Source organism: Schistocerca americana, chromosome 9 (genome assembly GCF_021461395.2).
Source record: "Schistocerca americana isolate TAMUIC-IGC-003095 chromosome 9, iqSchAmer2.1, whole genome shotgun sequence".
Taxonomy (NCBI): domain Eukaryota; kingdom Metazoa; phylum Arthropoda; class Insecta; order Orthoptera; family Acrididae; genus Schistocerca; species Schistocerca americana.
The window spans coordinates 94460165-94604343 of NC_060127.1; positions in this window are offsets into that span (position 1 = coordinate 94460165).

The window sequence follows — 144179 nt, forward strand, 5'->3', positions numbered from 1 at the left end:
GTAGTGACTTTTTAATGAAAGTGTTTTAACAGTCAGTGTGGAGGAGTAGGTTCAAACGATAGAATATGATTGTGTGGTGTGTGGGACCACCTCGGACTTCTACTCTGCCTCATTGCCAGCATCCATGATGTCGAGGACCACTTACAATAGTCAAGCAACAGCCTGCCTCAGGAGATGATACACCGGCTTTGTGAAGCCCTTCCGAACCTAATCAGTGCATGCATCCAAACTGGAGGGGCTCCAGTGCCACACTGATATAAGTTGACTCACACTTCCAAGTCCTCTGTAAATTTCGCTCTATATTGCAACCAATGAAACAACGTCACATAGCCCCCCTCAACTCGTCAAGTTTCGTTTAGTGTCCTCGTCCCGTTGTGGATTCTTCACATGTTTAGTTGTGACGCCTCCTCGAAAGTCCTTTAAAAACTAAACCAAACCGATATCACACATGTGTATGTGAACTATAAAGAAAGTAGAAAACAGTGTATTTCTATCGATAACACCGTAGCTTGTACGACAGATACCTATAAAACCTACAACTTGTTAACATAATATTTCTTGTATATACTTATATGGATAAAGTTCTGGCAATACCGGCCATGACCTTCTTCTGTGCGGATGCACACATATTACCCGAACTCTTACGGGACTTTGTAAGAACGTGTTCCGCCGGCCGGAGTGGCCGTGCGGTTCTAGGCGCTACAGTCTGGAACCGAGCGAGTGCTACGGTCGCAGGTTCGAATCCTGCCTCGGGCATGGATGTGTGTGATGTCCTTAGGTTAGTTAGGTTTAATTAGTTCTAAGTTCTAGGCGACTGATGACCTCAGAAGTTAAGTCGCATAGTGCTCAGAGCCATTTGAACCAAGAACGTGTTCCACGAGTAATGAGTGTGTTGGGTAGGGACGCTACGAATATAGTGTGTGGACATATAAGCTAAGAGTGGGGGTCTCGCGGGAGGCGTGCGTGAGATAGTGCCTGCAGTCGCGCTATTCATCTGTATCCTCGGTGGCTCAGATGGATACAGTCACCGTAGTGTAATGGTTATGCCGGCACGGTAGCTCAGCGTGTTCGGTCAGAGAGCCGGTTGACCTCTGTAATAAAAAAACTGAGTAGAAGGATCAACAAACGAACTATAGCGGATGTCATCTGACGTCCGCAACGACCAAACCCAACCCCAAAGATCAAAAAAAAGAGAGAGAGAGAGATGGATAGAGCGTGTGCCATGTAAGCAGGAGATTCCGGGTTCGAGTCCCGGTTGGAGCAGACATTTTCACCTGTCCTCGTTGATACATGTCAACGCCCGTCAGCAGATATAGGTATTAATATACTATTCTAATATTTTTCTGTTGAAAATGATAACAAAATATGTATTTTAATATCAAGGAGTAACTATACAATGTAAAGACATTCTTTGTAACCATGGACATCTTATCTCATTAGGGTTAAAAAAGACTTGGTTCAAAGATCGAATACTGCTTTCCCCTCTGCTGTTGAAGAATTAAGGCGCTTAGCTGCTCGCGCATTAAGTATTTGTTGTACGTATTTTACTTTACAATATATGATAAATAGCTAATTTCTCCTGTTATTCATAACCTCTCGCTCCATGTGGAAATATTTAAGTGACAAATTGTTATTTAAACTGAGTTGGGCAGAAGACAGTCCATCTGCCTTTCTTTTGCAATAATGGCGCGCAGGCAGTCATTACGTCGAATTTAATTAAAATATTAAATAGTGGACTTCAACCTCAAGTTGACGTAATAAATACTACAAATGCTGATAGTAATTTTCAAGCGTTAATTTTTGCAAATTTCATTTCATCAGACATGTTACTGGACTGCAGTAGGCAACAAGAGTTAGGTTTGCTTCACGATATCTTCGAGTAAATTTATTTCTGTCAAGTAAATGCTTAGGCAAACTGATGACAGTGTAATATAAATGAAATTATTTATCGTGAGTACAAATCCTTACTCTACGTAAGTGGTTATATCGTCTCTCGCGTCGCAGAAATTAATTTAGCGGGCAGTAACAGTAATAGTTTCACTGTATATCTGGTTATCTGTCAGCTATCCGCGAGTTAAACTTAACCATTTCAAGCATAAACATACCCATTTTTACTAATATTTGTGCCTGCGTAGCAATCTTGATTATCGTCAGCTTATATGTAAGCAGGATTTACAGATGTGCAGAACATACGCTACGCCTACAGTGTATTAAATATCCTATACCTTTTTCCAACAACCCCGACCACATCCACATCTTACTTTAAAATCAGAACACTTTAATACCAAGGAAGAGGGAGGAACGACACATTTGTCAGGCTGTGTAAATCCAACAGAAGCACAATGAAATAAAATTTTATAATTATCTATGTTAGAGGAAAAGACATCAGTGTTAACTTCCATTTTTGTAATACTACAACCCACATGCATTTAAAATTGAGAAACTTATATAAAACATCAAGCCATCATAATTAATGTGGAAGATGCTATGACACTGCTAGCGAAATATACCCTGTAAGGTACGATAATAGACACAAACACTTCTGAAGAAAAGTAAATCAAGAATACCCGCTATGTGAAATTAACAGCAAGACTTTTTCACCTAGTTCACCCAAAAATATACGTGAATAAAAGAAAGAATGCACAGGTAAGTGTACTTGAAACCGTCCGGTTAGACGAGCGGTCTAATGCACGGCTTTCCGTAGCGGAAAGGAGCGCCTGGTCCCCGGCACGAAACCTCTCGGCGTACTTGTGTCGAGGTCCGGTGAGCCGGCCAGGCTGTGGATGGTGTTTAAGCGGTTTTCCATCTGCCTCGGCGAATACGGGCTGGTTCCCCTTATTCCGCCTCAGCTACACTATGTCGGCGATTGCTGCACTAACAAGTTCTCCACGTACGCGTACACCACCATTACTCTACCACTCGTCTGGTGTGAGACGTTCCCTGGGGGGCCCACCGGGGGCCGAACCGCACAATAACCCTGGGTTCGGTGTGGGGCTGCAGAGGAGTGAAGTGGACTGCGGTAGTCGTCGTGGGGTTGTGGACCACTGAGGCTGAGGTGGGGACGGAGCGTCTCCGTCGTTTCTAGGTCCTCGGTTAACATACAACATACAACAAGTGTACCTGAAAGAATCAAAACAATTCATTAACGATAAACGCATCTTTATACTGCTGTTGTTGTTGAGGTCTTTAGTTGGAACACCGGTTTGATGCAGCTCTTCGCAGTACTCTATCCTGCGCAAGCCTGTTCAGAGATAGTATCCAGGTTCCAGTGAATTAAGATTGAAGTTGTTATTCAGAGATTATTCAGAGAAAATTCTCTATGGATGTTCACTGCAAAAATCTGATAATGCAACATATGGTTTTTTCTTATAGTTGAAGCAAGTGACAAGAAAAGTAATTGTACACAGGAAATTTATTAAGAAATATTTTGCTAATTTATCTATGTGTGAGAACTTTATGAAGAGTGTATTGTTATCATGGCTTGATGAAGCACAGTTAAACTTGGAGTCTTGTTCTCATTCATCAGTCGCTATCATTAGTTCCCCCATTTTCCTCTTTTTTACTGTCATGACTGTGTTTGCACACATGCAATGCATATCGCAAGTTGTGCAATGGGAGTGTGCAAACATTTTTATGAAAATTGGCAAGATACCGTATTGCACTGCACGTCGCAAAGTACGACGAAGGAAATTTGATTTTTGACAAATCCACCATTATTACTAATACACATATCAAAAAAGTTTTGCATCACCTCGGTTCCGAGAGTCCCAGAACCTGTACAGAATATTGGAATAGAGATCAACATAAACATCATTTCCGCCCTTTTTATTGCTCATGAAAACCACACAATTCATGTTGTACCACCATACAGCAAGACCTTCAGAGGTGGAGGTCAAGACTGCAGTACCTCTAATACCCAGTAGCACTTCCTCTTGCATTGATGCATGTCTGTATTCGTCGTGGCATACTGTCCACAAGTTCATCAAGGCACTGTTGGTCTAGAATGTCCCACTCTTCAACGGCGATTAGGCGTAGGTCCCTCAGAGTGGTTTGTGGGTCAGGTCGTCCATAAAGAGACCTTCTCGATCTATCCCAGGCGTGTTCGATAGGGTTCATGTCTGGAGAACATGCTGGCAACTCTAGCCGAGTGAAGTCGTTTTCATGAAGGAGTCATTCACAAGATGTGTACGATGGGGGCGCGAAATGAAGACGAATGCCTCGCCAATATGCTGCCGATATGGTTGCACTATCTGTCGGAGGATGGCATTCACGTATCGTACAGCCGTTACGGCACCTTACAAGACCACCAGCAGCGTACGTCGGCTCCACATAATGCCATCCCAAAACAGCAGGGAACCTCCACCTTGCTGAACTCACTGGACAGTGTGTCTAAGGTGTTCAGCCCGACCGGGTAGCCTCCAAATGAGCGGTCCATTCGGTATATTGTTGGGCTATTGGGTCACGCGCTCCATGGTGTCGTGGTTGCAAAGATGAACCTCGCCATGGACGTTGGGAGGGAATTTTGCTCACCATGCATCCTACTGTGCACAGATTGAGTTGTAACACGACGTCCTGTGGTTGCACGGAAAGCCTTATTCAACATGGTGGCGTTGCTGTCAGGGTTCCTTGGAGCCATAATCCGTAACAATGGCTCTGAGCACTATGGGACAACATCTGAGGTCATCAGTCCCCTAGAACTTAGAACTACTTAAACCTACCTAACCTAAGGACATCACACACATCCATGCCCGTTGCAGGATTCGAACTGAAGCGCCTAGAACCGTTCGGCCACACCGGCCGGTATATTTCGTAGGTAGCGGTCATCCACTGCAGTAGTAGCCCTTGGGCGGCCTGAGCGAGGAACGTCATCGACAATTCCTGTCTCTCTGTATCTCCTCCATGTCCGCACAATGTCGCTTTGGTTCACTCCGAGACGCCTGGACACTTGCCTTGTTGAGAGCCCTTCCTGGCACAAAATAACAATGCGGACGCGATCGAAATGCGGTATTGACCGTCTAGGCATGGTTGAACTGCAGGCAACACGAGCCGTGTACCTCCTTCCTAGTGGAATGACTGGAACTCATCGGCTGTCGGATACCCTCCGTCTAATAGAGGCTGCTCACGCATGGTTATTTGCAACTTTGAGCGGGTTTATTGACATCTCTGAAGAGTCAAAGGGACTGTGTCTGTCAATATCCATAGCCAAGGTCTATCTTCAGGAGTTTTTTGATGTGTGTAGCAACAGATTGAATAGCAGACGTGCGTTACGCACGCACAGGTATGCCAACACATTTAATCCTCTTGAGAGATTATTTCCACTGTAAGGTGCAGTGATTGTCAGAGTGTACTTTTGAAAATAATATCAGTACCCGTTCTGAGGCTTAATATCATCAAAAGATTTCAGTGAAATGCTATCTTCTGAATTATCAACCAGTTGACCACATGGTCAGATTCGTTAATTTCTACGTTCATTTCCTGTGTACTTACAATAACAATTCGGGTACAGTGATTGTTGCGGTGTCACCGCCAGACACCACACTTGCTAGGTGGTAGCCTTTAAATCGGCCGCGGTCCGGTAGTATACGTCGGACCCGCGCGTCGCCGCTATCAGTGATTGCAGACCGAGCGCCGCCACACGGCAGGTCTAGAGAGACTTCCTAGCACTCGCCCTAGTTGTGCAGCCGACTTTGCTAGCGATGGTTCACTGACAAATTACGCTCTCATTTGCCGAGACGATAGTTAGCATAGCCTCCAGCTACGTCATTTGCTACGACCTAGCAAGGCGCCATTATCATATGCTATTTATCTTGTGATACATGTACCGTCAGACCGATGTTCACCAATTATGAACTAAAGTTAAGTATTCTAGTAGTTACTTACGTTCTTTGCTACTATAAATTCCCTTAACTGTTCCAGACCTCACGCCAGCCTGCGCGAGCTTAAACGCGTGCCTTTCGGCTATCTCCTAGTGGCTTGGCTGTCTTGCCAAGTCACAACAATTGTTTACAAGATTAAGATAAAGACTAGCAATACTCAGGGCCAACATTTTATACTGACAAGGGAACCTCCCCATCGCACCCCCCTCAGATTTACTTATAAGTTGGCACAGTGGATAGGCCTTGAAAAACTGAACAAAGATCAATCGAAAAAACAGGAAGAAGTTGTGTGGAACTATGAAAAAAATAAGCAAAATATAAAAACTGAGTAGTCCATGTGCAACATATGCAACATTAAGGATAGTTTGAGCACAGGAGTGCTGTGGTCCCGTGGTTAGCGTGAGCAGCTGTGGGACGGAAGGTGCTAGATTCAACTCTTCCCTCGAGTGAAGAATTTACGTTTTTATTTTCGCAAAGTTATGATCTGTCCGTTCGTTCATTGACGTCTCTGTTCACTGTAATAAGTTTAGTGTCTGCGTTTTGCGACCGCACCGCAAAACCGTACGATTAGTAGAGGAAAGGAAGTACCTCTCCAATGGGAACCGAAAACATTTGATCGCAAGGTCATAGGTCAACCGATTCCTCCACAGGAAAACACGTCTGATATATTCTATTCGACACTGGTGACGACATGTGTGTCACATGACAGGAATATGTTGTCGACCCACCTAACTTGTACACTTGGCGAATGGGTAAAAAGATTATTCTACCTTGCCCGAGTTAGGTTTTCTCGTGGATGTGATAATCACGCCCAAAAAAGTGATGAAAACATAAGAGTTTGTCACATAAACTGCAACAAATTAATGCAACAGTTTCACAGTCGCACAGTTTTCCCTATGCTCTGTCAAAACATACGTTTTTAACGTTTTCAAATTTTTCCGTGCGTAGACCGTCAAATCCTGGATATGTCCAAGCAAATCTGAACATGTCCTGGACTTTTGGAGAGCGAAGTTGATTATATGTGAGTGCCTGAACTTTGATAATTGTCTGAAAATAAAAAATTAAATTACTCGCTCGAGGGAAGACTTGAACCAAGGACCTCTCGTACCGCATCTGCTCACGCTAACCACGGGACCACGGCGCTCCTGAGCTCATATTATCCTTGATGTTGCATATATTGCACATGGACTACTCAGTTTGTACATTTTGCTTATTTTTTTCATAGTTCCACACAACTTCTTCCTGTTTTCTCGATTGATCTGTGTTCAGTTTTTCAAGGCCTATCCACTGCGCCAACTTATAAGTAAATCCGAGGGGGGTGCGATGAGGAGGTTCCCTCGTGAGTCATTTGTTTGGCAGCCAGATGGTTTATGTAAATTTTTTTGAAAAGGGATTGCTGAAACGTCCCCTTTCAACAATTATACACAACTGTGCTTAAACTGACACACAATATTTTGTTAGCGCAACGCAATCTGACTTTCAAAATTCCCTACAAAAGAATGGCCCTGACTAACATTAAACTATACCTTTCACAAATCACTTACCTCACAAAAATCTTCGCTGCTCAAGCTACTGCAATACAGCGAGCGCCACTACTGCCAGCAAAATAAAAGATTCAAACTACTGAAGGCACTAACTACTGATAGGGATAGTTAGCAAATGAAAGATATTAATAGAGAACGAACAATGTATTTACCTTGATATAATCATATATAAATATAGCAGTTCATGACAAATTTCAAAACTCCGCCATCTCTCTCCCCACATCCACCACTGCTGGCGGCTCACCTCCAACTGCGCAACGCTACGCGCTGTTCACAGCCAGCTGCCTAACACTACAATGGCGAGTATTACAACAATGCAAAGCAGCCACAGACTGCACACAGCACAGCCAGTGATTTTCATATTGAGCGCTACGTAACGTTGCCAATAAGAAAACATAAACAGCCTACTTACATAGAGAAAACATAAACAGCCTACTTACATAGCCCCCATGCTCCCCACAAAAAATTTTACAAATTGGATTGGGCAGTGGCCAACACAGATTTGAAAAAATTTTTCATAATTACAATAACAAAGAAATCAAATGCACACACTTATTGATACAATGTTGGTCAAAAGCTAAAAATTTCTCACAGTCCATAAAGACAGTCCTCATCATTCGTCACAGTAAAATTGCAGTGTTTTTCTCAAAGTCTGACCAGTAAAAGACAATGCACACAGACGTAGTGGATTTCCATGCAGTCTTGAAGAAGTAGTGTTGTCCTTCCAACGGAAAGACAGTGCTGACTCGACATGCAGACAGGTAATGGGCCACAACAGAGTAAACCCACAGCAGAGTCAGTCGACGTTTTGAAGAATATTGGTAGTTAGGTCATCACAGAGCAGACCCACTGTAGTCCTGGTAGAAATTACGGTACTGGTGGGCCACCAGAGGTGCAGACCCACTGCAGTCCTTGTAGCAATTGGTGGGCCATCAAAGATGCAGACCCACTGTAGTCCTGGTAGAGATTACGGTATTGGTGGGCCACCAGAGGTGCAGACCCACTGCAGGCCTTGTAGAAATAATGGTACTGGTGAGTCAGCAAAGGTGTAGACCCACTGTAGTCCTTGTAGAAATGGCCAGCAGCCATCTGTTGCGACTGTGCAGGTGCACAATCACCATCGAAGAGTCTTGCAGAGAATACAGCAAGTCCATAAACCACCACTTGTGCACTCACAAAGTTTTTTGGAATTGTCCTTAGAACCAGCAATGCTGTTATCCAGTCCCTTGCTGAATTATTAACACACGTGCAAACACTATCAGTCCCTACTTCTCACATATTGCCCATGTACTATGACCAACAGAAACGTGTGCAGTGAAATGTTACTTAATTTGAAGAACTGGTAACAATTACAATTTGGTAACATAAAAATACAATAACAAAGGTACATGATACATCATTAAAAACATAACAATACAGATAACATTTGTAGTAATACAGGCTTTACAAAAGAATCGAAATAACATATACATCAGTGTTACAGGAATTATAAGTACCTACATAAAAGATCAGAGTAACTTTCGAAACATCAACTTCACACATGAGCATTAACACAAAACAGAATAAATAATGTCTAAACATCTTTACAAAGTAAATAACATATTATTAATGCCAATTATATTCGAGGATAACAGTATTCCTCATCATAGTGAATGTAGCTTAATATTAAAAGAAGAAAAAATTCTGTGAAACAGTAGACAGAGACAGGAAGAAAACAAATACACAAGGGTACACAAACACATAGTGGGATAACACCAATAGGAAAGGACAGGGTTCGTTTTCAGTGTAACATTTGGTACTGCAGTCCAACCCAAAACTTCATATATCTTTCCTCTTATTTCATCCTTTGTTTCCACCAAAAAAATTCTATCTAAGCATGCTTTCTGTATTTATATGTTCACACATTTCTTACCTCAACATTTATTTCCAAGAAAATCCTACCTAAACCTGTTTTCTCAATGCATTTCTTCCAATTCATCGCAACTCATTCTCTTAGAGGCTACCCCCTCTTAAGCTAACTTAAATCTACTGAGCTCAGATGCTAAACTAAGGGACGAGGCAATGCAGCAGCACAAAATAAGTAACACAAACAGCAATGACCAAAAAATATGGAAAACTGCAAAGCAAGCTACAGTAAATCTAAATTACCAAGCAATGCAACATTACAACTAATATGAGCCAATGTGCAGCAACAATAAAAATAAATGAGTAGTAAAATTGGCTTAGCAGAGTAACACAAAGTCAAATTCAGTAACACTACGCCTGGCAAACAGCAGTAACTTATACCTAAACATGACATAGCTCAAGCAGAAAAAATATTACAGTAAAAACAACAATGCAGATAAGGGAAATGTATATTCACATCTTAATATCTATGTAATTAAAGTGGTGCACCACAACAACTGATTGTAAAAGAAATATTACCATGTACTTGAAAAGAAAATTATGTGTTACTGTTACTAGTTCCTTCTTATTGTTCTTTCCTTTCCAAGTGCTCCTTTTTTAAAGAATGTGGATCATAAAATAATTATTTAATAGATCTGTTGACAGAAAGTGTTCACATTAGCAAATGCATTTTATTTTATAAAAGCAATGCTGCAACACAGCTGGAAACCAGATATCAAATGAAATAAGCAACTATGAAAAGCAAAGCATAAGAACATCGTTCAATAGTCATGTGGCATTTCATAAGTAGTAAAAAATCTCTCATCTAGAAAGACAGTAGTCATAGTCAGGTGTGTAGACAAACTATTTCTTGTCATTTCATTAGGCATTTCAGTAAATATCAGAAAGTACGATATGTTTCCAAGTAATCAGCGTGTCGGATTTGCGATGCTTTCTCTAAAGGAATGACAATGGCCAGGATAATGGCCTCCCTTTTTTTTTCCTGTGCTCTGAAAGGCACGCGCTAATGGCATTTTCTCCAGGCGTCTGACACAGCTGGGTGCCCACGACGCATTACGTGCAGGTGGTCACTTAATTTTCTTACGGAAATATTTACGACAACAGTTTCCGCTACAGTGGCAGTCTCATAAAAAAAAATTTCACAGGTCGAGAATTTGCGTTACAAATGTGTAGAAACAAAATCCTATAAATACAACAGTGTCCAAAAAATTTTCAGTGGCATTGTGATACATTCACACATGATTCACACATGTACACACATTTCATAATTCTAAAGTATGATTCTTGGTTTCCAACATCCTTTTCCATAAGTCAAAGTCCCACTACTCATTACTCCTTACCTTATGACACATATATATATTCGTCGACACGTCAATCTTGCGACGACACTTCAATATTTCATCATAATTGCATCAGCTTATTGATCATAAACATACCTCAACAGCATAATACACATCGTCGTCGTAAAAATATCATAACACCTCAGTCAAATCTCAAAAACGTCGTAGCTTTCTGCAATAATTTCAAAACCTAAAAAAAAATTCTCTGCTCATGTCAAAAGTGTCATCTGCCTTAAACGTACTTTAAAAATCATGAATCCATACCAAATACATCATTCAAAGCTCTCATAGTATCACAATGGTTCCGAAAAAATATGAACAGTTTACAAAGTACAGACAAAATACAGTTTCATAAGTGTGAAGTTATCCAACTGTGTAATTACGTAAACATCTCTCACTGATATAGTAAAAAAAAAGTTTGTCTCCCTCAGTTAAATGATCAGATAGCTGTGTAATTATGTGTTAGAGAAATATGGTACCGATGTGTAAAGTTGTGTAAGCAAATACCATACTAGCTAGGGCTCCTTGTGGTTGCCACACACATGGTACACAAAGTAAGCGTGTACCCCCCTGAGGATTAATGTAATTATACCCTCAGGTGTTACAGATTACAGCAATGGAATGAAATGTATCACGGAAAACTTTCTTTGTAATTCAAAAATCTTTAAAAATAAATGTTTTAAGTACAACATTAATCACTGAAATGCGTGTCCTGCAGCGCTAAATGTGCATCTTGTTGTAAGATAATCTCTGTGGAAGTGTCGTAGTTATCGTCCTCCAAAAGCTAAGTTCTGCAGAAGCCAATTTACTTACCTCATGATAAACAAAAGTGAAATGCTTTGCGTATAGATATCTTAGTTATTACGCTTATTGTTGTGATGAAGAAATTACTGTGCTGTAACGTATTGTTGTGCTACGGAAAAGGCTGTCTCATTGTAGCTATATCACAAAAGTTACTATTAAAACATGTTTTACTTTCCAGAATAATACAGAAAAACTGTGCAGATATAAAACAGATACTCCGCAAAAGCAACAATGTAAATTGTCACACATTAGTAACGTCGTGATATAAATCGTGTAGCTGTCCCATAAACTAACCACTGTGTCATCTGGTATCTCACAGAAAGTACTTTAAATACAGAATGTATTTTCAGGTAACCAAAATGTTGCATTAAAATCTCATTAGCAGTACTGGTAAATGTTCTAAGTATGTAAGCCTGATAGTCGTTACGTAATCGTGCAACTAACAAGCAAGAATGTACAAATACAACACTGTGTCGTCTGTTCACTATAACAATGCATTCGTAATTTCTGTTTAAAAATGTTCCCTAGGTTCTAGACTGGATATTTAACTTCAAACATTGTTGCATGTTAACAGTTTCTAAAGCATACTAGTAACGTGAAGTGAAACGTTTTATGGCAAAGACAAAGTTAAAAAGCAGATTATCTTTCAATAATCGGTTTTACATGTGAAATGTGGTACAATCTTTTACTCTTCAAAGTACTCAGAATTTCAGCTTGAACGCAATTATCATGCAGTATACGTCGGTAAAGAATACTGGAATTTTTCACAGGGTTAGCGTCAATGTTATTTTTCTCTGAGCCAGCCGGCGCACGTGGGTGCCTGCGGCGCGAGTCATTGTCTGTCTCTTTGTTGCCGCGCGTTGTTATTGGGATTAGGAGACCTAACTTCTACAAATTCACCGTGACGAGAGGGCCCTGCTCTGTTTGAATCCCGCCAGTTCTGATGCAGTTCAGGTCTGTCGTTACGATCATATCGTCTGTCGTCATGTCGGTAGATTCCATAGTTTCTTTCTTGTCGGTCACATGGTGGAGAATTTCTCCTTGAATCGTAACTGCGCGCTGATCCGTTGCGTCTAAAGTTATTCTGTCTCCCTTGATAGTATTTATTTTGGTTCCCATATTGTCTGTTTCTCTTATTGTCTCTGTGATAGTCATTACCACGGAGAGGTGATCTTTCCCTGTAGTTATTACTACTCAGCCAACGGTTGTCGTACGGGTGGTGTCTGTTTTGGTCACGATATGTGTTGTGAGAATAGCTTTGTCGTGTCCAGTTATTATTTCTTTCATCGCGGAATTGCGACGGATGTGATCTGTAATTGTTGTGCTCCTGCGTTCCGCGATTGTCAGTGTCAATTTCCAGCTCTTGTAACAGTCCCTGAAATGCTTCAATGTCGTCTTTGCAACGTCCTGCCAAAATAATATGTCGTAAATGTTCAGGCAGTTTGATTAAGCAAATGCGGATGAGTTCTGAGGGGCTGTATGGGTTTGAAAGATACTGATTCTTATGCAACATGTCTTCAAAATATTTCACAAGACTGGAAAATTCAGATTGTTCGAAACGTTTCATCATTATGATGCTATGTTTTACTCGATCTTGTGTGGCTTGAGACCAGTATGCTGAGAGGAAGGCATGGTAAAACTCTCCTTCACTGTGGCAATCGTGAATTACCGATCGCATTCTTACAGCTGGTTCATTCTCCAAGTAGCCACACATAAATTCTAATCTGTGCTCTAATGACCAGTTGGGAGGAAAACAATGAGAGAATTGATGGAGCCATGCTTGTGGATGAATGTCGTTGCCAGAATTCTTAAATGTTTTGAATTTACGTGTAGTAATGAACAGCTTATAGTCAAAGTCATCATGTCGGCGAGTCGCATATCGGTCATTGTTACGTCGTTTCGGCGGTTCCATTTCAAAATTCGGTGCACCTTGCCAATTTCTTTCATAACTTCCGAAATGCCCTGTGTTATTATTTTGTGGCTGTTCCGTATTTCTGTGTCCCTCTTCCCGTATTGGGGCGCGAGTATCCTCTGAAATACGTAATTCTTGTATTACCTGTGTCAGCTGATCTTGTACTTCTCGGATTTCTCTTTTGTACTGTGTATTGATTTGATTTTGATTCTGTTTGAATTTTCTAATTTGTTCATACTCTTCTGTGTCAGTGAAGGCTACAGGTCTTGTGTCATTCAGATCATCATCTACCTTTGTAGATAAGTTAGTGACCTTATCCGAAAGTTCGGCTACTTTCTCCGATAGTGAACACATTTCCTCAGCGTGTTTTTCTGAACCAAGTTTCAGAGTGTCCATTTGTGTTGAAATCGTATCTACTGTGTCCTTTAAGTTTTCTTGAGTTTTTGCAAGTTGCGTAACCGAATCGGTAGATGCAACTGAGTCAATTTTAGCTTGCAAGGTGTTGTGATTTTCATGAACAATGGTTTGCAGTTCTTTTATGGCTGCTTCGTGATTCTGTAATACATTTTCATGCCGCGAAAAAATGGGTTGAAAATGCTCACAAATTTGTGTTTTTATGTCATTACAGACTTTTTCACATTTCGATTCAATGTTATGTAACTCACTAGTTAAATCTTCACGTGTTTGTTCAAGTGTGGTGTCTAACTTTTGAAGATTTTGTCCCATTGCGTCTAACTGTTGCTGTGTTTGTCTCTGGTGTTGTTCCATTGTGTCTAACTTTTGAAGATTTTGTTCCACTGTGTCTAACTTTTGCTGTGTTTGTCTCTGATTTTGTTCCATTGTGTCTAACTTTTCAAGCTTTTGTCCCATTTGTTGCATTAATTGTAATAACAATGCACTGGTGTCTGAAACATGTTCCTCAGTGCTTTTCGGCAGTGAATTTGCACCGGCAACATTCACATTTTGACAAGCGGAAAATGTGTCTTGACTCATTTGAGAAAACGGTGAGAACCCAAAACCTGAGTCTGTAGTATTTGCAATATTGTGTTCTGTCATTCCCGATTCCTGAGGCGAGCTGTTGCCGACCAATCGATCGATAACGCTTCCCTGTTCACTACCTGTTTCACTGTCTACACCATTGTTTGCCGCCCGCTCCATTTCCCTATGCGCAATTACCAAATTACTACTTTGAACATTAGTTAATTCATTACCCAGTGGTGCTGGCAAGCTACGCTCGTCGTCACTATCATTTCTCAATTTACTTTGGAGCCTAGTGTTACGTTTTTCACACGCCGTAATTGTCACAATATTTCACACGATAACACAGAAAAGCACAATTTGAAGTGCAAAAATAGGAGAACACATTAACATAGCACTGAAAATAATATCTAGTTAATTGCAAGCGTAGCTGCGAAATACTTGGTGCAAATCTATATGCATGCCACAACTGTTTTACTGTACAACAATGAAAGGCTACAACTACAAAGGGGATTCTCTCTACAATTACGCACTAGCAATAAACAAAAGCTACACTAAATACACAAACTACAAGAAAAAATCAGAAGATTCCAGTGAGGTATCCTAGGCTAAGGGTCGACATATGAAACGTCCCCTTTCAACAATTATACACAACTGTGCTTAAACTGACACACAATATTTTGTTAGCGCAACGCAATCTGACTTTCAAAATTCCCTACAAAAGAATGGCCCTGACTAACATTAAACTATACCTTTCACAAATCACTTACCTCACAAAAATCTTCGCTGCTCAAGTCTGTGTCTGCTTTGCATTGTTGTAATACTCGCCATTGTAGTGTTGGGCAGCGGCAGCTGGATGTGAACAGCGCGTAGCGTTGCGCAGTTGGAGGTGAGCCGCCAGCAGTGGTGGATGTGGGGAGAGAGATGGCGGAGGTTTGTAATTTGTCATGAACTGCTATATTTATATATGATGATAACAAGGTAAATACATTGTTCGTTCTCTATTAATATCTTTCATTTGCTAACTATCCCTATCAGTAGTTAGTGCCTTCCATAGTTTGAATCTTTTATTTAGCTGGCAGTAGTGGCGCTCGCTGTATTGCAGTAGCTTGAGCAGCGAAGATTTTTGTGAGGTAAGTGATTTGTGAAAGGTATAGTTTAATGTTAGTCAGGGCCATTCTTTTGTAGGGAATTTTGAAAGTCAGATTGCGTTGCGCTAACAAAATATTGTGTGTCAGTTTAAGCACAGTTGTGTATAATTGTTGAAAGTATGAAACGTCCCCATTCAATAATTATACACGACTGTGCTTAAACTGACACACAATATTTTGTTAGCGCAACGCAATCTGACTTTCAAAATTCCCTACAAAAGAATGGCCCTGACTAACATTAAACTATACCTTTCACAAATCACTTACCTCACAAAAATCTTCGCTGCTCAAGCTACTGCAATACAGCGAGCGCCACTACTGCCAGCTAAATAAAAGATTCAAACTACTGAAGGCACTAACTACTGATAGGGATAGTTAGCAAATGAAAGATATTAATAGAGAACGAACAATGTATTTACCTTGATATCATCATATATAAATATAGCAGTTCATGACAAATTTCAAAACTCCGCCATCTCTCTCCCCACATCCACCACTGCTGGCGGCTCACCTCCAACTGCGCAACGCTACGCGCTGTTCACAGCCAGCTGCCTAACACTACAATGGCGAGTATTACAACAATGCAAAGCAGCCACAGACTGCACACAGCACAGCCAGTGATTTTCATATTGAGCGCTACGTAACGTTGCCAATAAGAAAACATAAACAGCCTACTTACATAGAGAAAACATAAACAGCCTACTTACATTGCTTTCTCGCAGGCGAATTGCTTGAGGTACGGGCTACCCTTGATTCCGTATCATGTAGGTTGTGCTCTTCATATTTCTGTTCTGAATTAAAATGTCACATAGCTCTTTTGCCCTACACAGTATTTGACGTATTTCCACATTAAAATAAGTTTTATAGGTTTTTCAGATACCAGATTGACACTTATAAACACGTTCTACACAATACGTTCAACATTACAGGAACTGATACAGAGAGACAATTGATGGTAAACAGAGGGCTTAAACTGCATTATACGACTTCCTATTAACTGCATTTTATGATAAGCTCACTGACATATGCTGTTGCTCATGCTTAAACTAAAAATAATTATGACACATCCATTACACGCTGCTGCGTGACATGTAAGCATAACACCATACGGTATAAATTTTGATCTCAAGCAACATACAGTTATTTTGTATACACATATAAAATATCATTTGACAATATAGGAATGATAGTCATCTAGTGTGGATCACGAGTTCTGAACTAACAGAAAACTCGTAACTGAAAGCATGAATAACAGTATACAGAACACTGAAAACTTACAAACTTACATACTTTGCCAATGCATCTTAATAGCTCTCTCCAGGGAACAAATTTGATACGCGTAACACATCCTGGAATTTCACATATGTCTATGTCATATGATCAGTCTGATCACTGACAAGGTGAATAGTTGATTTCTAATTATTTTTGCGTTGTAGTAAAATATTTTTACGTGTTTCTGTTGTTCCAAAGACGCATAATTATCATTTGCACAATCATATCTGGTGGTAAATTAAATGTATTTTATTTTTTCAGTCCATAGCTTATGTTAGGAACTATGGCGGTTTTTGAGAGAAGGAATTTTCCTATGCAAGGCTGCGTTTTATTTAGAATAACGCTCCATTTCATTGGCAATTAATTTTTTCGCCGCATTTGATGTTTTCGGTCGACACAAACTCAAAATTACATTACATGCCTCCTTTCACAACATCTCATAATTTACACACCTGTATGGAAAGACCAAAATGGTGTATATATCACACTGTAGCGACAAGTGGAAATATATAACGTAGTTTGTGTGTAAAGTTGCTTGAAATCAGCTAATGACAAACGAAATAAATTCTGTATTGCAAACGAAAATGAGACTGAACTAGGGAAGTGACTTCTTTGAAGAAATTGCGTATCTCTGTGGATACGAAAATAAACAAAACTACTGACCATGACGGTCTTTAAAAAGTGTCTTACTGATTGCTCAACATGTATCTGCTCATTTTTCTTCTTCCCCCACATAACATTAAATTCTTGATACGTGTGTAAGACTGTCCCAGTGACTGATCCACGCAGCGTATTGCAGCGACAGTGCGATGAATTTTCTTGTGAAAGTAGAAGCCAGTTTCCCTCGCTTTCGTAAACATTAATCAAACCCTATTTCATGTGCCGATATAATATTCATGAAAACAGTCTCCCTATCTTTGCCATGTAGCGACGTTTATCGTGGCCTGCGGGAGACCTGTATAAATTTAATCCGACGTTAATTGATAAGTCTTTGAGTATAATATTCATTCCAGTAACTACACAATGTTATTACTCGCGCATCAGCGTCGTCAAACATTTCGGACCCGGTAATTAAGTGAACAGCGACAATAAACCCACGTGCATTTTATTGGTATAGGACTCAAGAGCGTTTGGTAATCCGACAGTTTTCGGTGGTAGTTCGCAAACAGAATGCAATAATGGGACATAAACACAAACGCGTACTGCAAAGAGTACGGCGGACTTTGTACACAGGTGCGGAAGATTAATCGCAGTAATCCCAGAGCGTGGGCTGTGTGGAAGCATTTGCTTCTGTTGACTGTTATATATTGTGTGACGAGATCCATGTGCGGAACACTCCCCTTGAGCATAATTTCGTGTTAAGAGGATCAGACCGTGAAAAACGCAGTGTATGGTGTGAATTTTGTACGACGAAGCACAGATCGCGAGTTAAGGTAGGTCTATAAGAAAGGGCGTGTCAGACAGACTGATAGACAGATTCCGTGGTCAACGCGCGTGAGGTCGGAATGCGCGCATGGGTGTCGTTTTATCTTTTTCCTACTGTTGTTGTTGTTGTCGTGGTCTTCAGTCCTGAGACTGGTTTGATGCAGCTCTCCATGCTACTCTATCCTGTGCAAGCTTCTTCATCTCCCAGTACCTACTGCAGCCTACGTCCTTCTGAATCTGCTTAGTGTATTCATCTCTTGGTCTCCCTCTACGATTTTTACCCTCCACACTGCCCTCCAAAACTAAATTGGTGATCCCTTGATGCCCCAGAACATGTCCTACCAACCGATCCCTTCTTCTCGTCAAATTGTGGCACAAACTTCTCTTCTCCCCAATCCTATTCAATACTTCCTCATTAGTTATGTGATCTACCCATCTAATCTTCAGCATTCTTCTGTAGCACCACTTTTCGAAAGCTTCTATTCTCTTCTTGTCCAAACTATTTATCGTACATGTTTCACTTCCATACATGGTTACACTCCATACAAATACTTTCAGAAATGACTTCCTGGCACTTAAATCTATACTCGATGTTAACAAATTTCTCTTCTTCAGAAACGCTTTCCTTGCCATTGACAGTCTACATTTTATATCCTCTCTACGTCGACCATCATCACTTATTTTGCTCCCCAAATAGCAAAACTCCTTTACTACTTTAAGTGTCTCATTTCCTAATCTAATTCCCTCAGCATCACCCGACTTAATTCGACTATATTCCATTATCCTCGTTTTGCTTTTGTTGATGTTCATCTTATATCCTCCTGTCAAGACGCTATCCATTCCATTCGACTGCTCTTCCAAGTCCTTTGCTGTCTCTGACAGAATTACAATGTCATCGGCGAACCTCAAAGTTTTTATTTCTTCTCCATGGATTTTAATACCTGCTCCGAACTTTTCTTTCCTTTATTGCTTGCTCAATATACAGATTGAACAACATCGGGGAGAGGCTACAACCCTGTCTTACTCCCTTCCCACCAACTGCTTCCCTTTCATGTCCCTCGAATCTTATATCTGGTTTCTGTACAAATTGTAAATAGCCTTTCGCTCCCTGTATTTTACCCCTGCACCTTTAGAATTTGAAAGAGAGTATTCCAGTCAACATTGTCAAAAGCTTTCTCTAAGTCTACAAATACTAGAAACGTAGGTTTGTCTTTCCTTAATCTTTCTTCTAAGATAAGTCGTAAGGTCAGTATTGCCTCACGTGTTCCAGTATGTCTACGGAATCCAAACTGATCTTCCCCGAGATCGGCTTCTACTAGTTTTTCCATTCGTGTGTAAAGAATTCGTGTTAGTATTTTGCAGCTGTGGCTTATTAAACTGATTGTTCGGTAATTTTCTCATCTGTCAACACCCGCTTTCTTTGGGATTGGAATTATTATATTCTTCTTGAAGGCTGAGGGTATTTCGCCTGTCTCATACATCTTGCTCACCAAATGGTAGAGTATTTTCAGGACTGGCTCTCCCAAGGCCGTCAGTAGTTATAATGGAATGTTGTCTACTCATGGGGCCTTGTTTCGACTCAGGTCTTTCAGTGCTCTGTCAAACTCTTCACGCAGTATCGTATCTCCCATTTCATCTTCATCTACATCCTCTTCCATTTCCATAATATTGTCCTCAAGTACATCGCCCTTGTATAGACCCTCTGTATACTCCTTCCACCTTTCTGATTTCCCTTCTTTGCTTAGAACTGGCTTTCCATCTGAGCTCTTGATGTTCATACAAGTGGTTCTCTTATCTCCAAAGATCTCTCTAATTTTCCTGTAGGCAGTATCTATCTTACCCCTAGTGAGATAAGCCTCTACATCCTTACATTTGTCCTCTAGCCATCCCTGCTTAGCCACTTTACACTTCCTGTCGATCTCATTTTTGAGACGTTTGTATTCCTTTTTGCCTGCTTCATTTACTGCATTTATATATTTTCTCCTTTCATCAATTAAATTCAATATTTCTTTTGTTACCCAAGGATTTCTACTAGCCCTCGTCTTTTTACCTACTTGATCCGCTGCTGCCTTCACTACTTTTTTCCTACTCACAGTGCGATAACATTTTCGCAATTTTATCCACACTTTTTAGCCACATTCATTTCTTTTAATGTGTATATCGACGCTGATAACCTCGGCGTTGAATTCCCGTAATCTCCAACCCTCTTCCCCCCCCCCCCTCCCAACACAAACTCACGTCTAAATCTACATTAATACTCTTCAAGGAAGTTCATGGCGGTACTTTCTACACCATTGTCACTTTCCCCATTACCTCTCCTAGTCGGGAATGGTTTCCAGGAGAGGCAAGCCCCTGGGTGAGATCGTCAATGATAAGTCCCGCTACAACTATAAATAATATTTATTTAACACGTTTCTGTAGTGGCCATTTTCGCAGCAGCTGTATATAAATTGCAGTTGTTTCAAAGAAAATGCCTTTTTTGCATGCTGCACATAGAAATTTTTATTTATGCACCCAGACGGATTTCGCCATTTTTACAAGGCACCTTTAGTGGGTGTCCTGAAATATTACGGGATTTGTCTCTTTTTACACATAGATTACGGTTTCACATCTAGGTTTTAGATGTAAAAACAGTTACTTAATTTTTTTTTTGTGAAATGGAGAGGTACTTACAGGTAACTTCTAACTCATTGCATCCAAGCAAACTGCTTTTTCTCATCTGGCAACCAGGTGGACATCTTACAGTTCACTTTCAGTTCACTGTTTACGTTACACCTCACTGTAACTGCCATCTTTTTAATACAGAGTTTCATTTGTTTTTCTAAGTGTTACCAACATTCTCAGTTTTCTGCATTCAACTGTTTGTGAATGTGTGAATGTGTGTGTGTGTGTGTGTGTGTGTGTGTGTGTGTATGTGTGTGTGTATTAGAGAGGGAGAGAGAAAATAAAATAAAAATTATTTATTTTATTATTACTATTTTTTACTCATTTATTTATTCTTAAAATAATAATAATAATAATAATAATTATTATTATTATTATTATTATTATTATTATTATTATTATTATGTTTTCCTGTATATACTTATGAGAGGAATCAGATGTGTAATCATTTGTTGGGATGATCAATCAGCGTAAACAGTAAGTTGTTAGTCATATTTAGTTGGTCATTTAGTAGTTGTTTCTTTTCAGCCTAGGTTCTGTATATATGACAATTTTCCTTTAATGTTAGAAGATGTCTTTCATTATATATTCTAATTATTTTCATATCATTTTCTCTTGTAGTAGCTTTGTGGTTATTTTCTCTCAAATGTTCTGCAAAAGTTGAGTGGCTCGTTCCATATTTCCATGTCCTGATATGTCCTTTGTACCGGGTGTCAAATGTTCTGCTGGTTTGTCCTGTATACCTTCCGTCACATGTGTTGCACTGTAGTTGGTATATTCCTGCTTTTTGGTACATATCTGTGGTTTTTGGAACGTGCCTTTGGATTGAGTTGTTTGTTTTGAATGCTATGTTTATCCCTTGTCTTTTGATAATGTTTGTAATTTTATGTGTGCGTTTGTGCTTGTATGTCATTGTCTACCATCTTGATCTTCTTTCTTGTTTTCCTGCATTCCTTGTATTTATTTACTATCACAACACCGTCCACCAATATATTACAACTATTCGTAAGTTCCTTTCTTTTGACTACAAACCATTTACCAGCAGCAATAGTTAAGTTTTTTCTATTAAAACAGTGCAATACTATCAAAAGTTTGTGTACTATGAGAATCAAAATTTTCCGCTATGTTCCAAAAACATTAAAAAAGCAAATTCCTAGCTTCAGGCATTGAATCATTTCTTATTCAAATAATGCAATGTATATAATCTTTACGCTTCAAAAAATTTAGGCAAAACTATTTACTCAAAGAACTTCCTTCGACCACAATCAGTCAGTTATGAGGAACCAGCCCAATGTGAGATCAGGGTGAGAGCGCACACACGGCACATTACTCTCCGACGCAGACCACGGGAACACGAACCGCGTCGACAAGGCAACAAGTTAACACTGGAGGGTGGTTTTTTCCACCGTGTACAAATTCTAAGGATTGATCAGTACGAAACAAAAAAGTTTCAGTGAACGTATGTCAGGAAATTCATGGTTTCCTTGCTAGAGACCACTTATTCAATCATACTTCGTTACAGAGACTGCGGTCTAATACGTGCTGCACCATACAGCCAAAGTTACAGTATGCATGGTTTCCTCCTAGTGGGTGGTACTGTTCCTCGTACGTCATATACTAGCGACCTTCCTGTCATAGTAATTATTGGTAATGTTGCATCCAATTTTTTTAAGCCTTTAGTCTTCTGACTGCTTTCATGCGGCCCGTCACTAATTCGTCTCCTCTTCCAACCTCTTCATCTCAGAGTAGCACTTGCAACCTACATCCTCAATTATTTGCTGGATGTATTCTAAACTCGTCTTCCTCTACAGCTTTTGCCCTCTACAGCTCACTCCAGTACCATGGAAGTCATTACCTGATGTGTTAACGGATCGTCCTATTACCCTGTCCCTTCTCCACATATTCCTTTTGCTCTCCGATTATGCTCAGAACCTCCTCAAATCTCATCAGTCCATCTAATTTTCAACATTCGTCAATATCACCACATCTCGTATGCTTAGATTCTCTTCTGTTCCGGTGTCCCACAATCCATGTTTCACTACTATACAATGCTGCGATCCAAACGTACATTCTCAGAAATTTCTTCCTCAAATTAAGGTCTATGTTTGATACTAGTAGGATTCTCTTGGCCAGGAATGCCATTTTTACCAGTGCTAGTCTGCTTTTGATGCCCTCCTTCCTTCGTCCATCATTGGTTATTTTGCTGCCTAGATAGCAGAATTCCGTAACTTCGCCTACTCCGTGACCTTAAATCCTTATGTTAAGTTTCTCGCTGTTCTCATTTATGCTATTTCTCGTTACTTTCGTTCTTCTTTGATTTACTCTCCATCCATATTCTTAACTCATTAGACTGCTCATTCCATTCGGCAAATCATATAATTCTTCTTCACTTTAATTCAGGATAGCAACGTCATCTGCGAATCGTATCATTGATATCCTTTCATCTTGAATTTTAATTCCACTCCTGAACCTTTCTTTTTTTTCCATCATTGCTTCTTCGATATACTGATTGAACAGTAGAGGTGAAAGACTACATCCCTTTCTTGCACCCTTTTTAATCCGAGCACTTAGTTCTTGGTCGTCCACTCCTATTATTCGCTCACGGTTCTTGTACATACTGTATATTATCCGTCTCTCCCTATAGCTCACCTCTATTTTATCAGAATGTCGAACATTTTTCAGCATATTACATTGTCGAACTCTTTTTCAGGGCGACAAATCCTATGGATCTGCCTTGATTTTTCTTTAGTCTTGTGCTATTATCAACCGCAATGTCTGACTTGCCTCTCTGCTGCTTTTACCTTTTCCAAAGCCAAACTGATCGTCAGCTAACACATTCTCAATTTTCTTTTCCATTCTTCTGCATACTATTCTTCTCGGCAGTTTGGATGTAAGAGCTGTTAAGATGATTGTGCGATAATTCTCGCACTTGTCAGCTCTTGCAGTCTTCGGAATTGTGTTGATGACTTTTTCCCGAAAGTCTGATGGTATGTCGCCACAATCATATATTCTACACACCAATGTGAATAGTCGTTTCGTTGCAACTTCCCCCAATGACTTTAGAAATTCTGACGGAATGTTATCCATCACGTCTGCCGTATTTGACCTTAAGTCCTCCGAAGCACTCTTAAATTCCGATTCTAAGACTGTATCCCCTATCTCTTCTAAATCGATTCCTGTTTCTTCTTCTGTCAATCAAGCAACTCTTCCCCCACATAGAGGACTTCAATGTAATCTTTCCACCTATCCGCTCTATCCTCTGCATGTGACAGAGGAATTCCCGTTGCTCTCTTAATGTTCCCACTCCTGTTGTTAAATTCACCAAAGGTTATTTTGATTTAGCTATATGCTGAGTCAGTCGTTCCGGCAACCATTTCTTTATCGATTTCTTTACATTTTACATCCATCCATTTCGTCTTACCTTCCCTGTACTTCCTCTTTATTTCATTGCCCAGCGACTTGTATTTCTGTACTCCTGAATTCCCCGAATATTTTTGTACTTCCTTTTTTCATCGATCAGCTGAAGTATTTCTTTTGTTACACATGGTTTCTTCGCAGATCCCTTCTTTGTACCTATGATTTTCTTTCCAACTTCTGAGACTGCCTCTTTTTAGAGATGCCCATTCCTCTTGAACTCTGTTGCTTCCTGAGCTATTCCTTATTGTTGTATCTATAGCCTTAGAGAACTTCAATCGTATCTCGTCTTTCCTAAATACTTCCGTATCTCAGTTCTTTACATATTGATTCTTCCTGACTAATCTCTTAAACTTCAGCCTACTCTTCACCACTACTAGACTGTGATCTGTGTCTCTTATTGCAAACTCAATTAATTTTTTTCCTCTCTCATTCCTTATCCCAAGTCTATATTCCCGAGGTACTATTTCTTCTTCTCCGTCCCCTACAACTGCATTCCAGTCCCACATGACTTTTAAATTTTGTTCTCCCTTTTCCTGCTGTATTAAACTTTCAGTACAATCACATACTTTTTCTACCTCTTCATCTTCAGCTTGCGACGTCGGCATGTATACCTGAAATTTCGTTGCCGGTGTTGGTTTGCTGACGATTCTGATAAGAACAACTCGGTCACTGAATTGTACACAGTAACACATTCTCTGCCCTCACTTCCTATTCATAACGAATTCTACTCCCGTTATACCATTTTTTGCTCCTGCTGATATTACCCTACACTAAATCTGCATGTCTTCTTCCCATTCTACTTCACTGACCCCTACTATATTTACATGGAGCCTTTGCATTCCCCTTTTCAAGTTTTCTAGGTTCCCTACCTCGTTCAAGCTTCTGAAATTTCACGCCGCGACCCGTGGAATATTACCCTTTCGTTGGTTATTAAATCTTTTTCTTATTGTCACCCACATCTTGGCAGTCCCCTCCCGGAGATCCTAATGGGTGACTATTCCGCAATCTGTTGTCAACGGAGAGACCATCATGACACTTTTTCAATTACAGACACATGTCCTGCGGATACACATTGTGTGTCTAATGCAGTGGCTTCCACTGCCTTCATGTCGTTGACCATTGCTGATTCTTCCATCTTTAGGGGTAGTTTCACACCCGAACGACAAGAGAATCTCCTGAACCTCTATATGCTCCTCCGCCCTCTTTGACAAAGCCGTTGGGACAATGAGGATGACTTCTTCTGCCGGAAGGCAAATGGCAACGGGCGGCAGACCTCATGGTTGTATGAGGAGACGTGGCCCCGCCAACAGCAACCACAGCATTTAATGTTGGCAACAGTGATTCACCGTTTGTCTGATACCGGGTCATATCAAGAAGCAGGAAATCATGAAAGACGTACCCGAAATGTTCCGATACCAAACTTGGAGGAAAATGTGAGTAACACTGTTGAAGGCTGTAACCTCCCAGCAGAAATATTTAAATGGAAATGGTGCCAAATGTAACCTCCGCACAAAAATAATGTTAAATAAAAATGGAAATGGAGCCAAGCGTAAACTCCCCACAAAATATTGTTAAATGGAAATGTGCCAAGCGTAGCCTCGCCACAAAAAATAATAATTAAATGAATTTTGACCATGAACCACACAATAATATTATTCAAATAATGAACCATGAACCATGAACCAAGCGTAAACTCCCCACAAAATTAATAATTAAATGAATTTTTCTAATATTGTAACCTCTGAACAAAATTGGCTCTGATTTATATTCTGTGTGCAGAAATTCATTCACATTTAATGTTACCACAAAAATTCCATTCTCATTTAATGTCAAATTCGAAACAGAAAAATTCCTAAACACCAAAATAATAAAAAAGTTTAGTAACCTGATAAATTTTATGAGGACAGCAGCGCTGACCTTCGGCCCTGTATTCTGAATAACAAGCAAAAATTCTTACCTCAATAAAACTGCAATTATATCTGCTCTTAATTAGCCATTTTTCGACACAGCTTCGTGCAATGCTGGCGTATATTTTTTTTATTCTTGGAAGCAATGATAATGCATTGGAAAAATTCTTTAAATTGAAATGAATGCTTTTCTTTAAAAGAGTTACTTTATGTTATAAAAATTAATATTGGGGCATTTTTTGAACAAATTAAATTACAATTAACATACATTATTAAATATGCGCAAGGCTGCTTCTTTACTTTCTACAACAATACTCATCCGCCAGAATCCTGACCAGGGTCGCGAGCAGAGCTCACAGCCGACGCATGCCGACTCCCGCAGACTACTACTGTCCACTCGCTACTAAAGCCGACCGACTACTACAGTCGACTCGCGCAGACAAGCGCAGACTCGCGACGAACAATAACTAACGATAAACTACTCTCTGGTCAGAGATTCTGCCATGCCTCGCCCATCGCCGGCAAAGCATACGTCTTACAAGGCGACCGCCGTGTCAGTACCACGCAGTTGGCTCGCCAGTAAGGAGTAAGCTAGACAACCGTGTGGAATAAACTCCATGAAAACTGTTAATACCTTTATCACTTACAGCATATGCAGGGCTTACGAGCGACAGACTTTCCACGTCGTGTGCAGTTTTGTCATTGGTTACTTCAGCAGGTAAAAATGACTCCGGGATTTGTGTCATCCATCCGATTCACAGATGAGACAATCTTTACGCGGAGTGGTATCTTCAACTTTCATAACAGTCGTGTGTGAATAGTATGCAGAACACCCACGGTATGGTAACAGCGAATAATCGGCATCGATGCAGCCGGAATTTGTGGGCAGGAATGACTGGCGGCCGTATTTTGGGACCAGTTTTCCTTCCACGTCGCCAAACAAGCCGGAAGTATATGCGTTTCTTGCGGGTCACTTTGCCTCCACTACTGAAAGAAGTGCGACTGATGATTCGAAACGTTATGTTGCTGCTACATGGTGGAGCTCGAGCCCACTTCTGCGTTAACGTCAGGACGCATCTCAACTGTGTCGATGGATCGTACGAGGGCTCCAGTTACATGGCCTGGCCGGATCTCAACCCGTGTGATATGTGGTTATGGGACAGCCTAAAAAGTATTGTGTATGCAGAGCCCATTCCAGATGTGGAGACACTGGAGCAGCTTATTCATGCTGCCTTTGTCACTGTTCGGATGCAGCCTGGCCGATGTGAACATGGAGTTACATGGAAACCATTTTCTACACATACTGCGGAAATACGGAAGCGTCCGATCTAACCCGTCGGCTTTGACCCATGACGTCACAAATATAGCGGAAACGACAATTCCAATATGGCGGATATAGAAACGTTGCATACGTATCACAAAGACGAAAATACATAGAAAAACAACACACACAAAGGGTTCACAAGAACAATCTGCTAACATTGATAGCAAACAAAGATAATAATATACAAGTGGTACTCAAGGCCAGGCAGGGGGGGGGCTGCGCCCCCCTCCCTGACCCCCCCCCCCCCCCCCCCGCCAAAAAAAACTCCCAACCTAACCTCGTATTCAGGGCTACGCTACAGATCAATGTGTAGGTCAATCAAAAGATAAAAAAAAGAAACAAATGAAAAAAAAAGAAAAAAACAATATTGATTCATTAGACATAACGAGTAGCGACAAAACATATAGACCATAAAGATTGAACAATCTAATGGCAAACTGATAAAAGCCTCATAGACGACGTTAAAACAAAAAGTACAGTAAAAAGGTAAACTATATATTACAGGCCCTAAAACTCCTACTAAGGTAACGTCAACGAGGCAACATCTACAAACACGCCACACTCACAAACCAAACTCCGCGCCGTAATGACGTCACACACCACAACACCCTTACGTCACGGGTCAAAGCCGACGCGTGAGATCGGATGTTTCTGTTGACCCCATACTGCAACTGTGGTTCCATCGTACAGCGCCTATTATACCACAGTCTCTGTAGCAATGTATCATTGAATAAATGGTCTTTAGCATGGAAACCATGCGTTTCCGGACGTAAGTTCATTGGACCTTCTTTGTGCTGTATCCTCTCATCGATCAATCTCTAGAATTTGTACACGGTAGAAAAAAATCACCCTGTATATTATTTTGTTGTTAAATGACTTTTTTGGAGTAATCAGCATGTTACTGTATATCTTTCTGTGTACCTGTGATAGGAATCTAATCCCTCTGACTCATCATCACTCTTTTTATGGAAGTACGTAAGCGTTTGGGAGGACTTCGTAATATCTGCTGTTAGCCGTTGGCTTTTGTGAGACGGGTACTTTGGGAAATGTCTTTTCAAACTTCAGTTTAAATTATGTAGAGACTTTAGGGAGATCCACATTTACATTTGTTCCTCTATACCACTTCTTCACGGCTTTGGTTTGCTAATGTTTTCGAAATATCTTGTATTTTGATTTTTAATAAATATATTTTGTAAGACTCCGGTTTTTAGGATTTTTGCATATCCGATTTTACTGTCATTATTTGGCAGAAATAGTCTGATACTCCAAGATCTTTTAAGCTACATCATACTCTTTTACCTCCATATTTGTGGACACATGGTCAACTACTGATACAGTCACTGTAGCAACCCCTGTTGCACTATTGACTAAAAGGGACACCCAAAAACTCTTAAGGATATTTGTTTATGTCTCCAGAGAAAATTATGTTTAATATTGTACTTTGAGGTTTTGTCTAGAACTGCTGTTATTTTATTGAAGATAGTGTTAACGCTGCCACTGAAATATTGATGGTGTTATACTTGTGAGGATGGGTTAAGGGCCGTAAGTGGGCGTCCAAGGCTGATCCTGTTCGCTCTATCATATGGAATGAAAAATAAAGTCGCCGAGAAATGGAAGATTTATTCTCTTTCTCCCATTCTACGGAGTACATTTGGTCTACGATTTATTCTCCTTCTCCTATTCTACGTGGTACATTTGGTCTATCGTCTGCTACGACCGCGGAGGCAACTGCGCATAATTGTGGAGAGCATTTCGCCCCCAATAGTAGGAGCAGACGGACACGTCCGTAGCGTAGGAGGGCTGGTAGACCAGACTGCTATCAGCTGCTCCGGCCACTGTCTCGCCGACCAACCTGCACACCCCGCGTGACCCATCTCTGCTCTCCCATTGGTTGGTTTTGAACCTCTTGAAAGCGTTACTTCATCAGCAGTCCTGTGGACAGCGTCCCTAGTTCAACGGAACTGAGTGCGGGACCCTATCCCCAGTGATGCGGAGCTGCTTATGTAACCTGCAACGTGCCACCGAGGCGCAGAGATAGTCGAAAGGAAAATACTGCAAAATTTGAAAAGAACACAATGCTATTTTTTACTTTTAATACCACTTTGGGCTGCACAGCGCTATCAACCCTGTTAATTCAGTAGCTGCGTTTGTTACCATTTTCGGTACTAAGGTCACATGTTGATTTGAACTGCATTCCTATTGTAAATACATGATCCTCCACCCTTTGAAGCAGTACCACAATAAGAGTCTGTCCTTTCATACAGTGATAAAACTACTTGTTGGAATTCTGTGTCTCTACACCACCGCTGGGTGATACGAACTACTGACCAGCTCACAGATTGAAGCTGACGTTTAAATTGTTGTATTTTATTATATATTTATAGCAAGTTTTGATGAATGACTGTGAAGTCTGTGAAACGACTCATGTCGCTTTTCCCATTGCCTATTACATTGAAGAGCCAAAGAAAGTGGTAAACCGCCTTATACAGGGTGAGTCACCTAACGTTACCGCTGGATATATTTCGTAAACCACATCAAATACTGACGAATCGATTCCACAGACCGAATGTGAGGAGAGGGGCTAGTGTAATTGGTTAATACAAACCATACAAAAATGCACGGAAGTATGTTTTTTAACACAAACCTACTTTTTGTAAATGGAAACCCGTTAGTTTTGTTAGCACATCTGAACATATAAACAAATACGTAATCAGTGCCGTTTGTTGCATTGTAAAATGTTAATTACATCCGGAGATATTCTAACCTAAAGCTGACGCTCGAGTACCACTCCTCCGCTGTTCGATCGTGTGTATCGGAGAGCACCGAATTACGTAGGGATCCAAAGGGAACGGTGATGGACCTTAGGTACAGAAGAGACTGGAACAGCACATTACGTCCACATGCTAACACCTTTTTATTGGTCTTTTTCACTGACGCACATGTACATTACCATGAGGGGTGAGGTACACGTACACACGTGGTTTCCGTTTTCAATTACGGAGTGGAATAGAGTGTGTCCCGACATGTCAGGCCAATAGATGTTCAATGTGGTGGCCATCATTTACTGCACACAATTGCAATCTCTGGCGTAATGAATGTCGTACACGCCGCAGTACATCTGGTGTAATGTCGCCGCAGGCTGCCACAATACTTTGTTTCATATCCTCTGGGGTTGTAGGCACATCACGGTACACATTCTCCTTTAACGTACCCCACAGAAAGAAGTCCAGAGGTGTATGATCAGGAGAACGGGCCGGCCAATTTATGCGTCCTCCACGTCCCCTGAAACGCCCGTCGAACGTGTACCTCACCCCTCATGGTAATGTACATGTGCGTCAGTGAAAAAGACCAATAAAAAGGTGTTAGCATGTGGACGTAATGTGCTGTTCCAGTCTCTTCTGTACCTAAGGTCCATCACCGTTCCATTTGGATCCCTACGTAATTCGGTGCTCTCCGATACACACGATCGAACAGCGGAGGAGTGGTCCTCAAGCGCCAACTTTAGGTTAGAATATCTCCGGATGTAATTAACATTTTACTATGCAACAAACGGCACTGATTACGTATTTGTTTATATGTTCAGATGTGCTAACAAAACTAACGGGTTTCCATTTACAAAAAGTAGGTTTGTGTTAAAAAACATACTTCCGTGCATTTTTGTATGGTTTGTATTAACCATTTGCACTAGCCCCTCTCCTCACGTTCGGTCTGCGGAATCGATTCGTCAGTATTTGATGTGGTTTACGAAATATATCCAGCGGTAATGTTAGGTGACTCACCCTGTATAGCGCAGGGCACCCGCGACACGACGTTGCATGGACTCGACTAATGTCTGAACTATGAATATGAAGATCGTATCTGTTCAATGTACACATCCAAGAAGCAATATCGGAAATAAAAGAAAGGTTCAAGATTGGATGTAAAGTACTAGGTGAAAGGAAATAAATGATCAAATTCCCTTATGACATCGCTATCCTCAGTGAAAGTGAAGAAGAATTATAGAATCAGTTGAATAGAACGAATTGTCTAGTGGGTGCGGACTTTGTATATGGACTTAACCGATCAAAGACGAAAGTGTTGAGAAATAGCAGAAATGAGAACTGCGAGAAACTTAACATCGGACATGTCCGAAAGAAGAGATACCCTCTTCATATAGATAAGGCTTACCGGCCAATGATTTTCTTCAGTGCGGATGCACTCAAATTGCCCGAACTCTTACGGGAATCGGTACATCGGCTGCCGCGGGTAATGGGTATAGTGGGTAGTGGCACTACAAATGTAATGTGTGGGCAGTAGGATGGCAACGTGGGTCTAATGGAGAGCGTGTCAGAGATAAGTCCCTGCAGTCGCACTGCTCTGTGAACTCGGTGGCTCAGACGGATAGAGCGTCAGCCATGTAAGCAGGAGATCCCGGATTCGAGTCGCGGTCGGGGAACACATTTTCACCTGTCCCCGTTGATATTTAAGAACCCCTGTAAGCAGCTAAAGGTGTGGATTTCATTGTAATTTCATTCAGTGTCTGAAGTAGCGCTGGATGGGAACTGACACCATGATTCCTCCAGGGCTGTCCATAAATCTGGAAGAGTACGTGGGGGTGAGGTCTCTTTTCATCATAACGTTCTTAGGCATCACAGCTGCCTGGGGAGTTTGGCGGCGGCCGGAAATGTTTAAACTCAGAATAGTGTTCCTGCAGACACTCGGTAGCAATTCTGGACGTGTTGTCCTGTTGGAATTGTCCATCATAACGTTGCTAGGCATCACAGATGTGCTCTATAACGTTCACGCCTAGGGAGTTTGGCGGCCGCCGGAAATGTTTAAACTCAGAATAGTGTTCCTGCAGACACTCGGTAGCAATTCTGGACGTGTTGTCCTGTTGGAATTGTCCATCATAACGTTGCTAGGCATCACAGATGTGCTCTATAACGTTCACGCCTGGGGAGTTTGGCGGCCGCCGGAAATGTTTAAACTCAGAATAGTGTTCCTGCAGGCACTCGGTAGCAATTCTAGACGTGTTGTCCTGTTGGAATTGTCCATCATAACGTTGCTAGGCATCACAGATGTGCTCTATAACGTTCACGCCTGGGGAGTTTGGCGGCCGCCGGAAATGTTTAAACTCAGAATAGTGTTCCTGCAGACACTCGGTAGCAATTCTGGACGTGTTGTCCTGTTGGAATTGTCCATCATAACGTTGCTAGGCATCACAGATGTGCTCTATAACGTTCACGCCTGGGGAGTTTGGCGGCCGCCGGAAATGTTTAAAATCAGAATAGTGTTCCTGCAGACACTCGGTAGCAGTTCTGAATGTGTTGTCCTGCTGGAATTTCCAAATCCGTGAGAATGCACAATGGACATGAATGGATGCAGGTGATCAGACAGGATGCTTACGTGCGTGTCGCCTGTCAGAGTCGTATCTAGATTTGTCAGGGGTCCCATATCACTCCGACTGCACACGGCCCACACCATTAAAGAACCACCACCAGCTTGAACATTCCTCTGCCGACATACAGTGTGCATGGAGTCATGAGGTTGTCTCCGTATCCGTACACATCCATCCACTCGATACAATTGGAGACTAGACTAGTCCGACCAGGCAACATGTTTCCAGTCTTCAACAGTCCAATGTTGACAGGCCCAGGCGAGGCCTAAAGCTTTGTGTGCTGCAGTCATCAAGGGTACACGAGTGGGCCTTCAGCTCCGAAAGCCATTATCGATGATGGTTCGCAAGCTGAAAATAGTTCAAATGGCTCTGAGCTTATGGAACCTAACATCTGAGGTCATTAGTCCCCTAGAACTTAGAACTACTTAGATCTAACTAACCTAAGGACATCACACACAGCCATGCCCGAGGCAGGATTCGAACCTGCGACCGTAGCGGCCGCGCAGTTCTAGATTGAAGCGCCTAGAACCGCTCGGCCGCGCTGGTCGGCTCGCATGCTGACACTTGTTGATGGCCCAGTATCGAAATCTGCAGCAGTTTGCGGAAGGATTGCACTTCTATCACGTTTAACGATTCTCATCAGTCGTGGTCGGTCCCATTCTTGCAGGATCTTTTTCCGGCCGCAGCGATGTTGGAGATTTGATGTTTTACCGAATTCCTGATATTCACGGTAGCCAAGTGAAGTGGGCGTACGGGAAAATTTCCACTTCATCGCTATTTCGGAGATACTGTGGCGCACCTCTAGTGCGTCGACTATAACACCACTCGAAACTCACTTAAATCTTGATAACCTGCCATTGTAGCAGCAGTAACCGATCTAACAACTGCACCAGACAGTTGATGTCTCATATAGGCGTTGCCAACCGCAGCGCTGTATTCTGGCTGTTTACATATCTCTGTATTTGAATACGCGTGCCTATAACAGTTTCTTTGGAACTCCACTGTATTATTATTATGTCATGTAGTATGGTGTAGTGTGTTAGAATATTTCTTGTGAGTGAGCATTTCGGAGTTTTCAAACTGCTGGAGTCACTATTGAAACAGGGTAACCTCTTGTAATTATTCATGCTTTCCCGGCGATCTGCTGACATCTTGGATATTCGGGAATCCAGCCGGATATTCGCGTCGTTCTCGCACGATATTTCAACAGCGTGCCTCGCTGTCTTCTTCAGGTGTTACCTAAGACTGAAAGATCTCAGGTAGCACCTGAAGAAGGCAGCGAGGCAACCTGTTGAAATATCGTGCGAGAACGACGCGAATATCCGGCTGGATTCCCGAATATCCAAGATGTGAGGGTAACCTCTTGCCTGGATTTATTCTAAAAAGCTGAACAGACAACACGAGGTTGACATCTAGTTGTACATAAACGGACCAGCCTTCCCAGCAGTAGGTTTTTGCACTACGTTATTTGTAGGCGCAGGTTGGCTCACGGTGAGGCCGTCAGGTGGTCAGCAGACGCCGTGTAACGGCTTCTCAGGACAGTCCCCGTCTGGACACAGTTTTATGAACTCCGGCAGTCGCTCAAGGCTGCAGAATTCCGGGTTTCGTTCCTGAGTCACCGCCTGGCCCGGCGCAGTTAGATCACCGCAGCTGAAATACGGCGCGAGTCCCAGCAGGTGGCTGAAGAACACTACCCGCTGTTCGTGTTACTGAAGGTCGCAGTCGAGCAGACGCGAGATGGTGTGTAAGATGCCGCCAGCTTCAGACATACTCCTGCTCACCACTCTTTATTCGAGAGATTTCTTCCTCAAATACCGGCCTTAATTTGAGGAAGAAATTTCTGAGGATGTACGTCTGGAGTACAGCATTGTATGGTAGTGAAATATGAACTGTGGGAAAACAGGAACAGAAGAGAATCGAAGCATTTGAGATGTGGTGCTATAGACGAATGTTGAAAATTAGGTGGACTGATAAGGTAAGGAATGAGGAGGTTCTACGCAGAATTGGAGAGGAAAGGAATATGTGGAAAACACTGATAAGGAGAAGGGACAGGATGATAGGACATCTGCTAAGACATGAGGGAATGACTTCCATGGTACTAGAGGGAGCTGTAGAGGGAAAAAACTGTAGAGGAAGACAGATTGGAATACGTCAAGCAAATAATTGAGGACGTAGGTTGCAAGTGCTACTCTGTGATGAAGAGGTTAGCACAGGAAAGGAATTCGTGGCTGGTCGCATCAAACCAGTCAGTAGACTGATGACCAAAAAAAAACAGCAACGGGAGTACACAGTCTAATATTTCGTGATCGTTAAAAATCCGTTCAAAGGCATACTGGATTGGACATCGCCACTGAATCTACATCTGGTTCTAAGTTAGAAGCAGAAATACTCGGTGTATTGAAGCATCTTAAATCACGTAATAAGGCAAGGTGTCCTGTCCAGAATGTATACTAGTCCAGTTTCTTTCAGAGTATGCCGTTACAATAGCTCCATACTTAGCAATCATATACAACCACTTGCTCGTTGAATGATACGTACCTTAAGGGGAGTAGGACGTCAAACGGGCCGACTTGGAGCAGGAGAGGCAACACAGGACATTTTAATTTGCACTGTCTATACTTTTACAAGTAAATTCATAAAACGTTGTCAGCATGAGCAGGAAGGATTCCGGATTCACACTCGTAGCAGCGGAAGTTCAAAAACATAACAAAATAATTGTTTTACTTGTGAAATTTCATCATTTTTTTACTTACTATTGCCTGCATTTGTTGCTATAGGTACACTTTTCTTCATAAGTAAGAGAGAGTGTTCGATGAATTTTGCACAGCATACAAGCCATACTTACAGGTGTCTGAAACTCTAGAACCTACGTAATTTATGAAAAAATGAATGAGCTGTTACGTTGTAAACTTTGTGTTCAGAAAAAATCAAATTTTATAGGTAATTATCTCAATTTTTACCACAGTTTTTAATAGTTTTGGAAAATTCTAGAGTTTCATACACCCGTAAGTATGGTTTGTATGCTGTGTAAAATTCATCAAAGAATCTCTCTTACTTGTGAAGAAAAATGTACATACAGAAACAAATGCAGCCAACAGTAAGTGAAAAAAATGATTAAATTTCATATCTAAAAAAAAATTATTTTCTTATATTTTTGCACTTCCACTGCTATGAGTGTGAATCCTGAATCCTTCCTGGTCCTGCTGACAAAGTTTTATGAATTTATTTGTGAAAGTATAGACAGTAGAAAATAAAATGTCCTGTGGTGCCTCTCCTGCTCCAAGTCGGCCCGTTTGACGTCTTACCCCCCTTAAGACTCGAAAGTTGCACAAGTTCATTAATACCCAAGAAAGGAAATAGGAGTAATCCTCTGAATTAGAGACCCATATCTTTCTTTCTTTCCTTCTTTCGCTTACGCGATAGTCCCGCAGTGATCGCAGGGTCAGCGTGGTATTTGGCAATGTTAGTGTTAGGGATGGCCGGATGCCCTTCCTGCCACCACCCAATAGCTCCCAGGGCGGATTCAGTGTACTCCAACTGTCTGCGTCTAGTGTAAATGGCGAAAAAGTGCAGACGTGTTTCAAATGTCTGCGACGCGTGGAACTGAGGCGGAACTTGGGGACCAGCTGGGTATTCACTTAGCGGGCTGTGCAAAACCGCCTAAAAACCACATCCAGGCTGGCCGGCACATCTGCCCTCGTCGTTACTGTTGGCACTACACACGCTGGCATATGACGTTCACCGGGCATTCACCATACCCACACCCTGCCGTCGGATCGCCACATTGTGTACCGTGATTCGTCACTCCACACAACGTTTTTCCACTGTTCAATCGTCCAATGTTTAAGCTCCTTACACCAAGCGAGGCGTAGTGTGACATTTACCGGCATGATGCGTGGCTTATGAGCAACCGATCGACCATGAAATCCAAGTTTTCTTACCTCCCACCTAACTGTCATAGTACTTGCAGTGGATCCTGATGCAGTATGGAATTCCTGTGTGATGGTCTGCATATACGTCTGCCTACTACACATTATGACATTCTTCAACTGCCGGCGATCTCTGTCAGTCAACAAACGACGTCGGCCTGCACGCTTTTGTGCTGTACGTGTCCCTTCAGGTTTCCACTCCACTATCACATAGGAAACAGAGGACCTAGGGATGTTAAGGAGTATGGAAATCTCGCGTTTAGGCGTATGACGCAAGTGACACTCAATCACGTTCCGCGGAGTGCCCCATTCTGCTCTCGCACAACGTCTAATGACTATTGAGGTCGCTGATATGGAGTACCTGGCATTAGGTGGCAGCATAATGCACCTGATATGAAAAACGTATGTTTTTGGGGGTGTCCGGACCCGAGGGACTCATCTACTCGACAAAATACAGCACTATAAAAACGATGCTGTCAACCTGCACCATACAGTCAACTTCGCAGAGCGAAGTGGTAACGGTTTAAGTGCTTACAGATTTTCTTTTGTCCATATTCTGCAATTCCACGTACTGACATTTCCTTTGAGGTGGGCGTTGCTTGTCCACAGAATGTTCCACGGCCATTCATTGTTCACTTCCATGCCAGCAAGAAATTTGAGAGAGAACGTTTGTCATGCTGGCAGGTCAGCAAGAAGCAACTCCTGAACATGTGTGAAGTTTCTGGCGTGCAATAAGCCGTTTGGACCATGTATATTCTTAAATTTACGCTTTTATCGTTTTGTCGATCTTATTTGACATGTTTTAAATTACGACTGTATAATATGTCGTGCTAATACAATTAACCACTGTAATAAAAAAACAAATTTCATAAAATTACTGTACTACAAAAAGATATATTTTTGTTTATGTGTATATATGTTATCATAATTGTTCTATTGCGCTGTTGAGTGAATTTCATTTTCTGTAAATTATTTTCGATTTAATGTTCTACGTTTCGAACTTAGTATGGCTATACCTTTACTGACGTAATTTGGAGCGATGTTAACTGCGAATCGGTTGTATGTTGTCTGGCGGGAAGGAAGGAAGGAGAAAAGTTTTCTGGAGTTGCGTACAAATGGAGTGTATTTCACTGACTGTGAGTGAACATCGTAATTGATGGCAGCAAGGCATCTAGGACTATTAAAAATGAAAACGACGTACGAATCAGTTTGTCAGCTATGTTATTTCAAGAAACACGTCAACCTATAGGGTTTCCAGACCTACAAGAGAACCTCGCTTCCAAACAGAAGAAATTCAGAAAAGAATTGAAGGAGATGCTTAAAAAAAACAAGATGAGTGTTGAATTATAACTACCACTAGATCAGGCCAACAATATTTTAACTCCATGAACATTTATTACAATTAACGATCATTAAATGTGGGTAACAAACGAATTCGTTAAAAGTTGTATGGATAGTAATGCAGGATTTTTCGTAGGATTTTATGCAACGTGCTCGTAGGATTGTCCAACGTGCGGACAATTCCCCGTGCACTGGATGTTTGCACACCACCTCTCAACAGCTTCTGCAGTGATGGGTACCTCTTCGAATGACGTCGGATTAACTGCTTTCCTCCGTCTGCCAGATTGCACTTCAATAGAGCCTGTCTTTTGAATTTTGTAACCATTTTCTCCAGATCGTTGGCAGTCATCGGTCCAATGTTTTTTCATACCCTTGAGTGTCCGGAACTCCTGCAGGGCTACTGACGTACTGTCACAGTTCTTGTGAAAGAGCTTTACCGGCAGTGCGCTATCCTTCCATGGGGACACTCATGTCGGGCATGTCGAATGCGAACTGAGACACAGCCGTGTATCAAGCGTCTCTTGGTGTGCGTCTTCGGCGGATATTGCGCCATCTATTGCTCAAGTTACCGTTAACTTTTCTCCATGAAATGTCCCCCTGCGTCAGTAATATGTTAATATGCTGTTCAAATTTGACGTCATTATGAGCAGAGGTTCTCTTTCTACAGCGCTTTGAATCTGAAGCTTTAATTTTGGACGCCTTGTATTTCATTTTTCGCCGTAGACCCCATGACGTGTAATGAATGCATTCCACCGCTTCGTAAGTGCGCGGATTCCTCGTTAGAAGGATTGCTTTGTCTCGGCCAGCCGCTGTTTCCAGCTCTCCATCGCTTCCGAGGCGCTTCCTTCCCATCTCTGCTTTGAGCCGTCATTCGGGGCGAGGTGAATGCGGAGGCTGTTCGAGACGGTCTAATTTACTACCCTGTGATGTTGCTGCGGTTGAACATGCATAATTAGGACGAGCATAGCCGTTTCCCAGCAAGACACATCCAGTGTTAATCTTGATGAAGAGCAAAGCAGAATTACCTGGCAGTGATATCATCTTTCCACGTAATGCCCCAAAGTTAGCACTGCAAAACGCAGTCAGCGTAAGTTTTCGTACCGATGGTTGAGCGCGGATTGGATTTAGCGATGACCTCACGCGCCATTCCTAGTCGCCGTGCTCCCAACTTGTATGACTCGTACAAATTGTCTCACGAAATCCATTACCTTCGACCTTGAAACGGCGCAAAAGTTCCTCACAGGCATCGAAATGTCGACCTCTGAGTTCACCAGTCAGCTGACCTGATGTCCACCTTGCAGGCACTCTACTAAATCGCGGTACTTCGAGGAAAATACTGGGTGCTGACCAACACTAGCATTCGTTTTTTCTTCTTCGCTCTCTCATTTCAGGTGCTGCAGCCACGAATTTATTGAAACACAATCCAATTTTCGACTCTGACCGTCATATAACCACGATCACCTGATTTCTGCAATTTTCCATTTTCATTTATGTACCCCTATACTTCTAAATTTACATCATCAGCCTTTGTGGGTGTATACAAGTATATGAAGATGATAGATGCACATCTGTACACACCATATGTACCTAAAAGTTTATTCATCTGCTTCAAATGTAGTTTTGGCAGCCGATACAGTGCTACCCACTTTCATTTTTTACGTACATGTGTAAACCGAAAAACGCAAAAAGAAAATTGTTGAATTTTACAGTATTATTAATTTAAATTACGCAAGACACAAATCTAGAAAAATTAGTTCATTTTCTTCGCATGACTGTCCAAATAGCCCAAGGTTCGACACTTTCCTTCCTATTTTGATTATTGCATTAATGATAAACTGGAAAGATTGATACACTGAATCTCTACAATGTTTAGAAAATAAATGTTATCGATGGATGACGCAGCGAACTGCCAACACCCCAGTTATATTTTGTTTCAAGCGGGTTATAAATGCTCCACGGTGTCCAAACGCGGCAGGTGCTTCATCTGCTGCCGCTGACATTACATTTGAGAAAGTGATTGCTTGTCCATGAAATGATTTTTCAAATGATTAAATGCTGAATCATCTTTAGCGTACGTTGTCACAGTTTTTGGGAAGAACATTTCTCACGGGTTTCTTGGTTGATAACAAAACGAATAGATACCAATAATTCTGCTCCATTACTAGGTAGGTATGAGCCGTCCTTTTGTTTAGAAAAATGGGTCGTTTACGCATAAACACGCAAGATGACTTCAGTCTTGTAACTCACTTCATGAACACGTCTTTGAACAGTTTTTTGTCCAAGAAATTCTTTTGAGTATGTCATAAGCAGGTTTGTGTAGAACAGTTCTTAAAATCTGTTAAGTACTGGCAAAATTAACTGTTCCACGACAGTAAGCAGGTTTCCAGATTTTCCTAGAAGTAGAGAAATACTGTAAGACGTTCGCAAACCATCATAATCAGCTGAGTGGTCAGCGCGACGGAATGTCATACCTAACGGCCCGGGCTCGATTCTCGGCTGGGTCGGAGCTTTTCTCCGCTCAGGGACAGGGTGTTGTGTTGTCCTTATCATCATCATTTCATTCCCATCGAGGCGCAAGTCGCCGAAGTGGCGTCAACTCGAAAGACTTGCACCAGTCTACCTGACGGGAGGCTCTAGCCACACGGCATTTCCATTTCCATCTCTTTATGAAGTCGAGGCGACCATACTGTCACTTACGGACTTTCGGTCTCTGCTGAAGTTTTTCTATACGTACTTGAATGTATTTTACATCTTTACCTGCATTACAGAGGTGACACCTTTTCAGACGATCCTCCAGCTTGGATGGCTTCGTAGTGGAATTGCTTAAAACTTTGTTGATGTCTGTTTCGCCGACATCGACTCTTTCCAGCCAGTAGTCGACTCGAGGTGCGCAATAAAAACTACTTTGGGAATGACTGATATACACCCACAAAGGGTTGTGCTGTATGTTTACAAGTATAGAGATATCGACTTGAAAATGACTCTTGAAATCACTTGACAGTGGAGTAAGCAACAGTGATTTTATAACAGGAATGGTGGACTCTGAAATATTCAAAACATTAATATCGAAAATAGTGACTACATCGTTCACAGTAACACGACTGTCTTCCTTCACAAGCTCTTTCGCTACTACATTCTTTACTTTTGCCAGAACATGGAGTGCCTGTCCCAAGTACGGAGAGCATGCCACAGAAGCTGCAGCTCGTTTTAAAAGTTTCTGCACCAATCGTGCACTTGCTGCAGAGGCAATGACTGTGATTTCAACCTACGATGCATTTCTACAAGTTTAACAATAGATTACCAACCTGGGCAACTTTGTATTCGCGGTCTCAGGCAGCCTTCATGACGTTTATGACTGACATCATAAGTTTCGTCATTGTTTTTCGCATGGAAATTTTTGTTACTAAAACAGATACATCAGGGCATCATTAACGTCATACCTTGAACTATTTTTAGACTTTTTCGCCGCTGACATTGAGTCTTTTGTAATCAGTTTGAACAAACTCGGAGCCCTGGGGTGCAAGGAATTCCTGCACAGTCCGCATCACCGTAACATCGGTTTGGAAGCGACGTCTCGAGAGTGTGGCTTTCAATGTAGGGAACGGTAAAGTCCGATGGGGCAAGACAGGGACAGTAAACCCGCTGATTCAATCTTTCCCATCAGAAGCGACGAATCTGATCCTGTGTGAGCCTTGCTGTGTGCATATTCAGTCCGTCCAAGTGAACATCACCTTTACTCAAGAACGGCGGACCTGAGTTAGGTGAGGGCGTCTTAGTAGTGTGCCGCCTTAATGGTCCCTTGCTGGAAGAAATCAGGGGTAGTCACACCTTTCGTGTCCCACAACACTGTGACCGTCACCTTCCCAAGGGTGGGTGACGCTTTGAATTTTTTCCTCACTGTTGAAATGGAATGCTACCACGTTATTCAGGTAGCCTTGGATTATGAGGTAAAATGGTGCACCCATGACTCTTTACCTAGCATGATTCTGAATAGGAACTTATTTCCCTCTAACGTACGCTGCGTCAAGTGATTGAGGCTGATACCCATCCTTCCACTCATGTAATCCGTGGTCAGGATCCTCGGTATCCATTTTGCAGATACTTTTCGGTAACCCAATACATCAAGGGCCATCTACATCTACATTTATACTCCGCAAGCCACCCAACGGTGTGTGGCGGAGGACACTTCACGTGTCACTGTCATTACCTCCCTTTCCTGTTCCAGTCATGTATGGTTCGCGGGAAGAACGACTGCCGGAAAGCCTCCGTGCGCGCTCGAATCCCTCTAATTTTACATTCGTGATCTCCTCGGGAGCTATAAGTAGGGGGAAGCAATATATTCGATACCTCATCCAGAAACGCACCCTCTCGAAACCTGGACAGCAAGCTACACCACGATGCAGAGCGCCCCTCTTGCAGAGTCTGCCACTTGAGTTTGTTAAACATCTCCGTAACGCTATCACGCTTACCAAATAACTCTGTGGAGCAACGCGCCGCTCTTCTTTGGATCTTCTCTATCTCCTCTGTCAACCCGACTTGGTACGGATCCCACACTGATGAGCAATACTCAAGCATAGGTCAAACGGGTGTTTTGTAAGCCACCTCCTTTGTTGATGGACTGCATTTTCTAAGGACTCTCCCAATGAATCTCAACCTGGCACCCGCCTTACCAACAGTTAATTTTATACGATCATTCCACTTCAAATCGTTCCGTACGCATACTACCAGATATTTTACAGACGTAGCTGCTACCATTGTTTGTTCCGCTCTCATATAATCATACAATAAAGAATCCTTCTTTCTACGTATTCGCAGTACGTTACATTTGTTTATGTTAAGGATCAGTTGCCACTCCCTGCACCAAGTGCCTATCCGCTGCACATCTTCCTGCATTTCGCTACAATTTTCTAATGCAGCAACTTCTCTGTATACTAAAGCATCATCCGCGAAAAGACGCATGCTACTATCTACTAGGTCATTTATATATAATGTGAAAAGCAACGGTCCCATAACACTCCCCTGTGGCACGCCAGAGGTTACTTTAACATCTGTAGATGTCTCTCTATTGAGAACAATATGCCGTGTTCTGTTTGCTAAAAACTCTTCAACCAGCCACACAGCTGGTCTGATATTCCGTACGCTCTTACTTTGTTCATCAGGCGACAGTGCGGAACTGTACCGAACGCCTTCCGGAAGTCAAGAAAAATGGCACCTACCTGGGAGCCTCTATCTAATATTTTCTGGGTCTCATGAACAAATAAAGCGAGTTGTATCTCACACGATCGCTGTTTCCGGAATCCATGTTGATTCCAACAGAGTAGATTCTGGGTTTCCAGATATGACATGATACGCGAGCAAAAAACATGTTCTAAAATTCTACAACAGATCAATGTCAGAGATATAGGCCTATAGGTTTGCCAATCTGCTCCACGACCCTTCTGGAAGACTGGAACTACCTGCGCTCTTTTCCAATCATTTGGAACCTTCCGTCCCTCTAGAGACTTGAGGTACACGGCTGTTAGAAGGGGGCAAGTTCTTTCACGTACTGTGTGTCGAATCGAATTGGTATCCCGTCAGGTCCAGTGGACTTTCCTCTGTTGAGTGATTTCAATTGCTTTTCTATTGCTTGGCCGCTTATTTAGACGTCAGCCATGTTTTCGTTCGTGCGAGGATTTAGAGAAGGAACTGTAGTGCGGTCTTCCTCTGTGAAACACCTTTGGAAAAGGGTGTGTTGAGCCTGAGCACAGTCAGTGTAGACTCCAGGTCTGACACCGTTATATGGCTGTCCTGTACTCCAGCAGTGTTGTTTCCACTCGTGGGTGTGGAGGGACGTCCAGTTCGACCTTCATCCTCCACATTCTGCCTTCCTTTTCTGAGTATGCAACAGCAGAGACCAGCCATTTTACGAGACATGACCTCTTCACCATACACTGCATGTAGGTGTTCACACACATAGCCATTCGCACCCAATAAACAGCACACCATCCCCCCATGAACCATAGACCATGCCGTTGGTGGGGAGGCTTGCGTGCCTCAGCGATACAGATAGCCGCACCGTAGGTGAAACCACAACGGAGGGGTATTTGTTGAGAGGCCAGACAAATGTGTGGTTTCTGAAGAGGGGCAGCAGCCTTTTCAGCAGTTGCAGGGGCAACAGTCTGGATGATTGACTGATCTGGCCTTGTAACGCTAACTAAAACGGCCTTTCTGTGCTGGTACTGCGAACGGCTGAAAGGAAGGGGAAACTACGGTTGTAATTTTTCCCGAGGGCATGCAGCTTTACTGTATGGGCATGGAGAGCTGCATCAAACCAGTCTCAGGACTGAAGACCACAACAACAACAACAACAAACAGCACACATGTCTGTTGGCCACAACGTTGTCAGTACACGTCCGTCTGCCATCGTGATGTGTGCTCGGTTAATCTCAGGCACGTCGGGCTGCTGTTACTCTTTGGCGCTCTGTTCCTCGTCAACGGACACGCCTTCCATTCTCGAACCAGCAAAGGGTGTGGATTGACACTGCGTTGTTAGTCTCACAAGGTGTGCGAAAGTGTTTCCGATGCAGGACTTTGTGCACGAAACGACCTTTCGATTATGTCCCGTAAATGTCTGATGGGTGGCCAAATCATTCACTCGAATTGTTCAGAATTTTCTTCAAATCAATCATCAACAATTGTGGCCCGATGACATGGTCATTCATAAAAAAATCCACCGTTGTTTGGGAACATGAAGTTCATGAATGGCCGCAGATAGTCTCCAACCAGCCGAATACAACCATTTCCAATCATTGAGCGGGTAATGTGGAGCAGCATTTACCAATTGAAATCGGGAGTCATCTGATTAGACAATGGTTTCCCATTCGTCTACTATGCGATCTCGCAGGGTGCTTGGTTTAAGGCGACATGTCATGGACTGCGCGGCCCCTCCCGCCGGAGGTTCGAGGCCTCCAGCGGGCATGTGTGTGTGTGTGTGTTGTTCTTAGAGTAAGTTACTTTAAGTTAGTTTAAGTAGTGCGTAACTCTAAGGACCGATGACCTAAGCAGTTTGGTCCCTTAGGAATTCATACACATTTGAACATTCTGATAGTACGTTTGTCGCTGTTCTCATTTGTGCAGCTTATCTTTACTTTCGTATTTCCTCTATTTACTCTCAGCCCGTATTCTGTAAATCTTAGACATATCATTCCATTCAACAAATCCTGTAACTGTTATTCACTTTCACTGTGGATAGTAATGCCATCATTATCACTGGTAACCTTCCACCTTGAAATATTTTAACCCCACTATTGAACCTTTCTGCCAACGGCCTTGCCGTAGTGGATACACCGGTTCCCGTCGGATCACCGAAGTTAAGCGCTGTTGGGGTGGGCTACAACTTTGATGGGTGACCATCCAGTCTGCCGAGCGCTGTTGGCAAGCGGGGTGCACTCAGACCTTGTGAGGCAAACTGTGGAGCTACTTGACTGAGAAGTAGCGGCTCCAGTATAGGAAACTGACATATGGCCGGGAGAGCGGTGTGCTGACCACATGACCCTCCATATCCGCATCCAATGACGCCTATGGGCTGAGGATGGCACGTCGGCCGGTCGATACCGTAGGACCTTCCTGGCCTGTTTGGGAGTAGTTTAGTTTATTGAACCTTTCTGTTATTCTCGTCATTCCTTCTTCGATGTATACACTGAACAGTAAGGAGAAAGACTACATCCCTGCCTTACACCCTTTTTAATTTGAGCTCTTCTTTCTTCTTCTTCCACTCTTATTGTTCGCTCTTCTCTTTGTAGTACTGTATATTATCCGTCTGTCCCTATAGCTAAGCCCAATTTTACTCAGAATTTTCTCGTCTTACATTGCCGAACGCTTTTCCCGGATCAACAAATCCTGTTAACGTGCCTGGACTTTTCTTCAGACTTGCTTCCATTGTCAACCACAACTTCAGCACTGCTTCTCTGGTGTCTTCACCTTTTCTAAAGCCAAATTGATCGTCACCTAACATTATAATTTTCTTTTTCTTTCTTCTGTATGTTATTCTTGTCACCAACTTGCATGCATGAGCTGTTAGGCTGATTGTGCAGTAACTCTTGCTGGCTCTATCTGTCTTCGAAATTCTGAGGATGATGTTTTTCCGAAATCCTGATAATAGATCGCCACTCTCATAGATCCTACACAGCAACGTGAATAGTTGTTCTGTTGCCACATCCCCCAATGAAACAGAAAATCCGATGAAATATTATTTATCCTACCTGCCTTATGTGAGCTCAAGTCCTCCAAAGCCCTTCTAAATTCTGATTTTAATACTGGATCCCCTGTTTTTTCACTACTGACTCCTGTTTCTCCTCCTGCCACGTCATCAGAGGAGCGATAGTAATTTTCATATTACATTCCTTAGAAATTTGGTTCAGTCTGTAGATGGATCTTTGTAGCGAAATCTTGCTATCTTGTACAAATGCCACCGCTTGAGCAAAAAGCATAGTATTAAAAAATATGTCAGGCGATACTCTCAAGCACGGATCAATCCGTTGTTTCTATGTTCCAGTCATATCATCAATGCTTATATTATATTTAATGGCCAGTACATTAAAATTACTACACCACGAAGATGACGTGCTACAGACACGAAATTTAACCGACAGGAAGAAGATGTTGTGATATGCAAATGATTAGCTTTTCAGAGCATTCACACAATGTTGGCGCCGGTGGCGACACCTGCAACGTGCTGACATGAGGAAAGTTTCCAACCGATTTCTCATACACAAACAGCAGTTGACCGGCGTTGAATGGTGGAACATTGTTGTGATGCGTCGCATCAGGAGGATAAATGCGTACCATCACGTTTCCGACTTTGATAAAGGTCGGATTGTAGCCTATCGCTATTGCGGTTTATCGCATCGCCACACTGCTGCTCGCGTTTGTCGAGATACAATGACTGTTAGCAGAATATGGAACCGGTGGGTTTAGGAGGGTAATAGCAACGCCGTGCTGGATCCCAACGGCCTCATATCACTAGCAGTCGAGATGGCAGGCATCTTATCCGCATGGCTGTTACGGATCGTGCAGCCAGAGTCAACAGATGGGGACGTTTGGAAGACAACAACCATCTGCACGAACAGTTGGACGGCGTTTGCAGCAGCATGGACTATCAGCTCGGAGACCATGGCTGCGGTTACCCTTGACGCTGCATCACAGGCAGGAGCGCCTGCGATGGTGTACTCAACGACTAACCTGGGTTCACGAATGGCAAAACGTCATTTTTTCGGATGAATCCAGGTTCTGTTTACAGCATCATGATGGTCGCATCCGTGTTTGGCGACATCGCGGTGAAGGCACATTGGAATCGTGTACTCGTCATCGCCATACTGGCGTATCACCCGGCGTGATGGTATAGGGTGCCATGGGTTACACGTCTCGGTCACCTCTTGTTCGCATGACGGCACTTTCAACAGTGGACGTTACATTTCAGATGTGTTACGATCCGTGGCTCTACCCTTCATTCGATCCCTGCGAAACCCTACATTTCAGCGGGATAGTGCACGACCACATGTTACAGGTCCTGTACGGGCCTTTCTGGATACAGAAAACGTTCGACTGCTGTCCTGGCCAGCACATTCTCCAGATTTGTCACCAATTGAAGACGTCTCGTCTGGTCAATGGTGGTCGAGCAACTGGCTCGTCACAATACGCCAGTCACTACTCTTGATGAACTGTGGTATCGTGCTGCAGCTGCATGGGCAGCTGTACCTGTACACGCCATCCAAGCTCTGTTTGACTGAATGCCCAGGCGTATCAAGGCCGTTATTACGGCCAGAGGTGGTTGTTCTGGGTACTGATTTCTCAGGATCTATGCACCCAAATTGCGTGAAAATGTGTCCGCTAACGTTATACCACGATAATTATTGCAGTCTGAGCCGTGGTAAAATTTGCTGTTTTGAAGAGCGCGCCGCATCGCGTACGGCCAGAGGTGGTTGTTCTGGGTACTGATTTCTCAGGATCTATGCACCCAAATTGCGTGAAAATGTGTCCGCTAACGTTATACCACGATAATTATTGCAGTCTGAGCCGTGGTAAAATTTGCTGTTTTGAAGAGCGCGCCGCATCGCGTGGTGTAAAGCAGTCGCCCTCCGTTTCTGGCGGTGGCGCCGCTGTGGCAATCGCAGCTTTTGTGTCTCCCTCTGGTGAGAAAAGTTGCCGGTTCACGTGCATTTAAGGGGCTCAATGAGGTCGGCAAATGGTCAGTCTCTCAGTCTCGGCGAGTCTGGTCAGTTTGGTCAGCCGGGTCAGTGTGGGGCAGTCAGTGTCTGTCTGTCGTCCGGACTGCTAGTACGCGTTAGGCCGCCAGTCTGCTCGAGTTGCTTGGGCAATGGTCATTGGCGGTTGGATCGGTCGGTTGGTTGGTCGAGCACAGAGACACGAGTTGACTTGTACGCCTTGAGCGTCGGTGCATGTGAGGTCGCCACATGAGTCCAGTGAGCCGCGCCGTATAGAAAGGGGTAGTGGCTTCGCGGTTGACACGAGAGCAACCGGAGTGAAACCACGACATCGGGCTGGCCGGTGTGAGCTGCGATGCCGTGAGACGGGAGATCGGCGCGCCTTCCTGCGTCCGTTGAAGCGGCTGGCAGCGGACCGTTCGGGAGAGCGTTTGGGGTGCTGTGCCAGGTCTTCGCCAGAAATCGCAGTTTATTAGAAGATAAGTGATTGTAGATATGTTGTTTCCTTTACTTCTTAAGTTCTACTTGTTTTTCTGGTGAGGTCAACAGCCGCTTTGTTTTGGGGCCGTTCCACCATTCTTCTCCGTTTGCCCACCCGCGGGAAGGTGGTTATTTATGAATTGGGTGGTCCGTTTTTCCTTATGGAGTTGGGTCGGGTTAGAGCAATCTGCGGTTCGGGTTTTTCAGTAATCACCCTGTAAACCTGCCATACGTTAATAGCTGCCTGTGTCATGTTTGTCGGATTTGGTGTTAACGAATTTATTGCTTCAGGTGTAAAGGCCGAATTCCTGAAATATGTTTTTATCTTGCGAGGTGGTACATGTGTAATGTAGAGCAAGTTGGTACATTTTATGTAAAACTGCATGTCATGGATTATATTTAAATGGTCATTTCAGTATATAAAGTTGCCGCCCTTCCACCGTAAGAGTTCTTTCAAAAACAAGTTGTTCTTTTGGTGACAAATAATTTTAATGTGAGTGCTTTGTACCATTTCCATCCCTCTTACGGGGTGCATAGTTTATGTGTTCGTGTGAGTTGTTAAAATTTTTAGTTTAGAGTAATCTGGTGTGATGCAGAGTTGCACCAGTGTAGTCTTTCAGAGGTTGTTGTGAGCGGTCGTAACTACGGCCATGTTAAAAGGGAGCGGCGAGGTTCTCAGCCCGAAAGCTCATATTATATTTCTGCCTCTGAATAAATTGTAACTTGATATTTACAGGGACCTTTCTGATTGTAATTTTAAAACTGTTTCAAAACAACTAAAGGGGCTTTTAGGAACAAAATTTCCATTTATTAAAAAAGAAATTAATTCGTTTCGTTACCCTTTGGCAACTACTTCCACACTCACATAGTGTGATTAGATGTGTTAATGTTATTGATGAATCGCTAGTAAATAAAGTAAATTCTTAAGAAAAGGTTTTGAAAGTAAATTCACAGTTCACAGTCATTCCATTTATTTCTTTTAAACACTGATATGACATCTCCAACTGCCCAACACATATTTCATTTTTTTTCTTAGAGTGTATTTTACATAAATGCGGAATGGCATAGCAAATGGTGGCATTTATTACCCTGATAAGAAAGCGTTGTAATGTAACGTTCGGCTCAAGTAGTTTTGAATTCAGATTACAAACGCCACATAATTAATACCTTTATGTGAACAATGGTACCTTTTCCTTAGATTAATTAACAGTTGGAGACACACAAATCGGAATTTCCACCTAATTTATCTTATTAGAAAGTGCTAGTTACAGGTGTGCGACTACATTATCTTCAACTGCCCTTCCGGCTGTAGCCTAATCAATAATCAGTTTACGTTCATTAGGGAGTAATTAATTTGCGCACGCCGTCGACACTGATTAGTCATGGAGGGCAGCCTAAATCCCGTCACGGTAGAGAGCTTGCTGATTGAGTGTGTGAGAGAGAGCGCTGACTGTGTAAACATTGCACTTCGCTATCAGCATTCAGGAGCAACCTGACCTTGGTCAACGAGGGTTTTGCGTAACAGCTGTCATACGCGATATAAAAACTCAAGTTTGGGCTCATATTGCACGTTTTTCGAATGAAAAATGTGCAAGAGTCTTTTCGCGACGGCTTTTCTTGCTAGATTAGTAGCATCTCATCAGCAATATTCTTACCTATGTTTGGTTAAAGATTCATAAAAGAAGGTTGTATACATGGAAGAAGCTAGAGATACTGACAGATTTCAGATAGATTATATAATGGTAACACAGAGATCTAGGACCCAGGTTTTAAATTGTAAGACATTTCCAGGGGCAGATGTGGACTCTGACCACAATCTATTGGTTATGAACTGTAGATTAAAACTGAAGAAACTGCAAAAAGGTGGGAATTTAACTAGATGGGACCTGGATAAACTCACTAAACCAGAGGTTGTACAGAGCTTCAGGGAAAGCATAAGGGAACGATTGACAAGAATGGGGGAAAGAAATACAGCAGAAGAAGAATGGGTAGCTTTGAGGGATAAAGTAGTGAAGGCAGCAGAGGAACACGTAGGTAAAGAGACGAGGGCTAATAGAAGTCCTTGGGTAACAGAAGAAATATTGAATTCAATTGATGGAAGGAGAAAATATAAAAAATGCAGTAAATGAAGCAGGCAAAAAAGGAATACAAATGTCTCAAAAATGAGATCGACAGGAAGTGCAAAATGGCTAAGCAGGGATGGCTAGAGAACAATGTAAGGATGTAGAGGCTTACCTTACGAGGGGTAAGATAGATACTGCCTACAGGAAAATTAAAGAAACCTTCGGAGAAAAGAGAACCACTTGCATGAATATCAAGAGCTCATATGGAAACCTAGTTCTAAGCAAAGGAGAGAAACCAGAAATGTGGAAAGAGTATACAGAGGGTCTATACAAAGGCGATGTTCTTGAGGACAGTATTATGGAAATGGAAGAGAATGTAGATGAAGATGAAATAGGAGATATGATACTGCGTGATGAGTTTGACAGAGCACTGAAAGACATAAGTTGAAACAAGGCCCCGGGAGTAGACAACATTCCATTAGAACTGGTGACATCCTTTGGAGAGCCAGGCCTAACAAATCTCTACCATCTGGTGAGCAAGATGTATGAGACAGGCGAAGTACCCTCAGACTTCAAGAAGAATATAATAATTCCAATCTCAAAGAAAGCAGGTGTTGTGAAAATTACCGAACTATCAGTTCAATAAGCCACTGCTGCAAAATACTAACACGAATCCTCTACAGACGAATTGAAAAACTGGTAGAAGCCGACCTCGGGGAAGATCAGTTTGGATTCCGTAGAAATGTTGGAACACGTGAGGCATTACTGACCCTACGACTTATCTTATAAAATAGATTAAGGAAGGGCAAACCTACGTTTCTAGCATTTGTAGACTTAGAAAAGGCTTTTAGCGATTTTGACTGGAATACTCTCTTTCAAATTCTGAAGGTGGCAGGGGTAAAATACAGGGAGCGAAAGGCTATTTACAATTTGTACAGAAACCAGATGGCAGTTATGAGTCGAGGGACATGAAAGAGAAACAGTGGTTTGGAAGGGAGTGAGACAAGGTTGTAGCCCCTCCCCGATGTTATTCAATCTGTATATTGAGCAAGCAGTAAAGGAAACAAAAGAAAAATTCTGAGTAGGAATTAAAATCCATGGGGAAGAAACAAATACTTTGAGGTTCGCGATGACATTGAAATTCTGTCGGAGACAGCAAGGGACTTAGAAGAGCAGTTGAACGGAATGGACAGTGTCTTGAAAGGAGGGTATAAGAAGAACATCAACAAAAGCAAAACGAGGATAAAGGAATGTAGTCGAATTACATCGGGTGATGCTGCCGGAATTAAATTAGGAAATTAGAGACTTAAAGTAGTAAAGGAGTTTTGCTATTAGGGGAGCAAACTAACTGGTGATGGTCGAAGTAGAGAGGATATGAAATGTAGACTGGCAATGGAAAGGACAGCGTTTCTGAAGAAGCGAAATTTGTTAACATCGAGTATAGATTTAAGTGTCAGGAAGCCGTTTCCGAAAGTATTTGTATGGAGTGTAGCCATATATGGAAGTGAAACGTGGACGATAAATAGTTTAGACAAGAAGAGAGTAGAAGCTTTCGAAATGTGGTGCTACAGAAGAATGCTGAAGATTAGATGGGGAGATTACATAACTAATGAGGAGGTAGTGAATAGAACTGGAGAGAAGAGGAGTTTGTGGCACAACTTGAGTAGAAGAAGGGATCGGTTGGTAGGACTTGTTCTGAGGCATCAAGGGATTACCAATTTAGTATTGGCGGGCAGCGTGGAGGGAAAAAATCCTAGAGGGAGACAAAGAGATGAATACACTAAGCGGATTCAGAAGGATGTAGGTTGCAGTAGGTACTGGGAAATGAACAAGCTTGCACAGGATAGAGTAGCATGGAGAGCTGCATCAAACCAGTCTCTGGACTGAAGACCACAACAACAACAACATCAATCTTTGCTACCTATTGTAGTAAATCAGTTTTCCTTATTTCTGCCGCAGCGTAAAAACGGTAGACAATATTAAATAGATTTGATCACATACGATAAATAGGGAAAAGATCTACACTAATCTCAACCTGTCTTTTTTTTTTTTTTTTTTTTGCCTCCCTCTTTGCTCAGACTGAGGCTACACGCGTGAACTTCAGTAGTCGTTCATCGTTGAAAGCAGCAACAAATTTTTTGTGATTAGCTTCGCCATTAACTGATGTCTGCCGGCCGGTGTGGCCGAGCGGCTCTAGGCGCTTCAATGTGGAACTGCGCGACTGCTACGGTCACTGGTTCGTATCTTGCCTCGGTCATGGATGTGTGTGATGTCCTTAGGTTAGTTCGGTTTAAGTAGTTATAAGTTCTAGATGACTGATGACCTCAGATGTTAAGTCCCGTAGTGCTCAGAGGCATTTGAAACGTCTGAACCAAATCAAATAATGTGTTGAATGTAAATGCACAACATATCATAGGCTATATGGGGTCCCTAGCATAATTCGAATTTTGGGTGGCTGTGGGCCTGGAAAGAGAGTAAGGAATAAAAATAAGTTCAAAAGTCTTCAAATGTGTGTTAATTCCTAAGGGACCAAACTGCTGAGGTCATCAGTTCCTTGACTTACACACTACCTTAAACTAACTTATGCTAAGAACAAACCTATGCCCGTGGTAGGACTCGAACCTCCGGCGTGAGGGGCCGCGCATCCGTGCATTGAGCCTCAAACCGTGCGGCTGTAAAAATAAGCATCTGGATGTAATACGGGAAGGAAATTCAGACAACCGTGATTCCAAATATCCTGTTTTTGTAGCCTCTGAAACATCCTCGACTGGAAGCATTCCACCTTATATACATAGGTGTTAAAAAAGCGTGGGCTGCAGCCAACTCTCAAGTTACAACTAACACGAATTTAGTATCTTCAAATAGCATTCATGAAGGAAGGAATGAGAGAGTACTAGGAATGGCGGTTATCGCTGAAACTACCGGTTTTCGGTTATACCGCTTTGTTCATTTTCTGTTTAACCCGCCTGTTAAAATCGCTCAATATTAATGGTTTCAGAAATAACCGACCTCCGGTTTCCCATTGCTGATATTTCGAGTAATAAACGTAGACATCGAACAAAGAATTAACCGTTTTAAGACTCCCTCAGGCTTTTGGACTACACTTTTCAAGATACGTAAAATCAAAAATTAATTAAAATAGGCAAATAAAAGGAACCTTAGTACGTCTACCATTCGCTGCTTATCTCGAAAAGTAGTGAGGTTTGAGTACTACTAAATACCACCAGTACTCTTCCACATTTTAATTTTTTTGAAATTCTTCTCAAAACTCGTGTTGTAATCGGGGGTCATAGCATGGCTAGGACATTACGAATAATAGGCGCTAAAGAGTGAAAACTGAGGTTGGGACAACTCTTGTTTTTCCGTTAAGTCGTTCATTTCCAAGAGCTAAAAGTACCTAAAGACGTATTACATAGACACAGGCAGCAGATCGGCTGCTTTCTACTTTCACTGCAAGCTACGAATTGTAAAGTTTTTAATTTATTACTGTTATCGTAATTTCCTTTGTCTTTTGTTATTTCATAGAAGTGGCAGAGGAATAATAAGCTTTTGCGTAAAATTTGTAGTGTTCCTTCATTTATTCTTTCGAATGAAAAACCCATTTCGTATTCACATATATTTATTTACTTTCTAACAAGCTCTGGGTAAGTCTTCCACACCGCCAATCCACACGCATGTTCTGCTACGCCACGCTACATGGCAACAAATTTATCACTGCCTCAGCAATGCAGCACCGATCATTGGGTCCCGTGTTCGTGGCTCTTTTCTAACTGCGGGCACTGTTACTAAAATAGCACTGACGCCTTTTTCCATTTTTCAGTATCTCCTATGAAACCTAGGTTTTACTACAGGAGAAGGTCGAGCACTTACAACAGACGTAAAATATTTCAAAAATGGCGAACTCTCGGAATCTTATTTCAAAAGACGTGTCGAGCTGATTTATCTTGACTTCATAAGCGTCGAAACTGGTATGCTGAGCCAGCTTTAAAGAAGCCAGACGATTGAAGAATAAATTAATCACCCATCTGCTTCTTAAGGAAAAGTAACTTTTGGGTGAACGCTCTAAATTGGTTGTGCACGTCAACTACTAGCTGCTCTTTGCCCTGCAATGGCAGATTTAATTTATTCAGATGAGTAGTTATGTCAGCTAAAAGCGATAAGTCTGATATCCACTTTAAATCTTCCACACAGAGATGTCTTCCACTTTCATTTCGAAAAAGAGACATTTCCTAACGAATGGGAAAGAAAGCAACAAGAAATTTTGCGGGACTTAGCGAACCAACTGTGCTCCGCTTGCAAATCTATCAGATATCCTTTGAATTGACGGGGATTTATACCGTGACGCCGTAAGTAATTCATGCACTTTGAAAGGTGACTGTCTTATTTCTCACGGCGTTTTCGAGAAATTCTGCCCTTAAATGTGAATGAAGTTGCGAATATAATAAATGCACGCAACATCTGTAACATCGATATAACCATGTTCCTTGTAAGTCTTTCCTTGAGATCGTAGATTCGTAGATATTGGTCAGAGAGTTTTTTTTTTTTTTTTTTTTTTTTAGGTATCATCACTCAGTATATGGTAGCCAGTCCGGCAATGGACTTGTTTTGAAAAGGATCGAAACTGGCCTGCCGTATAGTGGGCCCAGCATTATTTGAAACGGATGTTGTACTAATATAATCTGAGGAAAAATTTTGTGGAACTGGGATGATATGAATGCAAGAATGTCAGAAGGGAAGTTTTCTAAGGTAATATAGTTTGCTTTTTTAATATTCGTAACTGTGTAGTTTCTTATTGTTAGAATGTTTAGAGTATGCTTAAAGTTTACATTAGAAATTTTATAGTGAAGAAAATGGATTCGTCTTGTAATTGAAACAAGTGTGAGGAAGAAATTGTCCACAGGAAAATGACTAATAAATACTTTGCTAACATGTCAAGTTGTGAGAACTTTACAAAGGGGCGCACCGTTACGTTTTAATGAAGCGTAGTTAAACTTGGAGTGCCTGCCCTTGGTGGCCGAGCGGTTCTAGGCGCTTCAGTCTGGAACCGCGCGACCGCTACGGTCGCAGGTTCGAATCCTGCCTCGGGCATGGATGTGTGTGATGTCCTTAGGTTCGTTAGGTTTACGTAGTTCTAAGTTCTAGGGGACTGATGGCCTCAGAAGTTAAGTCCCATAGTGCTCAGAGCCATTTGAACCATAAACTTGGATTCTTTCTCCTCATTTATCAATCGTTAAGTTTAAATCCTCATTTTTCATTCTTAACCTTAATGAATGTGTTTGTATACTCGAATTGTTGCACATCGCGAGCTTTGTGCTGCAGAAGCATTTTTATGAAAAGTGGCCAGGTACCGTCTTGCCCTGCACATCGGAAATATGGTAAATTAAATTTGGTTTTGGACAGTCAGATCATTATTTCTAATAGTGAGAGGTTGCAGGGCAGACGGGCGTTCCGTGTGCACGGGTAGGCCAATGAATCTTGATGGCAAATAAATTCAGCTTGCATTACATCACCTAGTTCCACTGCTTCAGCACGCAGTGCCTCTTGATGAATGAAACTATACTGAAGCGACAAAGAAACTGGAAAGGCATGCGTATTCAAATACAGAGATCTGTGAACCGGCAGGATATGGCGCGGCGGTCGGCTACGCCTAAATAAGACAAAAAGTGTCTGGCGGAGTTGTTAGATGGTATACTGCTGCTATGATGCCAGGTTATCAAGATTTGAAAATTTGTGGTAAGGTCCTATGGGATCAAACTGCTGAGGTCATCGGTCCCTAAGCTTATACACTACTTAACCTAATTTAAACTAATTTACGCTAAAGACAAAACACACACCCATGCCCGAGGGAGGACTCGAACCTCCGACGAGGGCAGCCAAGCGAACCGTGGCAAGGCGATGAGACACAGCATTTCCGAGGTAGCGACGAAGTGGGGATTTTCCCTTACGAACATTTCACGAGTGTGTCGTGAATATCAGGAATCCGGTAAAACATTAAATCTCCCATATCGCAGCGGCCGGAAAAAGATTCTGCAAGCACCGGGACCAACGACGACTGAAGAGAATCGTCCAACGTGTCAGCAGTGCAACCCTGCCGCAAATTACTGCAGATTTCAACACTGGGCCATCAATAAGTATCAGTATGTAAATATTCAACGAAACATCATCGATATGGGTTTTCGGAGCCGAAGGTCCACTTGTGTATCCTTGATGACTACACGACACAAAGCTTTATGCTTCACCTGGGACCGTCAACCCTGACACTGGACTGTTGATACTGGAAACATGTTGCCTGATCGGACGAGTCTCGTTTCAAATTGTATCGAGCGGATGGGCGTGTACGGGTATGGAGACAACCTCATGAATCCTTGGACCCTACATGTCAGCAAGGGACTGTTCAAGCTGGTGGAGGCTTTGTAATGGTGTGGAGCGTGTGCAGTTGGAGTGATATGGGACACACGATACGTCTAAAATACGATTCTGACAGGTAACATGTACCAAAGAATAGTGTCTATCACCTTCATCCATTCATGTCCACTGTGCATTCCGACAGACTAAAGCAATTCCAGCAGTACAATGCGAGGCCGCAAACGTCCAGAATTGCTAGAATTGCTACAGAGTGGCTCCAGGAACACTCCTCTGAGTTTAAACACTTCCACTGGCCACCAAACTCCCCAGACATGGACATTACTGAGTATATATGGGATGCCTTGCAACGTGCTGTTCAGAAGAGATTTCCCTCCCCCCCCCCTCCCCCCCTCTCATACTCTTACGAATTTAAGGACGGTCCTGCAGGATTCATGGTGGCAGTTCCCTCCAGCACAACTTCAGACACTGGTCGAGCACTTGCCAGGTCGTGTTGCAGCAATTCCGCGGGCGCCCTACACGATGTTAGACAGGTCTACCAGTTTCTTTGGCTCTTCAGTGTATGAACAGTCAAAATGTCTTTCCAGAATTGTTTCATGAGTTTATTGTATAATCCGGAATCGTAACCTTGGTGACGCGCTATCATTTGTGGTGCACCGTCCGTGGCTACAAATGTAGTTAATCCAAGGCAAATTCATTTTGTCCCCTGATTCACAAAAAACTTCAAAAACATCTCCATTCATGCTCATAAATTAAGGATAATGCTGATACATGGTGAAAAACGTTGGGCTGGGCGGTTTGGGGGTTTAAATTACCTCGGGGTATGATAATGCGGTGCATTTGACCTGCGGTCGTCGCACGGTGGCGCTGGCAGCAGTCCACACACGCAGAGGTGTGTTGGTGAATGTCAAAAATGGTTCAAATGGCTCTATGGGACTTAACATCTATGGTCATCAGTCCCCTAGAACTTAGAACTACTTAAATCTAACTAACCTAAGGACATCACACACGTCCATGCCCGAGGCAGGATTCGAACCTGCGACCGTAGCAGTCGCGCGGCTCCGGACTGAGCGCCTAGAACCGCTAGACCGCCGCGGCCGGCGAGTGCAAGTCAGAGTACGGTGAAGCGAGTAAGTGTGCAGACGTTAACAGATGTGCTAATGGTGACTGTGTGTTGAAAATGGCTCAAACGTGTGCAGGAGCTACAGTACGGCGCGTCCATAGTCTACAACAGCGCAACAAGACCGATATCTCACCATCAGTGGCCGCAGACAGCCACGAAGTACTGCAGGTAGCCTTGCCCTTGCCTTTACCGCAGCCACTGGAACAGTTGTCTCCAGGCACACAGTCTACAGACGACTGAACAGACATGGTTTATTCGTCCGGAAACCTGCAAGGTGCATTCCACTGACACCTGGTCACAGCCTGGTGTCAAGAACACCGTACACGGTCATTGGAACAGTGGTCCCAAGTTATGTTCGCGGTCGAGTACAGGTATAGTCTGAACAGTGATTCTCGCCGGGTTTTCATCTGGCGTGAACCAGGAACCAGATACCAACCCATGTCTTTCAAAGGGACCTGTATGGAGGTTGTGGTTTGATGGTGTAGGGTGGGTTTATGATTGGTGAACGTACACCCCTGTATGTCTTTGACAGAGGAACTGTAACAACGCATGTGTATCGGGACGTCATTTTGCACCAGTATGTTCGCCTTTTCAGGGGTGCAGTGGGTCTCACCTTCCTCCTGATGGATGATAACGCCCAGCCATAATGAGCAGCCATCATGGTGGAGTGGCCTGCGTGTTCTCCAGGCCTAAACCCCATCGAGCACGTCTGGGATGCTCTCGGTCGACGTATCGCTGCACGTCTTCAAAACCCCTACGACACTTCAGGATCTCCGACTGGCAATGGTGCAAGATGCAAGAATGGGAGGCTACACCCCAGCAGCTGCTCGACCACCTGGTCCAGAGTGTGCCAACCCGTTATGGGGCCTGTGTACGTGTGCATGATGATCATATCCCATATTGATGTGGGGGTACATGCGAAGGAAACAGTGGCGTTTTGTAGCACATGAGTTTCGGGACGGTTTTCTCAAATTATCACCAATACCGTGGACTTACAGATCTGTGTCGTGTGTGTTCCCTGAGTGCCTATGCTATTAGCGCCAGTTTTTTGTAGTGAAACGTTGTGTGGCACCACATGCTGCAATTATCCTTAATTTATTATCCTTAATTTATGAGCATGAGTGTAGTTTTGTTACGGTGTAATCGAGGGGTACCACATCCAAGAGTTCCTCTTGCAGTTGCAGCTGCATATCGACACCACGCAGAAATATTGAAATTTGAGCGTAGTCACATACATCTGTGCTTTCGTCAAAGGCTAGTGAAAATGCTTCAAACCTCTTGACTTTATTCGAGAGTTGTGTCTGTAAATTCGCTGTGACGCCCAGGAATCGACGAGACACTGTGTCTGTAGCTCCCTTGGAAATAAACGTTCTGCAACTGCTGCCCTAAGGATCTATGAGCTACTTCGGTACATGCACAGGCATGCCTTCATCTAAAACGGCAAACTGCCTCGAAAACAGCTAGAAAACAGGTGTAAGATTGGCAGTGTCTTCAAAACTTTTGCAAAACTATTCTTGTATCTCTTTCAAGGCCACAATGAATTGAGTCCTCGCCTTTTCTTTAACACCAGTGAGCTAAGGGAACTGGACTATTATCAACATGTCTCCATACTACAATGCGAGTTTATTTTTAAGTGCATCCCCACCAAATCAGAAATAAGTTGTTTCTCACCTTGCAGGCCGGCTGGGGTGGCCGAGCGGTTCTAGGCGCTTCAGTCTGGAACCGCGCGACCGCTACGGTCGCAGGTTCTAATCCTGACTCGAGCATGGATGTGTGTGATGTCCTTAGGTTAGTTAGGTTTAAGTAGTTCTACGTTCTAGGGGACTGATGACCTCAGAAGTTAAGTTCCATAGTGCTCAGAGCCATTTGAACCATTTCTTTCACCTTACAGTGTTTTACTGTGGGCAGTGTGCAGTCAAGTCCACTTGAAATTCGAGGTCTACAATCCATTCCGGATGTTCTAATTTTCGTTCCTCCACTCCTTTTTCCATTATAAATTCAACTATAGTGAGTTTTAAATCGAAAAATCGTTCCGGGAATGCCCTTCGAGTTAACCAACGTACTTTGCGGTAATACACCGGACTATTTCTTCCACCGTGTACAAAGTCTAGAGGATACAGAACGATAAAGCTCTAATGAACTTATGTCCGGAAATGAATGGTTTCCATGTTAGAGGCCATTTATTGAAGCATACTTTGTTACTGTGACTGTGGTCTTATACGCACTGTACTACGCTGCCACAGTTACTGTATGCTTGGTTTCCTGCCAGAGGGTGTTCCACATATGTGATGCCCTAGCGCTCTCTCTTGAAATAGTCATCGGTAACGTTGGGTCCGATTCACTTCTCTTGCCGATTCACCTTGTAGTAGATGTGATACAGCGTTGTACCCAATGGTTCCGTATTCAAATCGAAAGCTTGCCGAGATGGTGTTTACTTACGGAAAGGCAAATGGCAACGATCGGGGGGAAGCAAGGTTGTATCAGGAGATCTATGCCCGACGACAACAGCCACAGCATTCATTGTTGGCAACGCTGTTTGTCCGTTTGTCTGAGACAGGGTCGTTTCACGAAGTAGGAAAACTTAAAGGACGTACCCGAAATGTTCGGACACCAGACTTGGAGGAAAATGTGATTAACACTGTGGAATGCGATCGCCGTGTCAGTACCAGGCAGTTGGCCCTCCAGTACAGGGTAAGCCAGTGTGGAACATTCTCCATGACAATTGTTACTACCCTTATCACTTACAGCGTGTGCACGGCTTACTAGCGACAGAGTTTTGTCATTGGTTTCTTCACCAGGCAACCACGATTCCGGGATTTGTATCATCCATCCTATTCAAAGATGAGACCGCCTTTATGCGGAGTGGTATCTTCAACTTTCATAACAGTTCGCCGTGGGATAGTATGCAGAACTTTCATGGTATGGTGACAACGAACCGTCAGCATCGGTGCAGCCGGAATGTGTGGGCCGGGATAATTATCGATCGTATCTTAGGACCAGTCTTCCTTCCACGTCGCCTAACAGTCCAGAACTATCGGTGTTTGTTGCGGGTGACTTTCCCTCCCCAGCTGGAAGTAGTGCCATTGATGATTCGAAGGATTCTCTTGTTATGGGACCGTCTCAACACTATCGTGTATGCAGAGCCCATTCCAGATGTGGAGACACTGGAGTAGCATATTAATGCTGCCTTTGACACTGTTTGGATGCGGCCCGGCCGATGTGAACGTGTGAGACAGAACATGCTACGGCGCATGCACGCGTGCGTTGAGGCACATGGAAACCATTTTCAACACATACTGTAACTGTGGGCAGCATGGTGCAGCGCGTATTAGATCACAGTCTCTGTAACATAAAAATTTGGAAATTTGTGGTAAGTTCCTATGGGGCCAAACTTCTGAGATCATCGGCCCATCGGCTTACACATTACATGATCTGCCGGCCGCTGTGGCCGAGCGGTTCTAGGCGCCTCAGTCCGGAACCGCGCTGCTGCTGTGGTCGCAGGTTCGAATCCTGCCTCGGGCATGGAAGTGTGTGATATCCTTAGATTAGTTAGGTATAAGTAGTTATAAGTCTAGGAGACTGATGACCTCAGATGTTAAGTCCCATAGTGCTCATTTGAACCATTTTCAACTACTTGATCTAACTTAAACTACTCGTTACTTACGTTAAGGACGACACACACACATCTGTGTTCCAGGGAGGACTCGAACCTCCGACGGGGGTGCAGCCTCGCGAACCGTGAGAAGGCGCCCTAGACATTACGGCTACTCCTTTGCGGTGGCTCTGTAACAGTGTATGGTTGAATAGTAGGTCTCTAGCATGGAAACCATGCATTTTCGGACATAAGGTCGTTAGATATTTTTTGTTCCGTGTCCTCTCATCGATCCATCCGTATGGATTGTACACTGTGGAAAAAATCATCATGTATAGAGTCTCCATACTCTTCGTTCAGCTCCAGTTGCAACTGACTGCGGAATGATGTGTGTGACGTCACAAATTTTACTATTCATACGATGAGTTCCTTCACGTGCTCCATGCCTGCAAACGTTTGCACAAAGTGCTTCTTGATCTACAGAACAGTAATCCCATTTATCGATCATGAGAATTTTTGCTGTTTCACTGCGAAGTAAGTATTCAAATTCTTTTTACATGGTACTGTGGTGTCGCTTGACAGCACATTTGTGGTGCCGTCGCTCATGGGACAGCATTATATATATTGAGAATCCTCATGCCCCCCTTCCCCTTCTGTCATTCCATTCTTTTCTAATGGGCTGTGACGACAGCCTCTTTTTGCGCAAACAGCCACTGCCCCTGTGATCGACTTCCGTATCACAAGCAAATAGCAAAGAGCAAACAGTACTGTCACTATGAATCTGCCGAACTGAAGAAAATTGTGCCGACTGAATTATGGCACACTGCAACACTCGAAAAAGTGTCGGATTGTACCAATACTTACGAGGAGGACCGAGAAATCCGATAGACGTTGGAGCCCGACCAGCCCACAGCACATACATCCTGTATGCGTGAACCTTGGCCAGCCTAGGTCTAAGAGGGTACCGTCCTTTCTTTATTATGGTCCACAGTTTTTCAGCATTAACTATACCGAAGGCTTGATGCCATACAAACAAATCTTCATCCAGTCTTCCCAGTAAATTTCGCACATTCTTAAAAGACCAGTTTCATCACAAATATTGCGTGTTTGTTCGATCCTCCCCTACAGATATCCACGTGCTCTACTCTGTATAAATACTTCAGGAGTAGAGGAGAAGAGTTGTGGCAGGAATTATGGGAACCGGAAGAAACCGGCCGAAGAACATTTGAATTTTTACCAGATGTGAAGGAGCGACTAGGGATGAAGTACTTCGATCCAACCCGGGGACTGTTCCATTTTCTCACTGGTCATGGCCCCTACACACCATACCCATGTCCGTTTGGGAAGACACGCCCGCCTGTGACTGTGGCGCATCGGAGGGTACTCCCGACCATGTGGTTTACAAGTGCCCCCTTTTGAATTATGTACACTACTTGCCATTAAAATTGCTACACCACGAAGATGACGGGCTACAGACGCGAAATTTAACCGATAAGAAGAAGATGCTGTGACATGCAAATGATTAGCTTTTCAGAGCATTCACACAAGGTTGGCGCCTGTGGCGACACCTACAACGTGCTGACATGAGGAAAGTTTCCAACCGATTTCTCATACACAAACAGCATTTGACCGGCGTTGCCTGGTGAAACGTTGTTGTGATGCCTCGCGCAAGGAGGAGAAATGCGTACCATCGCGTTTACGACTTTGATAAAGGTCGGATTGTAGCCTATCGCGATTGCGGTTTATCATATCGCGACATTTCTGCTCGCGTTGGTCGAGATCCAATGACTGTTAGCAGAATATGGAATAGGTGGGTTCAGGAGGGTAATACGGAACGCGGTGCTGGATCCCAACGGCCTCACATCACTAGCAGTCAAGATGACAGGCAATTTATCCGCATGGCTGTAACAGATCGTGCAGCCACGTCTCTATCCCTGAGTCAACAGATGGGAACGTTTGCAAGACAACAACCATATGCACGAACAGTTCTACGACGTTTGTAGCAGCATGGACAATCAACTCGGAGACCATGGCTGCGGCAACCCTTGACGCTGCATCACAGACAGGAGCGCTTGCGATGGTGTAGGCTACTCAACGACGAACCTGGGTGCACGAGTGGCAAAACGTAATTTTTTCGGATGAATCCAGGTTCTGTTTGCAGCAAAACGAAGGTCGCATCTGTGTTTGGCGACATTGCTGTGAACGCACATTGGAAGCGTGTATTCGTCATCGCCATACTGGCGTATCACCCGGCGTGGTGGTATGGGGTGCCATTGGTTACACGTCTCGGTCACCTCTTGTTCACATTGACGGGACTTTGAACAGTGGACGTTACATTTCAGATGTGTTACGACCCCTGGCTCTACCCTTCATTCGATCCCTGTGAAGCCCTACATTTCAGCAGGATAATGCACAACCACATGTTGCAGGTCCTGTACGGGCCTTTCTGGATACAGGAAACGTTCTACTGCTGCCCTGGCCAGCACATTCTGCAGATCTCTCACCAAATGAAAACGTCTGGTCAATGGTGGCCGAGCAAGTGGCTCGTCTCAATACGCCAGTCACTACTCTTGATGGACTGTGGTATCGTGTTGAAGCTGCATGGGCAGCTGTACCTGTACACGGCATCCAAGCTCTGTTTGACCCAATGCCCAGGCGTATGAAGGCCCTTGTTACGGCCAGAGGTGGTTGTTCTGGGTACGGATTTCTCGGCATCTATGAACCCAAATTGCGTGAAAATGTAATCACATGTCAGTTCTAGTATAATATATTTGTCCAATAAATACCGGTTTATGATCTGCATTTCTTCTGGGTGTAATAATTTTAATGGCCAGTAGTGTAGCAACCACACTACGACACCAATTACCTAACAATGACACTTACCACATACTGAGACGTGAAGATCCATTTCAAACTCTGGGCAAACGAGGTATCTCGGAGTGTTGGCAGAATATCTGATGGACGTCAATTAATTATTAATCCGTGATTAATAACCACCACCAGATGCGTCCAGTACCCTAATCCCATACCGCCTGTGCGTGGACAGGCCGACTTATACAGTTGGAATCCGCCACGTGCAGGACTAGGGGCGGTGGGGTGCAATAATACCAAATCAGGACATGGACCGAACATGACACAGAATAGAACTTTAGTTAGTAGGACTTAGAATTAGGAAATTAAAACAGGAACCTGCAGCGATAGACATCTTTGACCTGCCTAGTGTCAGGGGCACGCTCATCGGGGTTAGCACGGTGAGCAAGGCTGCATAGTAGGTTTATATGGTTGCTGACACACCTGTGACGCTGCAGGCAGTAGAGATTAGACATAAGTAGGCACTACAAAGTAGAGTATTAATGGTAATAAAGTTGCCCATTGTAATTCTGTACTGGCTGTAGTTCACTTGAAAAAACCGTAAATTAGCTGCAATTATAATGATACGTAACTTTTAAGGACCCACTATTCATGTAAGTTGGTGGGTTGCATATGTATAATTATAAAGATTTGTGAATAAAGATTTTTCTTTAAAAAAAAGTACTTCAGGATGCTGGAGAAGGCCTGGCACGGTGCCTCCAGTAAGGTAATTCGTTACATTACTGGTCCGAGCACGGGGCTCAGAACCCGGACCACGCGCCACTGTTAAGCACTAATGAAGGACTGGGTCCCTTACTTCGATTGCACATAATTCATTAAGGTCAATCCAACACATTTATTTCAAATAACATAAATGAAGTTAGATTTGAATCTGACATTAAACAGGAATACAAAAAAAAAAAAAAACAACAATTTCAAAAGCAGCTGATTTAATGCGTGAAGCGCGAGTTAAGCCAATAAGCAGATAAACTGAGCAATTGACCGTAATTCAAAGAAAGAGAAAAACAAAATTGAATCAATACACCCCATTGAAAAATATCCGAAAACAGTTACAATACTACTCAAAGAATACACTGAAGTGGGGAGCAGTCGTTCACCCAACATAACACTTCAAAGTGAGTTCAATAACACAGCCCCAGAAAACAGCAAGACATTACATACACTTCATTTGACAAATACTCATTAACATTACGCCACTCCTGTTTGAACTGCAGTGTCCCAAAGAAACAGGCGCTTATTCTGAAAGAACAATTTTTTTATATATGTTTAAATTACAGCATTAAGGAATTCCAAATCTTTCCCTTTCTAGGCGGAGGCTGAGCCAGAAACATAGAATGCCACAAAAACACAGTTTTGCTGTGAAATCTTACAGGACACCCGGAACCAGTAACAGGCAAGGGGTCGGCACCCACAAATAACACAGGCTAAGAGCACATCCTACGAGAACTTGTTCACACTATGCTCACCACAAACTGTAGACATTCCGGCCGAACATCCGCTTGCGGTGGCTGCCAGGACGAAGCAAGCAACAGGCCCACGCCATGCTTCTCACACAGGCACCTCAATTTGTACAAACATCTTGGCCAACACCAACTCCGGACTCCCTTCTCACTGCGAGGCTTGGCACAGTTTATATGCAATGCCTTCCAGGCAACCAGTAACCGCCGCAGGAGTTTCACGATTAGCAAACAGTCCCAGCGTAACAGACATCACACGTGTGCTTACGCCCGAGCCACGACTCCGCCAGTCTCACCGGCCGCCCCAAACCGACTGCCTATCGCCGTCCCGCGCGCCACAGCCGAAAACGCAAAGATTCTCATGCCCGGGGACGCGCCAAAGATTATCGACCAGCGATCTGACTCAATTACGGTCACGGTGAATTCAGCGGCCACGTCTTCAGTTATGAGCTACAATATGTGCCACTGTGACATCATCCCGCGTCGGACAGCTCGCTGGTGGCAGTGAAACCGGGCCACGGGCAGCGGATAAATGTCGCTGGGCTCCGTGTCGGATGTAACGGCGCCTGACTCTGCCTGTCTCCCCCCCGTATTCGCGGAACGAGAGCACCGCTCGATCGCAAAAGGCGGTGACTACAGTAGAAAGGTTGCAAGCTCTCGCAACCGTCCTTCCCTCTCTCTGTACAAAAACTGCTCGCCGCAGGATATCATAACACGCCACACCACTGCAGGCGATAGCGGGCTGGACGTGCTGTGGTCCACCCATCGCAAATTGGCATCCACCGCCGTGGCCGCGTTTCGTGTTCCACGGTAAGTGTCACCAGCAATCTTGTCCACTCACCGACCTGAGCCGTGGTGGCTTTAATTTTTGGCGGGCCCGGCACTCCGCTGGCGCCACTAACTACTTGGGCTGCCGAAATCAATCCTAGTCATACATCGGGGGCTAGGGTGTACATCTACATCCACACTCCGCAAGCCACCTGACGGTGTGTGGCGGAGGGTACCTTGAGTACCTCTATCGGTTCACTCTTCTATTCCAGTCTCGTATTGTTCGTGGAAAGAAGGATTGTCGGTATGCTTCCGTGTGGGCTCTATGATTTTATCCTCATGCTCTCTTCGCGACGTATACGTAGGAGGGAGCAATATACTGCTTGACTCTTCGGTGAAGGTATGTTCTTGAAACTTCAACGAAAGCCCGTACCGAGCTACTAAGCTGCTCTCCTGCAGAGTCTTCCACTGGAATTTATCTATCATCTCCGTAATCCTTTCACGATTACTAAATGATCCTGTAACGAAGCGCGCTGCTCTCCCTTGGATCTTCTCTATCTCTTCTATCAACCCTATCTGGTACGGATCCCACACTGCTGAGCAGTATTCAAGCAGTGGGCGAACAAGCGTACTGTAACCTACTTCCTTTGTTTTCGGATTGCATTTCCTTAGGATTCTCCCAATGAATCTCAGTCTGGGATCTGCTTTACCGACGATCAACTTTATATGATCATTCCATTCTAAATCACTCCTAATGCGTACTCCCAGATAATTTATGGAATTACCTGCTTCCAGTTGCTGACCTGTTATTTTGTAGCTAAATGATAAGGGATCTATCTTTCTATGTATTCGCAGCACATTGCACTTGTCTACATTGAGATTCAATTGCCATTACCTGCACCATGCGTCAATTCGCTGCAGATCCTCCTGCATTTCAGTACATTTTTCCATTGTTACAACCTCTCGATACACCACAGCATCATCCCCAAAAAGCCTCAGTGAACTTCCGATGTCATCCACAAGGTCATTTATGTATATTGTGAATAGCAACGGTCCTACGACACTTTCCTGCGGCACACCTGAAATCACTCTTACTTCGGAAGACTTCTCTCAATTGAGAATGACATGCTGCGTTCTGTTGTCTAGGAACTCTTCAATCCAATCACACAATTGGTCTGATAGTCCATATGCTCTTACTTTGTTCATTAAACGACTGTGGGGGAGTGTATCTTTGTGTGTTGCTGGGTTTTGGCGGGCTCTGGGACCAGTGAGCTGGGGGGCACGTGGCTGTCAAGTTGTTAGTTTTGGGGGAGTCCTGCGGTCCGGTACGGGCTTCTAGAAGCCGCGAGTGGTTAAATCCGTCGGAGGCAAGCTTCGCCGGCTGGATTAAGGATGGATGGCGGCCAGTTGCGTGAAGAGCAGCCGACGCAACTTGCAAGCTGGTCAGCACGTTCCCGGCCAACTCTGTAACCTTGAATTACACGTACCTCGAAGATCACCTGTACGGATTCTAGGTATTAACGTCCGTGCTTGGAATCCTGGAAGTCACGGCTCCTTCACACCTGAGTGTGTTGCTTGTCACTGTAAGGCCACGTCCATGTTAATGTGGACTCGGACCTCTCATATTAACGCGCCTCCTAGTGATTGTGGGCGTGGTCAATGGTCATTGTAACTGATCATGGTTTGTTGTTCTAGGCCATATACTGGTGTGCAAATGTACGAGCATTCACTGCTGTACATCGAACTGGCGAAATTGAAATTATAAGGCAAGACACTTTTTTATAGAAGAGTGTGCCCTACTAATTGGGTTCTCAGGCGCTGATATTTCACCGTGTTAATTTTCAAGCACTTTTAAGGAGTGGTAAGCTTATAACTTGTACGGTAGTCACAACCAGAATAAGTTAATACTGTCAACATTCTAGACGTTCTCGTTTGTAACCTTATTTGGGCAGATTACTATTACCTTCTGATGTGTGTTTGCAGGATAGTTCTGGCAGCGGACGACGCGTGATGTTTGCTGGGCCCGGACCACAGACGTATTTTCCTTCTGCTGCGGCGACACTTCCGTCGTCGCACGACATCTAGGTTGACTTGCAATCAGGGCCTCTACCAGCCGTCTCGTGTTGGCTCAAATTAAGTAAATTTAATATTCTGAAGTGTCGCCAATTAACTCTGGCACTCCTGATACACTCAATATTAATAAATCAGCGAGCTCGTAAGCCTTAAAGCGAGTTCAGCAAGTCCGAAGTTCCTTATCACAGCGTTTGCTATTTAATTACTTGTTTAAACCTTGCACCCTTATTGCTAGATCTGGTGCATGTCAAGTTTTAAGGTCCTTTACTTTCTTATTCAACGTCATTAGCGAAATCCATTCATTGCGAAACTAGCCTGCTCGTTGCCTGTTGTCTGTGATAGCCGCCTGCTGTAATTCTCCAGCTCTTCTTGTATTTTTGGGAAATACATATTTACTTAAGGGTCACTGTTAATTTTCTGCTCGTGTGTACCAGTTGTGACTCACATTTCAATTGCATTTGTTCCGATCTCATCTTGTATTTTGTGGGTTATATATTTATTTAAGGGTCATTATCAAAGTTTCTGCTGATGTGAACCAGCTGGGAGTCACAGTTAAATCGTATGCCTTCCCAAATTTTCTTGTATTTTGGGGAATTGTATATTTTATTGCTTAATGGATTCTGTTCGACAATACGAACCGTGTACTTCGTTCCTGATGCAATCACTGGAACTGATCGGCTGTCGGACTCCCTCCGTCTAAAAGGCGCTGCTCACGCATGGTTGTTTACATCTTTGGGCGGGTTTAGTGACATCTCTGAACAGTCAAAGGGACTGTGTCTGTGACACAATATCCACAGCCGACCGAAGTGGCCGTGCGGTTCTAGGCGCTGCAGTTCGGAAACGCGTGACCGCTACGGTCGCAGGTTCGAATCCTGCCTCGGGCATGGATGTGGGTGATATCCTTAGGTTAGTTAGGTTTAACTAGCTCTAAGTTCTAGGGGACTGATGACCTCAGAAGTTGAGTCCCATAGTGCTCAGAGCCATTTGAACCATTTGAACAATATCCACAGTCAACGTCTACCTTCAGGGGTTCTGGGAACCGGGGTGATGCAAAACTTTTTTTGATGTGTTTACATATATCTGCACTGGTTGTTCTGCTCTGATGTAGACAAGATATGGCCAAGCTGGCCAAATGCAACTCACGTGTAGAAACCGAAGCAGACAGTAGTACATCAGTGACTGGACACAAGCCTGTTACACATAAAACAAGTTAAGTACTTAAATAATCTGCCAGGCCTCTAGAACACTACTGAAATGATCATGACAATTAATCCCCCTTCTTTTTAAGGATTGAAGAAACTCAGTGCTCAGTTTGCCCAAAAGCTTTCGCCACACTCCTACAAGGACCTTTAATAGAAACACTGAGTAATTTATTTCCTAATCCGGCGACGCGCGCCGCGGCACGATACCAAATGAATGACAATAAACTGCTCGAGGCCGGAACGGAAGATCCGCAGAAGCGCGAAGCGCGTGTGACCCTCCAGCGCCCAGTCCTCGTGTGATGACGGGCACGCCGCCGGAGCAGAAGTAAAACCCGTCCCTGTCCCGCACCAGCAGAACAGCAACGCATCAACCACCGCCGATACAAAGTCGTAAACATACATCAAACAAGAAACAGCAAAGAAGTTCGACAGAAATTAACGTACATGGCAATACTTAAACGGCCTATTTAAGATTATTTTCAAGGAAACTAACTATAATGTGATGTGGATGCTGAGTGAGGTACTGTCACGTGGGGAGTGGCCCAGGGATCAGTGATGGGGCCGCTCCTGTTCCTTTTTTATATAAATGATATGCCCTCTAGTATTATGGGTAACTCTATTTCTGTTTGCTGATGACACTAGCATGGTAGTAAAGCATGTTGTGTGCAACGTTGACTCGGTTTCAAGTAGTACAGTACATGACCTCAGTTCATGGCTTGTAGAAAATAAATTAACGTTATATCACAGTAAGGCTCAGTTTTTACAGTTTCTAACACACTGTTCAACAAAACCTGACGTTTTAATTTCACAGATCGGGCATATGAATAGTGAAACTGAACAGTTCAAATTTCTGGGTGTTCAGATTGATAGTAAGCTGTCGTGGAAAGCCCACGTTCAGCATCTTGTTCAAAGACTTAATAGTGCCATTTTCACTTTTCGTACGGTATCGAAAGTGAGTGATACTTCGACACGTAAATTAGTCTACTTTGCTTATCTTCATTCACTTATGTCGTATGGTATTATGTTTTGGGGTAACTGCTCTCATTCTAGAAGGATATTTTTGGCTCAGAAACGGGCGGTTCGGGCAATAAGTGGTGTGAGTTTACGAACCTTGTCGACCTCTGTTCACGAGTCTGGGTATTTTGACATTGGCCTCTCAATATGTATATTCCTTATTGTCGTTTCTTGTTACCAATATTAGTTTATTTCCAAGAATAAGCAGCTTTCATTCGGTTAATACTCGGCAGAAATCAAACCTCCATTTGGATCGGACTTCCATAACTCTTGTGCAAAAAGGTGTGCAGTATACTGCTGCATCCATTTTCAATAAGCTGCCACTCGAATTCAAAAATCTTAGCAGTAATGCACGCGCTTTCAAATCGAAACTGAAGAGTTTCCTCATGGGTCACTCCTTCTATTCTGTCGAGGAGTTCCTTGAAAAATTAAGCTGATTCTTAATGTATTGCTGATAGCGTTTACGTAAACTTATGGACTGACTTTTTTTCAGGTTCATGAACATTTATTTTTATCTGTTATTACTTTTATGTTGTAAGTTCATGTACTGACACGTTCCATGACCTTGGAGATTTGGTCCTCAATTTGGTCCTACGGAACCTGACGTGTAAATAAAGATAAAAAAAATAATAAAACTTCAGTATAGGAGCGCCCCGCTCATCAACATTGCAAGTTAATATTCGCAGTAATAACAAGGACCAGGGTATAAAGTCATTTAAAAGAATAATTATACAATAATTCAAGCACGATTAAGTAAATCAAGGTGTAACTCCAGTGAGGCCTCTGAGGGACTAATAGGCACTGTAATTTGGATACGCACCAAATGACAGATGGCCAGTTAAGATGTACACCTATAACCCGAAAGGCTTCTCAATACGGAGTAAGAGAGTGTGTAAATACAAGCTCTCTCTCTCTCTCTCTCTCTCTCTCTCTCTCTCTCTCACACACACACATACACACACGCACACGCACCACATGATCCACACGTGCGTACCTTTAGTCCGAGCGCACACAACAGCAGATACACGCCAAATCCAGTAACTCGCCCTAGGCAGGGCCATGAGGCCTACAACATAAATTACAATCAGTAGAATCAAATACTCAATGCTAACAAAACAACCATTTCAAAGACGAGATTAACATTGCAAAATACTAGCTTGGCGCTTACAGTAACCTCCAGATTGGCACACAAAGGCCAAAATGGGGTCACTGAAAGGCATAAAGGAACCACATTCCTGGCCAGCTCACACTGGGGCAGAATTAGCAATCTTTAAGTGCAGTAGCTACTGAAGAGGATCCCAAGGAGGTCAAGAGCTTCAGCACTCCAGATAGGTATCGGATAACAGGTTGTTCAGTACACCTCGGCGTATTTAGCACACCACGAGTGACGCAGGTTGCACGTGACGACAGTCGCTCGTTCCCCGCTAAACTCGCCGGTATCAACGTTCAATGCTGCAAGAGAACGCCGGCCCCCATAGCCCAAAGGTCAATGGTTTCAACTCGCTGCAATCGCCAGGACGCCGAGTACTAAGGCACACCCGTACCCCACACATCACTCACTGCCACACAGCGCCAGAGGGGACACACAACCAAGCAAAGGTGATGCGACGAGGGCCAGAATCAGTGGATCACGGACACGAGTGGTCCCACTAGGAGCGCGCGCCCTCACAGAAGCCGCCACGGCTGTCATCACCGGATCTTATGTCCGCCACCGGTAGCTGAGTGGTCAGCGCGACAGAATGTCAATCGTCAGTGTACGGGTTCGATTCCCGGCTGGGTCGGCGATTTTCTCCGCTCGGGGACTGGGTGTCGTGTTGCACCTTATATGTAAATAGTTAACAGCACCTCCGTGTCTAATAAGAGCTTAAAGCTAGGTACCTCTTCAAGGGACCTACGCCTTCCGTTAAGAGGCAGCGCACAGTCTGGATGGATGTTAATTGTGGTCCCTCTCTTTTGAGCCCAACCGGATACCGGTGGTAGATCGGGAAAAACCACCGTTCAGGCTGTGTTGCTGGCGAGGCCGGAAGGTGCTAACTGCCACACCATGTCTCATTATAAGTCTCATTGGCTCAGCATGAATTGTTTGTACAACCAACCTACACAGCCTGCACATCAACCTCCACTACACTAATAACTTCTGATCTGAAGCTTAAAGTTAGGCACCTCTTCAAGGGACCTACGCCTCCTGGTAAGAGGCGGCGCACCCCCTGGATGGAAGGATCTTAATTGTGGTTCCTCTCTTTTGAGCCCAACACGACGGATACCTATGGCAGATCGGGGAAAACCACCGTTCAGGTTGTAACAAGTCCGATTTATGTATCCCGCTCGATCGGGATCTGAATAGCAGCCCAAGTAAATATTAATTAATGTGACCGTGTACCTAATGGGGCTGACAATCGGATTTGACTGCTACGGAGTTGTTACATTCCATTTTATTTTGTCCTTCTCAAATGCTGTAATAATGAAATGTCTGGTGACAAGAAGAACGCCAACACAGCTTCATTAATCAAGAACCTATATTCGTCTCTAAAACACAAGAAAAAGGAGACAGCCACTGCCTTCGTCATACATATTTAATTACGGCTAATCTCAGCACAGGCTTCCTCGCTATTCATTATTGTCACACGCAAATTCAATCACTGCAATCCAACACTGCAATCCAACACTGCAATCCAAATGTGGCCGGCGCGGTAGACGCGAAACCACAAATATCGGCACAGAAATATCACTGATCACTCTCGTAATTATACTTTTTCACTTTCCCGTATTATTCTAACACAAAGGGGTTAAACCGCGGCGATGGCCACTCCCTTTGTCGGTAAACCCTTGCATACATCAACAGGCCTCCACAAGGCTCGGCCCGCAACCTGGGAACTGGCTCAACTCTACACTCGCTCTCGCAACACGACACACTATCGATTGTTTGCCCTATCGACCTGTGCCGAGTGCAAACTTATAGTAAGGGCCTACGGACCCCTTACAAGGTCGTGTTGTCGGCGGGGCCGGGAGGTGCTTGCGCCTGATGTACTCTACTAGGAGCCTTGTAGGCTCTACACAAACCGCCAGCGTCATTACCTTTATTACTATTACCACAAGAACCCTTTCATTAGCAACTTTGAACCAAGCACAAAACAAGTTACCTCTCTATTGTATATTGTAAATAGTTCAGCACGCTGGACATGGAGGTCTTAGTCTTAGTTTCTACCTTTAACGTACCCTAATCTCTTCTAGTTAAGTTAGTTTTTACGGTGGTAGATGTTAGAGGCATGGTGAGTGGTGGCCAGCGTCTTGAGAGTCATTCCAAGACCCGTGCCGCCGCCCACAACCAGGTGACGGGCAATATTATACCTATCGCTTCTCTATCCAATTCTCTTCCTTCCTTCTTTCTAAATATTTGATTTCGTTTTCTTTATTAATATCTCACTTGATTCTGTATTAGTTATAAGTTTTTCTAATGGTGCACAAAAAGAAGATATAAAACGGATGTAAACAAATAGAGCCCGCCTCCACGTGGCGGGACACGGGCAACGGTGTGAGTGGGGACGGGAGCCGGGGTGGTGTTACTTTCAGTCACACCCGACTCCGGACCCAGTCACAGCGGCCAAGTGGCAACATACGCCCCACCATAAGAAATTAGACGGTGGGTCATAAAGAATAAACAGCTAGTGAAACAAAAGGGTCCTCCTCATCATCATCATTTCATCACCATCGACGCGCAGGTCGCCGAACTGGCGTCAAATCGAAATACTTGCACCTGGCGAACGGTGTACCCGTCGGGAGACCCTAGTCGCACGACATTTATTTACTGGATCTTTAACAGATTCAGACTAAGTGACATCCATAGACGCGCGGAGCAGCTGCTCGGCTTGAGGCGCCATGTCACGGATTGCGCGGCCCCTTTCGCCGGAAGTTCGACTCCTCTCTCGGGCATGGATGTGTGTGGTGATCTTAGCATAAGTTAGTTTAAGTAGTGTCTTAGTCTAGGGGTCGATGTCCTCAGCAGCTTGGTCCCTTAGGAATTTACACTCATTTGAGCATTTTGACATCCGTAACAGCTTAACTGTATACCATACAAAAATCTAGGGTAAAAAACTTGATCTCCTAGAGCAATCATAAATAATGTTACATAAACGAAAAGCTTCTGAAAACTTGTTGAATGAACAGAGTTTAGCAGTCACAATTTTTTCAGGAAGTTTAAAAGTTTATTTTTTCCCTACAGAAACAAGTATTTAATAATCTAACCATTTCATAAAATATAGGCACATTTACCACAGTCACAAATATTTGTATAATTAAGGACACCTATGTGAATAATAACGTGATTTATTTGTAAAAATGCAGCATCTTCACGGCCGAAATTCTTTGACTTGTTTTGAATTGTGTTAGAAAATGTGCTGTGTCAAAATGTTTCTGCAGATATTCTGTTTAATAGGAGGTGTGTATTTGTACGTAAACATTCTCCAGAACCATACACCTACTACTAGAAACAGTAACCTACTTTTCGATTTATCATAGTTTCATAAACGTGTATTTCATAATGTGGCATTTTGTAATATAACAATGTAATCTTGGCAGGCCCACAATTAAACGAAATGCAAAGTTGATGTGTCTGTCAAAGCACATGGAGATGAGCCCCAGGACTCGAAATGCTTCGTGCATTTTAATAAAATCGTGATTTGTGGCTGAAGGCGTTTGTTCTCTATTATTACTAGATTTCTTTTTATCTATTAGTCAGTGTGAAGTGGCTGGTTGTCATGATGCTAAATGTCAAAATGACATTGTCGATGACGATGGTGATATGATGTTAAATATGATCTTCTATTAGAAAAATTGATTTCTTATATAAGTCTCAAGCCAGACCCCTGTCATATCAGATGAAGTTATGGAGCACCCTACAGATTCTCCAGATTCTCTCGCAGCAGATTGCTGATGGGCAAAGCTTATGAGAGCTTCAGATGACTACTTTCGGCATATTACGCAGACGTTAAAACCATCCAGTGTATAAATCATATCAGTAATGGAGAACGGGATAGTTGTCATAAATTTACATCCTCTGTTCGTTGGACATGTATTCTAGATAAATCACACAATGAGTCGAAACAAGGCCACTCGAGTAGACAACAGTGTCAAAATTGCTGCAATCCTTGGAAGATATATCACTCTATATGATATCGAAGACGAACGAAATACCTTCAAGGGACTGTAATAATCCCAATTCCAAACAAGGCAGTTATTAAATGTATTACGGAGCCATTAGCTCAGTAATTCATAGCTGCGAAATATACACACGTAATATTTACGAAAGAATGGAAAAAGCAGTAGAAGTCAACCTCAGAAGAAGATCAGTGTGGATGCCGCAAATACAGGAACACCCAACGTACGATATTGATACAACAACTTACAAGATAGCTGAAGAAATTAAAATCCACCTTTTCAAGACCTGTAGATTTATAGAAAGTATCAAAACAGATACAAGGATTAGCGAACATAGGGTTGTCGTAGCGAGATTGAATATTTTAACACCTGAATCCTCCAAAAATAAACGAAAATTATACGTATTCAAAAACAGCAGATAAAAATTCACTCGAAGCGTTCCTGAGAGACAAACTCCACTCCTTCCAAATCAACAATGTAAGTGTACACCAGATGTGGCTTAAATTCAAAGAAATAGTATCGGCAGCAATTGAGAGATTAATACCAAATAAATTAACAAACGACGGAGTTGATTCTTTTGCCACACAAAACGAGTTAGAACACTGTTGTAGAAACAACGAAAGAAACATGCCAAATTCAAACAGACGCAAGATTCGCGATCTTTTAGAGAAGCTCGAAATTTCGCGGACTTCAATGCGAGATGCTTGTAACAGTTTCCACAAAGAAACTTTGTCTCTAAATCTGGCAGATAATCCAAGAAGATTCTGGTCGTATGTAAAGTCTGTTAGCGGCAAGAAACAATCAGTGCCTTCTCTGCACGATAGCAATGGAGATACTATAAAAGACAGTGCTGCCAAAGCAGAGTTACTAAACACAGCTTTCTGAAATGCCTTCACAAAAGAAGACGAAGTAAATATTTCAGAATTCGGATCAAGAACAGCTGCCAACATGAGTAACGCAGAAGTAAATATCGTCGGAGTAGTCAAGCACCTTAAATCAATAAAAGCAAGTCTTCTTGTCCAGACTGTATACCAGTTAGGTTCCTTTCAGAGTATGTTGATGTAATAGCTCCATACTTAACTATCATATACAACCGTTCGCTCAACGAAAGATCCATACCCAAAGATTGGAAAGTTGCCAGGTCACGCCAATATTCAAGAAAGGTAGTAGGAGTAATCCACTAAATTCAGGACCATATCATAAACGTCGCTATTGGAATGTAATTTAATTTAATTTATATATGCTCTGATATCTTTTAATAAAGTGACGTCAAAACAAAAGAGAAATAACTCTAATAACACTATGAATAGTGTAATGGAATTTAATTTAGCCCGATGCGGGTTAGCAGTAAGCAAACTTGCTCAGTGCTCAGAGTGGTTACGGGATTATAAATAATTAATTGGCTCTCTCTTGAAGATATTCCTCTCTCTCTCTCTCTCTCTCTCTGTCTGTCTCTCTCTCTCTCTCTATATATATATATATATATATATATGTATATATTGATAAAACTCATGTGCTCATAGCACCAGATAATATTTCGTGTGTCAGTTCAATACGAAGTAATAAAACCCGCAACTCCAGATCGTGGTTTCGTCTCGAATACCAACAAAAGATAACAAGCATAATCTTTTGCAGATGAAATCTTATACTAGAATAGAATCCTGTGACCAGGCCTTTCTGCCTGGGATGTTATCTCACAACCCTGAGAAAATCTGAAAGTCAAAGATATTAAATTATTCGTAGCAGCCGCATAGCTCGTGGAATCTGAAAAAATGTTTAGTGTCCTAACCGGCGGCACGTCTCGAAGATGAGCTAAAAGAAAATTACTAATTATTTTCTAATATGGCGCCTAACGATGGTCAATGTTCCTTTAAGGCCACGTCTACTCAGAACAAGCAAGGTTTAGGTTTACAAATAATTGGGTACCGCACTCAAATTTTAAGTCATGAACAACTATATTTTAGCATCGTTTACAACATACATAGACTGTTACGGCATGATGAACCTCAGACAATCGTTCTTTCCTTTTCGAGTCCAAGAACAGATGGAGGCCAAAAACGGAAGTTCAGTCACAGAATCTCGAATGTCCATGGAAATGCATAGTTGCAACATAATGCATATGTTTACTCTTTGGCATAGGTCGTCAGCCATTCTTACAATAATTATCGATACATAGCATTTGCATTCATAAAATTCATGACCACCCCAGGAGATACAGTACAATATGCAGCAAGACTTTGGAACATATACTGTGTTCGAATATTGTGAATTACCTCGAAGAAAACAGCGTATTGATATATAGTCAACACAACTAGCTCTTCACTCGCATGAAGTGTTGAGTGCTATTGACAAGGGGTTTCAAATTGATTCCGTATTTCTGGGTTTCCGGAAGGCTTTTGACACCGTACCACACAAGCGAATTGTAGTGAAATCGCGTGTCTATGGAAACCCCCCCCCCCCCCCCCATGAACCATGGACCTTGCCGTTGGTGGGGAGGCTTGCGTGCCTCAACGATACAGATGGCCGTACCGTAGGTGCAACCACAACGGAGGGGTATCTATTGAGAGGCCAGACAAAAGTGTGGTTCCTGAAGAGGGGCAGCAGCCTTTTCAGTAGTTGCAAGGGCAACAGTCTGGATGATTGACTGATCTGGCCTTGTAACAATAACCAAAACGGCCTTGATGTGCTGGTACTGCGAATGGCTGAAAGCAAGGGGAAACTACAGCCGTAATTTTTCCCGAGGGCATGCAGCTTCACTGTATGATTAAATGATGATGGCGTCCTCTTGGGTAAAATATTCCGGAGGTAAAATAGTCCCCCATTCGGATCTCCGGGCGGGGATTACTCAAGAGGATGTCGTTATCAGGAGAAAGAAAACTGGCGTTCTACGGATCGGAGCGAGGAATGTCAGATCCCTTAATCGGGCGGGTAGGTTAGAAAATTTAAAAAGGGAAATGGATAGGTTAAAATTAGATATAGTGGGAATTAGTGAAGTTCGGTGGCAGGAGGAATAAGACTTCTGGTCAGGTGACTACAGGGTTATAAACACAAAATCAAATAGGGGTAATGCAGGAGTAGGTTTAATAATGAATAGGAAAATAGGAATGCGGGTAAGCTACTACAAACAGCGTAATGAACGCATTATTGTGGCCAAGATAGATACGAAGCCCACACCTACTACAGTAGCTCAAGTTTATATGCCAACTGGCTCTGCAGATGACGAAGAAATTGAAGAAATGTATGATGAAATAAAAGAAATTATTCAGATTGTGAAGGGAGACGAAAATTTAAAAGTCATGGGTGACTGGAATTCGAGTGTAGGAAAATGGAGAGAAGAAAAACATAGTAGGTGAATATCGATTGGGGGTAAGAAATGAAAGAGGAAGCCGCCTGGTAGAATTTTGCACAGAGCACAACATAATCATAACTAACATTTGGTTTAAGAATCATGAAAGAAGGTTGTATACATGGAAGAACCCTGGAGATACTAAAAGGTATCAGATAGATTATATAATGGTAAGACAGAGATTTAGGAACCAGGTTTTAAATTGTAAGACATTTCCAGGGGCAGATGTGGACTCTGACCACAATCTATTGGTTATGACCTGTAGATTAAAACTGAAGAAATTGCAAAAAGGTGGGAATTTAAGGAGATGGGACCTGGATAAACTGAAAGAACCAGAGGTTGTACAGAGTTTCAGGGAGAGCATAAGGGAACAATTGACAGGAATGGGGGAAAGAAATACAGTAGAAGAAGAATGGGTAGCTTTAAGGGACGAAGTAGCGGAGGCAGCAGAGGATCAAGTAGGTAAAAAGACGAGGGCTAGTAGAAATCCTTGGGTAACAGAAGAAATATTGAATTTAATTGATGAAAGGAGAAAATATAAAAATGCAGTAAATGAAGCAGGCAAAAAGTAATACAAACGTCTCAAAAATGAGATCGACAGGGAGTGCAAAATGGCTAAGCAGGGATGGCTAGAGGACAAATGTAAGGATGTAGAGGCCTATCTCACTAGGGGTAAGATAGATACTGCACACAGGAAAATTAAAGAGTCCTTTGGAGATAAGAGAACGACTTGTATGAATATCAAGATCTCAGATGGAAACCCAGTTCTAAGCAAAGAAGGGAAAGCAGAAAGGTGGAAGGAGTATATAGAGGGTCTATACAAGGGTGATGTACTTGAGGACAATATTATGGAAATGGAAGAGGATGTAGATGAAGATGAAATGGGAGATACGATTCTGCGTGAAGAGTTTGACAGAGCACTGAAAGACCTGAGTCGAAACAAGGCCCCCGGAGTAGACAATATTCCATTGGAACTACTGACGGCCTTGGGAGAGCCAGTCCTGACAAACCTCTACCATCTGGCGAGCAAGATGTATGAAACAGGCGAAATACCCTCAGACTTCAAGAAGAATACAATAATTCCAATCCCAAAGAAAGCAGGTGTTGACAGATGTGAAAATTACCGAACTATCAGTTTAATAAGTCAAAGCTGCAAAATATTAACACGAATTCTTTACAGACGAATGGAAAAACTAGTAGAAGCCAACCTCGGGGAAGATCAGTTTGGATTCCGTAGAAACACTGGAACACGTGAGGCAATACTGACCTTACGACTTATCTTAGAAGAAAGATTAAGGAAAGGCAAACCTACGTTTCTAGCATTTGTAGACATAGAGAAAGCTTTTGACAATGTTGACTGGAATACTCTCTTTCAACTTCTAAAGGTGGCAGGGGTAAAATACAGGGAGCAAAAGGCTATTTACAATTTGTACAGAAACCAGATGGCAGTTATAAGAGTCGAGGGACATGAAAGGGAGCAGTGGTTGGGAAGGGAGTAATACAGGGTTGTAGCCTCTCCCCGATGTTGTTCAATCTGTATATTGAGCGAGCAGTAAAGGAAACAAAAGAAAAATTCGGAGTAGGTATTAAAATTCATGGAGAAGAAATAAAAACTTTGAGGTTCGCCGATGACATTGTAATTCTGTCAGAGACAGCAAAGGACTTGGAAGAGCAGTTGAATGGAATGGATAGTGTCTTGAAAGGAGGATATAAGATGAACATCAACAAAAGCAAAACAAAGATAATGGAATGTAGTCTAATTAACTCGGGTGATGCTGAGGGAATTAGATTAGGAAATGAGGCACTTAAAGTAGTAAAGGAGTTTTGCTATTTGGGGAGCAAAATAACTGATGATGGTCGAAGTAGAGAGGATATGAAATGTAGGCTGGCAATGGCAAGGAAAACGTTTCTGAAGAAGAGAAATTTGTTAACATCCAGTATTGATTTAAGATTTAAGTGTCAGGAAGTCATTTCTGAAAGTATTCGTATGGAGTGTAGCCATGTATGGAAGTGAAACATGGACGATAAATAGTTTGGAGAAGAAGAGAATAGAAGCTTTCGAAATGTGGTGCTACAGAAGAATGCTGAAGATTAGATGAGTAGATCACATAACTAATGAGGAAGTATTGAATATGATTGGGGAGAAGAGAAGTTTGTGGCACAACTTGACCAGAAGAAGGGATCGGTTGGTAGGACATGTTCTGAGGCATCAAGGGATCACCAATTTAGTATTGGAGGGCAGCGTGGAGGGTAAAAATCGTAGAGGGAGACCAAGAGATGAATACACTAAGCAGATTCAGAAGGATGTAGGTTGCAGTAGGTACTGCGAGATGAAAAAGCTTGCACAGGATAGAGTAGCATGGAGAGCTGCATCAAACCAGTCTCAGGACTGAAGACCACAACAACAACAACATGGAATATCGTCTCAGTTATGTGACTGGATTTGTGATTTCTTGTCAGAGAGGTCACAGCTCATAGTAACTGACGGAAAGTCATCGAGTAAAACAGAAGTGATATCTGGCGTTCCCCAAAGTAGTGTTACAGGTTTTTTGCTGTTCCTTATCTATACAAACGTTTTGTGAGACAATCGGATCAGTCATCTTAGGTCGTTTGCAGATGACCCTGTCGTTTATCGATTAATAAAGTTATCAGAAGAATCAATACAAATTGGAAAACGATTTAGAAAAGATATCTGTATGGTGCGAAAATTGGCAGTTGGCCGAATTAACGAAATGTGTGAGGTCATCCACATGAGTGCTAAAAGGAATCTGTTAAACATCGCTTACGAGATAAACCAGTCAAATCTAAAGGCCGTAAATTCAACTAAACAAATAGGAATTACGATTACGAACAACTTAAATCGGAAGGAACACATAGGAAATGTTGTGGGGAAGACTAACCAAAGACTCCGTTTTATTGGCAGGATACTTAGAAAATGTAACAGATCTACTAAGGAGACTGGCTACACTCCACTTGTCCGTCCTCTTTTAGAATACTGCTGCACGGTGTGGGATACTTAGCAGATAGGATTGACTAAGCACATCGAAATAGTTCAAGGTAGTGCAGCCCGTCTTGTGTTATAGCGAAATAAGGGAGAGAGTATACTGAAATGATACTGGATTTGGCATTGACATCATTAAAACAAAGGCGTTTTTAGTTACGGCGGAATCTACCAACAAAATTTCAATCACTTTCTCCTCCGAATGCGAAAATATTTTGTTGAGACCGACCTACATAAGGATAAAAGATCACCATGATAAAATAAGGGAAATCAGAGCTCGTACGGAAAGATATAGGTTTTCGTTCATACCGCGTGCTACACGAAATTGGAATAATAGAGAATTGTGAAGGTGGTTCGATGAACCGTCTGCCAGACATTTAAATGTGATTTGCTGAGTATCCATGTAGACGTAGATGTAGATATGACAATTTTGAGTAGACATATTCTTCAAAATTCTTAATGTAGCAGTTATAAAATAAAGAGATCTGAAGGTTCTCTGTAACATATGCAGAAACCAGAATGCAGGGTCGAAAGGCGTGAAAGAAAAGAAGTAGTTGAGAAGGAAGTTACACAGAAATGTAGTCTATCCAGGATGCTATTCAACGTGTAAAACTGACCAAACAGTAAGAGAGCCAGGGAGTAATTTGGAGAGAGAATTAAAGTTAATGGTGAAGATGTAGAAATATGATTTTCATTGATGAGACTGCAGTTCTGTCAGACGCGACGAAGTGCCCGGAAGATCAGTTGATCGGAATAAGTAGCTTCTTAAAAAGACGCCGGACCGTACTATAGTATTGTCGTGCACTACATCCACACTGCAGCAGTGTTCATGGAACCATTATTGCTCCCATAGTGAAGTAAACTGAACAATCCTCCGCCGAGTTTCGTGTACACAAAAGAAAGGGGCCTCGGTACACGATATTGCCTACGGCAGTTAAGAAATAACTTTCAACTGTTAACGTTTAGCAGTTACAGCCAAAAATGATAGTGTATTACCCCTGACAAGGGGACCATCAAACCTGTTACTCAAAGATATTGGTGAGTCTCAGGTATGTTGTAGAGGGCATGTCCTAGGTACCTAGCTATGGATTTTTCACGCGACTGCCTCTAGCTTCCGAGAAAATAATTGTTGATAATTTACATTTAGCTACCATACCTGTAATGTTAGTTGTGTTCAGACCAAGAGAATGCAGCGCAGCAGCCAAAGTTCACGGACACTATGCTGGTGGTACGGTTTCAAATCCTGCTTGTGTAGTTAATTTATTTCAATTTCGTCCTACAGACCGTCATTAAATAGTGTATGTTACGAGAAATTGTCCACAAAAAGTCATTTTAGCCGTAGTAATTTCATTAATAAATCAATCGTTACACCAAAACTTCCTTCAAGTGTACATTTATTTTGTTAAAGAATCGATTACAGAATCGACTTACTCGCTATCGCCTGCTGTGCCAGAACGGAATACCGGATGGCTTGTTCCACCTTGTGAAGGCACTAACTTAAAGAATGTATTTTTATGGAAATTTTCCTCTAAGCGATTTCAATATTAAGTCTTCAGCAAATGAGCAGCATTCTGAATTTTTTCCATGTAAATTTTAACCTCTCTGTAAAATGGAGTACATTCGAGTCGGATAATTTTTAGTGCGAAGCTGAATGCTTTTCTTTCATCTACAAAGATTTGATAGTAAAATGTCTGATCAGTCTGACATCTCCAGAAGTCAATAATGTCACGAAATATTTGTTGTACCACGTACGGAAGAATGGCAGATTTTAAAAACTCTTCTACAGCACTATCGTGAAGTCCCCTGATTTCGACCATGTGCAGTAATATTACATTTTTTAATTTGTGTGTGAGCGCGTCATCTGTCATTTGAACAGTCCGACCAAATTTTCCGGATGGTTCTTTCATGCATAAGAAGACGCAAGAGAGTACCTTCCCTGACTGCGCTGTGAAAGAAAGACTAATCTTGTAGAAATCAGTTTTCCCTCTTCGTTTCACAAGGGATCTGTTTTACGTGAATTGGTACTGGCAGACTGTGTGATCTGCATTAATTACATAATCGTCGTCTAAATTAGGGATGAGTACTTTCGTTTGTATCTAGAATCCTTCCGCAGCATCTAATATTTCGTCCGTCACAGCGAACTCTCTGTAGCTTATATCGTTCCTCTCTTCTTTGGTATTAAAAGTTTTGATTTTAATGTAAGATGTGGTCGGGATTGTTGGGAAGAAGGTGAAGGATATTTAATACACTGTTGGGATCGCGTATGTTCTGCACGCTCGTAACTGAGGCTTACATATACGCCGGAGATAATCAAGGTTGCTACGCAGGCATAAATATTACTAAAAAGTACACAGGTTTGCTTGTAATGGTTTAATTACGTTACAGAAGCTCGCGGCTAGCTCGAAAGTAATCAGAAGTAGCATGGAATTATTACTGTTATTGCCCGATAAATTGACTGTTGCTCAGAGAGAGGCGATATAACTACCTACGTAGTGGAAGGATTTGTACTTACGATAAATAATTTCATTTGTATCACACTGGCTTCAGTTTGGCTAAGCATTTACTTGACAGAAATAAATTTAATTGCAAACTCAAAGATATCGTGAAGCAAACCTAAGCCCTGTTGCCTACTGCAGTTAAATATAGCCATGCACTTCCGTGTAAATTCTGATAAAATGAACTTTGCAGATATTAATGCTTGAAATTTATTGTCAATATTCAAAGTATTTATTATGTTAACTTTAAGCTGTAGCCCGATATTTAAGATTTTAATTAAAGTCCACATAATGACCGCCTCTAAATAATTATTTTCACTTAAATATTTCCACAGGGAGGGGAAGTTTTGAATAATAACAGAAGAAATCCACTTTTTACCATCTATTGCGACAGAAAATGCGTACATCAAATACTCAATGAGTGAGAACAGCTACGCGTTCTAATTCTTCAACAGCAGAGGCAAGTCTGTTTTAACCTTAATGAGGTAAGATGTCCATGATTACAAAGAATGTCGTGGGTTTTATACTTATGTCTCTTATTAGCTATGGTCTTTATCAAGAGAAATACACTCGGTTTTGTACTTTCTTTACACTTCACGTTTACACGTCTGGTGTAGGTTTAGAAATAAATTCAGTTATACACTTTCTTTACATTTCACATTTCCACGTTTGGTCTAGGTTTAGTTCAATTTTTATAGGGCTTTCCGTGAGAGGTCACAAGCTGTCCAAATAATTGGAATTTTAGCCTCGAACCACAACTAAATGCTTAAATACGTGTCACCTGTCAGAGTCGTATCTAACCGTATTCACTAGCTTGAACAGTCTCCTGCTGACATTCAGGATCCATGGATTCATGAGGTTGTCTCCTTACCCATACACGTCCATCCGCTCGATATAATTCGAAACGAGACTCGTCCAACAAGGCAACATGTTTCCAGCCATCAACCGTCCACTGTTGGTGTTGAAGGGCCCAGGAGTGGTGTAAACCTTTGTATCGTGCAGTCATCAAGGGTACACGAGAGGACCTTTGTCTCCAAAAGCCCATATCGATGATGTTTCTTTGAATGGTTTCCACGCTGATACTTGCTGAAGGCCCAGTGTTGTAATCTGCAGCAATTTGCGGAGGGGTTGCACTTCTGTCGACCAGCGGCGGTGGCCGAGCGGTTCTAGGCGCTTCAGTCCGGAATCGCGCTCCTGCTACGGTCGCAGGTTCGAATCCTGCCTCGGGTATGGATGTGTGTTGTGTCCTTACGTTAGTTATGTTAAAGTAGTTCTAAGTCTAGGGGACTGATGACCTCAGATGTTAAGTCACATAGTGCGCAGAGCCATTTGAAGCATTTTTGAACACAACAGCGCCGCTTTACACTTGGCTGGCATCTGTATTTACGTTCAAGTTCGCGGTGTTTGTATGCTTTTGCCCAACCCATGTATAATACAAGAAGTGAGCTTAGTTTGTAGGCTCGTGGATCGAGAGTTAGTCACAGTGGTGCAATTTGTTACCGAAGGTTACGTACGTATCGTGATATATCAGTGAATGTTATAATATTATACCAAGTCTGAAGAGATGCAAAGCATTGTAACATAGAGGTAAGAATGCTTAAGGTATTGCCACAGCGTAGACATACAGACTTTTAAAGACCTTAGAGTAAACACTTGTGACTTACTGGGCACTGTCACATCGATACAGTATGTTACAAACTTTGTTAAGTGATTGGCAATGGATTTTCTCTACTCTGTTAACAGAGTTCAGTAAGATTTTTAAGTGCCATCACTAATTCCGATCGTGACACCATGTTAGACACAAAAAGGAGGGTCTAGAATACGACTAACAGTACAACTAACAGCGTATTATTGCAACTTTCAAACAATTTTTGGCTGTGACCACTGGTATAATACCTTTAAAGAATGTGTACTCTGCAAACAACATACAAAGTTCAGAAATATCTATGTTACCATGTGAAATAACATGATATAAAGAGCCATGTTTTCCTTCTTTATAGGATTGGGTAATGGAATCATGTTTTCCAGAAACAAGTTATGTTTTTCCAATTGAATAAATGACACATTTGGAAAAATGGTGCTTCATAACCTCCTTACTGATACCATGGTACAGTAACATAATGGCTTCACAACAAATAAGACAATCTGTGTTCCACACGAGGGGGTGTTCCTTAATCCGTGCTGATACCTTGATATAAGCTTGGTTTGTTCCAGGAACGGCACGATGTTTGTGTTTAAGTGTTGCAACTGACGGCTGTCAGGATACTGGTCCATAAATTCTTTGCATCGGGCCATTTTATCGTTTTGTAAACATGATGAAGTTGATTAGAAATTATTCTTATTAAGGTAGCAGGAGTAAAATGCAGGGAGAAGTTTATCTACAATTTTTTCAGAAAACAGATTTGAGTGATAAGCCTGGAATGATATGATACGGAAGGAGTAGTTCAGAAAGGAACGAGACAGTGTTGTTGCCTCTCCACGATGTTATTCAGTCTGTGTAGTGGTCAGGCTGAAAATGAAACTAAGGAGAAATTTCGAAAGAGAATGAAGAAGAAATAAAATTTTTGAGGTTTTGAAGATGACGTTGTAATACTGTCAGGCACGGAAAAGGACTTAAAAAGAGCAGTTGTGGGGAACGGATAGTGTCTTGGAAAGGGAACAGTAGATGATTATCAGCAACAGTATACAAAGTAATGAAATTTAGAATTAAATCAGGCGATGCTGAGGGAATAAGAAATAAGACACCAAACGCAGTACATGAGGTGTGATATTTGGGTAAGAGAGTAACTGATGACGGCCGAAATAAAGAGGATATAAACTGCAGATGAAACATAGCCAAATAATTGTTTCTAATGAAGAGAAATTTCATAACTTCCAATATAAACATCAGTCTATCCAATATAAATATCAACAGACGCCAATCAAATACTCCCGACATAACATTTAATGATAAAATACAGTTCCATTTATCATCCTTGCTAATGAAGTAGTTAATATTTTTCTATTCTCCTCTCCGTAAGATAATATGATAGTTACAAAGGTCGATGGGCGTGAAAGGGAAGTAGTGGTTGAGAAGGGAGTGAGTCACGGTTCTAGCCTGTCCTCAGCCTTATGAATTTGTACACTGAGTAAGCAGTGAACGAAATCAAAGAAAACTTTGGTGTAGGATCATGGAGAAGAAATAAAAATTTTGGGATTTGCCGATTACACTCTGATTTTGAGAGAGACATCAAAGGATTTAGAAGAGCATCTGAACGGAATGCGCAGTGCCCCGAAAGGACAGTATGAGAAGAATGTCATGATAAGCAACACAAGATAACGGAATACAGTAGAATTAAATCAGGTGATTCAGAGGATATTATGCTATGAAACGAGGCAATTGAAGTAGTAGATTTGGCTTTGATATTTGGGCAGCAAGATGAATGATGATGGTCGAAGTAGAGACGATGTAAAATGTAGACTGGCAATGGCAAGAAAGACGTTTCTAAAGAAGAAAAATTTGTTAAAATCGAGTACTGATTTGTTTGGAAGCCTTTTCTGAAGATATTTATATGGACTGTGTAGCCGTGTGTAGAAGTAAATCATGGACGATAAACACTTTAGACAAGAAGAGAATAGAAGCTTTTGAAATGTGGTGTCACTGAAGGATGGTGAGGATTACACTGTCTCATTTCATAGCTAGACGATCATCCTGTTTCTTATGTTATATGAGATACAACACCTATATGTTGCGCGACACCTTTCATTAAACCGATATGAACCCACAGGGAGTGATATGACTACCGATCAGTCAAAGTGATGTGGATCATTCAGATATCCACAAGGAAATGTCGCAAGCTCAGCCTTACCCTCACCTGACCTTTTAACCCCGGTCAGTCACGTCCTACATATGGTGCATGAGGCCTCCCACTGGATGATTGGATGGTCAAAATACCGAATAAGGAGCCATATATCACCAGGGACCACATTTTCTGAAGTCTTGTTACTACTCTCTCCAGGGGAAATAAATACAGAGTATTATGAAGACTTCAGAAAATGGCGTCCTTATTGAGCCATGAATCCTAATTGTATATCTGGATAACACTTATTGTAAATATTTCTATTTTCCCGCTGGAACTGGGCACCAACTTGTCGCCAGGAAAGTCCAATGGAGGACTCAGAGACTTCATAGCCACTGTTATCCCTAATTGTAGGGCTGGCTCTTCCATTTGCACACACTGAGTCCAGAGTAACAGGGTGAAGACCTCAACAAATATCTGGCGCGGTTTTAGATCGGTTACTGCTGGTACAATCGTAACTTATCGAGATTTAAGTGAGTTTCAACGTGGTGTTATAGCCGGTGCACAAACTTTGGGACACAGCATCTCCGAGGTAGTGAGGAAGTACGGATTCTCCCTTAAGAGCGTTTCATGAGTGTACTGTGAATATCAAGAATCAGGTAAAACATCAAATCTCCGACATCGCTGCGGCCGGTAAAAGATACTGCAAGAATGGGACCAGCAACGACTGAAGAGAATCGTTCAACGTGGTATTAGTGTAACCCTTCCAATTGCTGCAGATTTCACTGCTGGGCCATCATCGATATGGGCTTCCGGAGCCGAAGGCCGACTCGTGTACCCTAATGACTGCACGACACAAAGCTTTATGCCTCGTCTGGGCTGGTCAACACCGCCATTGGAGTGTTGATGATTATAAACATGTTGCCTGGTCGGAAGAGTCTCGTTTCGAATTGTATCGAGCAGATAGACGTGTATGGGTATGGAGACAACTCATGAAACTATGAACTCAGCATGTCAGCAGGGGACTGTTCAAGCTGGTGAAAGCTCTGTAATGGTGTGGGGCGTGTGAATACGACTAGATACGATCTGCCGGATCAGTTCCATCCATTCATGCCCATTGTGTATTCTGGCGTACTTGGCAATTCCAATGGGACAATGCGACACCCTACGTCCAGAATTGCTACAGAGAGGCTCTAGGAGCACTCTTCTCAGAATAAACACTTCCGCAGGCCACCAAACTCCCCAGGCATGAACATTATTAAGCATATCTGTGATGCCTTGCAATGAGCTGTTCAGAAGAGATCTCCACCCTTCCTATGGATTTAGGAACAGCCCCGCAAGGATTCATAGTGTCAGTTCCCTCCAGCACTACTTCAGACATTAGTCGAGTCCATGCCACGTCGTGTTGCGGCACTTCTGCGTGCTCGCGGGGGCCCTTACACGATGTTAGGTAGGTGTACCTGTTTCTTTAGCTCTTCAGTGTACATGAACTACAGATTAACAAAAAATGGTTCAAATAGATCTAAGCACTATGGGACTTAACATCTGAGGTCATCAGTGCCCTACACTTAGAACTACTTAAACCTAACTAACCTAAGGACATCACACACATTCATGCCCGTGGCAGGATTCGAACCTGCGACCGTAGCAGCAGCGCGGTTCCAGAGTGAAGCGCTTACAGATTAACACTCAATCCATTTGGTCACAAGAAATGCAGAGAATAAGAAAATTTACAATTATTTACAAGCGATAGCAATTCCAATGCTACGCCGGAGTGCGTGTGTACGTGTGATAGCTGTCAATGTTGTCTTCCCAATGGAGTGGTGACACCTAAAAGTCAATAAAATTAGCCCTGCCGGTGACAACCTGCAACTAGGGTAATATGTGGTTTAGTTCTCCAAGTTGTGACGATTCTCTAACCCCACTTTGTTTTTTGTTTTTCTGAATCCTCAATCTTCTGAGTGGTTTCATATGGCCCGCCACAAATTCCTCTCCTGTCGCAACCTTTTCATTTCAAAGTAGCGATTACACCACACGCCATATGTTACCAATACATCAATTGCACTCTGGGGTAGATCGACAAACTAATGAAAAGGGAGTGATTCGACTTTGAGAGAAGGAAAAACCTTTTGACAAGTGATGAGGTCGGTGGACACACCACACTCTGAGGGATCAGGGAATAGTCAAACTTCCTGGCAGATTAAAACTGTGTGCCGGACCGAGACTCGAACTCGGGACCTTTTCCTTTCACGGGCAATGCCCTACAAACTGAGCTACCCAAGCACGACTCACGCCCCGCCCTCACAGCTTTACTTCTGCCAGTACCTCGTCTCCTACTTTCCAAGGAATAGTCAGTTTGGAAATGGTGATAATTTGGGGGGCGGGGGTGAGGGATTGGTGAAAACTGTAGAGGGCGATCAAGACTTAAATACAACAAGGAGGTCCACACAGATGTGCGTTGCAGGAATTATAGGGAGATGAAAAGAATTACAAATGAAAGACTAGGCTGGAGAACTGCGCCAAACATGGGTTGCACTATCACAACAGCAACGAAGACGTCGACGACGTTTACGTACCGACTGCACCAGTAAAGAAAGGGAGCAGATATCGTTCACGTAGTTCACAGGCCACAAGCTGCCGTTCATGTCAAGACCAGGGAGGTCAGTGATCGTCTGTTGCTGATAGTGCGCCAGGTAACACGATCCGAAGCCTCGGTGACATTTGGCGCTGCCGACCGCAAGTTGAGAGTGCAGCCGTCGGGGTCGACCTTGGCCCCGATTCTCGACTCTCGACCCTCGTCACGATCCGAGTGATCGATACCCGGCGGGTAGCGTGCGCCCGGGGTCGCTATTAATTTCGCAGGCTCTACGGCACGACACCCTCTCACTCGTCATGACCCGCCCCTCGACCTCTCGCCTCCGTCCATTGTAATCAGAGTCCGGCATTCTCTCAGACAACAGCTTCTGGCGAACGAGAGCTTCGTGACCACGGAACGTCGTGTCAGTCAAGCGTTCGCTTTCGCTTCCTCAACGTGTTCGGTCTTTGTAACAGGCCCATCCTTCAGCCACCCAATTACGAAGCACCGGTGCTCCTTAATAAGGCATGGCCAATGATCCTAAAATACAGCTACATGACTTTGGAAACCGTTCAGGACACACCGAGACGAGTCGACTCGCCTCTTGCACCACATCGAGCCTCCTCCAGAATCCGAGTGACACTCATGCCCCATGGCTTACATAACGAGAAATTTATCAGAGTACTTAGCCGTTGGGGTGCGACCCTTATGACAAACATACAATCCGGGGAAGCACTTGAGGAACGAATATGTTACTGCTACTCCGTCCGAACAGGCCAGGGAAGGCCCAACGATACTGACCGACCGCCGTGTCATTCTCAGCCCATAGGCGTCATTGGATGCAGAGGAGGGGCAAGGGGTCAGCAGACCGCTCTCCCGGTCGTTGTCAGTTTTCACGACCGGAGCCGCAACGTTTGAGTGAAATAGCTTCTCAGTTGACATCACAAGGGCTGAGCGCACCCCGCTTGCCAACAGCGCTTCGCAGCAGGGACGGTCACCCATCCAGGCGCTAGCCACGCCCGACAGCGCTTAACTACGGTGGTCTGACGGGGAACCAGTGTAAACACTGCAGCAAGGCCGTTGGCAATGAATGAATATGTAAACACAATTCAGCTTATCGAACTTCCAGCACGACCAGCAACAAAAAAGAATGCCTTTAACAAAACACTAAGATCCATTACGATGCAAAAGCCCTGAAGCCAGTAGCTACGAATGCAGCAGAAACCCTATCGCTAAATGCAGATAAAGGCCTCCTCGAAGAACCGAAGAGAAAAAGTGCTCGTAACCTCAAAGCAATCATGGGACCCAGTAATAAGAAATTTGTAGGGGAGAGTGTTGGACGTGGATGATAGTGTAGCTAGAAATACGCACTAGAAACGACCATAAGCATTTTCCATGATTTTTTACCATTTTTCTTGTCGTGAGACGTGGGGTTGTGTTCTGTGCAACGGCTGAGAATATTACGAGTTCCATATGTTGGAGTTATGCGTAACATTTAAACCTGAATGAGATTTTCACTCTGTAGCGGAGTATGCGCTGATAATAAGCTTCCCGACAGATTAAAGCTGTGTACCGGACCGAGACTCGAACTCGGGACCTTTGCCTTTCGCGGGCAAGTGCTCTACCAACTGAGCTACCCAAGCACGACTCACGCTCACGTCCCGAATTCGAGTCTCGGTCCGGCACACAGTTTTAATCTGCCAGGAAGCTTTTAACATTTAAATCTGTTTGGAGGATACTGCTAATTTTTCAATTACAGTATTTATGGTGAGTAAAATTTAGTAAATTTTTAAAACGAGTTATGTAACATGTTGATGGTTAAGTCATACTTCTTCAGTTCAATACTATATTGCACCTCGAAAGGGAAAAAGATGTTCTACTAGGCAACACGTGACATTCGCAGATGAAGTGAGCTTGTTTAATATCTTAACAACTTTCCTTGTCTTGAAAACAAATTTGTGACAGTTTTCCATAGCATCTCAAGGGTTTTTTTTTTTAATCGTAACATTGTTTTGATAACACATCTCCTTAATTTGGTTTCACATACTGATTATTGGTCTATAATACAATAATGACGCAAGAGCGTCGTTCAATAAGTAATGATACACATTTTTTCTGGAAGTAAGTTGGTTTTATTCAGGATTCCAAGACACCATATTATTCCACACTCTTTCGGCTACAAGAACCTATTTTTCAACTTAATCTCTGTTCAATGCGACGCCCTTACGCCACCTTATGAGGAGAGTCTGTATGGCCACATGATACCGCTCTACTGGTCTGTTGCAACGTCTTGTTGCATCAATAGCCTCCACATTATCCACGTACTTATTCCCGTGTGGTGTATCCTTCATTGGGCCAAACAGATGGAAATCGGAAGCTGCGAAATCAGCGATGTAGTGTGGTTGAGAAAGAACAGGCCATTCAAGTTTTATGGGCTCTTCTTGGATGTATAGTCTTGTATCAGAAGTTCGTTTGGATTTTTGCGGCGACGAACTCGTTTCTTCAGTTTCCTCAAGGTAGTACATCTGTGTGTGGTCCGCCAGCACGCCGTAGATCGGAGAGGTTTGCGCAACCGTGTTGCGATAATGGCCTAACGACTCATTCTGCTTTTGTTCACTGCCAGGTCTCCGTAGACATTCTACAAGCGCCTGTGAATATCTACGATGTCCTGCTTGGAACGCAGCTCAGTTACAGTCGCCACTTTGAATCGTAAGAACGTCGTGAAACTATAGGTACTAAAGTTCAAATATTCCACTATGTCTACAACAAATTCTGCTCCCCCTTTTTCCAATGAAATTTGGCTGAGAAAAAAGTGTGCATTACTTATTAAAAGTCCCTCGTAATACATATACTATTGAATGCACTACTGGCCATCAAAATTGCTACACCAAGAAGAAGTGCAGATGATAAACGGATATTCATTGGACAAATATGTTATACTAGAACTGACATGTGATTACATTTTCACGCAATTTGAGTGCATAAAGCCTGAGAAATCAGTACCCAGAACAACCACCTCTGGCCATAATAACGGCCTTCATACGCCTAGGCATTGAGTCAAACAGAGCTAGAATGGCGTGTACAGGTACAGCTGCCCATGCAGCTTCAACACGATACCACAAATCATAAGAGTAGTGACTGGCGTATTTTGACGAACCTGTTGCTCGGCCACCATTGACAAGAGGTTTTCAATTGGTGAGAGATCTGGAGAATGTACTGGCCAGGGTAGCAGTCGAACATTTTCTGTATCCAGAAAGGCCCTACGGGACCTGCAACATGCGGTCGTGCATTATCCTGCTGAAATGTAGGGTTTCGTATGGATTGAATGAAGGGTAGAGCCACGGGTCGTAACACATCTGAAATGTAACGTCCTCTGTTCAAACTGCAGTCAATGCGAACAAGAGGTGACCGAGACGTGTAAATAATGGCACCCCATACCATCAGGCCGCGTGATACGCCAGTACGGCGGTGACGAATACACGCTTCCAAACATGTCTGCGACCATCATGATGTTGTAAACAGAACCTGGATTAATCTGAAAAAATGACGTTTTGCCATTCGTGCACCCAGCATCCTCGTTGAGTACATCATCGCAGGCGCTCCTGTCTGTGATGCAGCGTCAAGGTAACCGCAACCACGGTCTCCGAGCTGATAGTCCATGCTGCTGCAAACGACGTCGAACTGTTCGTGCACATGGTTGTTGTCTTGCATACGTCCCCATCTGTTGACTCAGGGATCGAGACGTGGCTGCACGATCCGTTGTAGCCATGCGGATAAGATGCCTGTCATCTCGACTGCTAGTGATACGAGGCCATTGGGATCCAGCACGGCGTTCCGTGTTACCCTCCTGAACCCACCGATTCCATATTCTGCTAACAGTCGTTGGATCTCGACCAACGCTAGCAGCAATGTCGGTATACGATGAACAATCCAACCTTTATCAAAGTCGGAAACGTGATAGTAGGCATTTCTCCTCCTTAACCGAGGCTTCACAACAACGTTTCATCAGGCAACGCCGGTCAACTGCTGTTTGTGTATGAGAAATCAGCTGGAAACTTTCCTCATGTCAGCACGTTGTAGGTGTCGCCACCGGCGCCAACCTTGTGTGAATGCTCTGAAAAGCTAATCATTTGATGTCACAGCATTTTCTTCCTGTCGGTTAAATTTCGCGTCTGTAGCACGTCATCTTCGTGGTGTAGCAATTTTAATGGCCAGTGGTGTACATAATCGGCAAGATTTTCTGGATTGCAGCTGCTTTATATTTGAACATAATACTTGTTCCAAAGATCATGACCTTGTTCACATTTAGAACAACTTTACTTTCCCCGGGAGAGTATTGTAAATTCAGAAAAGGCTGCAGCACACGTAAGTGTCTTTTCAAAATGGAATAACAAAATTTACTAAACATCTCGTACAGGGCTCGCAGGGGTTGAAAGCCTCTAGAGTGTTCCAATGTACTACACACTCCAATAAACCAAGAAAGGTCACACAAGTGATTGTATGGGAACATAAAGAAAACAAAAGACTAATCCGCAAAAGACGTGTAAGATTTTACGCTCATCTCAAACGCGTCGGTCTTCCTCTGTAGCTGAGTGGTCAGCCTGTCTCACTGCCTTATGGACCATCGGGATTCGATTCCCGGTACTGTTAGGGATTTTTCCTTGGTGGTAGAAATGGAATAGTGTGCATTCAGCGTCACGATGGCAGCTAGGGAGCTTCTTGAGTCACAAGTAGCGGCTCCAAGGTCCACAAAACCAACATCTGCCTTGAGAGCAATGTACTGACTTCACGCCACTCCATATCACTTTCGCATGACGCCATTGACCGAGGATGATATGGCGGCCGGTCGGTTGCCATCTGCCTGAGCGAAGCCAAAGCAGCGGAGCTTTCAGCTTTCCAAAAGAATTAACGAGAATAAGTTTTCTAAGAAGCTCTCTCACTTTTTTATTCAAACAGCAAAACCATTATGCCCTGGTTTAGAAATACCAAAGAAGATCTCCAGTCCTTACAAATCAAAGCCGAAGACACTTGTGTCAGTGATCTCTTCCGCAAGGAGACAGAAGGTATTAAGAAATGGGCTTCACCGATACATGGTACTCCTTGGATGCAGGAGCGTAGAAGGGCCCACTCAAAAAGAATGAAAGGAATCTGCGATTCAGAGAAATCAAAGTTTACTGCCAAAAACAACAAGACTTAACTTGGATCTAGTTGGCTCCGACGAAAATAATAATAATAAAAATATCAATAATAATTTTAAAAATTCTGTCGCGAAGTGTACTAGTGTGCTCTTCTTAATACGAAGGGTATCCTGTTAAAATCTGAGACATCATTTAGTTGCAATACGATGAACCCAGACGAATTATAGACAAAGTTGTGCTGAAACATCCAGGAAGTATTCAGACTGACTGTAAATCACTATCTGGAGAAGCATGCGTGCAGTAAGTGGATTGAGGAAAGAAAAGACCCACTGTGTTTAAGAACGAAATTCGAAAAATGCTAAGGAAGCAAATACTGTTGCACTCTCGATTCAAAAAAAGAAGTAGAATGTAGACAGGCAAAATTTAGTAGAAATTCGTGTCTCTATAAAAATATCGATACTCGAATCATACAAAAACTTCCACCGCCGTACGTTAACAAAATATCTTTCCGACAACCCGATAAAATTCTGGTTCTAAGCGAAATCGCTAAGCGGGCCGAAGGCCTCTATTTAATCATTCGTCGACCAGCGTGATGTGACATTAAAAGACAGCAAAACGAAAGATGAAGTTTTAAATTTCGCGTTTAAGGGGAGCCCGTTCAGACATACCGTCGCTTGAGCATCGCACAGAATCCTGTACGGAGACAGCAATAGGCATCGCTGGTGTAGACAGACAACTGAAAGATTTAAAACAAATAAGCGCAGGTGATTTCTTTATACACGAAGGGTAAAAGAACCAGCACACAGAATTACAGACCTTTACCCTTGATTTACAACTGAATTCTTGAGCGTAATGTATGTTCGAAAATAAATTTCCCTGAGACCGAAAAGCTCCAGTCCACAAATCAGTACGGGCTTAGGAAATATCGCTTGCGTGAAACTCAGTTTGCTTTCTCTGACACAATGTTCTGCAAACGATGGATGAAGGGGAACAGGCATATTTCATACTTCAAGATTTCCCGAAAGCGTTTGACGCGATACCACACTGCTGAGTGCTAACGAAGATCTATGCTTATGGATCAGACTGTTGGTGCCACGAGGGCTTCTGAAGATCCCAATATTTTATCCTCAACGGCGTGTCGATCAAAGCTATCGTCAAGGGTGCTCCATTTAGTACCGCTCGTGTTCTCCACAAACATAAAAGACCTGACGGATAGGGTGAGCAATAGTTTGCGACTGTCTGGTGAACGATGGTTTTGACAACTTAATACTTCATAATACGTACATTGCCGGCCGGAGTGGCCGTGCGGTTCTAGGCGCTACAGTCTGGAGCCGAGCGACCGCTACGGTCGCAAGTTCGAATCCTGCCTCGGGCATGGATGTGTGTGATGTCCTTAGGTTAGTTAGGTTTAATTAGTTCTAAGTTCTAGGCGACTGATGACCTCAGAAGTTAAGTCGAATAGTGCTCAGAGCCATTTCAACCAATACGTACATACTTTTGGAAATACCCTGTATGTCCGAACAACCGAGGATTGTTTTTTCTTGTTCATCTACATTAAAGCACATTTTTCTACGTTTAGAGGAAAGATGCCATTCGTCACACCAAATATACCGAGGAGTCCAGAAAAATGTAGCCACTCTTTGACAGTCAATATTATGGAACAAAATGACACATCGTTATAATTCTTGCAGAGTGGCAGTTTATTTCACGTGTTTGAAGTGACCCCCATTAGCAGCCAAACAACGTCGATGGCGCTGAACTGTTGACCGAACCACGACTGTGTTGCCGGTGTGATACCTGCGCCTCGATGGTTTCTCGTAGTTTGTTCAGTGTAGCTGACTTCTGTTGATAAACTTCGTTTTTCAAGGTGACCCACAGGTAGAAGACAAGAGGTATGTCTGGAGATCGTAGCGTGTAGTCAACAGCTCCTCTTCAACCTATCAATCGTCCAGGTAGATTTTCATCCAGATAAGCCCCGACGTCTCTGTGGTAGAAAGGCGGAATGCATCTTGTTGCATGTAGAATCTCTCATTTCCAGACACCTCTCGGATGGAAGGTAAAACCGATGTTTGCAATGTACGAAAATATATCTCACCAGTTACAGTACCTTCGAAGAAGAGTGAGCCAATCAAACCGCGTGATGATAGACCACAACACAGATCAACATTCGGTAGATTAACACGTTTGTCCACGTGAACGTATTTTCAGGAGTCCAGTAAACGCAGTTTTGGTGGATTGCAGTACCGTTCAGTGTGAAACGCGCCTCTTCAGACCGGGTAACCACTCCTGCAAACAGTTCATCCTCTCGAAGCATGCCTTCAAACCACTCGCAGTACTCCATCCTTCGATCCGGATCGTCCTCGTTCATAGGGTGCAGGGTTCTTTCCACCTTGCAACTTTCAGAATTCGACATACGCTTCATCGGCTTACCCGACTGTCAACGCGCACCCTTTGCACCCTGCTTCACAGGTTTTTTGGGTGACCTAGTTGAATCTTGCAACAAAGCAGCACTGGAAGCTCGACTTGTTGATGTTTTTGGTCGGCCAGACCTTTCCCTCAACAGTCTCGACTGCCAGCGCCTTGGCTGCCAGCTGTGACAGCTTTGCAGAAGGACAGCTCGCGGTAGGCCGCAGCGGCGGAGGGCACACAGAGTGCTGGCGCGCCCTAGTCGATACCACGCACTTAGTAAACAACGCTTCGCTGCAGTCGCCACTCACGAGGGAACCTCCCCATCGCAACCCCCTCAGATTTAGTTATAAGTTGGCACAGTGGATAGGCCTTGAAAAACTGAACACAGATCAATCGAGAAAACAGGAAGAAGTTGTGTGGAACTATGAAAAAAATAAGCAAAATATACAAACTGAGCAGTCCATGGGCAAGATAAGCAACATCAAGTATATTCTTGGCTTAGTAGCGCCGTGGTCCCGTGGTTAGCGTGAGCAGCTGCTGGACGAAAGATCCTTGGTTCAAATCTTCCCATGATTGGATATTTTACCTTCTATATTTTCGCAAAGTTATAATCTGTCCGTTCGTTCATTGACTTCTCTGTTCACTGTAATAAGTTTAGTGTCCGTATTTTGCGACCGCACCGCAAAACCGTGCGATTAGTAGACGAAAGGACGTGCGTCTCCAATGGGAACCGAAAACATTTGATCGCAAGGTCATAGGTCACCCGATTCCTCCACAGGAAAACACGTCTGATATATTCTATTCGACACTGGTGACGACATGTGCGTCACATGACAGGAATATGTTGTCAACCCAACTAACTTGTACACTTGGCGAATGGGTAAAAAGATTATTCTGCCTTGTCCGATTTAGGTTTGCTTGTGGATGTGATAATCACGCCCAAAAAAGTGATGAAAACATGTTTGTCACATAAACTGCAACAAATTAATGCAACAGTTTCACAGTCGCACAGTTTTCCCTGTGCTCTGTCAAAACATATGTTTTTAACGTTTTCAAATTTTTCCGTGCGTAGACCGTCAAATCCTGCATATGTCCAAGCAAATCTGAACATGTCCTGGAATTTTGGAGAGCGAAGTTGATTATATGTGAGTGCCAGAACTTTGATAATTGCCCGAAAATAAAAAAATTAATTTTTCACTCGAGGGAAGACTTGAACCAAGGACCTCTCGTACCGCAGCTGCTCACGCTAACCACGGGACCACGGCGCTCGTGTACTCGTTCTACCCACGATGTTGCATATGTTGCCCATGGACTACTCCGTTTGTATATTTTGCTTATTTTTTTCATAGTTCCACACAACTTCTTCCTGTTTTCTCGATTGATCTGTGTTCAGTTTCTCAACGCCTATCCAATGTGCCAGCTTATAACTACATCTGAGAGGGGTGCGATGGGGAGGTTCCCTTGTCAGTTTCCTATTCGTCGATTTCCGCCAATGGCAAGCAATAAAGGGAACTCCAGTGGAAAACGCTTATTTCCACAAATGACAGCACGCAATCCAAAGACCAATAAAAAAACACCTAATACCCTTCCTCCTCACCCTCACATCCAATGACAGCACTCCTCCACAGCTTATAAGTAACCAAACTACTGCTCATTCAACAGTTAGCGTTAATCCCTGAGGAATACGTCTTGCAGTAGGCGCCGAAACGCCGGAATTTTATAGTTGACAATGCGACCTCAAACACAAAAGAATTTTATTGCCTGCGACAACGGCCGCGGAAGCCTACGTTTACATTTAACGGACTGCTGATCTGCGTAGGCCGTGATGGCGCCCGGTAGCAATCCACATGGGTTCGAAAGGATATCAGGCAAATTTTGTCGCAGAGACATCGGCGTGAATTCGCTATAATGCTCCTCAAACCACCGTAGCATGGTTATAGCTCCAAGGAGCGGCCCCTTATACTGCTGGAAGACGACACCGCCGTCGGGGGAGACATCAAGCTCGTAGGGATACAGGTGGTTCGCAGATGTCAGCTTTCTTCGAGTACTACCATAGGTCCCATTCAAACGCAGGAGAGTGTCTCCCAAGCATTACACTGCTCCCACCAGCTTGCGCCCGTTGCGTGGTATGCATTTCGAGCCGCCATCCACTCGACGAGGGCGTTTGTAGAGAAGACCATCGACCAAGTGTGGCAAAAATGTGATTCTTCCGAAGAGCCGACATTTTCCGTTTGTAAGTAGGCTGTTTAGGTTTTTATATTGGTAACGCCACGTAGCGCACTGTATGAAAATCACTGGCTGTGCTGTGTGCAGTCTGTGGCTGGGTGCCATTGTTGTAATATTCCCTATTGTAGTGTTGGGCTGTTGGCTGTTAACAGCGCGTAGCGTTGCGCGGTTGGAGGTGAGCCGCGAGCAGTGGTGGATGTGTGGAGAGAGATGGCGGAATTTTGAGAGCGGACGATATGGACGTGTGTCCATCAGAAAGAATAAATTTCTAATAATGGATATCATGGACTGATATATATATATATATATATATATATATATTATCACTTTTGAACACTATTTAGGTAAATACATTGTTTGTTCTCTATCAAAATCTTTCATTTGCTAAATATGCCTATCAGTAGTTAGTGCCTTCAGTAGTTTGAATCTTTTATTTAGCTGGCAGTAGTGGCGCTCGCTGTATTGCAGTAGTTCGAGTAACAAAGATTTTTTGTGAGGTAAGTGATTTGTGAAATGTATAGGTTAATGTTAGTCAGGGCCATTCTTTTGTAGGCATTTTTGAAAGTCAGATTGCGTTGCGCTAAAAATATTGTGTGCCACTTCAGTGAATTCAGTTTTGCCCAGCTGTTTGAAAATCAAATAACATAAGATGTTTTTCTAAGGGGACGTTTCACATTGATCGACGGTCGAATCCCGATGGTCCTGTGCCCACTGCAAAAGTAATTGGCGATGTCGTTGGGTCAACATGTGGGCACACAGTGGTGGTCTGCTGCGGAACTCCTTGTTCAACAATGTACGATGAACAGTGTGCTCCGAAACACTTGAGCATGCACCAGCATTGTGCTCTTTCGACAGAGATGCTACAGACCTCCATCTATCCTACTTCACAGAGCAGACAAACCTCCAAACCCCAGGTTCTGTGGAGATTCGTGGACGTCCAACCATTTAGCGCATAGTGGTAGTTTCACTGCTTTTTGCATTAGATGCTGACGACGGTAGCACGTGAACATTCGACCAGCTTCGCTGGTTTAGAGACACTCGTTCACAGGCCCTGCGTAATAATAATCTGCCCTTTGTCAGGGTCACTTACCTAGATGATTTCCTCATTTGCAGCCCATATCTTCGCTAGGGTGATCCCACGTCCATGTCTGCTTCGCGTAGATACTTTTGTGACCGCGTCACGTGCCCGCAACGCCACCAGACATCACACGCGGCAACGGAGGCCGCACAATTTAAATCAGTGAGGGCCAGCTTGTTACGCTTGAAACAGTGTACTTAGATGTTTGCAGTCATATTATACTTTAAATTTTAGATGTATTGTGAGTGTGTGGGTGCTATTCTGTCATTCTGCGCAACGGATTAATCTGAGATGTACTCTTTACCCTGTGGTTCCTGCAAGACGCAATTTCCACCCTCACACTACTACAGGAGTCAGATAGACGCTCCTAACGTTCTAAAGAGAAATGCCTGAAAAACTTTTAGCAATAAATATCTTCTGGAGTCGTCCGCTATAAGGAAATGACACAAAAATTCACAAAATTTCTTATGTAACTAGTGGAATATTTGGATACTGGAGTAGCGCTCGTTAGTGTAAGAAAAATATGAACGTAACGAAAATTATTATTTATTTTGCAAAAATTCTGAGAAATCACAATGGCACTTTTAGTTATGAACTGAACAAGTTATTTCCGGGTTCTTTTCGAAATGTGAAGCTCGCTAATGAAATTTCTATACAAAGTTTAAGATTGTTATTGACTTGGCAGAATGGCTGAGAGCCGCACCTACTCAACTTGAATAATTATCCGTTAGAATTTGCTAGGTACAGTCGAGGCTGTTGTGTGTGAAATGCAGTGAAGTGTACTGTTCTGGAGGAAATATGGGGCTCACAAGAGCTGTAGCACACAATACCGTAAGCTGCGATGACTGCTGTCTGCGCCGCTCGCTGCTGACAAATAAGATAACTCTCGTTCTATCTAGATCGACCTTCGCCAATCAAACTCTCCCTACACCTACTCCCATTCGCCCCTAGTCTAACTATTGGCGTGGTACACCGGTCAGATAACCAGTGCACCGCGATGCCACTCAAAATTCGCTCGCAGGCGTTTAACTATAACTCTGTCCGTTCACACCGCACAATAAGTGTGGCAGCCAACACAGTGAACAACGCTTAATCGCGAGGAATCGATATAGAGTCGCACTCCGGTTTGCTCTCGACAGAGGTGCTTTCCCAGTAAAGTACTGAGGAGAGACTTGCTCCTCGCTCTTTGAGTACACGTACGAGCGCACATGCTCTTGTTACGTGTTCTCACTCCAAGAGCGACAACGGAACGGCCCCTCTCCACGACAGACGTGGAGGGGTATATCTTTTGGTCTCTTCCATTACTCCTTCAGCTTAAGGCGTCAGGAATATCGTCTGCCAATCAGCATTGCTCTTCTAAAACTGGAGGGTGACGTTTCGTTTAAGATGACCAATCTGGAAATCTGTAGCATCGGCGTTTGGCGCTTCCTGTGAAAACCTCAGAAACTGCGCGCAATGTTTGTAAAGAGTGCGTAGGCTGGGCGCTCCTACACAATGTAGCGGAATTTGCTTTTTAGCCGAACACGAGGTCTTTCTTCCTTTCACTCGGGCAGACGCTGTCTGCTCTACGCGCGGTTACCGACTGACTTAGATAGGCTGACTTGTCCTCTGAAGGGACCGGCCTCCTGGCGTGCAGTCTGCCTCTCCCGAACTAAAAGCTCCTGTGACTGTAGCGTCCTGAATGTGTGTGTGTATGCCAGCCTCCAGTATTTCAACCATGGAGCGCTTACTTGTTATTTGCATGTCGTTTACATGAATTCATACATCATTGACTGTATCTTATCGGGTTTGGGTTCGAATGAAGCGTCTTGATGTGCGGAATATGATTGTGAGGACGGAATATGTAAGTATTGAAGGTCAGGAGACCACGTCGTCTTACAGTATCAGTTCCTAGTTCCAAGTAAACCTCCCTCCCCCCTCTCTCCTCTTCCCCCCCCCCCCCCACCACCACTCTGCCCACAGACCAGTCTTCGTTGCACTTTGCGAATGTTTTGGCATCTCTGAACATCATATTACGTTATTAGTTGGTCACGTTTATTGGCAGAGAGTATACAAGGCAGTTATAGTTAAACTCTCGCTGCCTGAGTCATTGTAGAAAATCTGTTTACTGTATGGGTACCCAACGCGTGTAAGAATGATGCGCTGTAAGATTCGCATTGTCAGTGGTGTTAGTGTCATGCCACACAGTTAGGCGTCGGTACTGGTACGACGACGTAGGGTTGAAACACAAGCAGCAGTAGTGCTGCTGTTCTTAGAGAGTATCGACACATTAAAGGAATACAGAGAGCGTCTTTCTCCACAGAGGTTGAAGAACGTAATACGGAATTTAGAGTTCACTGGTGGTTTGGGAATTGCCCCTGGCAGAGGCTGACGGCCAACAGCGCCACATATTCATGAGGACGTTACTGCTGCAACGGCTAAGTATACTCAACGCAATGTGCGATCCTCAAGCGGCGCACGAGCTGTGCTGTGTCACGTAAGCTGAACATGCGATCACTGTTCCAAAAGTGCTGCGAACAAGCGTAAAACGATAACCTTACAAACTTCAGATGCAGATGGTCATCACACTGAGCGACGTTTGTGTCCTGTGACGTAAAATTTGGTTTGCGACTAACAAAAGTTACCCTGTCATATAGAAAGCAAAATGTGTTTCTTTGAATGGTTTATTTGTGATTTGCAAGTATTCGTAACTTTCTGTGCAAGGACTACACATGGAACAGCTAACGTAACAGTTACCAGTGTACAGTAAGTTACAATGTGTAAAGTGCTGAAACAGTACTGCAGGTGTTGTTAAATCAGGATATGAGAGGAATTTGAGCCAAATTAGATGCAGAAAATCTAAAGATTGCGTTTCATATACGAACTGGGTACATATTTCATCTACATCACTGCACATTATTCGTTTGAAGGTAATCCATGGTTGCAATAGACGATTCGAGCATTTTTTGATTAGTTAAGGGAGATAATGACTCATGACATCTAAACAGTGATTATACCGAAAAGTAATCCATATACACCACAGACAGTGTCCTGACTCATTGATCGGCAGACTTGCTGATCGTCGCCCAGATCAAACCTCGAACGACAGAAACTTGAAATTCTGGGGAAACTGTGGGTCTTATACTGTGGGCGTCGTTTAAGAAGGGACTTCTCGAAATTACAACCCTAAGTGGATGAAATGCGGGTGAAGATTTTTTTCTGAACATATCACTATTAAGGCAATTTTCAACCTACGAAAATTGGTATTTAGTTTCTCGGTCAGAAATAAACAAATTCGTGTTTCAGCATTTTTTGAAATTTAACACTATGGGCGTGAAATAATGGGTGAAAGCTTCTTTTGAAAACATATCATTAATAAAGAACTGCTAAAGCAATTTTAAAACTCCGTCTAGGAACATTGGTATTTGACTTCTCGATTACAAATAAATACAATACGTGCTTCAGTGTTTTTGGAAACTGAAACCTTAAGGGGGTGAAATACGGGAAATTCAACCCCTAATGGAGTGAAATATGCCTTCCACGAATTCCTCTCCTGCGCTAGCCTCTTCATCTCAGAGTAGCACTTGCAACCTACATCCTCAGTTATTTGCTGGGTGTACTCCAATCTCTGTCTTTCTCTGCAGTTTTTGCCCTCTACAGCTCCCTATAGTACCGTGGAAGTCATTCCCCGATGTCTTAACGGATGTCCTATCATACTGTCCCTTCCCCTTATCAGTGTTTTTCACTTATTCCTTTCCTCTCCGATTCTGCGCAGAAGATCCTAATTCCTTATCTTATCAGTCCACCTAATTTTCAACATTCGTCTGAAGCACTACATCTCAAACGCTTTGATTCTCTTCTGTTCCGGTTTTTCCCACAGTCCATGTTTCAGTACCATACAATGCTGTCCTCGAGACGTACATTCTCAGAAATTTCTTCCTCAAACTAAAACCGATATGTGATATTAGTAGACTTCTTCTCGTCAGGAATGCCCTTTTTGCCATTCCTAGTCTGCTTTTGATGTCCTCCTTGCTCCGTCCGTCATGGTTATTTTACTGTCGAGGTTGCAGAATTCCTTAACTTCATCTGATGTTAAGTTTCTCGCTGTTCTCATTTCTACTACTTCTCATTACCTTCGTCTTTCTTCGATTTACTCTCAATCCACACTCTGTACTCATTAGAATGTTCATTCCGTTCAGCAGATCATTTAATTCTTCTTCACTTTCACTCAAGGTAGCAGTGTCATAAGAGAATCCTATCGTTGATATCCTTTCACCTTGAACTTTAATTCCACTCCTAAACCTTTCTTTTATTTCCATCATTGTTTCTTGGATGTACAGATTGAACAGTAGGGGCGAAACGCTACATCTTTGTCTTACACCGTTTTTAATACGAGCACTTCGTTCTTGATCGTCCACTCTTATTATTCCCTCTTGGTTGTTGTACATATTGTGTATGACCCGTCTCTCCCTATAGCTTACCCCTACTTTTTTCAGAATTTCGAATTCTTGCACCATTTTATGTCGTTGAATGCTTTTTCCAGATCGACAAATCCTATGAGCTTGTCTTGAGTTTTCTTTAGTCTTGCTTCCATTATTAACCACATCGTCAGAATAACCCCTCTCGTGCCTTTAACTTTCCTAAAGCCAAACTGGTCGTCATCTAGGCCATCTGCAGTTTTCTTTTCCATTTTTCTGTATATTATTGTTGTAAGCAACTTGGATTCAAGAGCTATTAAGCTGACTGTGTGATAATTCTCCCCCTTGTCAGCTCTTCCCATCTTCGGAATTGTGTGTATGATGCTTTTCCGAAAGTCAGATGGCATGTCGCGGCACTCATACATTCTACACACCAACGTGAATAGTCGTTTCGTTGCCACTTCCGCCAATGATTTTATAAACTCTGATGGAATGTTATCTATCCCTTCTGCCTTATTTGACTGTAAGTCCCCCAAAGCTCTTTTAAATTCTGATTCTAATACTGGATACCCTATCTCTTCTAAATCGACTCCTGTCTCATCTTCTATCACATCAGACAAATCTTCCCCCTCATAGAGGCTTTCAATGTATTCTTTTCACGTATTCACTCTCTCCATTGCATGTGACAGTGGAATTCCCCTTGCACTCTTAATGCTTCTACCCCTGTTTTTAATTTCACCAAAGGTTATTTTGACTCCTGTATGATAGGGCTGTCCTTCCGACAATCATTTCTTTTTGATATCTTCACATTTGTCCTGCAGCCGTTTCGTCTCAGCTTCTCTACACTTACTATTTATATCATTCCTCAGCGTCTTGTATTTCTGTATTCCTAAATTTCTCGGAACATTTTTGTAGTTCCTCCTTTCATCGATCAGTTGAAGTACTTCTTCTGTTACCCATGATTTCTTCGTAGTTAACTTCTTTGTGCCGGCCGGAGTGTCCGAGCGGTTAAAGGCGCTACAGTCTGGAACCGCACGACCGCTACGGTCGCAGGTTCGAATCCTGCCTCGGGCATGGATGTGTGTGATGTCCTTAGGTTAGTTAGGTTTAAGTAGTTCTAAGTTCTAGGGGACTTATGACCACAGCAGTTGAGTCCCATAGTGCTCAGAGCCATTTTTTAACTTCTTTGTACCTACGTTTTCCTTCCCAGCTTCTGTGATGGCCCTTTCTATAGATGTCCATTTCTCTTCAACTGTACGGCCTTCTGAGCTGGTCCTTAGTGCTGTGTGTATAGCCTTAGAGAACTTCAACCGTATCTCATGATTCCTTAGTACTTCCGTATCCCACTTCTTTGCGTATTGATTCTTCCTGACTAATGTCTTGAACTTCAGCCTACTCTTCATCACTACTATATTGTGATCTGAGTCTATATCTGCTCCTGGGTACGCCTTACAATCCAGTATCTAATTTAGGAGTCTCTGTCTGACCGTGATGTAATCTGAAACCTTCCCGTATCACCCGGCCTTTTCCAAGTATACCTCCTCCTCTTGTGATTCTTGAACAGGGTATTCGCTATTACTAGCTGAAACTTGTTACAGAACTCAATTGGTCTTTCTCCTCTCTCATTCCTTGTCCCAAGCCCATATTCTCCCGTAACCTTTTCTTCTACTCCTTCCCTTACAACTGTATTCCAGTCCCGCATGATTATTAGATTTTAATCCCCCTTCGCGTACTGTATTATCCTTTTAATACTCTTATATGCTTTCTCTATCTCTTCATCTTCAGCTTGCGACGTCGGCGTGTATACCTAAACTATAGTTGTCAGTGTTGGTTTGCTGTCGACAACACTGTAACTGAAGTGTTCACAGTAACATACTCTCTGCCCTACCTACCTATTCATAACGAATCCTTCTCCCGTTATACCATTTTCTGCTGCTATTGATATTACTCTAAACTCATCTGACCAGAAGTCCTTGTCTTCTTTCCACTTCACTGACCCCTACTATATCTAGATTGAGCCTTTGCATTTCCTTTTTCAGATTTTCTAACTTCCCTGCCATATTCAAGCTTCTGACATTCCAAGTCCCGACTCGTAGAACGTTATTCTTTCATTGATTATTCAGTATTTTTGTCATGGTAACCTCCCCCTTGGCAGTCCGCTCCCGGAGATCCGAATGGGGGACTATTCCGGAATGTTTTGCCAATGGAGAGATCATCATGACACTTCTTCAATTACAGGCCACAAGTCCTGTGGGTACACATTGCGTGTGTTTAATGCAGTGGTTTCCATTGCCTTCTGCATCCTCATGCCGTTGATCATTGCTGATCCTTCCGCCTTTTGGGTCAGTTTCCCACTTCTAGGACACGAGTGCCCTGAACCTCTGTTCGGTCCTCCTCCCTCTTTGACAAGGCCGTTGGCAGATTGAGGGTGACTTCTCATGCCGGAAGTCTTCGGCCGCCAATGCTGATAATTCAAAAATGGTTCAAATGGCTCTGAGCACTATAGGACTTAACATCTATGGTCATCAGTCCCCTAGAACTTAGAACTACTTAAACCTAACTAACCTAAGGACATCACACAACACCCAGCCATCACGAGGCAGAGAAAATCCCTGACCCCGCCGGGAATCGAACCCGGGAACCCGGGCGTGGGAAGCGAGAACGCTACCTCACGACCACGAGATGCGGGCTGCTGATAATTAATCAAAGTTTAAACAAGGGCGATATTCGAACCCGGGACCGAAGACGTTTTGATTATGAATCAAAGACGCTACGCCTAGACTCCTAGGAGAGTGAGATAGGGGATGAAAGGCTTTTTGAAAGTATGTTGCTATTAAGGGAATTCTGACACTAGAAGTACGAAAACTGGTATTTGATTTCTGAGTCAGAAAATAAAAAATATGTGTGTCAGCATTTCTGGAAATTCAACCGCTAAGGGGGAAAAAATCGGCGACAAACAACTACTAAACCACTACTAACCGATTTTTAAGGCTACATGAGAATTGGTATTTGCCTTCTGAGTTAGAAAGTAAAATAAAGTGCTTCAATGTTTTTGTAAATTCAACCCCTAAGGGGCTGCAGTAGAGGAAGAAATTTTTTAAGAAAATATTTCGTTACATTAAAAAAATGTTTATGGCTAAGTTTATGAAAATTGGTGTTTCACTTCTCGATTAGATGTAAAGAAATATTTGTTAGGGGATGAAAACTGCTATGAAATCATCTCCAGAAGAAAGCAAAAGGCATTGATTAACGAAAACCTTGGACTTCAGCTACCAGAATCGCTTTCTGATCAGAAATACATTCGGAAAGGACCATTCTTCCATGGCTCAATTGGCATGAAAATTTTAGTAGGAACAACATAAATATTCGATTAAATAAAAACAAAGAAACAAAAAAGTCTCTGCAGGCCGTACAGTCAACGCGAGGGGAGCAACGGGCGGTAAGCTAGTGTAGGAATAAACGTTCTGTAACTCTCCCATGTATGCTTTCCCAAGCATCCGTTCAGCCTAATGGCGAAAGCTACAGTACTCAAACATGTACTTCGTAACACGTTAAACGTCGTACAGATGAGCATTTCACCATTCCTTCTTATTACCACCATTGACAATTAGCAATAATACATTGCGCGATAAAGTTACTCGCGTTTACCTTAGTATCCACCAGCTACATATGTAGATCGCATAAATTCGAGCAACGTAAAAACTTTTACAGTAATTCTTTAAAACAGGAAAACGCTAATGGTAGAAGCTTTTATAAGCTCGTAAGACGATTCGATTTAACGGCTCCACTTAAAAAATTCTGGCAGCGGTTCCTAGCTGAAAAATAAAAGGTAGGCTATTGTTACTGACTAAATGTCTCTAAATGCATAATTAATATGGTTTGATACAGCTTTCTTTAGTGAGAGACCAAGCGGAAAGAGGTAATGGCACCAATTTGATGTCCTCAACAGATTTTTTCTTGATCTCGTGCAAGAAATTATCTGAATACCGTTGTCGAGAATTATTCCATCAAAGTGCTCCTTTGTTTTAGAAATGTCTCCACACAAAAAACACCGCCTCAGAATTAATATCGTCAGATTTTAGAAGCGTATCCTCAGAGATTTTGTAAGTGTCGACTTGCAATAAAATATTTAGAATGCTGACTGTAAAAATGTACAAGTCTTCAGTCATAACTTACGGTAAAGAAATCATCAATGAGAAATTTGCCATTTTACCACTCTATAACATACCATTGTAGGAGCTCCCAGTTATGGATTCGACAGAACACATCACACCTGTTCATATATTCCTAACTATTGCGCCGAGGCCAAAAGTATTTCTTGTCAAACTCCAAGCTATCGTCCTTGTCGGTAGAGGAAATCTTCATAGCGGTTATAGCTTCTACACACGTGCGACAAATCTCGTACCCTGGATCGTCAGCAGTGGTGACCAGTAGTATGTATTGAACCTTCATAGAAGCTACGTACTTTTCCTAAGGCCTGCTCTATTACTCGTGAAAGGAGAAGAAATGGGAGTCGGTGTGGAAGACATAGGGTGCCCAGTGCTAGAGATTAAGAGACCTTTGGATGACCTCCAAAGCGACCAGTTAAAGCGGAAATGATAGATAAGATTCTTTCGGAATTTCTAAAATGATTCGGGGAAATGCCAGCCAAACGACTAATTAAGTTAGTTTGTAGGATCTATAAGTCTGGAGGTATGCCATCAGACTTTCGGAAAAATACTATCCGCAGAATTCCGTAGATAGTGAGATCAGATAAGTGCGAGAATTATGGCACAGTTAGCTTGACAGCCAATGAACCTAATTTGCTGATTGGATTTCGGAAAGATAAAGGCTACAGAGACAGATCTTATGTTGCGATTGAGAATGGAAGCAAGACTAAGAAAAATCGACACACATTCGTACCATTTGTTGACCTACAGAAAGCTTTAGACAATGTGTAATCATGCAAGATGCAAGTTACAGGAAAAGACGGGCAGGACGCTATTTGTATAAGGGCCCAGATGAAATAATAAGAATAGATACCATGAAAGAAGTGCTCGGATTACACACAGTGGAATACCAGGAGGTATTTTTTCGTCCCTACTGTTAAATGCCGTCATCGAAGAAACAGTGACGAAAATAAAAAAAAAAATGTTAGGGAATGAGGTTAAAGTTGAAGGAGATACGATATCAGTGATAAGATTCGCTAATGAGGTTGCTTCTCTCGGCGAAATTGAGAAAGAACTGCATCACCTGTTAAACTAAGCCGGCCGCAGTGGCCGTGCCGTCCTAGGCACTTCAGTCCGGAACCGCGTGACTGCTACGGTCGCAGGTTCGAATCCTGCCTCGGGCATGGTTGTGTGTGATGTCCTTAGGTTAGTTAGGTTTAAGTAGTTCTAAGTTATAGGGGACTGATGACCTCAGATGTTGAGTCCCATAGTGCTCAGAGCCATTTGAACCATTTTGTTAAACTAAGTGAGGAAAATAATGAAGGCAATTGGAAATTTTGGAAATTTGTGGTCATGTCTTATGGGACGAAACTGCTACGCACTACTTAATCTAACTTAAAGTAACTTACGCTAGGCACAACACACACAACTACGCCAGAGGGAGGACGCGAACCTCCGACTGGGTCAGCCACTCGAACCGTGACAAGGCGCCTCATACCGCGCGGCTACCCAGCGCGGCTATGAAGGCACACTAAACATTGAGAGTAAACCGAGGAAAGACGAAAGAAATTAGACGTAGCAGATAAGCTTACCATCAAAAACGGGGACCACAAAGTAGATGAAGTCAGGAATTTTACGGTCTTGGATGGAGAAGAAATTTCTGACATAGTGTCTTTGGTGTACAGCATTGTATCAAACTTAATGACGGACTGTGAGAAAACCGGAGAAAGAGAGTGATGTGGTGCAGTAGAAAGACGCTGAAAATTAGTTGGACTGATAAGATTGGAATTGAGGAGATTCTTCACAGAATCGTCATGGAGAGGAATACGTGGAAAACAGTCACAAGGAGATGAGACGTGATTATAGAACACACGCTTAAACAGGAAGCGGGAACTTCCTTGGTACTTGATGAAGCTGTAGAGAGTAAAAACTGTAGTGAAAGCCAAAGACTGGAATATATCCAACAAAGTTAGCCGTGGCGAGCTGGCGATAGTCTTATTTTGTTCATATATCGTTGAGTTCGATTGTGGTTGAGGTAAGCTATCTGCTTTTCGCGTGTCTTATCTTACGGCTTCGCAGCCGAAGCGGGTTGGTTGTTAGCCTTCCACGGGAACCCTCGGATCTGGTGTCATTGGCGGGGGAGACGAGTGACAACGGCTGCCGAACGAGTGTGATGCCGTTACACGCTGTGGTGTGAAATTGGTTGGGCGTTTTGCTGACATGGGCACATTGGAGATACAAGTTCTGTGACTTCGCTGGGAAAAAAATCTGAAGGGAAGCGGTAAAGCTGTGGAACCAGCTCCCTCGTACTGCGTAGCTCATATGGAGTAAGTCGTCGTAATTGTTTTTTCACCGAAGCACTCAGATATTTTAAACTTTATTGTTATTATGGGAGGCTTCCTTGGCCTCGTTAAATGGTGGCCGTTATTTGAAAATTTCCTCAGAAGTTCTTTTGTATCTCTTGCAATCAAACGATTTTATGTTGCTGTTTTTAAAGCCTGCACTCTATTTATACAGTTGTCCACGTGTAAGTGAGTCAAAGGTTCCGCCCAGTGTGTCTGTGTTTCCGTGTTATTGGAATGTCTTTGTGATACGGGCTGAAAGTAATACAGTTGTCCACGTGTAAGTGAGTCAAAGGTTCTGCCCAGTGTTTCCGTGTTATTGGAATGTCTTTGTGATACGGGCTGAAAGTAATACAGTTGTCCACGTGTAAGTGAGTCAAAGGTTGTGCCCAGTGTTTCTGTGTTTCCGTGCTATTGGAATGTCTTTGTGATACGGGCTGAAAGTTTTAATAGTGCCAGCGCCTTGGCGGGGAATAAAATGTCATCCGAGGACTAGGCCCGGCAGTGTCTAAGAGTTGTTCACATATCCCCTCCCAAAGTTTAGTGTTTATCTTCCTTCTGTCTACGTTGGTAGATATATATGTTTTGTATGTAACCTGTTCGTATATGAACCTGTTTTCTTAAATATTACGGACTGGCAACTGGCTAAAACTTAAACTGCATAGCATCCGCTGAGTTCCTTGTGCAGCTTTTTCTAGTGATTTTTTATTAACACGTCTGAGTATCTAAATATTTCCTTTTTTTTATAATAAGTGTCTCTGTTGTATTTCTTTAATTAAGTGATTCTATCATGTTATGTAATGGCATCTTAGTTTGGCACTAGTGCTCAAGTTTGTCAGTAACCTCCTTTTCTTAATTTGGAATTGTTTGTTAGAGTGCTGATTGTATTTGCAAAGCTTTACCTAGTGGCTCTTCCACAATTTCTGATTTTCAAATTATTTTTTTTAAAGGTGTAATGCCAATAAAGTGTCTTAATTATAAAGTATGACTACCAACCATGATTCCATCCCGCTTCCTTTTTTATGGTATTTAAGATATTCTGTGCAAGTGTGGTACGACTAGGGAAATATGTACCACAAGTAATTGATGACGTTGGGTGTAAGTGCTTCACCGAGATGAAGAGGTTGGCGCAGCAGAGGAATTCGTGGCGGGCCGCATCAAATCAGTCAGAAGACTGATGACCCAAGAATGCTGTCTCCAAGGAGTCCATTACGGTGTCTTACAACAAGATAACGCAAGACCACATTTTGCCCGTGACCACCAGCTGGCCCTTCTTCTACACTTTGATGGAGAGCACGCTTTGGTCACTTCCGGATTACAAGATGACAACAGTTTCATGCATACGTTTCTGATTTGCCAACAATCTGGCACCGTGTGGAACGTCGACTTACTCACTAAATCATCTGATGTTCACCATCTGGAACTATTTAGGACAATGGTAGAAAGACAGCAATTAAGTTCTCGAAGTTTTGTAGGTTGACTGGTTATGGCACGCCGGAACAAATTCTCTTTCTCGCCAAACTGAGGTCTTTCTGTAGCTGAGACATACTGTTACCAGTGCGATGCTTCCCGGGGGAGACTAATTTCGGTGTCCGATGAGCCAGTGTTGTGTGAGGCGACGAGAGAGAACAGCTCTGCCGTGTTTCGTAATCACAGTTAAGTCCAGTCCCGGGGCGAGAGCGGCCAGGTTCATGACACACGAGTTGCAGTAATTGAGGACGCAGCCGCTGTGTCGTGCTATTAGACCTGAATTAAGCAGCGACCATCAGCGGTCTGTAGCTCATTAAAAGTCCACCCGCCTTCGGCCGTGGAAGATTGATTACAGGGAAAACGATTACCGAGTATACTCATGTAGTCGCATCGTGTCTGTCATGCTACTGCAGTGGAGCGGTTACTTTTCTCTTCGTTGTTTTAGCCATGAGAAAGCTTTGCAGTATGTATATATTGTTATTGCCACACGTTTATTAGAGCCACCTTTGCTGGTAATTCCACATTCGCGGGCCGTATATTCAAATGTGGTAGTACTTTGTAAAAAACATCAAAATATATTCGACCTGATGAAGAGGTTGGCGCAGCAGAGGAATTGGTGTTGGGCCGCATCAAGTCAGAAGACAGATGACCCAAGGATGGGTATGTGCTGTCTCCAACGAGTCCATTACGGCGTCTTTCAACAAGATAACGCAAGACCACATGTTGCCTGTGACCACCAGCTGGCCCTGCTTCTACACTTTGATGGAGAGTACGATGCACTACGAAGCAATTATCCGCATAAGACGCAAATCGGCAGATGTGACGTGTATGTATAGACAAACGATTACAATTTAAGAAAAACTGCGTAATTTAATCAAGAGAACGAGCTTACAGAATGTGCAAGTCAATAACGAGTTGTTGCCGCGCGGGATTAGCCGAGCGGTCTAGGGCGCTGCAGTCATGGACTGCGCGGCTGGTCCGGCGGAGGTTCGAGTCCTCCCTCGGGCATGGGTGTGTGTGATTGTCCTTAGGAAAATTTAGGTTAAGTAGTGTGTAAGCTCAGCGACTGATGACCTTAGCAGTTAGGTCCCATAAGATTTCACACACATTTGAACATTTTTTTAATAACGAGTTGAGCCACCTATGGCCCTTACGAAAGCAGTTGTTTGGCTTGGCATTGGCTGACATAGTTGTGTAATGCCGTCCTGAGCGTTTCAGTAGCAAATTCTGTCCTATTGGCGCATTAGACCGTTGTAAGCAGGCTGTTTAGGTTTTTATATCGGTAACGCCACCGCCACATAGCGCTCTGTATGAAAATCACTGGCTGTGCTGCGTGAAGGCTGTGGCTGGTTGGCATTGTTGGAATACTCTCCATTGGAGTGTTGGGCAGTTGGCTGTTAACAGCGCGTAGCATTGCGCAGTTGTAGGTGAGCCGCCAGCAGTGGTGGATGTGGGGAAGTGAGATGGCGGATTTTTGAGAGCGGATGTTCTGGACGTGTGTCCATCAGAAACAGTACATTTGTAAGAATGGATGTCATGAACTGCTATATATATTATGACTTTTGAACACTATTAAGGTAAATACATTGTTTGTTCCTGATCAAAAACTTTCATTTGCTAACTATGCCTATCAGTAGTTAGTGCCTTCAGTAGTTTGAATCTTTTATTTAGCTGGCAGTAGTGACGCTCGCTGTATTGCAGTAGTTCGAGTAACGAAGATTTTTGTGAGGTAAGTGATTTGTGAAAGGTACAGGTTAATGTTAGTCAGGGCCATTCTTTTGTAGGGATTTTTGAAAGTCAGATTGCGTAGCGCTAAAAAATATTGTGTGTCAGTTCAGTGTTGATCAGAATAGGTAAAGAGCGAAATGTCTGGGTACGTTCAGTTTTGCTCAGCTGTTTGAAAATCAAATATTGTAAGGGATTTACCAGCACAGTAATCAATAATTTTTCCAAGGGGACGTTTCTCCGTGAAATACCCGAGCTGGTCGGAGGACTCTGCAAATAATGCTCCAATGTTCCCAACTGCCGGCCAATGTAGGGTTTGACAAACGCGAAGACAACTCTCACCGTGAGTGTGCGGGCGTTATATTGCTGAAATCTAAGCCCAGGATGGCTTGCCCTGTAGGGCAACAAAACGGGACGTAGAATACGTCGGCTTGTCGCTGATCTGTAAGGGTGACGTGGATGACAACCAAAGGAGTCCCGCCATGGCACCCCAGACAATCACTCCAGGTTGTTGGGTTGTGTGGCATGTGACATCCAGGTAGGTATGGCACCGCCGTCCCGGAATTCTTCAGACTCGTCTTCGCTGGTGGTTGGGACTCAGTTCGAAGTGGGATTCACCACAGGAGACAATTCTACCCACTCAATGAGATTCCTGGCCGAAGTGTGTGTATGATGCTGACGAAATTCCCTTTGACTTAAAAAAATAATGAAACAGTCAAAAGGAGTAAAGTTGCTTAGTTATGCATGGTTATGAGGAAAAGGGAAAATTAAATAAAATTAAAGAAAATAGAAGTAACTGAATGAACATCAAAATCTTAGACGACAAATCAGTACTATAAAAGGAAGGGAGCGCTGGAAGGTGGGAGGAATTTATACAATGACTGTACCAAGTAATCGAACTTTAATATTGGGCAGTGCTGCGGTTCGCGTTGGTGCTGTTTGTAGGTTTCCTCCCTCTGTTGGAGGCCAGACAGTATCGTTTATTTGGCATGGTTGCTATCGTTTGTCTTCCTCTCGTATTGACTGGAGCCAGTCGTTTCGCAATCGTTGCCTGTCGGCGATTATCCATATGTACTAAAATGTAGACTTTCACGGCCGGAAATATCATGTCCATTATAATTATCCGGGCTGTTATGCCGTGGTCGGTTGACGAATTCTGTGTCGATTCCCAACGTTTCGTCTCCGACTGCGGGAGACATCTTCAAGGGGGTCCGTAGCTCAATGGAAGGTCCAACACACCCACTGGCTCGCTACTGACTGCCGCTAAATTCCGTGTCCGCGCGCTCCCGCGGCGCGGGGTGACGTCACGTGTTTTGAAAACGGCACTGCAATTGGCCGCTGTCCGTCGCCGTCGATCGCCGTTGCCATCACCCAGTAGTGGACGGGTGGTACACATCTTCTTTAACACCGGCATCCATATACCGTTTAATTTCACACCCTCCTCCTTTCGGTTGAAATTATTTGGGTGTTTAGCGATTTCGATTGCCTCCCTGTAGAGCCTTTCGTAATATCCGCTTGTGGCCGCTAGTACTTGCGTCTCATCGAAACGAATATTGTTGTTCCCTGGCTGGAAAGCACGCTCCGCAACAGCTGATCGTTCCGTTTCTCCTCTTCTACAATTTCCCTTAAGCTCCTCCAAACGTTTAGAAACAGTTCTTTTAGTGCTACCCACATAAACATCACCACAGCTGCATGGGATCCTATACACTCCAGCTTTTTCCAGTGGTTTGCGAGCGTCCTTGGCAGGCTTAAGGTATACCTGTATCTACCTGGTGGGCTTGTAAATTACGGTAAAATTCCGCTTCGTCTAGATCCTCCCTATTCTTTCCTTTACATTTTTAACAAACGGCAGGAAAACCTTAGATTTTGCAGTAGCCTGTACGTCAGTATGATTTCTGCGTGCCTGCCTCAACGCTCGTTTTATTTCGGCGGACGAATATCCGTTCTTCATTAGTGCATTGTGGAGATGTTCCATCTCAGCGTCGAGCAACTCAGGTTTACAAATATTTCTAGCTAGGTCAGCTAACGTCTTGATAACACCCCGCTTCTGTTGTGGGTGGTGACTCGAATCCCGGTGTAAATAACGGTCCGTGTGCGTGGGTTTGCGGTATACTGAGTGGCCCAAACTACCATTTTCGTTTCTAAAAACAAGCACATCGAGGAAATGTAACTTGCCGTCTACCTCCTCCTCCATTGTAAACTGAATTCTCGAGTTTATACTGTTCAGATGTTCGTGGAACCGGCTTAGTTCCTCCCTACCATGTCTCCACAGCACAAACGTGTCATCCACGTATCGGAACCATACATTTGGTTTTTTGCTGGCACTACCTAAGGCCTGTTCTTCGAATTTCTCCATAAAGAAGTTTGCAATTACGGGACTTAGGGGGCTTCCCATAGCCACGCCATCCGTTTGCTCATAAAACTGTTCATTCCACTTGAAGTATGTGGTCGTCAAACAACACTTAAACAGTTCTGAAATATCGGCAGGAAAAATTCGATCCATCTGTTCCAATACATCATTAAGTGGAACCATGGCGAACAGCGATACCACATCGAAGCTGACCAATATGTCCGCCGGCTGGACCACTATGCCATTCAATCTGCTGATGAAATGTGTCGAATTCTTTATATAAGAGTCCGAACGGCCCACATGTGGTTTTAGCAGCGTAGTCAAAAACTTGGCTAACGAGTAGGTGGGCGAACCAATGGCACTTAGTATCGATCTTAACGGCACATTTTCTTTATGAATTTAGGGCAATCCATAAAGCCTCGGTGGTAGCGCAACCGAATTGCAGAGACCTTTCTGTACACTCTCTTCAATGGAGGACTTTTTTATTAACCGCGACACAGTTCTGAGAACGCTGTCAGTGGGGTCCTTATTCAGCTTCCTATACGCTTGCGGATCCAGTAGATCAGTAATTCTACTCCGATACTCGGCCACATCCACAACCACCGTTGCGCTTCCTTTGTCATTTAGCAGACCCGACGGGACTTGGCAAGCACAAACTGTAAGTTAATGTCTCTCCATATTACGATCAGTAATAAACTGTACAGCGGTGACTGGAATAAAATTGATAGACTACTGCATGATACCATGGGGAAGCATATGTTGACCACGTCTAGTAGAGAGAAGAAGTAGTTTGATAATTTGCTACCTAATCAGACTGTTCGGCATTTGGACGTTTCCCGGACCGTTATCAATTTGTCCAAACGTTCGTTACCTGACGATGAGACATCTGTGCTTGCCAAGGGAGGAAATTTTGCTGTTAGTCCGCGTTTTGTGCCCACGGAAGAAATTATAGCCAGTGTAGAAGCAGGAATTCGCAGTGTGGATTCTGTAACAGCTGAAGAAATCCGTATAGAAACAGTAAGAATATTAGCCAATGCAAAACCGCCGAAAAGTAATATAACTGTGGGTGAGAGAAGAGCCTTAAAACTCCTGAATGACGACGATAGTATTTTGGTTCTCACAGCTGACAAAGGAAGCGCAAGCGTGGTTATGGATGTGGCCGACTATCGGAGTAGAATTACTGATCTGCTGGATCCGCAAGCATATAGGAAGCTGAATAAGGACCCCACTAACAACGTTCTCAAAACTGTGTCGCGGTTAATAAAAAAGTCCTCCATTGAAGAGAGTGTACAGAAAGGTCTCTGCAATTCGGTTGCGCTACCACCGAGGCTTTATGGATTGCCCTAAATTCATAAAGAAAATGTGCCGTTAAGACCGATACTAAGTGCCATTGGTTCGCCCATCTACTCGTTAGCCAAGTTTTTGACTACGCTGCTAAAACCACATGTGGGCCGTTCGGACTCTTATATAAAGAATTTGACACATTTCATCAGCAGATTGAATGGCATAGTGGTCCAGCCGGCGGACATATTGGTCAGCTTCGATGTGGTATCGCTGTTCGCCATGGTTCCACTTAATAATGTATTGGAACAGCTGGATCGAATTTTTCCTGCCGATATTTCATAACTGTTTAAGTGTTGTTTGACGACCACATACTTCAAGTGGAATGAACAGTTTTATGAGCAAACGGATGGCGTGGCTATGGGAAGCCCCCTAAGTCCCGTAATTGCAAACTTCTTTATGGAGAAATTCGAAGAACAGGTAGTGCCAGCAAAAAACCAAATGTATGTTTCCGATACGTGGATGACACGTTTGTGCTGTGGAGACATGGTAGGGAGGAACTAAGCCGGTTCCACGAACATCTGAACAGTATAAACTCGAGAATTCAGTTTACAATGGAGGAGGAGGTAGACGGCAAGTTACATTTCCTCGATGTGCTTGTTTTTAGAAACGAAAATGGTAGTTTGGGCCACTCAGTATACCGCAATCCCACGCACACGGACCGTTATTTGCACCGGGATTCGAACCACCACCCACAACAGAAGCGGGGTGTTATCAAGACGTTAGCTGACCTAGCTAGAAATATTTGCAAACCTGAGTTGCTCGACGCTGAGATGGAACATCTCCACAATGCACTAATGAAGAACGGATATTCGTCCGCCGAAATAAAACGTGCGTTGAGGCAGCCACGCAGAAATCATACTGACGTACAGGCTACTGCAAAATCTAAGGTTTTCCTGCCGGGAAAGAATAGGGAGGATCTTGACGAAGCGGAATATTACCGTAATTTACAAGCCCACCAGGTAGATACAGGTATACCTTAAGCCTGCCAAGGACGCTCGCAAACCACTGGAAAAAGCTGGAGTGTATAGGATCCCATGCAGCTGTGGTGATGTTTATGTGGGTAGCACTAAAAGAACTGTTTCTAAACGTTTGGAGGAGCATAAGGGAAATTGTAGAAGAGGAGAAACAAAACGATCAGCTGTTGCGGACCATGCTGTCCAGCCAGGGAACCACAATATTAGTTTCGAGGAGACGCAAGTACTAGCGGCCACAAGCGGATATTACGAAAGGCTCTACAGGGAGGCAATCGAAATCTCTCAACACCTAAATAATTTCAACCGAAAGGAGGAGGGTGTGAAATTAAACGGTATATGGATGCCGGTGTTAAAGAAGATGTGTACCACCCGTCCATTACTGGGTGATGGCAACGGCGATCGACGGCGACGGACAGCGGCCAATTGCAGTGCCGTTTTCAAAACACGTGACGTCACGCCGCGCCGCGGGAGCGCGCGGACACGGAATTTAGCGGCAGTCAGTAGCGAGCCAGTGGGTGTGTTGAACCTTCCATTGAGCTACGGACCCCCTTGAAGATGTCTCCCGCAGTCGGAGACGAAACGTTGGGAATCGACACAGAATTCATCAACCGACCACGGCATAACAGCCTGGATAATTATAATGGACATGATATCCATATGTAGTAACTGTCGCCGTATCTTTGGGGCAACGTCGCTGATAGGAGCCAGGTCAGAGTAGTGCAAGAAAACTCCGGGACCACTGGCGGCATGCATGGACTGCCGGATGGAAGGGCTGTGGTCACGAGGGTTCACGACCTCGCCTTAAACCGGATCGAGCAAGCCTTAAGATGAGTGCATTTCAATCCAAGTAGAGAAACCTCTACGATTGTGACATCTCGCGGTTTTCCAGTGACTTGGGTTCGTGTTGCTGCTCGTAGTGTCGCCGAGGCAAAGAGCAGCGAGTGGTGTGCTTTCTACTCTGGTGGTAGTGGTTCCTTTCTCGTTCCAGGCCTCTAAACACAGTATTCTGGGTAGTGCCAACCTGAGGTTATGGCTTTGGCGTATTGTTCCATTGTTGCATTTGGTTTATCGGATGTCAGGTACCTTCAGCAAGACTATCATTAGTCATTCATTAGACTGCCACTAGTCCGAGTTATCATCTTCTGAAGTGAATGCAACTCTTGGCTGCCTATCTCATCGCTCGCGAACGTGTTTGTTGCCACACCTTCTCAGAGGTCAATTCCTGGAGCACCGTCTGTGGCCCCTTGTGTTACAAAGTTCACCATCATCTTATTTTACCCGTTTTGTGATCAGTTGTTTTTTTTTAAATTAACCTTTGTTGTTGTATTTACTGTTTTACACCAGGTTTCTAAAAGTTTTTATATTATTGTCTTTCTTGGCGTGTAAGACCTTTCAGTCGTGATTGTGATCATTTGCCTTTAAAATTCTTATTTGGTATTTGAATTTTATCAGCGAACATAGGGGTCGCGCGGTTCCAGACTGTAGCGCCTAGAACCGCTCGGCCACTCCGACCGGCTCTTAAAATCAAGTCTCGCTACTCCACATTGTGAAATTCTTTCAGTATATGTGATACTGTTTTCTCTTTCTTGTTTACAATAAAGCTTCCATCCGAATTTCCTAGTGTTAATATAACTGGTTAGGTTTCTGCGCCCAGATTCAGTTGCCATAAAAGTTCCGTCATTACGGTACCGCGACATAATGTAAAAAAGTTTACTCGAGAAACCAACGTTCTTCCGACTCTTCTGCGTCTATTGACTCAAAAGGAGGCCAAAACTTTGGTTTTCCCAGTATAGTTATGAGTCGGGACCATACTCAGAAAATTTTCGTCAATTTCCTCGGGTTAAGGCGAGTAGATTTCCATAAAACATTCTTTTTACGAAAAAGAGTGCAGAGGGCGAAAGAAATACTCTCCAGTCTAGTTGACATCTTGAGAAGACGTGAAAGTGTTTTGGGAAGCCTCCGCTACACGGCAGCTCTTCTCTAAGAGACCGAGGCAGTCGTTTTTATGAGCTCGGCATCTCTCATGGTGCGTGGTAATTACAGACATACGACGCGCCGTGTTATCCATCATCTTGTACCTAAGAAACGGGGACAGTTGCAGTTATAAGTCACCCGCTTCGAAGGTAATTAATCGCTAATTGCACCTTAATGACGGGTTGTGTGTGGCTTTCTTGTCTGGCAGCAAGCGTGAGGGATTGTAAACAGGCTGTCGTCAGTTGAAGCTGTAAGGAAATCGGATTGTGCGCTCCGATTGTGCTAACTGCTGCTAGGGCAGTTCAAATGCATGCGTTACGTCCAAATTCACTACGGGATAAGGACATGGAGCGAAAACATAGAGGCATTTATCACATTAGGTCCCTGGTGGAATCGCTCAGGGTAGCCCCACAGAAGACAAGATTCGACTTTAATGCTAGGTCTACACGCTTTTGCTAGTGCTGGGTGTTATGTATACAGCGCGGAGAGACACCTCGCCAGCACTGTCCGAGGTGGGGCCAGATCTCAAATAGTGGCGCTCTGTGCGTTTAGATCTCTAGTGTAGACCTCTAAAGAACTGCTCGCTATAACTCTCAAACAAGAGAAACTATACCTCCCAAAATCTTAAACACGGCTGCGAAACAGCAACTGTGTAAATCTGAGCCGGCCGATGTGGCCGTGCGGTTCGAGGCGCTTCAGTCTGGAACCGCGCTGCTGCTACGGTCGCAGGTTCGAATCCTGCCTCGGGCATGGATGTATGTGATGTCCTTAGATTTAAGTAGCTCTAAGTCTAGGGGACTGATGACCTCAGAAGCTAAGTCCCACAGTGCTCAGAGCCATTTCAACCATTTTTGTAAATCTGAAGACGTTGAGAAAATCAGCCAGCCAGCTACACCAACAAAGGTTTATTAGCCCTTGACCTAGGTTTCGCTATTTCTGAAAATATCTTCTTCAGAAGGAGTGAGCCTTGTTACATCACACGATGGTACATCAGATTAGGTGACAAAAGCCGCTGGTATCAGCTAATCTAATGTACCATCATGTGATGTAATTAGGCCCATTCCTTCTGAAGAAGATATTTTCAGAAATATCGAAACCTAGGTTAAGGGCCTGTAAACCTTTGTTTTGGAGCTAGCTGGCTGATATTTTCGAACTCTTCAACTATACCTTTATAGTCGGGAGAGCAGAGAGTACTCGGTGAGTGCCGATCAGTCAAATTCCGTCTAGGATTTGTGCAGTATTTCACAGTTTTCACACTACCACATTTTGATAATACAGTTTGCCATACCTATGCACGCATTAAATGAACGTACTGGTGAAACAGCGTGTTTCGAACCGTAATTTGTGGTCGTAGCATGTTTGTGAGCAAAGAAATCTCCCGTTTTACCTCCTACGTGAACAGTATGAGCATTAGCCTGTTTCGAAAGTTCTAGACTTAAAATGCAACCCAGCAAAGAACTTATAAAAGCATTATAGATAAATCATATAAAATTAAAAAAACTAAAAAAAAAAAGTGTTGGCACTGACAAGTCTCGATCCCATGTGAATATGAATGAGAGAATTACTATGAATGACAGGGTAGCGCGTTATCCATTGCCTCACATTTTTCAAAATATTTTTTGGCTCTCTTACCACCCATTTTAACCCTTCCATTCGCTCTTGTTGGTTGACTTCTCGGTCTAGCTTCCGTGCCTTCTGTCGTCTTCGATTAAACATAATCCTTTGTGTGGCTAAACACCATATAAAGTTGGTTGGAATGAAGACAAGCCGGGCGATCGTCAAAGAAAGGTGTACGACACACAGGGTACGAACTAGATTTTAATGCACGAAGTTGATATAGTTGCCATCTTTGTTATCTACAGTTCTCTCGCCGTTTGCCTGGGAGTGGGTCGATATGACGACGGCTGCTCACCAAAGATCTCATCTTAGCAATACATCGGCTAGACAAGTAAAGAAATTTAAGGGGGGTAGGACGTCAAACGGGCCGAATTGGAGCAGGAGAGGTACCACAGGGCATTTTAATTTCCACTGTCTGTAAGTTTACAAATAAATCCATAAAACTTTGTCAGCATGACCAGGAAGGATTCAGGATTCACGCTCATAGCAAATGGTTCAAATGGCTCTGAGCACTATGCGACTTAACTTCTGAGGTCATCAGTCGCCTAGAACTTAGAACTAATTAAACTTAACTAACCTAAGAACATCACACACATCCATGCCTGAGGCAGGATTCGAACCTGCGACCGTAGCGGTCGCCCGGTTCCAGACTGTAGTGTCTAGAACCGCACGGCCACTCCGGCCAGCCCGCTCATAGCAATGGAAGTTCGAAAACATAACGATGTAATTTTTTACATGTAAAATTTTATCTTTTTTTTCACTTACTAATGTCAGCATTTGTTGCTATAGGTACACTTTTCTTCGTAAGTAAGAGAAATGGTTCGACGAATATCATTCGTTTTTTCATAAATTAAATTCTAGAGTTTCATACACCTGTAAGAATGGTATGTGTACTGTGCAGAATTCATCGAAGAATCCCTCTAACTTATGAAAATAGTGTACCTATAGCAACAAATGCAGCCATTACTAAGTGAAAAAATGATGAAATTTCAAGCGTAAAAAAATTTATTTTCGAACTTCCACTGCAATGAGTGGGAACCCTGAATCCTTCCTGGTGATGCTGACAAAGTTTTATAAATTTACTTGTAAAAGTATAGACACTGGAAATTAAAATGTCCTGCGATGCCTCTCCTGCTCCAAGTCGGCCCGTTTGACATCCAAGCCCCCCTTTGCAGCTATGCAAAGATCAGAGTCATCGTACGAAACAGCACGCACTGTCGTCAACCTGTCGGGCATGAACCTGGACAAAGGAGCCATCTCGGCCCTTAATAAAGGTTTGAATATTGCTCCTATGCCACGTACTATACCCATCTTGGATTTTATCAGTGGAGTAGAACAGGCGGTGCGGCATCTTGCACAGGACGACGCCGACGAAGTGACACTTGTTACCAGTCGCCGGCCAGGGTGGCCGAGCGGTTCTAGGCGCTACAGTCTGGAACCGCGCGACCACTACGGCGCAGGCTCGAATCCTGCCTCGGGCATGGATGTGTGTCATGTCCTTAGGTTCGTTAGGTTTAAGTAGATCTAAGTTCTAGGGGACTGATGACCTCAGCAGTTGAGTCCCATAGTGTTCAGAGCCATTTGAACCATTTGTTGCCGGCCGGAGTGGCCATGCGGTTCTGGGCGCTACAGTCTGGAACCGAGCGACCGCTACGGTCGCAGGTTCGAATCCTGCCTCGGGCATGGATGTGTGTAATGTCCTTAGGTTAGTTAGGTTTAATTAGTTCTAAGTTCTAGGCGACTCATGACCTTAGAAGTTAAGTCGCATAGTGCTCAAAGCCATTTGAACCATTTGAACCATTTGTTACTAGTCGCTTTTTGGCCTCAGCTAAGCCTCCCAGATCTAATATCAGTAGTGAAGAGAGGGAGGGGCTCCGTTTACTTCGGAAGGCTGAAGATCTTGTCGTATTACCAGCTGACAAAGGAAGTGCCACCGTGGTCCTTAATACTACCGAATATCACAGTAAAATGACATCACTGCTGGAGGACAGTACGTATAAATGTTTTAAGCGGGACCCAACTTTGAAGTACAGCAGAAAAACCATGAAGTTACTGAAGAATTCCGGGCTGCCAGACGATGTTACAAAAAATCTAAGAGTCCGAGATCCTAGACAGCCCAGTTTGAACGGACTACCGAAGATCCACATGGATAATGTTCCCATGAGACCTATTGTCAGTGCAATTAGTTCTCCTACTTACAAGCTGGCCAAATACCTAACAGAGTTGATGACTCCTATAGTCGGCCGGTGTCAACATCATATCAAAAACGGTGAGATGTTCATTGAGAGAATCAAACAGGTTAGAGTTGGTCCACATGACATTTTAGTCAGCCTGGATGTGGTATCGCTGTTGACAAAAGTTCCTGTGGGGGACACTTTGAAAATGCTGGCGGATCTTTTTCCTCCTGAAACTATGAAGTTGTTCCGGCACGTGATGACGACCACGTACTTCTAGGATGGTAACAAATTTTATGAAATGACGGACGGTATGGCGATGGGCTCTCCGTTGTCTCCATCACTGGCTAACTTGTTTATGGAGAATTCTGAGGAACGTGCATTAAATTTGGCTTGTCCGCGTCCATCCTTATTTTATCGTTATGTTGACGATACATTTGCGATGTGTCCACACGACGCAGAAGCTCTCGAACAATTCCTGGAACACATGAACAGCATACATTCGAACATGCAGTTCACTGTTGAGATGCAGCAGGAAGGGAGACTGCCTTTCTTAGACACTTTAGGATAACGAGAGGCGGACGGGCGTCTTGGCCACTCGGTATACCGTACGCCGACGCATACCGATTTATACCTGAATGCAAAGAGTTTCCATCATCCTACTCAGAAGACAGCCGTTGTGAACACGTTGGTATATAGAGCAAAAACTGTTTCTGACGAGGACCACTTAAGGTCCGAGATTAGCCATCTCAAGTACGTGTTCCGAAAAAATGGCTATTGTGCACCCGATATAAAGGCAGCGTTCTCCAAAAAAAAGAAAAGAAACGTGAAAATGATGCACACTCACAGGATGAAAGACCGATTGTGGTTCTTCCTTTTTGTGGCGCAATTTCCAACAAAATAGGAAGAGCCCTGCGTAGACGGGGCATAAGGCCGATTTTTCACCCTCCTAAGAAAATTAGGGAGATTATGCGCCTTGTTAAGGACAATCTCGGCCTCACGGTCCCTGGAGTTCTTAATATCCCTTATGAGTGTGGAAGCAATTATATAGGTCAGACGATTCGTAGAGTTTCCGACCGCTGTGCAGAACACCAACGCTGGAGAAATTGGCAGTTGTGGAGCACAGCCTCATTAACAAACAAAATATTGTTCGATGAAACAAAAATTCTGTCCCATGTCTCCACGTACTGGGATTCCGTTATTAAGGAGGCTGTTGAAATAAGAATGAGCCAAAAGAACATTAATCTACATCTACATTTGTACTCCGCAAGCCACGCAATGGTGTGTGGCGGAGGGCACTTTACGTGCCACTGTCATTACCTCCCTTTCCTGTTCCAGTCGCGATGGTTCGCGGGAAGATCACTGCCGGAAAGCCTCCGTGTACGCTCGAATCCCTCTAATTTTACATTCGTGATCTCCTCGGAAGGTATAAGGAGGGGGAAGCAATATATTCCATACCTCATCCAGAAACGCACCCTCTCGAAAACTGGACAGCAAGCTACACCGCGATGCAGAGCACCTCTCTTGCAGAGTCGGCCACTTGAGTTTGCTAAACATCTCCGTAACGCTATCACGCTTACCAAATAACCCTGTGACGAAACGCGCCGCTCTTCTTTGGATCTTCTCTATCTCCTCTGTCAACGCGACCCGGTTCGGATCCCACACTGATGAGCAATACTCAAGTATAGGTCGAACGAGTGTTTTGTAAGCCACCTCCTTTGTTGATGGACTACATTTTCTAAGGACTCTCCCAATGAATCTCAACCTGGCACCCGCCTTACGAACAATTAATTTTATATGATCATTCCACTTCAAATCGTTCCGCACGCATACTCCCAGATATTTTACAGAAGTAACTGCTACCAGTGTTTGTTCCGCTATCATATAATCATACAATAAAGGATCCTTCTTTCTATGTATTCGCAATACATTACATTTGTCTATGTTAAGGGTCAGTTGCCACTCCCTGCACCAAGTGGCTATTCGCTGCAGATCTTCCTGCATTTCGCTGCAATTTTCTAATGTTCTAGCGGATACCATCTGAGCTGTGCATGGAAACGAGCGCTTGATGCAGAGAAGCAACAAAAACGTTCCTGCCAAGGTTTATGTTCCAGAGGAAGCGGTGGCGCCACCGGCGCACACATTGACACCGTCTGCGACGGCAATACGTAATCACCGACCACTCACAAGCCGACCAATCAGAAGTCGACCAATCAGAAGCCGTCCATGGGCTATAAAAAAGGCTACCACAGCAGCAGTGAAGACAGTCAGTTGCTCCGGACGATGGCGACGGAGGATATCGTCGAAAGCTTGAGATTTTATCCCGAATTGACGCGGCAAGAAAACCGAGAATGTTTTACGTAAAAGATTTAAGTGAGTTTGAACGTAGTTATAGTCGGCGCACGAGCGATGGGACACAGCATCTCCGAGGTAGTGATGAAGTGGGTGGAGATTTTCGGAAACGACCATCTCACGAGTGTACCGTGAATATCAGGAATCCGGTAAAACATCAAATCTCCGACATCGCTCCAGCGGTATAAAGATCCTAAGAGAAGGGGACCAACGACGACTGAAGAGAATCGTCCAACGTGACCGAAGTGCATCCCTTCCGCAGCTTGTTGCAGATTTCAATGCTGGGCCGAACCACTCTACGAAACATTAGTTATACGAGCTTTCGGAGCCGTTCGCGAACCCTTTAAGACTGCACGACACAAAGTTTTATGCCTCGCCTGGCCCTGTCTGTACCGACATTCGACTGTTGATGACTGGAAACATGTTTCTGGTCGGACGAGTCTCCTTTCAAATTGTATCGAGCGAATGGACGTGTCCGTGTATTTTCAGCAGAATTTGTTTTAGGTACAATACTAATCAGAGCAGAAGTGAGAGTTCTTTCTGAGTGGTCAATATGTAGACAACCACTCGCTCACCGATAGATCTGTACCTACAGATTGGAAAAATGTGCAGGTCGCACCAGTGTTTAAGAAGGGTAGTAGGAGTACTCCATCGAACTACAGACCTATATCATAGACGTAGGTTTGCAGTAGGGTTTTGGAGCGTATACTGTATTCAAACATTATGAATCACCTCGAAGCGAACGATATATTGATACGTAATCAGCATGGTTTCACAAAACATCGTTCTTGTGCAACGCAGCTAGCTCTTTATTCGCACGAAGTAATGGCCGCTTTAGACAGGGGATCTCAAGTTGATTCCGTATTTCTAGATTTCCGGAAAGCTTTTGACACCATTCCTCACAAGCGACTTCTAATCAGGCTGCGGGCCTATGGGGTATCGTCTCAGTTGTGCGACTGGATTCGTGATTTCCTGTCAGGAAGGTCGCAGTTCGTAGTAATAGACGGCAAATCATCGAGTAAAACTGAAGTGATATCAGGTGTTCCCCAGGGAAGCGTCCTGGGACCTCTGCTGTTCCTGATCTATATAAATGACCTGGGTGACAATCTGAGCAGTTCTCTTAGGTTGTTCGCAGATGATGCTGTAATTTACCGTCTAGTAAGGTCATCCGACGATCAGTATCAGTTGCAAAGCGATTTAGAAAAGATTGCTGTATGGTGTGGCAGGTGGCAGTTGACGCTAAGTAACGAAAAGTGTGAGGTGATCCACATGAGTTCCAAAAGAAATCCGTTGGAATTCGATTACTCGATAAATAGTACAATTTTGAAGGCTGTCAATTCAACTAAGTACCCGGGTGTTAAAATTACGAACAACTTCAGTTGGAAAGACCACATAGATATTATTGTGGGGAAGGCGAGCCAAAGGTTCGTTTCATTGGCAGGACACTTAGAAGATGCAACAAGTCTACTAAAGAGACAGCTTACACTACACTCGTTCGTCCTCTGTTAGAATATTGCTGCGCAGTGTAGGATCCTTACCAGGTGGGATTGACGGAGGACATCGAAAGGGTGCAAAAAAGGGCAGCTCGTTTTGTATTATCACGTAATAGGGGAGAGAGTGTGGCAGATACGATACGCGAGTTGGGGTGGAAGTCATTAAAGCAAAGACTTTTTTCGTCGCGGCGAGATCTATTTACGAAATTTCAGTCATCAAGTTTCCCTTCCGATTGCGAAAATATTTTGTTGAGCCCAACCTACATAGGTAGGAATGATCATCAAAATAAAATAAGAGAAATCAGAGCTGGAAGAGAAAGGTTTAGGTGTTCGTTTTTCCTGCGCGCTGTTCGGGAGTGGAATGGTAGAGAGATAGTATGATTGTGGTTCGATGAATCCTCTGCCAAGCACTTAAATGTGAATCGCAGAGTAATCATGTAGATGTAGATGTAGATGTAGATGTGGGTGTGGAAGTGGAGATACCTCACTTACTATTTACAAAAAATGAGTGTTGGCTTCAGTGCAGAATGGCACTTCCCCTCCAGCCCTCGGCATTTTCCCTGCAGCTCCTGCCTGTAACCCCCACCACTACTGCCTGCTCTCCCCAAGCATGCCCCATCGAACGCACATCTAATGGCGACGTTATTCTGTACAGACGTTACCTTGTAATACTTGTCTATTTATTTAATGAATATACGAGGGTTATTCCAAAAGTAAGGTCCGATTGATTGCCAAATTGAAACCACAGTGAACATCAGAAATGTTTTACTTGTAACAATTAGCTACACCTTTCAGCTACTTCTCTACGTAGTCGCCGTTCTGACTTAGACTTTTGTCATAGCGTTGTACCAACTTTTCAATAGCCTCATCATAGAAGGCAGCCGCCAGTGCTTTCCGCCAATTCTCCACGCTGGCCTACACCTCGTTGTCTGTGTCAAAATGCTGTCTTCAAAGACAGCGGTTCATGTGACCAGAGATGAAACTCAGGGGGAGACAATTGCGGACTGTATTGTGGGTAATCTCACATTTCCATTTGAAAACGATGCAGAAGCATCTTCATTGCCCCTGCAGAATGCGGCTGAGAATTGTCGTGAAGACGAAACAGCACGACAGTTATGTAATGTTGGCTGCATAGCTTCAGGCGAAATTTCTCACCAGGCCCTCGTACTTGGCGGCAGACACTATTTTCTAGACATCTTTACGCACTCACTGCGAGCTCAGAAATGAGAAGAGCGACGAGATGCTAACTGGGGTTATACTAGAGACACTACCCAACACATCTGTGCAAAGCTTTATCGGATTTTCATAGTCGTTTCCATTTCGCGACCGATCGGACCTTACTGTTGGAATAACCCTCGTATTTATATTTATGCCACGTATTTATTTAACTATTTATTATAAGTACTAATACGAAATCATGGTGATTTGAGGCGAGGTCAGTCACATGTGATGTGCTATATCAACACAAGTAAAATGATAGCGTACCAATAGGGACAAGAAAGGAGGCATGAAGGGCGCCAAAAACGGAAATAACAACCATCCATTTATTGCACCAGTACACACGCACATCATAATATAGGAGACATTACAATTGGCATACTTAAATCTATTACGACAAACAATATGTATCACGGAGGGCACACACAATGGAGTTTAAGAAATTACAATGGCACATCAACTCCGCTATGACAAACAGTGTGCATAACGAAGGCCCGCACAATTTTACCATTGTAAGAAATTAAAATAATACTGGCCTAAAATTAATTAAAATGCCTTGAAGGAAATGTTTATGAGAAGAACAGGACGGGGCCGCAAGGGAGGAGGCAACAATACTTAAATCAGGTGCGCCAAAACAAACAACGGACACCAGGCCGCGCCAACAACGGCCACGTAAGGCACGCAACTACTCTCTCCGTTGCGGTTCCGGGCGCTCCACCCAAGTAACGGCTACCTGAAACATTTTAATACTTGGAACATTACACCAGTGATCAGCAAATTAAAAAAAAAACAATAACATGACATAAAAATGCAATAATTTAAGAAAATTACATCATATGACTATGAGCTTAAGGTCTTTCGGTAATTAACAGATTACGAAACAGGTAAAGGGGCATGTGCCACTACTAAATCTTCCGTAATTACACTACTAAATTTCTCAGTGCCCAAGTTGCAATTATCGCAAAAAGAATTAAATCATGTAAGTGATAATGTTACTTTATAATAATAATAATAAAAATAATAATAAAATCATTTTATACATCAGAGGACCAAGAATGGCCCGATCAGTACTCCCCAGTGAAGCAGCTCACACAAGTGGTACTCCACGGCTCCGAGCACACAGCCCCATACAAAATGCAGCACAACCAAAGCGACCCGGCGTACTACCAGAACCACCAGGCAGTAAACCAAAATCGTACTCAGCCAAAACAAGGACCGACTTTTAAAATAAAGAGGCCTAGCCGGGGCCGGACAACAGACCAAATGCCGGGAAATCCATAACAAACCTCAGCCAACTTAATACCAAAACAATAATTTATGAACAATATGCAAAACACAAGACCTCTCAGTCCAAAGGCTTCCGTTTAGTCGTGAAGGTGGCTCCGACCCGCCTGCTGAGGCGCCAAGCGTCGTACGGAGTGCCGAATCAAGCTTAACCTTCGTTGACGGAAAGCGGAAGCACCACAAGACAAAATAAACTCCAATCTAACTGCGCAAGGTAAACTGTAAGGAGTGCCACTCGAAGACTATGCACTTGTTGATCAAACAAAGCACCCAGACTAAGGTGCCGCTGAACGACGCACTTCCATCACCAGCGTCTAGTAGAGCAGCGTACCCCATCGAGATACATCCATGGGACGGTAAACGAGGCTAGCAATCCCAGCGACGGAGAGACAGGAGGACGAAATGACATCCCGCCGCACATAGAAGGTATTTCAAACTCAGGCTCGACAAACTACAACAGGCGAGATTTTGCTCTCCTTGCGAATCAAGTTAAACGGCACACCACGCCGCTGTCCACACTATTAACCGTAAAATGACGGTCCGGTTATCCCATCGGGCCCCACTCGGCGTCCAGACGCAAACAACCCCAGCCGAGCCGAACTGTCTCCACACTAAGGCAGCCACCTCTCTCCTCTCCACACGCCTCCAGCTAAGCTACGGCCAGCGATCACACACGGAAATAACCGCCTAACGCCAAAGCGCCGTCTGAGTGAAAACTCAGCACTAAGATCGACACGGACTTGGAAATAAGCGAGCACCGTAACAACTTGCGTTAGCGTCTGAGTGAAAACTCAGCACTAAGATCGACACGGACTTGGAAATAAGCGAGCACCGTAACAACTTGCGTTAGCAGATACCACTATTGCAAGGAGTGCCAAAAGATGTTTCTGTCAAGCCGACATAAATAATTATGTAAACAATCTTTAACCACAATTTCTTGCCATTTAATGTAAGTGCATTGGCGCAAGAATGCCAGCTTATTTATAAACTAACTATTATTTATATTTATTGTAAATGTATCATAAATTGAGGCGACGTGAATGATTTGGTCCTGTAGGTGACTGATCCTGGGAGGTGAATGGCCGCCATAATACTTTAACTTTCTCCTACTGCATTACGGAATTAAGAATATACATAGTATGTTTCTCTCCTTGTTTTCTTGGGCGTGTGACAATTTGTAAATCACCATATTTAACTCTGATCTGTTTTAGACTGATGAATATTTCTTATACTGTGGTTACGAAATGGGTTTAGTTTTTCGCCCATCTTGGATGATAATTTAGCTTGAGGATTCTGCTACCATTCACCTAATGCTCTCAACGCTACTTTGCTGCATTTGATGAGGTTATTTTCTCTCTGTATTTTAATCGGATGTAGTAGCACCACTTTCCGCTTATTTAACATACTGTATTTCCTTGAATAAACTTTGTTCAACATAATTCTCTGTCGTATTCATCAATTATATATGTTAGAATAGAACTCTTTTTTATTAGTTAGTCACTTTTATTTTAAATACCTGTTTATTTCATTAATTCACAGTTCTAGCCAATCCATAGACTCCAGGATCACAAGCAGAGTATTATTAGCAGTGAGGTAGCTGCGCGGCTCGACCCTATGACTACATCGAACTGCTCTTTTTAAACAAAGCTGTGCACTGCCCAGTTACCTAAGGTGCGAGAAACATCAGGTTCGCTGGTGTGGACTACTGTTTATAAAGCAATTACTCAGAACCAGAATAAACTTAGGTAACGTCACACACGTGTCAAGTAATAATTCAACTCATTTGTTCAAAGTCCGTGGTTTATTAGGACATTCACTTCGTGGAGTTCACAATTCACAATAACAACCACCAGTCATGTTTCTTCACTGTTACCAACTTAATTTTTTACCCCTTCAGAAAAATTAACTACCTCAACGTCAATTCAGAAATGCCTGCAGCTTCCCTTAAAAATCAATATATAGACATACCTCTTCCCCCAACTTAAGGGATATGAGGTCACAAACCCCAGGTATAGCCTAAACATGTATTTCATACTAGAATATTAATCTGCCTGTTGGCAAGGACCATTTGAATTGTAATATTTTTAACACAAAAGAGATTGTCATTTTTGTATTAAATCAGTGGGAATGTATACAAATGTGTTCGCAACAATATTTCAGAGCTGTTGCTTCTAATACTCGGTCTGCCACCTTAAAAAATACAGCAAGGCCAGGAATCTAATCCAGGAAACACAAACAAACACAAGTTCCAAAGTGAAGTTCATGGGAGAGATCTCAGAACCGTTCTAAATCAAGACAGGAGTGAGACAGGGAGATGGCCTGTCAGCCAATAATCAGGAGATGGGACAAAGGAGTCAATGGGTAAAGATGGGGAGACACAAAAATAAAACCATCAACATAAAATGTCTAGCATTTGCTGATGATATAGCCATCATAACTGGACCGTGATTTATTTTCAAAGAATGTTCTTAAGAATTTATTTTATTTACTAATGATTCATCAAGAACATTAACACATTTAATCACACCATGTAAGCATGGAAGTAGTTGCCAGGGAGTAACTGATGAAATCATAACCGAATTCCTTTTAACAAATGGGAATTTTATTCACATTAATAGTGCCTAAAAGCATTTTTTAAAAAGAAACAGATTTAAAATTATAATCAGAAAGCCCCCTCTACATATCAAAGTTACAATTTATTCAGAGGCAGATAGAAACAAGTTTTTACTGTATGAGCTTTCGGGCAGAGAACCTTGCCACTCCCTTTTGACACGGCCATAGTTACGACCGCTCACAACAGTCTCTGAAATACTACACTGGTGCAAATATGCAACACACCAGATTACTTTAAACTAAGAGTTTCAACAATTTACACAGCACACAAACTATGCACTTCTTGTAGGAGGGATGGGAATGGTAAAAGACACAAACAATTAAAATATTAACCTTGCCACCGAAGGTACAACTTGATTTTAACTTCTAAGAAAAGTCTTACGGTGAAATGGTGGCAACTTTATATACTAAAATGATCATTTAAATAAGAGCCCATGAAATGCAATCTTATATAAAATTTTACAAGGTTGGCCAAACAATAGTTAAGATGCTCTACAGCACACAGATACCGCCTCTCAAGATCATAGGCAATAATATCAGAGTTTTCAAAGATCAAAACATATTTCAGGTATTAGGCCGTTACACTCCAAGCAATAAATTCGTTAACACACCAAATCCGACAAACATGACAGAGGCAGCTACTAACGTATGGGAGACTGGTAGGGAGATTACTGAACAACCCGAACCGCAGGTTGCTCTAACCCGTCCCTACTTCACAAGGGAAAAACAGGCCACCCAATTTATAAACAACCACCTCCCCGCGGGTGGGCAAACGGGAAGAATGGTGGGACGACCCCAAAGCAAAACGGCTGGTGACCATACCAAGAAAACAAGTAGAACTTTACAAGAGTAAATCAAACAACATATCACCAATCACTTAACTTCTAATAAACTGCGATTTCTCGAGAAGAGCTGGCACAGCACCCCCAACACTCTCCCGAACCGTCCGCTTCAACGGACGCAGGAAGGCGCGCCGATCTCCCGTCTCACGGCGTCGCAGCTCGCACCGGCCAGACCGATGTCGTGGATTGACTCCTGTTGCTCTCGTGTCGACCGCGAAGCCACTACCCCTTGCTATACGCCGTGGCCCATTGGACTCACGTGGCGACCTCACATGCGCCGATGTTCAAGACGGACAAGTCATGTTGTGTCTCAATGTGCGACCGACCAGCCGATCGATCCAACAGCCAATGACCATTGCCTGACCAAACTCGAGCAGACTGGCGGCCTAACGCGCAGACTCAGATGCAGAAACTAAGCCCCAACCGGGCGACCACTCGCTGAGTTCTCTTACTGGCGGAGTGGAAAGTCATTTTGCCGGCTTTAAAGGTTGATCCGAACGACAGACATACTAGCACTCTGAACGACAGACAGACACTAACTGCCTAACAAATGCGGACGAGAGACAGACTAGCAGGCTCGGGACGAGAGACTGACCGACCGACTGGCGAGGTCATAGCGCCCTTTAATGGCACGTGAACAGGCAACCTTTACCATTTCCCACCAGAGGGAGACACCAAACCTGCGAATGCCACAGCGGCGCCACCGCGACCGCTTCCCACTACGCGCTGTGGCGCGCTCTTCAAAAGAGCAATTCTTACCATGGCTCAACAACAAATAACAGAAAAGAAGCCAAAGGAGCCCTAGAGACATTACAAGAAATCGCAGCCAGAACAGGACTCTAAATTCCGTATGAAAAAACCCAGAAGATGGGCACAAAATCCACAGACAGAGTCCCATTGGAAAGATAGCATAAGTAGAAAGTTTCAAATACCTGGGAGAGATTATACAGAAAACAGGGCTAAATTCGATAACCAATGAAGAAAGAGTTGAAAAGCTACGAAAAGCTTACAGACTTACATGAAACCACTACAACAAAAGAAATATTTCCGTTAATGCTAAGTTAAGACATTAGAAAACAGTAGTCTTACCAGAAGCCTTGTATGCACAAACGACAGTAATCAGGGAAAGAACGAAAATCAAGGAAATGTAAAAGCAAGAGAGACAAATTCTGAGAAAGGTCTTTGGGCCAGTTCAGAGGCAGTGGATCTGGATAAAGAGACCGACAAAAGAACTGTACAAACAGAGACAGACAACATCAGAAAAAGAAGGGCTAAATTCTATGGACACATTTATAGGATGAACGAAAAATAGGCTGATCAAGATGGTTTTTAACATATTGATGAGTAATACGATGAAAAAAGGAAAACCATGGAAGACCTCAAGGAACTAAATATCTCCAGAGAAGAAATAACGAGCAGAGAGAAACACAGAGAAAAAAATAAGGAAACAGAAATTCAAGAAAACATCAAAAGAGAAGAATCCAGGAAAGAAGTGGACAGAACAGTGGAAGAAGAAAGTAAATATATGAGAGATTTTTGGGAAGCGAAAAGAAAGAGACAAAGAAAAGTGCCATGAAAATTGATTGTGTTATAACTCTCTCCTAAATGGGGTACTAACGATAATAATAATAATAATAATAATACGAGGTTTACAATGAGTGCAAAATGATGGACAAAGTGTCTCGTCTTGAAGGAACTGTTGTTTTCATTCCGAAATGGTCTTAGATTTTTCGAGAAAGCCATATTTCCAGAGTAATGGAGATTTTAATATTGAGATTAATTCACCTGATATGGTTCGGTTCCAGTTGTATGTGTAAAACATTATCTTTCGTCCTCTGACATTATTCGGACGAACTTTACTTTTGAAAACTTCGTTTAATTGAATTTTTATATTTCATGACAGATCCATTTGTCAAGCGTAATACAATGCTGTAATCAACCAAAAGAGTAGGTTCCCGATAAAACTGTCGTGATTTTCAGTTGTTATTTATCCTCAGTTAATGGTAGCAATATCGGTGGACATGGACTTACATAGCACTCAAAATTAGAAGTATGTACTTCTTACAGGAATATTACAGGGATCTGAAATTACGATTCGAGAAGCATTACATTGTATCTACGAAATCAGCAAGCAATGGGCAACGTTGCGGTGTTTTTAAAAACATGCCTTATGTGTATAACAAAATATAATTCATGAAATATCAGTTTAAATTAGGATCAAAGAGTCTGTTACAATGTGTCGTGATCGACTGTGGTTCGGTAATTGGTAATCGATTACTTATATCGCAACGTGAACTTTGCCACCACAGCGGGCAAGCTTGTATCGTCGTTCTGTGTGACAACTGAATCCATTTCCGCTGAGGCTCTACAGAGTGCGATTGCAAATTTCGTTCTTTATTTGTGCCACTACTGTACAGCGAGCGATGCACATTTTCAAAAGACTGTGATGAGTAACTGCAAAGAGTGCTTGCTGGTACGAGATGTCAATCGTACAGCATCGTTTGTTAGTAGCTTTTGCAGCTACTATTTCGAAACTTCTGTATAAAATTGTTTCAGCTTTCCCAGTAATAACATTGTTTGTTGTATTCTCCTATCGTTCTTTATTTCCTCGTTACGTAATTTTAAAACCAGAGAGCCCTTTCTTGGCCACTGTGTCCAAAGCGTGGCTGAGAGCAGTTCTCCAGGAGACACACTGTCCTGGGAATGCGGTTCACAACTTTAGCCGCTACGCTAACGTCGTCCCTTTTGTTGTGTACAGCAACCCCTAATACTAAATACCCTTCCCTTTTTTCTGGTACCTGTTGAGTCATAAAGGTGAAACCACCATAACTGCCTCTCCCAAGTGGACAGCATTATATGGACGCCCGATTCCTGAATTTTTTTCTCACCCCCGCGATTTATGGCATGACTCATTTATAATTAAGCGAGATGTGAAATCTTGCGTCATCCGTAATATCGTAATCAGTCGAGAAAGTTGGAGCCATTACACTTCTGTGCCGGACAGAGGCGGCTTGGGGCTGGAGGTAACAAGTACTTGTTATTCCGGCGGTAAAAGCTTAATTGCTGCTTAGCGGGACCTGCCGCTGCTTTCTTGTGCAATCGAAAATGAACGTACCAGGAATTACAATTAGTTCAACGCCTTAATGCGCAAAAGGCTATAAATTTTTTATCGAGAAGCGGCTAATTTACGGTGCTTTACTATGACAGAATCTTCGATTGTAATTTTAATAGAGTGCACAGAGCCTTCATTCGTTAATTTGTTCCCACAGGACAATCGTGTTCCAAGTGGAAGCAGTAAAAAGCGACAAAATTTTGGAGGCTGTCCAGGGATATTTTCTATCTATTTTACTGAAGGCCTAAAACTGTCACGTCATCTCATTTACAGGCGGCCTATTTAACAGCACCCAGCGACAGTAAAAATTAGATTTGCATTATTTCTTATTATAACTATTGACTGAATTTAAAATTTTAGATGACGAGGCAATGTACTGTAGTGGATGGGTGCCAGGAGGTGGCAGATGTAGTGGGTGGAGGTCAGGATGGTGCCGTATTAAAACTCGTCCTAGCTCTCCAAATGATTTGTTTGTTTCCACTACAGTGCCCCGTTCACCTCGGTCCCACAATGCTGAGGCCACCGCCACAGCGACCCAGTGCAACGCACTGCTGTGTGTCGCCCTTGTAGGACCGCATCGTCAGGTCTGCTCCACAGCCGGCTCTGTGGTCTTCTTCCCCGTTGACCCAGCACTGCTCCACTGGGAGTCACTGAGCAGATCACTGCGTCCTTCCTCAATGGCGTGGCTGAAATCGCAATGACCACATCCGTCGTCTGAATCTGTGGCTCTCGCTTCGGGGTGCCTCCGGCATGTGTTGGAAGCCAAGACGACTGCCCGCAGTAACGAGCCATGGAGCGGCCTATTGCTGGCTGGCTGGCTGTGGACCCCACGTTGGTCTCAGGGGGTCGAACCAATGACCCGCCATGGACGGATTGTATAATACAGGAGTGAAGACACTGCTGCTGTGTGTAGCTGGTGGTGTGAAACACCCTGCCGGCCAGGAGAGCTGCCAAACTTGAATAACTTATTAGAAAAGTGGTACCTATTTATAATTGGCTGTGCGCCTCTCTTCTGCTAATGCACCACTCCAAGTCATGCATGCACAACATCTGGGTTGTGCCAGTGGGCCCCTTCCGCCTGTAACTTGCGACATGCAAACCGTTTTCTTTAGTCTTTTCAGAGGTTCGACAGCCCTGTGGCCTCCATTCTACTTCGCAGCTGCTGGTCAGCTTAACTTATTGTCAACAGGCCCAAGGCTGGCTGTAACTTTTGTGCTCAGGAATGTTGCACCTAATCTAACTTTCCTACCTTAAACTGAGGTGCTGCTACAGTACTCATTACAAACTATGTGGTTCAGTCACATTAATGTGACCAGCACCTGCGTTCAACGTCAATATGCAATAACTGCTCAGGGACGGCAGGAGGCAGCACTAGCAGTGGAGATTACATAAAACGTGTCGGTGGTGGGAGGGTGCGGGATGTGGGAAACGGTGCACTCGTGATGCAGAAACCGAGGGATTTATCCGACGTCGAAAGGGGCATGATCACTGGATTTCCAGCCTTGGTGGAAGAATTTTCGAAACAACTATATTTATAAACCATTCATGTGCCACATTTACAAAAGCATAACGTGCGTGGTAAAATGACACTCTCCAAAAACGGCGACTAGGCAACTGTGATGCACCATGGGCCGTATATGACAGGAGTGAAGACAGTTACCGAGATGTGTATGGGCGAATAGACGTGCACCCATTGAGGAACTGACTGCCCAGGTGGACCATGGGGCTACCAACTGTGTCTCCTCAACACCATTCAGCGAACATTGTTGTGTACGGCCTCTGCAGCAGGTGCCTGGTTCACGCACCCATGCTGACTGCTGCTCTCTGGCGACTGGAATTTGCAAGACAGTATCACAACTGAACGTCCACTGAGAGGCGACAGTTGGCCTTTTCAGATTAATCATGTTTTACACTCCATTGGGCAGATAGCTGTTGTCGTCAACGGCCCTGTAACGAGCATCAGAAGGGTCCAGGATAGAGGGAATGGTTTCGTGGCATTCTCTGGGTGATCTCGTCATTCTGAAAGGCATAGTGGATCAACACAACTATACATCTGTCATTGGCGACCGTGGCCACCCCTACATTCAACTTGTTATTTCCTCATCAACATGGCACCTGCCAACAGGATAATGCAGAGTGTTACACACCTCATAGCCCTCGTGTGTAGTTCACCTGCCAGGGTGGCCAAAGCGCTAACCCTGTGCTTTCTGGACTCGGGTAGGCGCGCTGGCCCGGATCCAATCCGCCCGGTGGACTAACGACAGGGGCCAGTGTGCCGGCCAACCTGGATGTGGTTTTTAGGCGGTTTTCCACATCCCACTTGGTGAATACCGGGCTGGTCCCCACGTTCCGACTTATTTATATGACTCACAGACCTTTTAAAACGTTCGTACTCTTTCATGGCTTACACTAGACGCAGATAGATGGGGTCCACTTATTCCATCCCGGGGGGCTACGGAATGGCGACAGGAAGGTCATCTGCCCATCCCTTAACAAACCATAACAGCCAACCCTGCATCGTTGGGATTAATGCTTGGATAGAGAGAGCGCTCGTGTGTAGTTCGAAGAACCCCAGGGTTAGTTTACCGTACTCCCCTGGCCACCAAACTCCCTCGGATTTAAATCTAATCCAGAATTTGTGGTAGCATCTCGATTGGGCTGTTCGCGCCATGGATTCTCAATCAAGAAACCAAGCGCCGCTGGCTACGGAACTGGAGTCGCCACAGCATTACGTCCCTGTCGGTACCTTCCAGAGCATAACTGACACTCCCACTGCACGTTTTCGCTGCAAGAGGTAGTTATTCAGTTGTTTTTTTCGTAGGTGGTCACATTAATATCGTGATCACATTAATATCATTACCTTAAAAGTTTTTAGTTAGAATCCGTGTGTATGTCTTAAGGCAACATAACTCATGGGGTGAAAATTACCCAGAAATTATTCTTCCTGTATTTGAGGATAACTTGATACCTAATTTCGAACATTTCTGAAGACTTTTCTGGTTTACAGTCCCCTGCCACCACCTCTTCCCGTATTGTTCATGGAAAGAAAGATTGTCGGTGTGCCTCTGTATGGGCCCTAATCTCTCTGATTTTATACTCATGGTCTCTTCGCGAAATTTTGGTAGCAGGGAGCAATATTCTGCTGACTCCTCGGTGAAGGTATGTTCTCGAAACTTCAACAAAAGCCCGTACCGAGCTACTGAGCGTCTCTCCTGCAGAGTCTTCCACTGGAGTTTATCTATCATCTCCGTAACGCTTTCGCGATTTCTAAACGATCCTGTAACGAAGCGCACTGCTCTCCGTTGGATCTTCTCTATCTCTTCTATCAACCCTATATGGTAAAGACCACACACTGGAGAGCAGTATTCAAGCAGTGGGCGAACAATCGTACTGAAACCTACTTCCTTTGTTTTCGGATTGCATTTCCCTAGGATTCTTCCAATGAATCTCAGTCTGGCATCTGCTTTACCGACGGTTAAGTTTATTTGGTCATTCCAAAAATGGTTCAAATGGCTCTGAGCACTATGCGACATAACTTCTGAGGTCATCAGTCACCTAGAACTTAGAGCTAATTAAACCTAACTAACCTAAGGACATCACACACATCCATGCTCGAGGCAGGATTCGAACCTGCGACCGTAGCAGCATGCCTCTAAATGTAGGTACAAAATTATGTCACAGTTCCACACAAAGTTCGGGAATATGACATTATAAACACTGAGACGCATGAAAACTGCCACATTATGCTTGACAGTTAAATTTATTATTTCGTTGCAACTAACTCTGTTCGCAACATATTTCTCAGACAGTATCCACATACGCCGCTGATAGTATCTACACAAGTATATTACTGCACGACACGTAGTTCAATGGCGTCATAAACACTGAGGCGCACGAAAATATACCGCATCACCCATGAAGTTGCAATACATTCATTCTTTACCACAAAGTCACTACTACAGTCGAGTGAACTTAAGGAAATCCCTGACACCTGGCAGTGCTTTTGGCATATTTCAACTGCGAAGCACAAATGGATTTAGGCTAAAACAGTAGCCGTCTATAGAGATGTGAAGCCATGGAAACGCTTACAAGACCGCGTTGTAGACACACGAAACCCTTGCGCCCACGTACAGGTATTGTTGGGGATCATCTCACACCGATTTTACTGCAGGAGT